This window comes from Crinia signifera, chromosome 6, assembly GCF_055691185.1.
Source record: "Crinia signifera chromosome 6, ASM5569118v1, whole genome shotgun sequence".
Taxonomy (NCBI): Eukaryota; Metazoa; Chordata; class Amphibia; order Anura; family Myobatrachidae; genus Crinia; species Crinia signifera.
The window spans coordinates 88,703,202-88,837,830 of record NC_139222.1 but is presented as its reverse complement, the minus strand read 5'-3'; the positions used below and the strand labels follow the sequence as shown (position 1 = coordinate 88,837,830).

The 134,629-nt window shown below is 44.4% G+C and overlaps 1 protein-coding gene across 5 annotated transcripts; it reads left to right on the top strand.

Moving 5' to 3' along the window:
• The first annotated feature begins 76,349 nt into the window (after positions 1-76,349).
• SLC9A8 (solute carrier family 9 member A8) lies at positions 76,350-128,913 on the top strand. 5 transcript variants are annotated; one of them, XM_083146409.1, is made up of 16 exons: positions 76,350-76,458; positions 81,232-81,410; positions 88,768-88,848; positions 91,168-91,226; positions 92,996-93,079; positions 93,397-93,498; positions 95,614-95,648; positions 106,477-106,620; positions 114,035-114,173; positions 117,309-117,414; positions 118,286-118,402; positions 120,965-121,047; positions 122,073-122,184; positions 124,086-124,306; positions 125,157-125,303; positions 125,782-128,913. In XM_083146409.1, coding segments are annotated over exons 1-16 (1,722 nt in total). In that variant the 5' UTR covers positions 76,350-76,456; the 3' UTR covers positions 125,893-128,913. The 5 variants fall into 5 exon arrangements, with proteins under 5 accessions (XP_083002535.1, XP_083002537.1, XP_083002534.1 ...); XM_083146411.1 differs by lacking the exon at positions 76,350-76,458 and adding an exon at positions 76,942-77,209; XM_083146408.1 differs by lacking the exon at positions 76,350-76,458 and adding an exon at positions 78,545-78,735.
• The last annotated feature ends 5,716 nt before the right edge of the window (positions 128,914-134,629 follow it).

Here is a 134,629-nt window from a genome sequence, read left to right as displayed (position 1 = left end):
CCAATACCGGAATGGAACATGTTCCTCCCAATTGTGTTATGTAGGATGCTGCTGTCAGGTTATCTATGCAGAGAAGGACTTAGTATTATGTAGCCCTTGGGCTCCCAATTTCTGAAGAGCTTATTGCTCTGGGTTGTAGGTAATTTCTGTGGTCCTCTTATTGCTATGTGTTGCAATAAAACATTAATGACATGTTTAAAGCAGAAATTGGCTCAGTTCTGACATTTTCATTTTCAGCCAACATGGAGGGTTCAAGGCCTATGGAATTTATCATGTACCACTATCACACTATTATCTTATGATAAAACCAGGCACCAGAGTCAACTTCTTTCAACTTTATGGTGCATTTTGGATGGGTATCTAAGGGTACATTTACTAAGATTGCTGGCCATCCGTCCGGGTGCAGGGGTCTTCGGCGTGTGGGGAGACAGGAGTAGCTTCCTGTCTCTTGCCTGGGCGCCGCCATTTTGATGTAGCCGGCCAATAGCACCGGTCCTCATTCCGGCTCCACCAATCAGGATCAGCCCCGGGGGATAAAGCTGATCTCTCTGGGGCATTCAGACGCCAGTGCTTTGTTGTCCATCCCTTGGGACTTGGGAGGAAGCTTCAACCAGTGCTCCAGCTCATGTTCTTTTGTGTACCTGTTCCTGTTACCTGCAGTCCAGCACTTGTTCCTGTTACCTGCAGTCCAGCACTTGTACCTGTTACCTGCAATCCAGCACCTGTACCTGTTACCTGCAATCCAGCACCTGTACCTGTTACCTGCAATCCAGCACTTGTTCCTGTTACCTGCAATCCAGCACTTGTTCCTGTTACCTGCAATCCAGCACCTGTACCTGTTACCTGCAATCCAGCACCTGTTCCTGTTATCTGCAATCCAGCACCTGTTCCTGTTACCTGCAATCCAGCACCTGTTCCTGTTACCTGCAGTCCAGCACTTATACCTGTTACCTGCAAGCCAGCACCTGTAAACTATTATCCAACACCTATTCCAGTCACTTGTACCTGCTGCCAGTTATCAGCATCATGTGGCAGTTACTTGCACCAGCTGCCAGTCACCAGCATCCTGTGGCAGTTACCTGCACTCGCTGACAGTTACCTGCACCTGCTGCCAGTCACCAGCATCCTGTGTCAGTCACCTGCTCCTGCTGCCAGTCACCAGCATCCTGTGGCAGTTATCTGCACCTGCTGCCAGTCACCAGCATCCCATGGCAGTTACCTGCACCTGCTGCCAGTTACCAGCATCCCATGGCAGTTACCTGCACCTGCTGCTAGGTAGTTACCAGCATCATGTGGCAGTTACCTGCATCCATTGCTAGTTACCAGCCTGTGCTGCCAGTTACCTGCATCCGGTCCAGTCATCTGGTAAAGCCTTCCGGAAAAGTCTTCTTTCTTCTTCTTCAAGATCCGGTCCAGTCATATGGTAAAGATTTCCGGACAAGTCATCTTCTTCCTCTTCAAAGTCCAGCCCAGGTTCCCGGTCATCCTCCTGAGTTATCATCTATCTTCCCTAGCTGGTCCTATCCTACGGTACTCCTCCTATGAGAAAGACTTACATCCGACCTGCTACTCTTCAGTCTCCTCCACATGTGACACTCTATCCTCAGGGCCTCAGGCGGATCCACACGGTACCCCTAGCGTGAAAGGTTGCTATGGGCAACATCCCATCTTAGTAAATTTACCTCCTAAAGTTTAATGCATTGGTTTCAGGGATTAGCCACAAAATTTTAGGTACCCCTAAATGTATTGCTGTCACCAGCTGCATCAGCCATAGAAGCCTATGGGGGATGTTTCTTTTGGAGCCCCTGTCCCTGGGTATGCATATTGCGGTAAATGCCGCCAAGATCTCATGGCATATGCAATCCTATATTAAATGGGCCCCTAATGCAGAAATTAGCTCAGTTTTGGCATTTTCATTTTCAGCCACAATGGAGGGTAAAAGTATTATAATATAATTATTTCATGACAAATAAAATAATAAATGTATGGAGGACGTTTTGGCTGCTGTTACTGCATTTTATTTGGCTACTACTGTAAGTCAACCTTCCTGTATGTCTCTTGTGAGTTATCAAACCAATTTTCTGTGTTATCTGCTGAGTGCCACAATTTTTCTATTCAAAGATTATTGGACTATTTGGGCCATATCCATATGTATCAAGCTTCATAAAGTGATACAGTGGAGAGTGAAAATCAGACAATCAGCTCCTACCTGCCATTTTTTCAAAACCAGCCTGTAACATGGCAGTTAGGAGCTGATTGGCTGTTTATCACTCTCCATTTTATCACTTTTATCACCCACCCCTGGAGCCTACCCATGGATAGCGCCCGCACTGACCCCCCTGGAGCCTGCCTGGAGTTGCGCCCATTGCCGCATCATTGCCGCATCTCTGACCCCACCCCCTCCCCGTGGAGAAAGAAGCTCCCTCCAACAACACCCACCCCCCCCCCACCACCGCCACCAATGGATGGAGCCCGTCCGGATCTGCGGCCTTCGCTGCATCTCTAAACCCCCCCTTGTGGACCGAGACGCTGCGGCCGCATCACCCTCCACCAACCCCCCACCGATGGAGCATAGCGGCGGCGGCCACATCACCCCCCCCACCCCCCGGAGCTCTGGTGCACAGGTGCAGTCATCACTAACTGTCACATTATCAAACATGCTGCATTCTTTCCTAACTGACACATTGGCCCTTATTCTGATCGGTGCGGATTTCTCCGCATGCGTACGTCCCGCCGATGGTGATCGTCTGCGCATGTGCAGAGGTCACTCTGCGCATGTGCAGGCGATTTCGCCGCACGTATTCTTGACACGCCGCACAGGGGGCGTAGAGGGGCGTGAGGGGCTACTTAGCCTCATTACCCTATGCATACGCCCCGAGTTTCATGGGCGTTCCCATGCAAACGCGGGCGTATGCATGGTAATGAGGCCGTGGCGCGTGTGTAGGGGGCGGGCATCTGACATCGCCGGAAACAGTATGCCGGGAAGAGTGTATTCTGTCCGTGGAGTACCTGCACTGTGTGGGCATTTATGTATGTGGAACTCTGTTGCCTTAATTTGAATATTGGAGACATCTGTGCTCTATAATATAAATTGGTATTATTTTGTGGCCACACCCCTTCCCCATGAAGCCACTCCTCTATATTTTTGGCTTGAGCACCCACCAGCAAAAACATAAATCGGCACCTATGCTTGGTGCATCGGTGTAGGGGGGTGTGGAGGGAACGCGGTAGACTTGCCTACCTTCCCGGGGGGGCTGGGGGGGGGACACGATTTTCGGAAGCCTCCCGGCCATTCCGGGAGGGTAGGCAAGTATGTTTTGAACTGTGCTGCAGCCCCTCTTCTGGAGCCGCCACGGAATGTAACTAATAAATCTAAACCAAGTTTTGGACAAATACTGCCATGATCACATCCTAATGCAGAAATTTGATTTCCAGATTTACCACAGTTTTTACAAAACATTTGCTGTTCCATAACCTCATTCTTCATTATGTCAAGTCTCCTTTTTCATATAAAGATATCTTTTATTTTCCATCTATTAAATCCAGACACAGTCTGTAGTGGAATGTTCTTCCTGTCCTTGTTCCCTTATCTGAAGCAGTAACCTTTCATCCATCAAGAATGCAGCATATCTGACATGTACAGACATCATCACAACAAATGCCATTCACTTTTTCCTGTAAAATAATATGCATACTCTCGGAGGATAGACAGAGGTGAGGCCACATTCCATACAGACTTGAAAAAGGGAATGTAAATAATAGATACTAATAATTACATCCAGCCTATAGAATTGATAGGAGATTGGATGCTCAAACAGCAATTTCATTTCCACATGCTTTGGAAAAGAAGAGGAGACGACCTGCTGAGCTGAGAGTGATTAGAACAGCAGTTATTTGGTTTAGCAACCGCAGCACAGTCAGCCCCCACAAAGCAGTTACACAAGTTAAAACAAGAAGAGTTTTCCATATCTATATAAGCAAAGCGGATATGATTTCAACTTAATTTAAATAAATGAACCTGTTAGGTGTCACTATTTCAGGGGACTTAAAAGCAGGTAGGCAGTGTAACAAAGCAATGTAGAAGGCAAGTCAGATGCTTGGTATCATAGGGGCCCTTATTCAGATCTGTGCGGCCGGAGCCGCACACGGTGCTCCGGCCGCACAAACCAATCCCCGCCCACGATACGGATCGCCACGGCCGTCCGTACACGGACGGCTGGCGATCCGTAAGAAAATGGTGGGGCGTACGCCTCCACCATGGTGGGAACTGCCCCCTGCATTCGATGGTCGGCGACCATCGAAGGCAGGGCCGCACGCCCCACCAGGTCCCGCAAGCTGAGACCACACGGACAATCGTCCGTGTGATAGCTTGTATGGGGGCTGAGAGCTGACATCCGGCGACGTCAGCTTCCCGCCCCCATCACTGGCGTCATACCCTCATTAGCATGCATACGCCCCGCGTTTGCATGGGAACGCCCATGAAACGCGGGGCGTATGCATAGGGAAATGAGGGTATGAAGCCCCTCACGCCCCTATACGCCCCCTTTGCGGCGGACGAACTACGTCTGCGGCGAATTGGGCTGCACATGCGCAGATTGACCTCTGCGCATGTGCAGACTGAAAACATCGGCGGTACGGCCGCACGCGGGCCGTACCGCACGATTCAGAATAAGGGCCAGGGAGAGGTATCAGCAGTAGAAAGAAAGAAGTAATAAGGCCACTGTATACTTCATTGGTACGACCTCATCTAGAGTACTGAGTTCAGTTCTGGAGGCCATATCTCCAGAAGGATATAAATACATTAGAGACTGTACAAAGAAGGGCAACTAAAATGGTGAATACATACAATACAAAACTTACCCGGAGAGACTAAAAGATCTTAGTACTGTATGTATAGCCTATCATATTTAAGTTCTACACGCATAACCCTCTGAGGCACTTACATACCTCCCAACTTTTGCAGGTCAGCAGGCGGGACGCTGCTGCTGCGCACCGGGGACGTGGCCTAATTTGGGGCGTGGCCTATACTCGTGGCTCTTCTGCGAGGCCACGCCCCCATTTTGCCGCTATGGGGGCATGAGCCAGAGGCTCTGTGAGCCTCTAGCCATGCCCCCAGCCCCCTGGCTGCGGGAATAGACGCTGTGCGCATGCGCACAGCGTTTATTCCCTGCTGCTTAGCATCTGACGGGGGGACTCCCAACAGCCCCCCCACACCGCGGGACACTGCCGCCCGCGGGTGGGACAGCGGGACAGGCCCTGACAATCGGGACTGTCCCGATAAAATCGGGACAGTTGGGAGGTATGCACTTACGTATTATATAGCTTCCCTTCTGGACTTGTAACTTGGTGGGACTGCTATGCTATTACTGGTGCCTGTCCTTGTGTTTCCCTCCTATATCCCTATAGATTGTAAGCTTGCAGCAGGGCTCTCCTACCTCTAAGTCTGTCTGTTACCCAGTTTGTTTTATCATTGTCTCCTATTGTAAAGTGCAACAGAATCTGCTGCGCTATATAAGAAACTGTAAATAAATAAATAATAAAATAGTTTAGAGCAGAGAAGGGAAAGGGGGACATGATAGAATCTTTCAAATATATCAAGGGAGACGTTCTTCACAGGAAGAGGAGCAACAGAACACGCGACATGCACTGAAACTAGAGGGAGGAAGATTCAGGGGAAGTTTGAGGAAGAATTACTTCACAGAAAGAGTAGTAGATAAGTGGAATAGCGGTGGTAGAGGCAAATACAGTAGAACAATTTCAACATGCTTGGGATAGGCATATTGGTATCCTTACAAAGAAATAAGGATAAAATATGGTTTGAGGGAACATGTTTAAAAAAGGGGCAGACTAGATGGGCCAAGTGGTTCTTATCTGCCGTCAAATTCTATGTTTCTATGGACTTGTAGTTTCACAGCAGCTGGAGGGCCATAGTTTGGCCATGCCTGTTCTAAAGGCTTGCTTCCAAAATTCTCTCTGCATGTGTGACATGAAAGTGTTCCATGGCGTAATATATGAAAATGTTATTAAACATTTTGAAAAATATTTGTCCGTGCGGGGAACGTGGAACATGGAATCGGCACTTTTCAACCTGCTTCATATCCCTGATCATCAATGCCTGCCAATTGGCACATCCTGTTGCCGGATCTGCACTTTTAGTGAATCAGAGGACCCCCGCCCCCTGTAGAGATGAAATACCCAGGGGCAAAAGCAGGATTTTCAGAAGGGGGTAGAGGATGATTAACCCCTTCCCGACATTTGACGTATATATACGTCATGGCCGGGAAGTACTTCCCGACACATGACGTATATATACGTCATGACTTCAAACTGTCACTGCGTCTAGAGACGCAGTGACAGAGGGACGATGTCTGCTGTCCCTGACAGCAGACATGTCCCTGCATGCCCAGGGGGGGCTGCGATGCCGCCCCCCCGTCGGCGATCGCTGTGATTGGCTGTTCAGTGTGAACAGCCATTCACAGCGTTTTCTGTGTCACCGGCGAATAACGTTCGCCGGTGACACGGGATCGGAGGTGATTGGTGCTGTAAAGTACAGCACCAATCACCGCGGGGTGTAAGGGTGACACTGGTGTCACCCCACCTCACCCCGCCCGCCCCCAAAGGCTGTGATTGGTTCGTCGGACCGACGGACCAATCACAGCCATGGAGGGGGGTTTAAACTAACGGTGACTGCACTGCAGACGCCATTCCGGTCTGGAATTGCGTGCAGTGCGGTCACCGTGCCCAGCTGCCACCATTTACTGACCAGAACCTTGCTAAATACTTACCTGATCACTGCCTGGATCTTGCTTCTTCTTGTGACATCCTGTGCTGTGTTGTGCTGTGTTGTGCTGCTGCGAGTTATTAGATAGAGAGATAGAGAGAGAGAGATAGAGAGAGATAGAGAGGCCTAGTGACAGAGAGTGCTATATTTTGTGCTGCTGCAGTGTAATAGAGTTATAGATAGAGAGATAGAGAGAGATAGAGAGAGAGAGATAGAGAGATAGTGACAGATTGTGCTATATATTTTTTTATAACTGACTGCTGCCCCCCCTTTTGTGCTGATCAGTATAAATTAACTGATCAGCAACTTTTTGGGGGCGCAGGGTTTTATTTTTATATAAATACCTGTCAGTGCTGCTGCTGCAGTGTCATAGAGTGATAGATAGTGAGAGATAGAGAGATAGAGAGATAGAGAGAGATAGTGACAGAGAGTGATAGAGACTGCTATATTTTGTGTCTGCTGCCCCCCTTTTGTGCACCCCCAGCAACTTTTTGGGGGTGCAGGGGTTATTTTTCATATATATAACTGTCAGTGCTGCTGCTGCAGTGTCATAGAGTGATAGATAGTGAGAGATAGAGAGATAGAGAGAGATAGTGACAGAGAGTGATAGAGAGTGCTAAATTTTGTGTCTGCTGCCCCCGCCTTTTGTGCTGATCACTATATCTGAGGTGATCAGCAACTTTTTGGGGGTGCAGAGGTTTTTTTTTTTTTATATATACCTGCCAGTTGCACTGTCAGTTGCACCAAAGGTTGTGCACCTGCTGCCCCTCACTGGTAATCAGTGTCGCATCACTGATCACCTTTTTTTTTTTGTGGGTGCTGTGGGGTCTTTTTTTAATTTTTTTTTTACACACACTGTGATTTTGTGGGTGTCCTGTGGCCACTGTGCGCTGATCAGTGACGTACATCACTGATCATCTTTTTTGGCACAGGGTTGATCTATTTTTTTTTTTTTTTTATCAAATTCCTGTTGCCTTTGAGCGCTGTTACTGACCAACATCTGTGCTCAATTTTTGGCGCAGGACCTTTTTTTTTTTTTTTTTAACCCCTTCAATTTTTTTTTTTTTTAACCCCTTCAATTTTTTTTTTTGTAACCCCTTCAATTTTTTTTTTTTGTATAAAGTATTTTTTTTTTCTGCACTACATACACACTACACACTACATACCCCCCGGGTTGAAATAAAGTTTGTACCCCCCCCTACACTATACACGTGTTGAAACATTTCACTACCAGTAACACAAAAATAAAAATGGCATCCCAAATGTCATCCCAAATGTCATCCCAGTCATCCAGAAGAATGTATTCAGCGGAGGAGGCATATGCCATGCTTGCCTCTGACTCTGACACAGCCAGTGATGCAAGCGGGGAATTTGAAGGATTCGTCTTAAGCTCCTCTTCCTCCTCTGGTGATGAGGGACCCCCTCAAAGACGCCCCCGTAGAGCAGCTGAGACCCACCCCCCAATAATTGATCTCGTATGGACCCCACCACCAGACAATTTTGAGCCCCAGGTTCCTGAGTTTTTGGCCATGCCAGGAATCCAATTTGATTCCACAGGTCTCAGAGAAATTGACTTTTTCAAATTATTTTTCTCTGATGATTTTATAAATTTAATGGTGGACCAAACTAATTTATATGCCCAGCAGTTTATTGCTCAAAACCCCACGTCATCATTTGCTAGGTGGACCCCTGTAGATGCAGTAGAGATGATGACATTTTGGGGTCTGGTGTTTCATATGGGCATAGTAAAAAAGCCAGAAATTAGGCAATATTGGAGTACAGATGTTCTGTACAGCACCCCATTTTACCGTATGGCCATGCCCCGGGCTCGATTTGAGACGATCCTTAAATTTTTGCATTACAACGATAATGCACAGTGCCCACCCAGAGATGATCCCACCTTTGACCGGCTATTCAAAGTCAGGCCGGTCATTGATCATTTCAGTGCCAAATTTGCAGAGATGTACATCCCAGATAAATTCATTTGCATAGACGAGTCCCTTATACATTTTAAAGGAAGGGTTAAATTCCGCCAGTACCTTCCCAGTAAGAGGGCAAGGTATGGCATAAAAATGTATAAGCTGTGTGAAAGCACCTCAGGGTACACTCACAGGTTTAGGGTATATGAAGGGAAGGATTCAAGAATTGAACCGCCAGAATGCCCCCCCTCCCTCGTAGGTGTTAGTGGAAAAATTGTCTGGGATTTAGTGCACCCCTTCCTGGATAAAGGTTATCACCTCTATGTGGATAACTTTTACACTAGCATCCCCCTGTTTAAGGCCCTTGGTTCAAGAGGTACAGCAGCTTGCGGTACTGTGCGCAAGAACCAAAGAGGCCTCCCAAAAACGCACATTGCCCAAGTAATGAGAAGGGGTGAAAGCAGGGGAATATGCACCGAAAATATGTTGTTGGTCAAATATAAGGACAAGAGGGATGTCCTTATACTGACAACAATTCACTGAGACAGTACCACCTCCGTCCCTGTACGAGGTACCAGTACCCACACCTCAAAACCTAATTGTATCCTGGATTACAATAGGTACATGGGCGGAGTGGATCTTTCAGATCAGGTACTGAAGCCGTACAGTGCCCTGCGGAAAACAAAAATCTGGTACAAGAAGCTGGCCGTGTATATCATCCAGATGGCACTGTATAACGCTTACGTGCTATTCCGTTCTACCGGCCAGAGGGGGACATTTATGCACTTTCAAGAGGAAGTCATAAAGGGCCTAGTATTTGGGAACCAGCAGGCAGAGGGCCCCAGTACTTCTAGTACTGGCCCCCGTATTGTACCAGGGCAGCATTTTCCGAACGAAATCCCCTCCACTGCAAGAAAGGGCAGGACACAAAAAAGGTGCAAAGTTTGCTATAAAAAGGGAATAAGAAAGGAAACTATTTTCCACTGTGAAACTTGCCCCGACAAACCCGGCCTATGTATAAAGGAGTGTTTTAAAATATACCACACATCTATGGATTATTAGGTTCATCATTTCACCGTGCTTCGGGGGTCTTGCTAATGCCACATAGCACCCACCAACATTCCACCAGAATCTGAGCTGCAAAATCCAAAAATCACTCCTTCCCTTCTGATTCCTGCCATGCACCCAACTGGTATTTTTTGGTCACATATGAGGCATTGCCATACTCGGGAGAAATTGGGGCACAGATTTTGGGGTGCTTTTTCTCCTTCATACCTTCTGAAAATGAAAAATTTTGAGCCAGAACTGCATTTTTGTGTAAAAAAATGTAATTTTTCATTTTCACTGTCCAGTTGTATCAAAATTGGTGAAACCCCTGGGGGTTTGAAATGTACACTATACCCCTAGATGAATTCCCTGAGGGGTGTAGTTTGCAAAATGGGGTCACTTGTGGGGTGGTTCCACTGTATTGGTGCTTTGGGGGTCTTGCTAATGTGACATAGCACCCACCAACATTCCACCAGAATTTGTGCTGCAAAATCCAAATTTCACTCCTTCCCTTCTGAGTCCTGCCACTTTTTGGTCACACATGAGGCATTGCCGTACTCGGGAGAAATTGGGGCACAGATTTTGGGGTGCTTTTTCTCCTTCATACCTTCTGAAAATGAAAAATTTTGAACCAGAACTGCATTTTTGTGTAAAAAAATGTAATTTTTCATTTTCACTGCCCAGTTGTATCAAAATTGGTGAAACCCCTGGGGGTTTGAAATGTACACTATACCCCTAGATGAATTCCCTGAGCGGTGTAGTTTGCAAAATGGGGTCACTTGTGGGGTGGTTCCACTGTATTGGTGCTTTGGGGGTCTTGCTAATGCAACATAGCACCCACCAACATTCCACCAGAATTTGTGCTGCAAAATCCAAATATCACTCCTTCCCTTCTGAGTCCTGCCACTTTTTTTTTTTTTTTTTAAACACATTTTATTTGAAAGTATTTCAAAACAATGTATGTTACAACAAATCAAATAAAGGCGAGAAACATTGAATATCACATCTGGCTGACTTGGTGTTTTCTTTCTGTTTTTTTTTTTTTTTTTTCCTTACTTTCAGTTTTAATCTATACATTGTACTATCACATAAATTTCAAAGTATTTCAAAGTTGAGTTGTGTGATTTTGGGAATTAGCAGCAAAGCGGGTTAATTCTATATCATTCTCCCGAGTCACTTAGCATTGAAAGTTCAATTGGAGAAAGTATCCACGACCAGCGCAGAGATACCTGCAAGTCAGTCAAAAATTTTTTTTTTTATTTTTTTTTACAAAAGTATAGATTTATACTTGTTCAAGCCTCTTAGTATCAAAACAACTTACAATACAAATCTTATCTGGGTTTAATGTGGGTGGGAAGGAGGGAGGAGGGTAGGTAAACAAGACAGGGGGAGACAAGACAACAAAAATTTACCATAATAGCCTATAATTCAAAATTCTAAGTGATCTGTCGCAACAAAAACCATGTAGTGTTCTCAAAGACTTTTTGTATGGACGTCTGAAGTTCGGTATTGAGGGTAAGGATATAGGTTTCCCATTTGGCATAGAAACGTCTGACTCCCTTTTCTATATCAGTTAATGTTGCTTGACGCTCAAAGAATAGAGTCTTGAGAATGGAGTTTTTCAACTCCGCTAAAGAGGGGGACGTTTTTTCTATCCAATGGGTCAGGATTAGTTTTTTGGCTAATACCAGGATTAAGGTAATAAGAGAGATAATCTTTTTTTTATTGGGCCCTAAGTTCCAGTTGTTAAAATAAAGAAAGAGCAGTGGTAGTGGGTCGTATGTTAGCTGCAGTGTGAAAGTTGTGTTTAAGAATGTAACTAGTTTCCTCCAAAATATTTTTATATGTCCGCATCCCCAAAAATTGTGAAAATAGTCTGCACCCCTCATTTTGCACTTTGGGCATAATCCTAGATCTCCCGGGATAAAGTGACTTCGTTGTTGTTGTGAGATATAGGCCCTGTTAAGAAATTTGAGGTGTGTCTCTTGAAGAGAGGCTGATTGTAGGTACTTAAGGGAGGTGGGGAGTTTTTTGAATATCGTTGATAGGGGCGGAATGGTAGGGATGTCTATTTTCCATCTATTTTCCAGGTTTTGGAGTAGTTTATCTTTCGGGATTACTATCAGCTCTTGATATAAATTTCTAATCCTGTATCCTAGAATATTATGTTGGGCTATAAGCGATAGCACTGGGTCAGGGTGGACTGGCGTCTCATAAGCCTTGGGAATAGATTGCGCATAATGTCGTGCCTGTAGATACATAAAAAATTGTGTATTAGGGAGTTGGAATTTAGTTGCTAGATCTGCAAACGATAAGATTGTGCCTCCTGGGTCGAAGACGTTGCAAGTGGCTGATATTCCCTTATGGTGCCATTCCAAGTACAGCGGATTCTCCAGGCCCGGAGCAAAATTGGGATTGCCCCAGAAGGTAACATGTGGGGTGCTAGCTGGGTTCCTACCAAAACCTTTATGGATTGATATCCACATTTTATATGTTTCTTTGAACAATAGATTGTTTTTGATGTCAATGGGGATGTCTTTACTTGGTATATGAAGCAGTGCGGCTGGCGAGAATGGGTGGAAGAGTGCCCTTTCCAGGTTATCATTTGTGTATGTGGATCTATTAAGAAGCCAGTCAGTTGTGTAGCGAAAGAGGGCTGCTTGGGAGAAAGATTGGGCATTTGGGAGTGCAAATCCTCCATCTTGTTTTGGGAGTACTAGTCTGGACATAGGCATCCTGGGCTTTTTCGCTGCCCAAATAAACTTTGTGACCATTTTATTATAGTGTGCGAGGTCTTTTTTAGAAAGGGCCAAGGGGATCATTTGGAAAATATATGAAATCTTTGGGAAAATGACACTTTTAACAATCGTTATCCTCCCATATAATGAAAGGGGAAGGGTAATCCATCTGTCTAATAATTTCTCGATATTCTGTAAGATTGTCTTGAAATTGGCAACATACAAGGAGTCCAGATGTAGCGGAATCATGATTCCCAAGTATTTCATTGGGGTAGTACATATTGTAAATTGTTGCATGTTGGGGTGTGTTTTGGCATATAGGGGAGGCCACGCCAGGGGGAGGAGATGTGATTTGTCTTGGTTTATTTTAAATCCTGAGAATGATCCAAAGTGCTCTATTATTGTCATTGCTGCAGGTATAGATTTGGGCGGGTTCGAGATAAAAAGTAGCATATCGTCTGCAAACATACTTAGTTTGACTTCCAGATGACGTATTTTAATACCCGTGAATGAGGAGGAGGATCTAAGTTGGACTGCTAAGGGTTCCAGAGCTAGGGCAAAAAGGAGTGGGGAGAGGGGGCAGCCTTGACGAGTGCCACGCTGGATCTGGAAGGGAGCGGATAGGTAATTATTTGTGAGTATTTGTGTTTTGGAGTTTGCGTATAGGTTACTAATAGCGTCTATGAATGGCCTTGGAAAGTTGAATTTCTGCAAGGTTGTAAACAGGTGGTCCCAAGAGATCATATCGAAGGCCTTTTCGGCATCTAGGGATAGAATGGCACGAGGGTCGGGAGATTTTGTAGACTGAGTCCACTGCATTACAGTGAGCAGTTTCCTTACGTTTAACACTGAGTGACGGCCCCAGATAAAACCCGTCTGGTCTTTGTGGATTATGGATGGGAGGAGTAATTTCAATCTGTCGGCCATAATCTTAGTATAAAGTTTATAATCAGTATTCAAAAGGGAGATGGGGCGGTAAGAGGCGGGTTGAGTGGGATCGCGTCCTGGTTTTGGGATAACTTTTAGAAGGGCTGAATTAAAATAGGGGGGGGGAGGGGCACCTTTTAGTAGAGAATTAAATAAAGCGGCTAAGGGGGGGACAAGTTTTGGGGCTAATAACTTATAATATTCACTGGTCAGTCCATCTGGTCCTGGGGCTTTACCTGGCTTAAGTTGGCCAATGGCTCTAGTTACGTCTTCTTCAGTAATATCCGTTAGTAGTGAGTCTGTATGTTCTGGATCTAGAGCTGGGAGTGAGAGTGTGGACCAGAATGTGTTTTTGCGTTGTTGGTCTGGTGGGACTAAGGTATATAGGTTTGTGTAAAATTTATGAAAGGTGGATGCTATCTCTTGGCCACGGTGTTGGAGGGTACCATTGTCGTCCGCCAAAGAGGTAACTATAGCGGGGGGGTGTTGGCCGTTAAGCAGATTGGTCATTAGTCTATTGGATTTTCCTCCAAATCTGTGGTATTTACTCTGGGATTGGAATGACATCTTAGTTTCTATTTTGGACAGAAGGGTATCAAAGACAATTTTAGCTTGGTTGTATGCCTCTCTATGTATCGAGGTGGGGGAAGACTTGTATGTCTGGTATTTGGCTGAGAGTGTGGCTTGGGCTTCAAGATACAATTTAGCTCGGTCCTTACGGAGATGGGAATAGTACGATATAATGGCTCCCCTGAGGACCGGTTTAGATGCCTGCCAAAACAGGTGGGGTGAGTTTGCCTCAGTGGTAAGATTGTTATGTTTATAGTCCATCCATGTGGACTCTAGGAGGGCCTGAAATTTAGAGGAGTTTGCTAAGTGGCTGGGGAATCGCCAGTTGATGTATGGGCCTCTATCTAGGGTAGTGTGTAGGGCAATCCAGCTTGCAGCATGATCGGAGACCGAAATCGTCTCAATTTCTGCGCCGCATACCAAGGGAAAGGCTCTAGTGGATAGAAGGACATAATCGATGCGTGACAATGTGTTGTGTGCGGCAGATAAACAGGTAAATTCCCTATCCATTGGGTTACAAGCCCTCCACACATCAGTCAGGTGGAGGCTGGACATTAGGTATTGTAGTCCTCGTTTCGAGGGGGGCCTCCTGGATGGGACTGAAGATTCTCTATCAAGCACATTAGATACCACAGTGTTAAAATCACCAGCTAGCACAATTGATGTATCAATATAGGGGGTTAATATCGTTACTAGATTACGAAAAAAAGACTTAGAAAATGCATTGGGGGCGTAGACATTACAGAAAGTATACCTTGTTGACTGTACGGTGGCGTCCACTAACACCCATCTCCCATCAGGGTCTGTGAGCGTAGAATGAATCTGTGTGATTGCCTGCTTCTTCACTAGGATAGCAACCCCTCTGGATTTTGAATTGTATGGGGAGGCCGCCATCAGCGACCACCCCAGGGTATTTAATTTCAGGGTTTCAGAGGGAGTTAAGTGCGTCTCTTGCAAGAATGCAATATCTGCTTTTAATTTGTGAAGATATAGCAGGATTTTTTTACGTTTAGAGGGGACGTGGAAGCCACCGACATTCAACGTGACAATTTTTAAATCAACCATTTCTAATTAGACGGGCATAGCAGCCCGGCGGATCATTCTCATAGTACACAAATCTCGACAGATCTACTGCTATTGTATCCATTAAATAATTCTTGGCTACATTAGTAAAGTACATATAAGGGTAAAACATGAAGGAAAGAAAGGGGAGGGTAGGGGTGAACAAGGGGAACCAGTGGGCCAGGAATCCCGCAGTTACGGCTGCATGGATCAAAAGTATAAAAAGATATTGCATAGGTATATTTTCCTGGCCCCTCTGGTCCTCCAAAAACATGCTGTGCAACAGAGTTACACAAGGACCTCCGGAAGCCCAGGGGCAGAAGTGGCCACTGGGTTCCGTGTTTTCAAGATCAGGGCATAAAGTGCGCTAAAGCTTTCAGGCTCGCCCCAGCCTGTGAAACAATATGAGGCGCCATCTGCGACCTCTTAAACTGTGAGTACTCCACAACTCGTTAATTAAATAATTAAACTACCTATATTCTTTTAAACATGGTTAACAATAACATTGGCTTAGCTTCACGTCAAAGGAACAAGACAGTGATACCAACAATTTTAGTCTCGGTTATCCTTCTAGGGGAATGGATAAATTCAATAGCAGGGGAGGGGGGGGGGGCAGGATATCGGGTCAGGAGTTATCCAGTATGAGGATTCAATCCTATCGCTTCAGACCAGGATAGCTGTAGACTCTTCTCCACAATCTGTATGGTCTCAATCTCAGTTCTTCAAAACAGAATCCAAAAAATTCCAGAGTGGGGTAAACAATTATGGCAGTCAAGTCCCAGTAGCTTGGGAGCAATTACATCCCGCTGGGGGGTCCCACTCCTCCAACCCAGTTATTTACTTCACTTGATTTGGTTTTCTTATCACATGGGAGACATAACTGGGAGGAATTTTTAGCCTCGGTTTCCCCACAATGGGGTATGATAAATTCTGCTATCCGGGGTGGGGGGGGGGGGGAAGGGTTGGGATAAAGTCAGGCAGCATGAGGACCCATTCCTGTTGGTACAGGTGAAGATGTATGTGAGAACTCCCCCTGCAAATGTGAAAGTCTCGATCTCACCTCCCCATATCCAATATATTCCGTGAGAAATAAGGTAAGTGCTGTAATTAAGCAGTAATAGTGCAAGTTCAGCAAAGTCCTGTCGGGGACTTGGGGTATGCTTACTGAACTATTCATCTGGGGGGGCTGAGGAAAAGGAGGCCTGTGCTTGTTCCATTAAGAAGTCCTCCGCGTCCTGTACAGTGCTAAATTCTTTGTAGGAGGAGCCAGCAAAAATTCGCAGTTTTGCGGGGTAAAGCAGAGCAAATTTAGTTTGACTTTTTACCAATCTGGTGCATAATGGGGAAAACTCCTTTCTCGCTCGAGTCACCTCTGCAGAGAAATCTTGAAAGATAAGCAACTTGTTTCCATTCCATTGCAGGGTTCTATTTTGTTTAAAGGCTGACCACAGCGCCTCCTTGTGTTGGTAATTGAGGCATTTAAATATTACTGCCCGAGGTCTGTTGGAATGGTCCTCCCTGATCGGCCCCAGCCTATGGGCTCTTTCTACTATCATGCCCGCGCATGAATCTACCACCTGTAGCAATTCTGGCAGGGTATGTGTGATAAAAGAATATAATTCTGGACCTTTGATCGTTTCAGGGAGGCCAATGATACGTAGATTGTTCCTTCTCGAACGATTTTCCAAATCGTCGAGCTTGTTTTGTACTGTATAGGCAGACTTCTGTAGGGACTCCGTGGTGGCCTTTAGTGTGTGAATGTCCTGGAAGGCTTCTCCCAAATGTGTCTCGTTTATGTTGACCTTTTTAGTGATCTGCTTTAGCTGTGATTTAATGTCCTGAACAGACTGCTGCAGCTTAGCAGCGTGGGCGTCCAGGATGGGGTTAATAGTATCTTGTATTGCCCGCACCATGTCTGTGTATGTTAGGGCTGCAGCCTGGGGTAAGGGTGGAGAGGGGGTGAACAAGTCAGGCTGAGTTTGGGGTATAAATGTCTCTTCCCCACTTACTTGAATGCGCTGTGGCTGTGGCAGCAATTGGGGTTGGAGCTGTAGCGCTGACTGCGCTGGCTGCGCTTGTGTCTGTGAGCCGGCGGCCATCTTGGGCTGGACTCGCGGTGGAAGAGAAGGCTGGCGTCTGGGCTTTCCAGCAGGCGTGGGGGAGAGAAATCTCTTCATCGGCTGCAGGGCGTTCCTGGGAGCGTCTGCCGGCGGGTGCCCGGATTTCGTGCGGGAAGTGGAGCGCTGGCGGGCGGCTGGCTGGCTGGGGCGGCTGGGGAGCTCAGCACGCTGCGTCCTCACCCATCAAACCCGGAACCGGAAGTTCCGAGTCCTGCCACTTTTTGGTCACACATGAGGCATTGCCGTACTCGGGAGAAATTGGGGCACAGATTTTAGGGTGCTTTTTCTCCTTCATACCTTCTGAAAATGAAAAATTTTGAGCCAGAACTGCATTTTTGTGTAAAAAAATGTAATTTTTCATTTTCACTGCCCAGTTGTATCAAAATTGGTGAAACCCCTGGGGGTTTGAAATGTACACTATACCCCTAGATGAATTCCCTGAGGGGTGTAGTTTGCAAAATGGGGTCACTTGTGGGGTGGTTCCACTGTATTGGTGCTTTGGGGGTCTTGCTAATGCGACATAGCACCCACCAACATTCCACCACCAAAAATCACTCCTTCCCTTCTGAGTCCTGCCATGCACCCAACTGGTATTTTTTGGTCACATATGAGGCATTGCCATACTCGGGAGAAATTGGGGCACAGATTTTGGGGTGCTTTTTCTCCTTCATACCTTATGAAAATGAAAAATTTTGAGCCAGAACTGCATTTTTGTGTAAAAAAATGTTATTTTTCATTTTCACTGCCCAGTTGTATCAAAATTGGTGAAACCCCTGGGGGTTTGAAATGTACACTATACCCCTAGATGAATTCCCTGAGGGGTGTAGTTTGCAAAATGGGGTCACTTGTGGGGGGGTTCCACTGTATTGGTGCTTGGGGGGTCTTGCTAATGCAACATAGCACCCACCAACATTCCACCAGAATCTGAGCTGCAAAATCCAAAAATCACTCCTTCCTTTCTGAGTCCTGCCATGCACCCAAATGGTATTTTTTGGTCACATGTGAGGCATTGCCGTACTCGGGAGAAATTGGGGCACAGATTTTGGGGTGCTTTGTCTCCTTCATTCCTTGTGAAAATGAAAAATTTTGAGCCAGAACTGCATTTTTGTGTAAAAAATGTAATTTTGCATTTGCACAGCCCAGTTGTATCAAAATTGGTGAAACCCCTGGGGGTTTGAAATGTACACTATACCCCTAGATGAATTCCCTGAGGGGTGTAGTTTGCAAAATGGGGTCACTTGTGGGGGGGTTCCACTGTATTGGTGCTTGGGGGGTCTTGCTAATGCGACATAGCACCCACCAAAATTCCACCAGAATCTGAGCTGCAAAATCCAAAAATCACTCCTTCCCTTCTGAGTCCTGCCATGCACCCAAATGGTATTTTTTGGTCACATGTGAGGCATTGCCGTACTCGGGAGAAATTGGGGCACAGATTTTGGGGTGCTTTTTCTCCTTCATACCTTCTGAAAATGAAAAATTTTGAGCCAGAACTGCATTTTTGTGTAAAAAAATGTAATTTTTCATTTTCACTGCCCAGTTGTATCAAAATTGGTGAAACCCCTGGGGGTTTGAAATGTACACTATACCCCTAGATGAATTCCCTGAGGGGTGTAGTTTGCAAAATGGGGTCACTTGTGGGGGGGTTCCACTGTATTGGTGCTTTGGGGGTCTTGCTAATGCGACATAGCACCCACCAACATTCCACCACCAAAAATCACTCCTTCCCTTCTGAGTCCTGCCATGCACCCAACTGGTATTTTTTGGTCACATATGAGGCATTGCCATACTCGGGAGAAATTGGGGCACAGATTTTGGGGTGCTTTTTCTCCTTCATACCTTATGAAAATGAAAAATTTTGAGCCAGAACTGCATTTTTGTGTAAAAAAATGTAATTTTTCATTTTCACTGCCCAGTTGTATCAAAATTGGTGAAACCCCTGGGGGTTTGAAATGTACACTATACCCCTAGATGAATTCCCTGAGGGGTTTAGTTTGCAAAATGGGGTCACTTGTGGGGGGGTTCCACTGTATTGGTGCTTTGGGGGTCTTGCTAATGCGACATAGCACCCACCAACATTCCACCACCAAAAATCACTCCTTCCCTTCTGAGTCCTGCCATGCACCCAACTGGTATTTTTTGGTCACATATGAGGCATTGCCATACTCGGGAGAAATTGGGGCACAGATTTTGGGGTGCTTTTTCTCCTTCATACCTTATGAAAATGAAAAATTTTGAGCCAGAACTGCATTTTTGTGTAAAAAAATGTAATTTTTCATTTTCACTGCCCAGTTGTATCAAAATTGGTGAAACCCCTGGGGGTTTGAAATGTACACTATACCCCTAGATGAATTCCCTGAGGGGTGTAGTTTGCAAAATGGGGTCACTTGTGGGGGGGTTCCACTGTATTGGTGCTTTGGGGGTCTTGCTAATGCGACATAGCACCCACCAACATTCCACCACCAAAAATCACTCCTTCCCTTCTGAGTCCTGCCATGCACCCAACTGGTATTTTTTGGTCACATATGAGGCATTGCCATACTCGGGAGAAATTGGGGCACAGATTTTGGGATGCTTTTTCTCCTTCATACCTTATGAAAATGAAAAAATTTGAGCCAGAACTGCATTTTTGTGTAAAAAAATTTAATTTTTCATTTTCACTGCCCAGTTGTATCAAAATTGGTGAAACCCCTGGGGGTTTGAAATGTACACTATACCCCTAGATGAATTCCCTGAGGGGTGTAGTTTGCAAAATGGGGTCACTTGTGGGGGGGTTCCTAAATTTTAGCATCTTATGGTGCCTAGAAACCTACATGGTGCCTAAAAAATAATCTCATAAAAAGGAGGCTCCAAAATCAAGTAGGTGCTCCTTCTATTATGAAGCCTGTGGTTTGGTCAACGTGCACACTAGGGCCACATATAGGATATTTATGAAAACAAAAGAATTGGGGGAATCAATTTTTAGTCACATTTCTCTAGTAAAATGTACTGTGTTCCTTAGAAAAATGTATTAAAATTGCAAATCTGCAAAAAAAATGAAATTTTGAAATTTCACCTACACTTTGTTTTAATTCCTGTGAAACACCTAAAGGGTTAACAAACTTCCAAAATGCTGTTTTGAATACTGTGAGGGGTGCAGTTTTTGAAATGGTATCATTTATGGGGGTGTCTCACATACAAGTCCCTCAAAGTCACATCAGAACTGAACTGGTCCCTAAAAAAATCAGTGTTTGAAATTTTCTTGAAAATTTGAGAATTTGCTATTCATATTGTAAGCCTCCTAGTGTCCAAAAAATTAAAAGGAAGTTGAAATAATGATGGAAACATAAAGTAGACATATGGTCTATGTTAGTTATTAACTATTTTGAGTGGTATGATTATTTGTCTCACAAGCAGAAAATTTAACATTTTGCAAATTGCTAAATTTTCCATTTTTTTACGACATTTTGGTATTTTTCACAAAAAAACACAGACTGTATCGACCCAAATGTACCACTAATTTGAAGTACAATGTGTCACGAAAAAACAATCTCAAAATCACTGGGATAAGTAAAAGCAAAAAAAAGTTATCCCCACTTAAGTGATACATGTCAGATTTGAAAAAAAGGGCTCTGTCAGGAACGCAAAAACTGGCTCTGTCAGGAAGGGGTTAAACCCCCCTGCATGCGCTACTGATACCAGCTAATCAACTCCTGACATTTTTTAATTGATTGGGTAGAACTTTCTTTCTCTTCAAGTTTTGACAAATCTCCCCATTAGTTTTGTTAGATATGATTTCATTAGTAAAAGTACATCCAATTGTAAAGCGCAACGGAATATGCTGCGCTATATAAGACTGTAAATAAAAAATAAATATTACAGAAGAAAACCAATATTGGATGAAGTGTATTGTAAACATCTTGCTTATGAAGTACAAATGTATTTTAAATAAAATGACTGAAAGCCAAACAATGGAATTCTTGTAGCCGAACCTCACTATTAAGTCATCGTCTTGCAACATGTAGTGACTCATTAGTGAACAGGTGAGAGCAGCTACAATAGAAACAATTACTTTCTTACCAGGTTGCTCTTAATCTGCTTAAGCTAAAATTGAAGAATGATAGACTTTCTAGGATACAGGTGTATTTAAACAATGGGACAGGAGCAAGAGATGCAGGGGTACCTTCTAGACCAGTGATGGCTAACCTTGACACTCCAGCTGTGGTTGAACTACACATCCCAGCATACCCTGCATCAGTTGTAGCATGGCCAAATAGCTAAACTGTAGAAGGGCATGCTGGGATGTGTAGTTCAACAACATCCGGAGTGTCAAGGTTAGCCATCACTGTTCTAAACAATAATAGATACAATTTGATTGGTTGCTATGGGCAACATCCCATCTTCAACAGAACTCCAATCTTAGTAAATTTACCCTGCAGAGACTGATTTGTCCAAGTCATTTTTATGTTTCACTATGTACATCAGATTCCAACAATGGTGAGACTAGATGACTCTAAAGAAGTATATAAAAAATAAATATATTTTAAAAAGGCTTCTTTTACTCATAAAATTGAGGCAAACATCTCCTGATAACTGTTCTTTCGGTGTAATGGAGGATATTATGAGAAAAGTATTTAAGTAGTGGCGTCTCCAAAGGAGGGTCTGCAGCACAATTCAAAATTTAAGAGGGGAGCCACACCAACTGCCATTGCAAACTGACTCACTGGCAGTTGGTGTGGCTTCCCTATTTGAATTTTGAACTGTGTTGCAGACAGGCCCCCCCCCCCCCCCTGTGAAATATGTACTAGCTGCCTCAGTATGTTGAGATGTGACTTAATACACCATGAGGCAACTTAATACGTCAAGGAGAGACATTGCAGAGCGCAAGTAGCAGGGCGCTACATGGCGCCCTGGATGCTATATGTAAGGCTGTGTACAAACGGGCGCAATTTTGTGTAATATCGCGGGCAATATGGTCGCTGAGAAGCTCACCCACTGCCGGGAGCTGCATACTGTCCCCCACCCTCCTCCAGTTCTAGGGATGCCCATCGACCATCAATGATTTCAAATCATCGATGGTTTATGGCCGATGTTGAATACTTTTGCCATCGATGTGGGAGGACCAGATTGTTTCCCTACATCGATGGCAAAGGAGAACCGATCAAGTTTCACATTTTTTTAAGGTGCCGGGACACGGAGCATAGCTCCGCCCCCCACACCCGGTAGTCCTGCCACCGAGTTCTGATTGACCCACGGCCTATTCAGTCAGATATAATGGATGACCATCCATAGCTACAACAATCGATGGTTATCCAAGTAATATGTTACTACTATTAAAGAGGCACCATCTGTACCTTATTGTAGCAATGACGCAAGCTGGCACACATAACTGAGGTGGTAACTGTGCATTATTGGACATGAATTAAACTTTGTGAAAAGCGGAACGTGCGTCTTTTAACCACCAAAGTTATGTGAACCAGTTTGCTTAATTGTTACAATAAGGACAAACAGTCCTTATAAGGTCAGTAGCAGTTTATTGCCCCTTTCAGACCGCACTAAAAAGACGGTATTTTGCCGGTTTTTAACCGTTTTAAAATGGTAATATGGGCGGTCTGAAAGGTGCAGTGAGTTTACTGTTTAAAAAAAAAGCAGGGTCCTACCCATTTCAGACCCGTTTTTTTTTGCTGTCTGAACGGGTCTGAAATGGTATTTAGCACCCAGCCAATAGTGGTCCGCTCTGTGCATATCTAATGAGCGGACCCAGTTCAGTGAATATTTAAGGAGCGGGTGGGGACCCACTCATTAAATATGCACTGCTGTCATTAGATATGCACGTTCCCCAGGAGGCATCCCCCCCAGGCATTTCAAAACCCCCCTGAGCAGCGCAGGGAAGGGAATGATCGCACCGGCGGGTAGGGGGTCCCTGCAGCGTATGTTAGATCAGTGGTGGGGTCCTTTCAGCAGGTAGGAACTTCTCTGTGCTGCGCTGCCCGGGTAGGAGAGGGGGGGTAGTATAGGACAATGAGGGGCAGTAGGGGACAAGAGGGGAGAATAGAGGAGTACTCTCAGCACAAGCTATCAATGGTAAGTACGTGAGTATATATCGGGTCTGAATCCACAGATCGGTGCCTCCAGCATGCTGCTTTCACACCGCAAACCTGCTTTAGACCAGGTATTTACATGCAATGTGAAAGGGGTTAAACTTGCTCTGACTCGTTTAAAAAAAAAATGTTTTAAATACCTGGGGTGAGATTTAATAGGATGAGAGATTCAGAAAGTGAGAGATTTAGTAAGAAATCTCCAGGTTTTTAAAGCGGCAATCATTTACACTGCAAAACCAGTTTAATTTTGCAGTGTAAATGATCGCCGCTTTAAAAAAACTGGAGATTTCTTACCAAATCTCTCACTTTCTGAATCTCTCATCCTATTAAATCTCACCCCTTGTCTAAGCAGGTTTTGCGGTGTGAAAGCAGCATATGAGTCTAATGCAGTTTCTGTGGCATAAACTAACATAGAGATATGGGGTTTAAAACCACTTTGCGCTGCTAATGGATATATTTTTACATAAGATACCACCAGACAGAATGATACTGGACACACTGTTCAATATTTAAATAAATTTTATAGAGAAAAATATATAAAAAAGATATACATATAAATAATATCAAAAATTCATACAATAGTATACAATATTAAAAACATTGATCAATATGGCCATGTATAGGTCACGTTTGCAAACTGATGATTATGGGAATACTCCGGAGTATGTAATGATGAGGATTAGTAACAGTCATTCATAGCAATTAGAATGCTTAAGCAGGGGGAAGGGGGAAAAAGGAATGGGATGAAGATATTGGGCGTCTGTGAGCCAATAGCACAATCAGAAATATAGCACAGTCAATTCAAGTTTAAACAGCAGGTTAGTGTGGAATATGCCGTATATCTCACCCTCCGTTGATGTTGTTTTGGAGGGGGAAGCGTGTAACGGGGAGCTTCAGATGGTAGTTTGCTCGACCCAACCACAATGCAGGAATGATGCGGGGAGCTTTGGTGGATCTTACCGCTCTACCCGGGGTCCGGTAATAAGAGTATGTGCCCAGATAACGTCCAGTGCGGGCGGCTGTAATGAGAGCCGAATAGCGGCTCTCATTACACTAACATAGAAATTACATTTGGGAGGAAGTGCGGAGCCGAATGACTGTTTACATTGCCTGAAACCATATTATAATATTTATTACAGTAGTTTTTGTCCATGAAGTATTCGCCACCCAGCGGTCAGACTGTATTGTTTGGTGTACCGAAGCATTTGTATCATACGGGCTTACACTGCCATCTGTTGGCAGCAAGTGAAACTACATCTACTAGTTTTCAAAGCTTTTGCTTCGAGCGGGCTTACTAGTTACGAATATTATTCAAAAAGGAATATTTAATTGTGCTTCAAGTTTGCAATAGGGTTCTAATTTTTGTTTCCACATTTTTAAAAACTCACATTGTGTCTCTCATTGCTTACATTAGAGGTATGTTTCTTTGATTAATGATTACCTACTTTATTTATTTACAGTTTCTTATATAGCGCATACATATTCTGCAGCGCTTTACAGAGGATATATGAACATTCACATCAGTCCCTGCCCCAGTGGAGCTTACAATCTATATTCCCTACCACATGTACATGCACACACATTCACTCTTGTTTTAATTTTGTTGGCAGCCAATTAACTTACCAGTATATTTTTGGATTGTGGGAGGAAACCGGAGTACCCAGAGGAAACCCACGCAAGCACGGGGAGAATATACAAACTCTGCACAGTTAGGACCACGGTGGGAATCGATCCCATGACCTCAGCACTGTGAGGCAGTAATGCCAACCATTACACCGTCCTGTCCCCCAGAGAGGAGATACTGCAGGGTGTTTCAGGGTGCGGGGACACCCTATCTCATTATTAGGCCCCACCCACAACATATTGAAACACCCGCAATTCATGAATCTGCTGTGAGCAAGTGGAGCTAAATGATACGATCCAGTCCTTGAGCCTTGGCCCTTCCCATAGCTTCCACCATTGCCAGTGAATAACATACAATCTTGCCCGCTTCGCTAGGAAGTAGGCAGGATGTGGGAGAGCTACCTACTCTGTGAGCTGTGGGGGACTACCCTAAAAATGAGGAGCCCTCAGCAGCTTCTGGGACCATAGACAAGTATGATCATTATACACTAATATACTTTATTTTGAGGATATATACTGCATTAGGATCCATCATTAAGGGCCTTATTCTGATCGGTGAGGATATTCCCGCATGCGGACGGACCGCCGATGTTGATCGTCTGCGCATGTGCAGAGGTCACTCTGCGCATGTGCAGGCGATTTCGCCGCACGGATTCTTTATACGCCGCACAGGGGGCGTAGAGGGGCGTGAGGGGCTACTTAGCCTCTTTACCCTATGCATACGCCCCGCGTTTCATGGGCGTTCCCATGCAAACGCGGGGCGTATGCATGGTAATGAGGCTGTGACGCGTGGGTACGAGGCGGGCATCTGGCATCGCCGGATGTCAGCTGCCCGCCCCCATACATGATTTCACACGGACAAGTGTCCGTGTGGTCTTGTGTTGCGGGACCTGGTGGAGCGTGCGGCCCTGCATTCGATGTTCGGCGACCATCGAATGCAGGGGCTGCTCCCAAGACGGAGGAGGCGTATCCCCGTCCAATTTCATGCGGATCGCCACATATCCGCGTACGGACGGCAGGTGGCGATCCGTATGGAAGGCGGGGATTCGCCTGCACGGTTGCGGCCGCATATTCTGATCGGGCCGCACCGATCAGAATAAGGCCCAAAGAGAGACACTACCTTAGTGTCTTCTGTCTTTGGCACTAGTTACTGGAGGCTCTGGGTTTTAGAAACTTATGTACCATAATGGGCATTTTAAAGAGTACATATGGAGGGGGTGTTCATAGCACAACTAGTGCACTATAGCAGATACTGTACTTGGATTAAATATTTTATAATTGAGAATGGAACACACAAGCAGTGGTTTAATAGTTACTTAAATCTTCTAAAAACCAGTCAACTGTAATGGGTTTTAGATGATAAAAGCAACCATTATATGCAATGGAAAATTATTTACCTAAGGGTCAATTAATGCATTTACTTAGGAATTGATCAGCATGCAAGCTGAAACCTTTAGTCAGTTAGAGCGAATGGCTTTATGACTAATTTATTAGTGAAAATATATACAGAGGTTATACAGATTTATAGACAGACCCTTCTATTGTCAAAGACCAATAAGAAATATGGTAATTTCATAGAATTTGGTTGTATTTATATCACTTTCTGATTCGCACACCCTATTACATTTGGCCCTATGTATTCATTTGACCTCACTCATTCAGATTTAATAGATAAAGCTAAACATTGTTATAATAGACAATGCAGGCAAAGTGTTGGTTGTAGATATAAGGTCACTTACAGTAATTTGACACCCTCCATAAAGTGATGAGATTATCAAATATATAGTAAACTGGATATTATTGGACAGTATGGCTACTGTGGGCCCCTGCTCTACTTCACTGCACTACATCCCCCTACATGCTGCATTATACCACACTGCATGCACTGTATGTAGTACATCCATCTATATGCTACACTGACTACACCCCCTACACACTGCACTGTACCACATTTTCCATGATAATATTAAAACGTAGTACCTCCCTCCAGGAGCTTCCGCCCCTTGCTCAGCCCCTCACCTGCTGCAGCCGTTAGGACCCAATGGAGCAGCAGCTGGGTCTCACCGCTCAGGCAGAGAAACTTAGCTCAACAGTTTAAGAGTCCATTTAAAAAGGATCGCATATACAATTCAATCTGGGCGGAATATTACCATTCAGGATCTCATTGTGATATGCACTTCTAACAACCGGATTTACTTTTCTGCAGGCCCAGGGCTGCCGGGGGGGGGGGGTCTGGTAAATAGGACCAGCAGTGATCCTAAGGGCTATTTCACACGCTCCGGCTCCTGCCGGGCGGCGAAACCCTGCACAGCCAAGAAGCCGTGCCACACTCAGGAGTTTAGAATGGTGGGGATGGCCACAGCCTGGCAGCCGTCCCTTCCAGTGGTGGGATCCGGCTGCAACCGGGCGGTCGGGCCATGGCTGTCCCGTGTGAATGGACACATTTGTGTCCATTATTAACTTCTGTGTGCGGCAAGGCTTCATGGCCGTGAGGGGTTTCGCTGCCCGGCAGGAGCCGGCGCGTGTGAAATAGCCCTAACCCTGAGAGTGGTCACACAGTTCATGGATAACATGACAGGATCAACCTGTTTGTGGTTGTTTTAAGTTATATAGAACTTACTCCACTAATATTTGTTTGCTGTGAGGTTTGTCCTGTGCTATTTACTGTATGTCAGAGCCCAGTGGAAGCCGAATAGAATGTTATACCTTAAAAGTGACTCATTGTAACTCTCCTGACTATTTATTGAACAGTGGGGTGAGGCAGGTGAGGCACAGCCTTTCCTGACATACTTGCATATATTCCGGTGTTTTGAACTGTTAAATTATGTCACAAATACAAATAATTTATTTAAAAAATGTTATTGTAATCATTTTTATATTCAAAACTCTGGAGTAAAAAGTCTATGGCAGGTGAGGCAGTGCCTCACCTGGCTACCTTTTCTGCACCTCTCTTATCAAAGCTCAGCGAATCTCCTGCAGTCTATACTGCTGCACATGTGTATAATGCTGGTATGTACCCAATGGATCATATATTGTGTGCAAATCTGGCTCTGGTACTTGCCATGGACTTTTGAGCCATTTACCTCACCGCACGGCCCTGCTGTTGAAGTTATTTACCATTGGCATCAGTTTGGTGACTAAGTGCCACATCTGGATGTGAACCTACTAGGGGTGACACCAAAATTCCGACTCCCCTACAGTTACAGGAGCGGGGTGCTGCACTAAAAATGATGTGCAGCACTTGGCTCTTGTCACAGTGTAGAAGCCCAGAGTGCAGTCAGACGGGCAGCTCAGAATTTCTGGGAATGCTAGGCACGCCCCCAGAATGAAAACGGGGTCAGGCGCTAGGCCCCATCCCCTTTTCAAATGAGTGTTACCATGCATATTCACGGAACGATGCCAGAAGCGATGCAACATCGTTCACGATGCACATTGTGCATACGGAACGATTTGATGCACTTCACAAAATACTGGTCTATGATCTATAACAGGGGTGTCAAACTCAAATTCATCGGGGGCCGCATCAGCAGTTTGGTCACCCTCAAAGGGCCGGTTGTATCTGTAGGACTATGTGTCCACTCTTTATTATCATAAATTATTGTCACTGCATTCAATTATTACTGTTTTTTGTAATAATGTAAGTAATAACTAGCAGGGAGATTGGCTGGGGGCCTGGGACAGGGCACAGTGACGTCAGATCGCCCAGCAGTTGTCCTGGGCCTCTGGGTTCGCAGGACTCTCGCTAGAGTTCTGGACTGGTGGTGACAGTGGGACAGATAATGATAATGACCCTGGACACAGGCAGCCGCACTGCAGATTTGTGGGCTCAGGCTGTGGCTGTGTGCTGCTGGCCTGGCTTTCTGCCTGCCCGGCCACGGACTCTGGACTGGACAGACTGGTCTGGACAACAAGAGACAACACAACTGTGCCCACCCCACTGCCGAACTTACAGTAAATATACTGAACCAACTGATGCCACTGCTGCGCAGCGCGGCACCACAGGCAGGAGGCAGCTCACCGCCGGGCCGGCGTCCAAGTCCGACAGGCAGCCGCAGCAGCATGCACGTCACGGTGTCACTGGCACTGCTGTCAGGAGGGCGTGTGTCACACATGGCAGCGCCGTAGCCGCTGCCTGCAGTAGGAGCCGGGGAGGAGTCGGGCACGTCACACAGTGACACTATCAAGTCTGTGTCCACTGTCCTGCCTCCCTCCTCCTCCCAGCGAGCGCCGCGGCGGAGTGACTGTGTCACCCGGCTTCCTCACGTTGTTAGGTATGTCTCTCAGTCTCGAGTCGTCATGTGAGTGTCACTGATTGTGATGTGACACTCACACTGTGATGGCTTCCCGCAGTAATGTAATCGGCGCCAGGCGGGGGTGGGTGGCGGCGGCTGCGTGGGCCACATGACGAGGTGTGGCGGGCCGGATTTGGCCCGCGGGGTTTGTGTTTGACACCCGTGATCTATAAGATCATAGACCAATAATGATGCACGGAACAATTTGAATGATTGGTTGTTCTGATCGATTGGGAATGCCCACCTTGTCCTTCAAATTGTTCCGTGTGTAGCCACCTTAAGGCTTGTGGATGTATTGGGGGTTACCACACACTAAAAGGATTGAGCAGTGATATTTGGTACTACAGTGGTATACTAAAAATATAGTGTATTAAATATGTGCAGTGTTTTTGGACTCACACGGAGTGTGAGTCCAAAAACTATTGTTATTTATGCCCAGAAATATATAAACAATTAATATATAAATTTGTTGAGTTTAAAGATTTCACCACTAATTATAAAAAAAACTGGTGTCGATTTTACATCCGTGTAAAGTTCATTAGTTTTAAATCTGCAGTCCTGAACAAATGCTTTAATGATTGATTGCATATCACTTTATATGAATAGTTTTGAAGGTAATCAGAAATAAGAGAAAAATAGCATGTGCTTCCACCTCAGTAACAATCAATCAAAATGGTATGCAATTGCATTGTATACAGGAGTTATGGACCCCAGGATGTTTAGTGGATGCGCGTCTGTAAACACTGCATATGCAATGACTTCAGCATAGAAGCACAGCTACTGTAATGTAACTTCTGAAATCTGTCTGAAATGTGCAGTACAGTAGTTTCTGCAATCAGTTTACAATGTATCCCTTCAAAACTAAAGCATTACTTAAACTCAGTGTAAATATTCAGTACACAGAAAAGTTAATTGATACAATTTGAAAATAATAAACATATATAGACAGTTTGCAGAGATGATATTGATTGTAAGTACTAGTAGGACTCAGTACTATAGTTAGAAAAATCTAAAATAACCTTTACAAAATTTAGTAATAATATCTGAATAAAGCCACTGAGATTAGTAAAATAGGAATGGAAAAAATGACGAAGTCTCCAAAGATATGCAGATGGTTATTGTTAGTACATTGATATTCGAAGATTCTGTTAGTTACATAGATGTAAACAAAGTACATTAAAAACAAATGGAGTATATGACCTATCCGGCACTTATGAGAGGATCCACGTGTCACAAGCTGTATTATTCCATCTCGTAGATCATCATGACATGTAAATACAAAATATGCATCTCATGGTATGGTACAGCTTAAACATTTAATTGACACATATATATATATATATATATATATATTGATCCAATACTGCCGGCACTCATAAACAACAGTCCACAGCTTGCTCTGGTGCCAGAAGAATAATAAAGATAATATCCAATTTCCCAATCAAGGGAAAATAAATGGCACTCAGAGACGTCCAATCAGTGTAAAAGGCTTTTAAGTGGTAGACAGCGGGTGACGTTTCGGTGAGTAAACACCTTCCTCAGACTGTAGGAGGGTGAGGAAGGTGTTTACTCACTGAAACGTCACCCGCTGTCTACCACTTAAAAGCCTTTTACACTGATTGGACGTCTCTGAGTGCCGTTTATTTGCCCTTGATTGGGAAATTGGATATTATATATATATATATATATATATATATATATATATATATATATATATATATATATATATATATATAAGGGCGAAGTGAAAAAAACTGAAATTGAGAAATTCAAAATCGGCTAGTGTGGAAAAGTTGTGACTTGACTTGAATAAGAAACGTGCAAAAGCATTTTGATCTGAGTCAACATCTTCTGTTCTGGCAAGAGGCCTGAAGTTTCACTTTTTTGGTGAAAATGACGAAAACTATGAAGATGCTCCAATCTAGTTATAATTATGTCATGATGTCTTAGAGTGGTTCATTAATATACTTTAGCATAGTAAAAGAGAGTACGAGATTGTCCTAGTGCAAAGTGACTGACTTTGGTGGGAGAAAAAATCCGGTACTTATGTATTATCTGGGCTCCCATGTCAAATGCACACCATTTTTTCATACCCCTACTATCCAAATACGCATGGAGTTGATTTTATATAGTGTGGCGAGCGCAGCGAGCCACAGTGCCCGAAGCGTGGCGAGCGCAGCGAGCCCCGCGAGGGGACGCGGTCTCATAAGAAAAATGGGAGCCCAGATATTACATAAGTACCAAAAATCCCTAATAATTGACCCATTTTGATGGTCACAATTGTGAATATTGTGTGTTTTCTCCTGAACGTGTTTATAATAGAAGAAGCACAAATACTCTAAATGGAATTTCGGTGACACTGTGTGAAATATAACACTGCATAATAGCCCTTAATCAGAGCTGATCCCAGTACAAATTTGGGTACTTGTTTCCTAGCACGGCCACAAATCTTGGCCATTGGGGGTAATTTGAGTGGCCTGCGACGCGACCGACGCGATGCCCCCGATTTTTCCATTGAAATGCATTGAAAACAGTGAAAAATCGGGTCGGTCGCGACCAAAAATGCTTAAATGGTCCAAACGCGATGCCCCCGATTTCCCCATAGGAAACAATGTTAAATGGATCAATTTACCCAAATCAGCATAGGAACAATAGTAAATGGGCCAAAAACACCCCTGAACATTGAAATGTCCCCCCAAAAGTAGTTGACGCCACCCTGCCATCAGCGTGAACCCGAAGCGTGGCGAGCGCAGCGAGCCCGCGAGGGGCGGCGGTACGCGTCCTCCGACCTTTTCATGCCCTACTATCCACTAGGGCGTGGAGTGAGAATAGAATAGTGTGGCGAGCGCAGCGAGCCACCGAGCCCGAAGCGTGGCGAGCGCAGCGAGCCCCCCGAGGGGACGCGGATACCTTCACAGGTAAACGCGTCCCTTCGCGGGCTTCCCAGGAGTCCGCGTCGCCATGGGATGGCCCCGATTTTACCCCCGATGACCGCGATTATGATCGTTGTGGCCGTGCTAGGAAACAAGTGCTGCATTGCAGGTGGGGCAGATGTAACGTGCTGAGAGAGTTAAATTTGGGTGGGGTGTGTTGAAACTGAAATCTAAATTACAGTGTAAAAATAATGCAGCCGATATTTACCTTGCACAGAAACAAAATAAGTCACACAAATCTAAAGGAGGCCATACATCTACAGATCGATTGTCAGATTGGGCCGGTTGGAACAAACAGCTGTTAATATCTGAATGACAGTTTTTCAGCATTTCAAAGCAAATGGTCAACTGTCATTTGCTCTCATCTTTTACCAGGATTTTGTTCCAACCAGACAGATCGGACAATAAATCTGTAGATGTATGGCCACCTTAAATCTCTCTGCACATGTTACATCTGCCCCACCTGCAGTCCAGCATTTTTTTGCCCATTTTGAGAACAAATTTGTACTGCGATCAGGTCTGATTAAGGGCCACTATGCAGTGTTATATTTCACACAGTGTCACTGAAATACATGAAATTGGATTTATGCTGTTCTCTTTGCAGTGCATATACAAAGATAGACAATCCTGTGTATATAAATAAGAAATAACTGTTGCAGTCTGTTATTGAAAAACAGTAACTGTTACAATAAGTATTACAAGTAAGTGTAAACTGTCTAATGTATCATTTTACACATCACTTCTGTTTATTGACAGAAAAACAGTGTTGCATCCCCTATGCTGGGAACATGAATGGGCTGCATTACAGCATATAATTATGCCAAAGATAAGCCAATATATTAACTGTTAAATACGTTGACGTGTATTATGATGTAATAAATTGTAAGCTTGCAGCAGGGCCCTCTAACCCCCAAGTCTGTCTGTCATTACCCAGTTTGTTTTATCACTGTCTACTATTGTAAAGCAAAACGGAATCTGCTGAGCTATATAAGAAACTGTAAATAAATAAATAAACAAATACATCTAATGTTTAGGGGAAAAAAACAAGAACATTGATTCAAAAAATAACAGGTAATCATTCTATGAGTGGTGTCCAGCAGTACATATATGCCAATCACTGTGTTCATTTCTAGGCAGCAGGGCCGTCTTAACAGCAGTGTGGGCACCTGGGCAAAGCAATGCACTGGGGCCCTTACCCATTCTCCCCTCCTAGGGGTGGGGGGTGCTATCAGCAGCAGCTTTGATGTCCCACGGGTGGCAGGGGGTGCTCTATATTCCATTTAACATGTAGGACCTGGAGCAGTAACTTCTGCTAATTACTCCTTTACTGCACAGGTGGTGGGAGGAAGAACACTAACGTGTGGAAGGGGGCACTGAGCTGTATGAAGGGTCCCTTGTAAATGACTTCCAGGGAGGTAGGGGGTGTTTTATACACAGGGGATGGTTGGATAATGGAGTGGGCTTAATATTCGTCATTTTCCGGTGGAAGGGCAGCTTGTTTGACTGCAGATATCGCCATTATCTGGAAATAGATTTCTTAGCCTAGTATAAAAACCTAGAGTCCCAACTTTCAGGAGGTGCTGGGAACTTGGGTATCAGAGATCAGGAGCCAGAGCAATCCATTGTCAAAAATATAAAACTACACCAGACGTTTGGAGCTGGAGCAGGGACCGGCTGCTTGAAGGCGGATATCTCTGGTTCTGGGCATGATAGAGACAAGCCGCTAGTGTCAGAGAGAACCTGAGAAATATGACTGGAAATTGTAATTAACAGGTCGGATGTGGACTGCTGCTTTGAAGTTGGATAACTGCAGTTCCCCAGGGCCGATTTTCAAAATTCTGGTATCCCTGGAAAAAGGGGATCCTCAGCTATCAACATAGAGCCCTTATACGCCTGGGGCCCCTGGGCAAGTGCCCGTTAAGCCCATACAAAAAGACGGCCCTGCTAGGCAGGATTGATCAGCAATACTTATTACAGCATAATGCACTTTAATGTATTTAACTGTTAATATATTGGCTTATCTTTGGCATAATTATATGCTGTAATGCAGCTGCAGGTGGGGCAGATGTAACATGTGCAGAGGGAGTTAATGTGGCCAAACATCTACAGATTTATTTTCCGATCTGGCTGTTTGGAACAAAATACTGGTAATGGATGAGAGCACTTTGCTTTGAAATGTTGGAAAACTGCCAAAAACTGTCATTCAGATATTACCAGGTATTTGTTCCAACCAGCCAGATCTGACAATCGATCTGTAGATGTATGGCCACCTTTAGATTTGTGTTGAGTTATTTTGTTTCTGTGCAGGGTAAATACCTGCTGCATTATTTTTACACTGCAATTTAGATTTCAGTTTCAACACACCCCACCCAAATTTAACTCTCTCAGCACGTTACATCTGCCCCACCTGCAATGCAGCATTTGTTTTGCCCATTTTGAGAACAAATTTGTACTGCGATCAGGTCTGATTAAGGGCTATTATGCAGTGTTATATTTCACACAGTGTCAATTATAAACACGTTCAGGAGAAAACACACAATATTCACAATTGTGACCATGAAAATGGGTCAATTATTAGGGATTTTTTCTCCCGCCAGTCAGTCACTTTGCACTAGGACAAGCTCGCACTTTTTTTTACTGTGCTAAAGTATATTAATGAACCAATCTAAGACACCCTGACATAATTATAACTAGATTGGAGCATCTTCATAGGTTTCATTATTTTCACCTAAAAAGTGAAACTTTAGGCCTCTTGCCAGAACAGAAGATGTTGACTCAGATCAAAATGCTTTTATTTATTTATTTATTTATTAACAGTTTCTTATATAGCGCACACAGATTCCGCAGCGCTTTACAGAGCATAGTTATAATCAAAAACACATAACAAATTACAGTACAAGACAGTTTAGGACAAGCACATGGTTAATATAGATAGTTGCATCAGGGGACAGGACACTGAAGCAATCATCAGGGTGGCAGAGGTTTATATATTCTAAGAAAGGCACATGAGGAGAGAGGGCCCTGCTCGTGAGAGCTTACATTCTAAAGGGGAGGGATAGACAGACAGGGGTGACACAGAAGGTAAAGAAGTGGGCATAAACAGTAGGTTAGGATAAGCGATGGTCAGGTTTTATGCAGGAGGGTGGGAAGATGACAGCTTAGTCTTTGATATTTTAAGTCTAAAAAAGCGCTGGGTCATCCAAGAGTAGACAGCAGAGAGACAGTTAGAGATATGAGTGAGGATAGAGGGAGAGAGATCAGGAGAGGAGAGGTAGATTTCACTGTTATCAGCATAGATGTGATAGTGGAAGTTGAGTGAGCACATAAGCTCACCCAGAGAGGATGTATAGAGAAAGAGGACACCTACTATCAATGGAAGAGCAGGAGAGGTGAGGTCATTAGAGGTACAGCTGGTCATTTTCCAAACAGACAGTGCAAGTACAAGCTTTAACAGTGATAGTAAAAGTTGTTTGCAAATGTAAAATGCTGATGTTATGGTTGAATTGCCAGATTAAGCAGCCAGGAGTAGTATGTTGTGTGAATGAATTTAACTCACTCAAAGCAGACTTTGGTTTTCTCCGTTGTTGTTTTGTCCTTCAGTTTCACTTTGGTATAACGCTGTAGTTATGAATCAGTTTTCCCACTTTAATAACGGCCCACTTCAATCTAGGCCCACAGATAAAATCGGCCCACAGCCTATCCGGCCACAGCCGTATGCAATGTCTACTTAAGTACTCTAACAATGCATGAGTTCCCAATTCCCAATAATTGGAATCCACTCGTTTAGTCCCCACCCCCTACAACACATAGCAATAAAAGTGTCTTAAAAAAACAAAACTAGCATTCCAGGATTCTATATATCACCTAGAATAAAAATAAATTCCTCCCTACACACATGCTAGGTACTGTTGTAAAGTACACAGAGGAGATGTTCAGTGTGTTACCTAGAAGTACAAATCAATCCCACACAATAGATGTAATGCTCTGCAGTACAGAGGAGATGTTCAGTGTGTTACCTAGAAGTACAAATCAATCCCACACAATAGATGTAATGCTCTGCAGTACAGAGGAGATGTTCAGTGTGTTACCTAGAAGTACAAATCAATCCCACACAATAGATGTAATGCTCTGCAGTACAGAGGAGATGTTCAGTGTGTTACCTAGAAGTACAAATCAATCCCACACAATAGATGTAATGCTCTGCAGTACAGAGGAGATGTTCAGTGTGTTACCTAGAAGTACAAATCAATCCCACACAATAGATGTAATGCTCTGCAGTACAGAGGAGATGTTCAGTGTGTTACCTAGAAGTACAAATCAATCCCACACAATAGATGTAATGCTCTGCAGTACAGAGGAGATGTTCAGTGTGTTACCTAGAAGTACAAATCAATCCCACACAATAGATGTAATGCTCTGCAGTACAGAGGAGATGTTCAGTGTGTTACCTAGAAGTACAAATCAATCCCACACAATAGATGTAATGCTCTGCAGTACAGAGGAGATGTTCAGTGTGTTACCTAGAAGTACAAATCAATCCCACACAATAGATGTAATGCTCTGCAGTACAGAGGAGATGTTCAGTGTGTTACCTAGAAGTACAAATCAATCCCACACAATAGATGTAATGCTCTGCAGTACAGAGGAGATGTTCAGTGTGTTACCTAGAAGTACAAATCAATCCCACACAATAGATGTAATGCTCTGCAGTACAGAGGAGATGTTCAGTGTGTTACCTGTTGGAGACAAGAGATGATGAGTCAGATGAATCTGGTATAACGCTGTAGTTATGAATCAGTTTTCCCACTTTAATAACGGCCCACTTCAATCTAGGCCCACAGATAAAATCGGCCCACAGCCTATCCGGCCACAGCCGTATGCAATGTCTTATTCAGGTCAAGTCACAACTTTCCCACACTAGCCGATTTTGAATTTCTCAATTTCAGTTTTTTCACTCCGCCCTAATATATATATATATATATATATATATATATATATATATATATATATATAAAAACATAACATATAAAACACATTAAATATGTAGAGCGGAACAATGTCAGCATCAAGGCAGGTAATTACCATAGAATGAGAACTGCGAGATACAGTTCTACATGAGCATGTATCAAAGGATAAGAAACTCGGTAATCCTTTCTCTCCTGGCAAGATGGTGCATTCTCCAGCCTGGTAACAATCCCTTTCCGTTAGCTTTCAACAGGTGCGGGCTTCAACGATGTGTTTCTTCCCCGTATGGGGACTTTATCAAGATATAAACAGATGACACAGTGAAATCGTCTTTCTAGTAAATGTTAGAAATTGAGAATGAATATGCACAGTACTGGCAGGAAGAAGTTAAGGTGGCCATACATCTACAGATCTTAGTTCTACCAGCTCTACCCCTATTTATGTTGTATTTTCTCAACACATCCTGTATGTTTCCTTGTAATTTGTTTTTTTGTTTGCTATATACGGCGCTGCGGACACTTCGTGGCGCCTTATAAATAAACGAACTACTACTAATACAGATCACTTGTCAGATTGGTCTGGTTGGAACAAAAACCTGGTAATATCGGAATGACAGTTTTTGGCAGTTTTCCAGCATTTCAAAACAAATGGTTAACTGTCATTTGCTCTCATCCATTACCAGGATTTTGTTCCAACCAGCCAGATCTGACAATTGATCTGTAGATGTATGGCCAGCTTTAGTTGATATTGGTATAGTTACCACTCCTTCAGTATTTATATGATTACTGCTCCACTGTGTTAAGCCAGGTAAACGTGGCATTGGAAGAGGGCCACCTAGGTATATAGTCCCACAGAGACTGGTTAGCTCTTCATCCTGTCCGGAGCCCATCCTTGCAATAGTTCACCACGGATGGTTGGGAATCCTGGTACCAGATACGTGTTCTCTGTGGCGGCTTTCTCATAGAGCTCTCTTATTTGGGTGCACGGCCCAAATTTCTACAGTGACAATGTTGGGAGGTATGGATTACTAAAAGCTCTAAAAATGAAAAGATGTGGTGTTGGCCATAGCAACTAATCAGAAACTAGCTATCATTTCTATATTGCATCCTAGAAAATTATAAACAGAATCTAATCTAATAGGAGCTTTAGTAACTATACCCCTAATGGGCCATACACATGGAGCGATTGTAGCCCCATTTCTAAACAATCTGACTAGATCGCTTAGAAATGAAGCACTGATCGCTCCATGTGTATGGCCCCCGGCGACAGCTATGCACGATTCCGTGCGGCGCTATCGCCTGACACTATGCAGTGACAGACTGCTCAGCACACATTGCTGGTGAAGTACTGTATGCTGAGCGATCTGTGCTTAACTGCATCAATAAGCATAGATGCTTAGTAGTCCGTGGGTACGGGGCATAAGTATTTATACATTATAATCAGCGGCGGTTCCTAGCTGCGAGTAGGAGGGGGTCTGCCGTGCCACTGGTCCCCGACGAGTCTCCGTTGATCCCTGCCACCAAGTTCCTAGGCTCTGGGACTGCCTCTGGCTGTGCCACCGGTCCCAGTCGCCTCGGCTTCTCCTGGTCCCTGCCGCCAGGTTCCTGGCGCATGTGCAGAACCAGCAGTGGTACTGAACATGTGCAAACGCCTGGCTTCTATGGGCTGCGTTGCCTGCACACAGCTTGAATAAACTGTATAATCAAAATGAACTTATCTGCACAGTTTATTTTTTCTCATGATGCCGATTCCACGGGGCACGCATCATCGAAATATAGAATTTGACGGCAGATAAGAACCACTTGGCACATCTAGTCTGCCCCTTTGGCATCACCATCACAAGCGGTTTACACACTATGACATTTGTATGTACATATTCAAAATCTGAAGCTCAAATGGCACTGCGTGTATGCACCTGTAGACAACCATTTCTCCACCGTGATGCCATGTTGCTGAGCAAGCTAGGATGTCTATCTGGATGACTGTTCTGTTACATGGAACAGTGCTCTGCTCTCTGTGCCCTCAGGTAGAGATGTTCCCAAGGATCTGTAAATTAGTCATGCGGAGACACCTCCTGGCTCTCAGGTTACAGTCACAATAACAGCTTCATAGTGAGAGGACTGAGGGTCATTTTATCTGCTGTATTCCAATACCTGTTTTACTTTTTACAGGTATTGTAATATTAGGTCAGGGAAATAAACATGTCTACCTGCTCTGAATTGTATCCCACAATATATACCATGTTATATTTCTCAGATAACTCACAAGTGGTTCTTGGTACCTAGAATGACACGCTTTCTTTTGTTGAGAAGTATTAGATATAGGGACTGATCCATGAGGGTCAGAATTCGACCCTGTCCCTGAATAGCATGCGCCACCCAGGGAGCAAACAGCTTTGGCGAGTTTCACTCTGACTGACTTTTATTAGCGAACGGAAGAGAAATCATCCGATGATTTCTCTTCCATTCGCCTGCATGCTAACACATCCACTCGCATGCTGGCACAGCAGAACCAATGTTTTTTTCACCAAGCATAGCTCCGCCTCCAAACAACCCTGAAGCCCCACCCCCACATTCTGATTGACCCACGGGCCATTCAATCAGATATAATGGATGACCATCGATTGCTAAAACTTATCCATCTCATAGTTTGTGACTATCGATGGCCGGTTGCAGTATCACCATCGAAGGCGACTGCACCGATGACCATCCCTAGCGTCCCGGCAAAACTTGCTTTCACTTTCTGTTCTGACATATTTTAGCACACAAAGGAGTCATATGGTCCATCGCTGGAATGTTCAGCATTCTGGAGATTGACCTCCACAGACAATTGCATTATCCCTTTGTAACATACGGGGTACACTTCACAAACTGAGGGTTTTGTCCACAGCACCTTGCACATGTAAATGATTCTCAGCACAGGAATGAACACTTTGCAGAGAATATCAGAGCTGTTCCGCATGTTTCATTCATACATTGCAGCAGTATAAATGTAACACACCTTTATCCGTACACAAACCAACAGCTGTGCTTCCTTGTTCTTTCCTGGCAGAGAGATAAAAGCAATCCAACCCCAGGCCCAATAATCATATACGTTTTTAAATAACAATTATGTTTATTTAGACATGATTGGTATCTTAATATTATTGTAAACCTTGCTTTACATAGCTAGGGGAGCAATAAAGTGTGTGATAAAACACAGATTCTAAACAATACAGCTTTCAACAATGTAACTATTACTGTATGTGATTTATTTGATCCTTCAATAACTGTCAGATACATATATATCAGTTACATCAGAAACATTGCTAGGCCTATTACTATATCTCTGCAATCTTGCTATATGGTACTGATAGCTAAAGTATACAACACACCCTAAAATCTATCTACTGGGTGGATCCAGGGCAGACATCAGGGGGTGCTGCGAGGAATCCAGTCCCAGGGCCAGACAGAAAGGGGGCCCAGGACTGCAGATTGTAAAGTATAATATGTCATAAAAAGAGTTAATTTTTCCCTTGAAGCAATGTAGAGTAATGCGGCCAGTGCTGCAGACACAGGTCTCACCAGGCATTCCAGCTGTTTAAGAAAGGGAAGGGCAGGGGCCCTGGCTATTTCTCAGTTCCGGGCCCCACAATTTCTGATGGCAGCCCTGTATGGATCACTGGGCGCTGTGAAAGCTGCTGTTTGTGGGAGGGGTGTCAAGTCACCCAAAGAATATACAAACTTACCAAAAAAAAAAGCAGAATATGGAACATAATAAGCCATTGTGCAAATTCACAGCCATGCAATGAATCAGGTCCCACGTTATTAAACTATGTGAGCAAACAGAAGTGCAGCACCACCACTATCTAATGAAGGTTTGCATTGTGAAACCAATATTATAGTAGTATTTTTCTGAAATACCTGCACTGCAAAATATATACTTTTATATGTAATAACTTTACGATTTTTTTTAAAATAGTATTATTTTTATTTATCAATTGGTAAAACTGAATGCCCAACCTAGCCCATGCATGCAAAGCAGTAAGTTAACCCTTGCCAACTTGGACCTCATTGCCATTGCCCTTTTAAGACAACAGCTAAGAAGACATTTCATTTATTATTTAATACAGTGGAATATACATTTATCAGAGTGAACAATTATGGTTGGTCTTCCTTATACCCCTTTCACATCAGCCTAAATTCCCAGGTTGGGCCCGGGAACAGCCCGCCACTAGTGCTGGTGTGAAAGGTTCCTGGGCTAAATTCCCGGGAAAATTTGCCAGGATATTAACCCCGCTAGCTAGCAGGATTGCTCCTGGGCCCTTCTCGGACTACTGACTGTGTGAAAGGTACTCACCCGGCTTCCCGGCTTGAATGTCGTTGGCCGGGTGGGAAGATGGGTGAGGTGACTGCTGGGAACAGAACTGGCCCTCCCCCCTCCCGCTGCTGCATGTCACATAGGGCTTGTACCATCCCTCTGGTTGCATACAGTCACACTGTGCACAGAATCCCAAGAGGAATGCTGGAACTTGTAGTACTACACCTGCTGGAGAGCCACAATCTTTCCTCCAGTAACCTAAACAAGCAAATAGTGCTGCGCACGTACAGACCCTCCCTCCTCCCCCCCAGACTGTTCCGGGACACATTTCTCATTATTTCCCGGCTCACATCATCTATCTGAAGCTCCTCCTCCTCTAGCATCTCCTGAGGGTCCCCCAGGTCCCCCTGCAGCCGCACTTCTGCCATAGCTTAGGACGTCCGCAATATTACCCTTTCACACCAAAAAATGCAGGGACTGGGCTGGTGTGAAAGGGGCCTACCTGGGAATGTCCCTGCATTTTCTGGTGTGAAAGGGGTATTATTTAACTAGTCTAAACTATGCTAACACTCAAGGAAAGGCAGACGATATATTTTATACCCTTTCAGAAAAACACCCCAATTTTCTTGTTATAGCTACAATATAAAGTTGTTTAACAGAGGAATTAGCTGGGACTGCCCCACTGGTCACACCACCTGCAGCAGCACACAATAGACCCTTTATATATATCAGCTCCAGGCCCATGTGTAGATGAATATGGCACTGGTTCTGGAGGAATCCTCTACTTGGTTACACGGTGAGTAGCCTATAACCTACAATGGGCTACTGCCATTTTCAGATAGTGGTAGCTTCGGGGGCCAATGTTTGGAATGCTTTGCATTCTGGATATTGGTAAATCGTGCATCATCTTTTCCCCCATAAAAACCAATGGGTGATGCAGCTATGGGCAGAATGGACGGTTCTCCAATACATGATCTGGTCCCTCTTGTATACATTACAGGGAGACTTTAGATTTGTGTCCAACCCCCAAACGGATGTTTTCGGTTAAATAGCCGCAAATACAGAGGCACAAATCTGGGACGCAATTAAGTCATCTGCTGCCAGGCTTCTGCTCCCAAGGGGGCACCTCTCCTCCCCTGCAAGTTAGAACCAGTTAATTGAAAGCTGCCAATATTGCTTCTGTTGCGGAACAATAGACATAACACTCTCTTTATTATTTAGAAAATATATGCAAGTATCACACCCTGTATAAGAACCCATGACCTGTACCACTAGAAGAAGATACCTTCCTGTTTGAGTTATTTGCTCCGGCATAAGAAGAATGCAAATTCTAGTAATATGAACTACACTACACAGCTCTGCCTAATAGCAATGGTATTTAACTAATAGGGCCTACACATGGGGCGATTTTCGACCCGTGGGTCATTTTCTAAGGGATCTAGTAGATGACCCACATTTCCCCGTGCTTAGGCCCTATTAGTTCAAAACCATTGCTATTAGGCAGAGCTGTGTAGTGCAGTTACTTCATATAGCTAGCATTTGCAGTCTTCCTAATAGCGTCACCGGGCAATTAAGATCCTGCATGCTGGATAAATCTAGTTAATCGCCGGTCAGGACCAGTGTTCTCACTGGAGAACAACGACCCTGACAGATCGCTCAGCACACATCGACACATCTCTGTGCAGCATTGTGTGCTGAGCGATTTTGCTCAGCGATCTACATTGCTCAAATTACACAGCAGTATCGCCCTGTGTGTACGCCCCTTAACACTTATACACAGGGCCGGCGCCACCACTAGGCAGCTTTGGGCATTTGCCTAGGGCGCCGGCCACTGGAGATTTTGGAGCAGACCCCCCACCTGGATGGAGGTCAGCGCCACCGGTGGCCGCAATTCTTCCCCCCGAGCATCACCCCCTGTGGAGTGACTTCACCCGCACAGGGACGCCGGCAGCAGGTGTAAGTTTCCCATAGCTCTCTTTGTCCACAGGTAGAGCAGGAGAATCCCCAGGTCCCTCCCATGGCACATCACCCGGCACCCGACCCTGCTTATATATAATCAGAATCTGCATCATAGGCATGCGCACATTTAGTATTAAGAGTGCACAGGCACCCCCTAATGCTGTGCCCCCACCCCCACACTTATTGCTGCTAGTAATACCAGCAATACCTTTTACCAAAGACTTTTGCTTTTTAGACCTGTATTCCATTAAAATAATTGCCCATCAATCAATTGTGTGTTTTGCATTGTTAATTGTATTACACAATTGTCATATCGCTACATATCTGTGTCATCCAGATATGATCTTGACTTTATTTGCATGTACTGTTACACAGAGTAATTAGAAGAAAACTGAAATAGGTAGGATATTATGGTGTGGCTGAGAAACGTTTTATATTGTAGTGAGTGCACGCCTGATTGGCGGTGTTAGACAGACCCAATAGGTGGTAGACCCCTTTGACAGTGCACCCCCTAATAAAATGTGCTGCGCACGCCTAGGATCTGCATACTTACAGTGCAGGAGCAAATCTCTCTATCAGTAAGGTGTCTGCAAGTTCTAATCTTGGGTATGACTGCTAAGCAATTTTTTTTTTTTAAGTAAATCATAATGGAAATAAATTTGGTTCAAGATTTATAGAAATATTTTGTGGATTGAAGATACAATGCTAAATGGGCCCCTAAACCTGTTCTAGCAGCTCTACAAGACTAAAGTAGTTTTCATTTACAGTATTTGACTGGTCTGGAATGTACAATAACAGACTGCTAAGGATGATAGTGGAACGTACAGTATTGAAGGTGTAATGCAGGCATGTCCAACGTTGGCCCTCCAGATGTTATGAAACTACACATCCCAGCATGCTTTGCAATAGTTTTAGCATTCTCTAAGAGCAAAACTGTGGCAAAGCATGCTGGGATGTGTAGTTTCACAACATCTGGAGGACCAACGTTGGACATGCCTGGTTTAATGTAAAGGTGGAGAAAATTTTTATACAAGAAATATAAAAAAAAACTAAGGGATTATTATTATTATTATTATTATACAGCTATCTAAGTTAACTGAGGCTCAGTTTGATAAGAATAAGTCATTAAGCCAAGAATGTATGGATGTTTTCCGTAATAGAAACATGAAGCATGCGACACAGAGCATACTTACCAGTCCTCTGTCTGCGTTCCTCCATCGGCATGCTGGCGTTGATATTCCACCAGTCATTCAGATAGACATGCACAATAAGGATAATATAAGATCTGACCTGAACCACAAACCAAGCTGCACCTACAGTAGGTAGCAATGCTTGTTTTCCTGCTTTCTGGACAAATATTTAATGCTCGTGCCTACATACATATTAATTAGCTCTTTTTGCACTGCACTGTACTAGTTTGCGCCCTGCACACAAATCCAGGTGTGCATTCTATATGTATGCATTCTATATGTTCCACTCCAAGAGATATCAACTGCAGGTGAAAATAATTAGACATAATGGGTGAGATTTAATAGGATGAGATATTCAGAAAGTGAGAGATTTGGGAAGAAATCTCCAGTTTTTTTAAAGCGGCAATCATTTACACAGCAAAACCAGTTTGATTTTGCAGTGTAAATGATTGCCGCTTTAAAAAAACTGGAGATTTCTTCCAAAATCTCTCACTTTCTGAATATCTCATCCTATTAAATCTCACCCATGTTATCAATCTTTCATTAGTAAGATGAAGACATCTGGAAAAAAAATTCTTGAATACTAATTAAATATACAAGAAGTTAAAAAAAATGAGGCATTTAATACAGTACATTTCAATAAAATATGCAAAGCATACAATACATTTTATAAATTGGACTAGATTCTATAGAACACGGTAGCTAGACCTGTTCTCTTTTCCTCTGCCAACAGATAGTAAACTCCCCTTAATAAATATTGCCAGCCAGTGTCTCCCCCCACCTGCCTGAAGACTACAAAGGAACATTCTCTGTGCACAAATACCTGCCATACAATATTAGTACAATGTCACGACTCACAAGGCTTATGGGGCCCATACAGCTAGGCTGACGCCAAGGTTAGCGTGAGAAATCCATTATGTTAGATTTCCCCAACTCACCGATCCTGACAAGAAAGCTTATTTGTAACACAGGGCCTGAGATAGACACAGTTGCAGCCACTAATGTGCATTTGTACAAATAATGTGACTGCATCTCGATGTGAATTCTGTAGCTGATGGTCTTTCTATGGAGAAGCCAACAGGTTGCAGAGCTAATGCATTGCTTTGCTTATTAAGATGTACCATCAGCGATTGCACCAGTTCTATTTAGGTGCAGAATCTGCATATGAACATGACCACCTGTACCAGTACAACTGCATCTTTTAGACACAGGGCCTGATTCTGGTTCACTCACAAAAGCAAATTCTCTCTCACCATGGCCCTTATTCTAGTTCACTCTTTCTGACAAAATCCTTCTTAGATGGACAAAACCATGTGCACTGCAGGGGGGGCAGGTGTTACTTGTGCAGAGAGAATTAGATTTGGGTGGGGTTTTACTTCATAGTGAGATCTATATTGCAGTTTAAAAATAAAGCAGCCAGTATTTACCCTGCACAGAAACAAAATGACTCACCCAAATCTAATTCTCTCTGCACATTTTAAATCTGCCCCCCTGCAATGCACATGGTTTTGTCCATCTAAGAAGGATTTTGTCAGAAAGAGTCAACTAGAATAAGGCCCCATGTGCACTGAAGGTGGGGCAGATGTAACATGTGCAGAGAGAGTTAGATTTAGGTGTTATTTTGTTTCTATGCAGGGTAAATACTGACTGCTTTATTTTTACATTGCAATATAGGTATCAGTTTGAAGTACAAACCACACCCAAATCCAACTTTCTCTGCACATGTTACATCAGCCCACTTGCAGTGCATATGATTTTTTCCATTAGAGAGATAATTTGCTTTTGTGAGTGAACCAGAATTAGGCTCACAGTCACAGATACGGCCTCTTCTGCCTAACCACCCCGCTTCCACCCAGAAGCACCCACTGAAATCCATGGCATACTTGCCTACCTGACCCTCTCCATGAGGGAGAAAATGCTCTGTTCCTGGCCTTCCCTGGTAATGTAGGATTGCCATCACCTGTGGGGAGCTAGGTAATTGATAAGAAAGGTGTTTCACCACAGGTGATGGCAATCATACATTACCAGGGAAGTCCAGGAACAGAGCATTTTCTCCCTCATGGAGATGGTCAGGTAGGCAAGTATGATCCATGAACATATTTCCTCTGCATCTCCTGACAGTATCCACTGGGATGCATGCACTGTGTGACTTGGAAGCATGAGCAGTACAACCACCATCAGCCAGCTGTGGAATATTGCCATTGTGTGCAGTTAGCATCCACCATAAAGTTTTAAATTATGGTCAATGCTGGGCATACACTGTACAATTAGCAGCCTGATCAACTGATAATCATCTGATTGGAATGATACTTGAATAGACTAGTCAGGAAATATTGGTATGTCGGGCATGCAAAATGGACCGGCATGTCCGATAGATTCGATAATTGGTTGGCTGCATCTGCATCTGACAGTGTATGCATCACATTTCTTTTGTATGAAGCATTGCAGACCTGCAAATACAATTCACAGAGGGAAGATGCACAGGGAGAGTTTGCTTTAAGAAGTCCTCCCTGTGCATCAATCTGCTGTTGGTGCACAGCCCAATGAAGCTCTCAGGTATCGGCAGTAGGAGTCCGGATGGGGTGGTTGCAGGGCTGGATTAGGGGGGGTGCTCTGGGGGTCAGTACCCCTGGGCCCCCCCTCTATCTTGGGCCAGCATGTATTTAAAATATTTTGTGCATGGGAGTGGGGTAGTTCTGCAGCTTCACCTATCTGCCAATGTGACAAGGATTAATGGTGCTGAGCATCAGGAGCCAAGGCACACTGACTGCACAAGTGTACAGTGAATTACTGGGAGTTAACCAATGAGACTTTGCACAAGAGGTCAGAGGCTAGGAGGCTTGTGCTGAGCTCTTGCTCTCTGATGGAGTTCATCACATGCTTCTCACGCCCATAGAGGGCAGCAGCAGCAGCAGTGGCCTCATCATGGGAGGGTTTTTAATCAGAGGGAGCAGCTCTGAGCCTGGAAGGTCTCTTACAGAGTAATGTACAGAGAGACAAACACAGGCATTTCTTGTGGTGTATATATATATATATATATATGTGTGTAATATTCTTCTGTGCAGTTTGAGGCCAGTAATGACAGGTGGGAGGGCCCCCCCCCTGTCTAAAGTTACTCCACCCCTGGGTGATTGGACATTGGTGGTCAATGTTTGCTAAAAATCTAAGTTTTGATTGGGATGGTAGTGTCTTAACCATTCAATGGCGCCATTCTGCATGTTTTGCACCATTGATTTGTAATCATCCAATGGTATTTCGATTGTTACTTTAAATAATTGCGGAAAGCCTGACCCTCCCTAGCTGCATCCTTCTGCATTGAGTATCTTGATAGCTGAAGGCTACATCTGTCTGCCTCCAGCGATCAAGATGTGTGTGGGGAAAGAATAGGCCAGGTCTTTGACCACTCCGGGCCCCACCCCCAGTCCCATCCCCTATGGAAGCCCAGTCCCGTCCCCTGCCATCGGTGCTGCAGGGCTATTGAGCATGCACTTGTGCAAATCATATGATTATTTTTTCTATTAAATACTTTTGACATTTCGGTAACTTACCATCACTTTTTAAGTTTCAATGATTGAAGCTGCCAAGTGCATCTCCCCTCTCCTCAAAATAATTCTGAATTGAGCAAAACCCTTTAAAACTGTCGTGATAAAATGAGTACAATTCACAATCAGGCGCTGGTGCCCTATAAACAAACATTATACAAATCTGCAAGCACTCTACTGCTGTTCACTGTGACATTGTATATACAGCAACAGCACTGGATCCTAATCCAGTGCCACACAGGAATGCTAAATTGGTTCCGGTTGATAGGTCTACAGAGCTTAATGTAATAGGGTGTGAGAATCAGAAATTTCGAGTCTTGGGGAAATATCACTCCATGGGCATCGCACATTAGACTAAACATAATTATTCATTACAAGTGTTATTTTTTTCTTGTTCTATCTCATGCGCTTTTGCTTTAATTGTAGTCATTGTCAACAATTTCTGTTTCTCTTAGGTGACACAAAAATGTGTTACTGTACATATGGGAAATCCTGTGGCTTAGTACAAACAGTGATATATTACTTTGGTAGTAAAACTGGTCCTGGGGGCTCATTAACTTGCTACGCAGTCTGGATGAGCTATTAGCCCTGACAATTCCCTATAGTATTTTTCCATAGAGGTGGAGTCATCTGCTAAATAAAAATATCATCTACAGTGGTGCCCTTGGGGGGTTTCTGGATACACAGGACCCCTCTCCCCATCTGGGTAAGCTGCAATCACTCCTGTGACCTCCCAGGAAAATTCACTTACTGTATTCTAATTTGTTCTGTCTCCCTGCAGTAACCATCAGTACACATCAGGGTTACCTACTTTTACAGTCTCCTCTCCGGGAGAAGCCCAGAGAGCAGACTGTCAGCAGCACTGAATATTAGTGTCTTCAAGCCCCACCCCCAGTCCTGTAAATACCGCGATTCGTGGGTCTCGGAGGAGGGGTATGTCATTTTAGCCCCACCCCTCCCCAAATTGGGGTGAATTGTGGTATTTAAACAACGTGTTTCGGTATTTAAAAACCATGACCAAGGGTGAATGGGTGGGCCTGGTGGAATTCGGGAGGTTTGCCCAACTCTCCAGGGGGCCAGAATGGGGACTCAATTTCCAGGATTCTCCCATGCACAGTGTAACTTGGATGCATGCAGAGACTTAGAGCATTGCAGGTTTGTATACGACATGAAACAGGCCCATGATGAGACAGGGATGTATCACGACCGTATTTTCAGTTCAGACATATCATCCCGTCGGTGGGACACCATCACGTGTTTCCAGTACGCAGACCTCATGAGCATCTTCACCTAAAACCTTTTTGCCAGTTTGAGCCGGCATTAGCTAGGAGCTGGCTAGTTGGTATTTGATCGCTCTCCACTTTATCTCTTCAATGCTTAGTAAATGAACCTCTATGTCTTATCTTTCACTTACATTCGCTAATGACAGAAAGGAGGGACTGTCAAATGTAATCGGAGTATAGTAAGGAAGTGTTTGTGCTATTATGAAGCAATATTCTGCACAGATGTTTATGTGTCTGTCTGGAGGTGCAGAGGTTTTGACCTTGTGTGTTGGTGCAACAATACTCAGCACTTGCTCAATGCAGATTGGCCTGTGTGATTGCTATTATTTCCTTCATTTGTCACACACATTGGGGGTTATTCTAGTTCACTCTTTCTGACAAATTACTTCTTAGATAGACAAAACCATGTGCGCTGCAGGTGGGGCAGATGTTACTTGTGCAGAGAGAATTCGATTTGGGTGGGGTTTTACTTCAAAGTGAGATCTATATTGCAGTGTAAAAATAAAGCAGTAAATATTTTCCCTGCACAGAAACAAAATAACTCACCCAAATCTAATTCTCTCTGCACATTTTACATCTGCCCCCCTGCATTGCACATGGTTTTGTCCATCTAAGAAGTATTTTGTCAGAAAGAGTGAACTAGAATAAGACCCTAAGTTCCAAAAGTTAAAAGATTGCTAAAGCACTCTCATGAACATCTATATTAAGGTGACCATACACTGCTGCGATGTCTCGCAGCAGTGTATGGCCAGCCGATACCCCGCGATTTGTTGTGATGGATCGCATGCGACCCTGCTCTCCGCCCAGGCTGCTGCCGTGATCTCTGAGGTCGGGTGGTCAGACGGCCAGCAGGTTCGACCACCGACTCAGGTCCGATGCCCATGGGGCCACACATCGGTCCTGAGAGGACATCAAATGGATGATTTCATCCTGATGCATCGGCCTTAAAATGGACACCCAAACAATAAATGGTCTTTTGCCTCCTCCCCAGACACTCCTCACATGTAACATCAGTATTTCTGTAATCTATGTGTTCTCTCCAGAAAGTCTAAAGCCTAAATCTCAATAAATAATCAAAACATGCTCATCAGAGATATTGTACAGGTTGAGTATCCCTTATCCAAAATGCTCGGGACCAGGAGAATTTTGGATAACGGATTATTCCGTATTTCGGAATATTTTAATATTTCAATGATGTATTTTGAAGTATCTTGCATTTATGCTGTATAAACACATAATATACACACAAATATATTTTATATGTTCAAAAAACAAGGTTTAAAAACATGAAACAAAATGTGTGTACTATCTCAGATACTGAATTTGAATGCCAAGCAATCATTTTCTTGTACATATATAGTGCCAGTTACACATCATGTCCTCAGTAGTGCTGTTACAGATGTCCCCAGTGAGTTTTTAGCAAAAAAAAAAAAAATTCTTCACTTTCTGGAATGTACGGTTTTCGGAATAATTTGGATAATGGATATTCGGATACGGGATACTCGACCTGTATAACAGTAGAGTAGACTTTTACAGGGTGACATCTGAAAAGAACCAAACATATTGGTGCTAAAAAAATGACCTTCTTCAAATATTGTAGATGAGAATAATATTAAGTTCACTGGGCAAGTAAGATCACTACTGCCTGGGCCTACCTACTGGACTGTAATCGTCCATCATGGCATGCACTTCCTGCTTGGCGTCTAAAAAGGACAGGGCTGGCGTCTCCACGTATCATGGTGCATAATCTACAATGGGATGGATGAAATCCTGTGTTGATATCAACTTCTGTTTGGTTTCTCAATTATGGGCATGGACCAAAGGGATACATAGTTATGTTTCCCAATAGTGCTCTGACACATGGTGCATCTGGAGAGACGTGTTTGTCTCCAAATTGTTTCCAAACCTTCACAATAGTCTTCGTTCATGAAATTGTGAGATTACACGGGAAATACTGATCACCTGGAGCTGTGTATTACTAAATACACTTTTGGAACAACTAAAATCTTTTCTGATGGGAAATAAACTATACTGAAGTGGCCCCAGTAAATACTGGTTACATAGGGACAGGAAGAAAGTTTTCCTTGATTAACCAATATACTGTGCCAACCTTTTACTCATATCCCATGATAGCTGATTCATGGGTGTATTACAGGTCACAGATAATACAGAACATTATGAGAGGGTAAGAGGCCAGTAATCAAATAAACATTAATCATCATCATTTCCATTTGTGATCTTTGATACCTGTTCTGTGCAGCCATCCAGCTCTTTATCTTAATGCTGCTATTATACCGTGTAGCTTAATGAAACGCGCCTATTGATGCATGCAAAGATACTTGCTGATTCTCTACAATCACATTTCACTTATAGGGGAAGTCATTTATTTAGCTGACAACATACTTGTCCAAGCAGTAACTTCAATAACATCCCCACAGACTGTAAAGATACAAAAACAACAGACCTCTGGGCAAAGGGAAATTTACTGTAGTGCATAATGTCGATCTACTTGGGCCTGGCATATTGAGGCTGGTGGAATATGAAGCACACAATGAGTATCACACCATACTGTATAGGGGCAGATGTGTTAATATGGTCTTATCGTTTTTTCATCGTTTGCTGCTTCTCCTGCATAATGTGGAGAAGCCGGCACCCTTTTCTAATGTACTAACCCCCTTTAGCCGATAAGGAGAGCCATTATGTTCTGCCTCTTCAGCTCTCCTTATTGGCGCCTGCTTCATGCTGCCTCAATCTATACCCCCCCCCCCCCCCCCCACACACACACACACACACACACACACACTATTATTGTGAGATCTCATGCACAGCCCAGAGCCAGCAGCAGGGTCAGCGTTGTCCTTATTGTAAGGATAGGATGACGCTGGCCCAGAGCTGGCGAAGCGGACGGAGTGGCTTAATGGGTGATGTATGCCGGACAGGCAGTTATAATGGCATACACACTGGGTGATTTCCCCCCCATTTCTAAGCGATCTTGCATGATCGCTTAGAAGTGGAGCACTGATCACTTAGTGTGTATAGCCCCATGCGCTGGCCATCGCCACAGGGAAAGACAGGGCTTGCACTGTCATTCCAGTTAGATCGTGGGGCTTTGCCTGTAAACAATAGGCAAAGCCCCGCTCTGCACAGATGGCTCAGCACACATTGAGGTGTGCATCGTGGGTGTACCGCGATGTGTGCTGAGCGATCGTGCCTTAGCCCGTCACTCAGCACAGGCTCCCCCGGTTCCCCATGTGTACGGGGCTATATCCCGGCCGCTCTGCAAACACAAGGGAGGCTTCAAGGGGACAGTGGGGCCAAGTGTTGAGCAATAGGCTGCCCCTAGTGCACAATTAATACATTTAAGAAAAGTTAAACCCCACATTTAACTAGTGGTAAGTGCAGCATATGCATCCCCTCTAATGGAATATAAGGAATCGTTGCTTGTAGTCCCTGCAGTAGTCCTCGTAAGATACAGATGCTCCAGTGGAATGGGCCTGGCACCCCAGACCGCTAGTTATAATGATCTAGGGCTGAGCGCTGCCCGTTACTTACAGGCATTAGTGGGCAGGGACAAGGACCTCTGGCCAGTACTGCGCAATCATTTTCAGTGTCCTGGGTAACAGAGGTGGCCCAGTGTCCAAGGGTCAAAAGGAAAGTCTGATGGGAGACTGCAGGGCAGGCTGACAAAGGCAAACACTGATAGACAAAGGGGGGGATACTGAGAGACACAGAGGGAGTTTACACAGAGCGGGCCCTGATACAGGGCCTAATTCAGCATAAAAGTCACAACTCACTGTGAGACGTAAACTACCGACTACACAGAACGAGAAAAAGTCCTGTGCAAATTTGCGAATGCATTGCAGATAGCTATTCATTTGTAGATTCAGACGCAAATCCTGGAAAAGTTTTTGCTACCTGAGGTAATGTGAGTAGATAGGAGGCTGCTAATAATCGTTTGATAGTTGCTCGGTGTGGGAATTCTCTAATTAGCGATCCATGCTGAATTAGGCAGCCGGGCCCACAAAGCTGGAGGCTGAGAGTGGCTGAAAGACAGAGAAGGAGGCTGAGAGACACAGAGCAGGAGGAGAAACTGAAGGACACAGGGGTCGATTCTGAATCACATGCAGTGATCCGAATCCGGCTCCTGCCCGATAGTCGAGGTTTACGCATTTGCAGTTCTGCACATGTGCAAACCCTGACAGCAACGGCCACGGTGAGTTACACACTCGCTGGGACGGTTGCAGTAGGGACAGAGTGCCGGGGCGGTCGGTGGTGGAGATACAGAAGGATATGGGGCCTCTCTGTTCCATGGGGCCTCTCTGTTCCAGGGGGCATTACTGGAGGGTGGGCAAGTGTGATCCATGTCATGTTCCTTTTCTCTCCGGTATAGAACTCCTTTAGCAGAAAAACAAAACCTGTCCAAGGACATAAAGGGATTAGAGGCGGATCTCTGACTTTCTGATACTGTAGTATTAGGTTCATTGAGTTTGCTTTCTTTGCAAAAAGTCATGATCCATTTTTTAATCTGTGAGACTATTAAAATAATTACTAGGGTTTGACAAGGACTTAAAAAAAAAATACTATGTTCTTGCAGAAATTTCTCAGATGCCTAAAATATTTTTTTGTCAACTAGATCTTAGATTAGGCTAATCCTATATTTAATTAGTTTTGAGGATTCTTTGGTATATTTTACTGCAGATGTAGGCATCCATTAAATTGCTGTTTAGTCACCTAATGTTTATTGTAAGTGCTATCTCATTCCATGACTAACAGGATATAATTCCTCATTACTTTTAATCAGGGCATAATTATTTTTTCTCTACTTTCTTTTTTAACCCTATCATTTTATTTAGAAATATTAAATATCATTTCTAGTCTATATATCTATCTGGGGTAAAATTACTAAGGGGCCCATTTATCATTCAATATTTGCGACTAAATCCCCGAAAACACCCGTTTTCATGGGTTAACAGCAAATTTTAAGTATCACTATAAAGTATAAGAAGGGATCGCAGCAGGAATCTCCGATCCCTGCTGCGATCCCTCCTGCACCGCCGCATCCCCCATAGGTTTCTATGGAGGTTGTGATCTGCCCGATGCATCAACATTGGGCAGCAGCGGTTCTCATCCCTGAAATACCACCATTCTGAGATGGCGGTAGCCCATTGTAGCCTATGGGCTACATATCGCACTGCCACCAGGGTAGTGCGGTCAGCGCTAACCGCACATGCACAGACACCCCTCCGGCTTCACAGGGACGGGCTCCTTTTGTCACTGCGCGTGGGGGAATGATACATCCCTGCGTTAGGATTGCATATTACAATGCGATCCAGGGCATTAATATTCCGCCCAGATCGCATTGTAAATGTAATCCTTCACAAATGGGCCCCTAAAGTTTCTGAAAATGAGAGGAGGTGATGTTGCCTATCACAACCTGTGTTGAATCGGCTGCTAAGTGCCACAGCTGTACCTGTACCATGGTATACCTGCTAAACTTGTACCCATCTTGGTATCGATGCTGAACCTGCACATCTGTTGTTTGCGGCATCTCTGTAAGCTTGACAAATCCGACGACTGCTGCTTAGCTGCCAAAATGAAATGATCAAGGACCCGCTGCCGCTCTGCCAAACCTGCTGCAGTCCTCTTTTCCAGATATTTCCCTGTCTGCTGCAATTATAATAGCCTGGTGATCCAAGTCTCTGTTGATCTCCGGAAAACCAGGTATTACTGTAGTGACTTTGCAGCTCTGCTGATCAGCGGCTCACTCGCTCGCCCCTATGTACTGTACCTCAGCGCAGGCTTCAGGGGTCACTTGGCAGGCTTCGGGGGTTGGGGGGGGGGGGGGCATGGATGCAGGTGTGCACTAAATCATGCCGCTTCCTGTGCTGAAGTAATGTGGAGTGCGCACATGACATGGCGGATGGCGATAGAATCACCAGGAGCAGCTCTAATGAGAGCAACTCCATCTGTATTTAGCACCTTCTAGAAGATAATAGATCAAATCTGATTGGTTGCTACGGATAACATCACATCTCCAATAAAACTTGCATTTTAGTAAATGTACGCCAAACAGTCCTGGCACTGATGTTTATACCTTATTCATGTAAATAATTTTGAATTGCTTAAGACAATTATTTTCTGCCACTCAAGCACCGGTTTTTTTTTTACACACCATGGTATGGCGGATCTTTTTCTACCTTTTAGCAGTTTTGTTTTAAAACAACCGAATCGAATGATACTTATGCCACAATTTCAAAATTCCTCCTTTGGTTATGTTGCTACCTACTTTTCTTATCATTTCATTTTGTTACCTTTTTTCCATAAAGTAATTATTTTGTATCTCTTTCTAGGTGACCAGTCAACTCTTACCTTGCTTGTCATCCTAAATAAGTTGCACAGCTGCATAAAAAAAATGAAAGTAAAAACAATGCATAAAAAAAAAACAGCGATCAACTTAGTGATAATCAAACAACTAAAGGTGCATACACACGGGGTGATTTTTGCCTGTCAAATTGATTTTCCCAGGGGTGGACGATTTTCCATAGCAGGACTCTATGGCAAGCCGCCCACCAGGTCGCTACCAGCAGAGCGGCGGTGACCGGTGATGATGTGGGATCAGCGCTCACCCCTGGCCTGTTCACACTGGGTGGCGTTTAAGCTGAAATGACAAAACTGAGCTGCTTTCATCTCAAAATTGCCCAGTGTGTATAGGCCTTTAATAAGATGTTTTAATAACAATTCTAGTAGCAACAAATGTGTGCTTACTCATGCGAACGCCTTATTGGATTAATTGTGTGGCAATAACTGATTGGCTCTTAAAATAATCACTTCTATTGATTGAAAGGGTACCTTATCCATAATCTTTAATTAAACGTTCTTAAAAGCTTTCAACAAGCATTTGGCAAAGAAATTGTATAGCAAAGAGCAGTTGAAGGTCAATTTCAATTCCAAGAAAAAAGCGTTTCAAATTTGGAAAAAGACTGTTCATTATTTTTGAAAACTGTACGTTTCATCATAAGATCATCAATTTCCATGAGAAAGATCTGAACTTCTGAATTCAGTTCAACAAGCTCATTTAACATTAGGGAGGTAAAAAAACAAACAAAAAACAATCAAAATTGACAAGGAACACTGAAGATAATCAGAACACATCATTTTTTGTGTTAAAAAATTCTAGAGTGTTATGATGCCCCAAAGCATCCTGACGATGTCCAATTATCTGCTGCTGTCTCTCTGTAAATTGGGGTGATGCTTAATAATTGCGGGTATCCTAACAACCAGATAGTTTTGGTGAATATGTTGCAAATATTGAATGATTTACAGTCCCCAAAGTACGCAAGTTGTGAAATTTAATATGGACCTGGAGTCTGGATATAAAGCAATGGACTGTCCGGGGTGATTTAAGTTATGAACTTGAAGTGCATTAAAACAAAAAACATGAATTATTACTAACTACACAGGAAATGGATAATGTTCTCAATTGATATCTCATTTATGATGCTGCAGTTGATTTTCTAGAATGTTTTTTTTTTATCTAATTCCTAGCTTCTTAACCCATTTGGCAGTATTCAATGCTTTGTTTGCGAGGTGTGACAGCGAGCAGTGCAGACTCCCCTGCACACGTTGTTTCCACCTGGGTTTTTACAGACGCCAAAACAGCGAGGCTCGCAGCTAAATCCAGCGGGCTCCCTGCATTAGCCGGGAACCTCGCTGATTGGGGGAATCCTCGCTGTCAGAGGACAGTGAGGATTCCCCCAGAATGTTGAATACGGTGAGCGGCCGGCAAGGGGGTTAAGCGCTGAGGGACACTGTTTTCGGCGATCCTCGCCATTTAACCCCCTCGCTTGCTGCATTGAATACGACCCTTTTATTGCCAAAGGAATTTGTCAAACAAACATTTTTATCCATCATAATGCACTGTAATGTTTATATTCCCATTTAAGGTCATCTTTTTTTACATAACATTTTTTAATTGAATTTAGGTAACAAATGTGAGCGACGCTGGGATTTTTAGCAGATACTATGTACATCTTTCACAGAGATGTTGGCACTTGGATCTTTTAAATTATGTCAGTGGGCAATGAATACACCTGTGCTCCTGCTGGTTTGGGGTCCTGAAGTTTGAGAGTTTGAGAACCTCTGATGTAGGTGGTGTCATAAATGGTTTTTTTTTCACCCTTTTAATAACAGTATGTTCATCCGGGCAAGTTAAAACACCTAAAACGAAATAGCTGTTATTACTCTAACATTTATTAAGCATCATGTAATTTGTAAAATGACCCATCTCAGCTTTTTCAGTTTCCCGGATTCCGGGATTCTCCCGGAATTCGGGTGTTTGAAAAAGCCTCCATGCTCTCCGTCGCCGCCGCGTAGAGACAGTTGCGCGTGAGATGATGATGTCATCATCATCTCGCGAGCATGTCTGCAGGCCCGCCGCCCTCCGCTGATGTTGCCTGCCAGCCCAGCCCAGTAGCGCACGCAGGGGGGGTTTCTGAGTACCCAGAAACCCCCCCAGGAGTCTAAGGGTGCTAGGCTGAAAGCTGAGGGTCCCCTCTTTCCATAGGTACAAGAATTTTAAAAATCGGCCCTTGGGAACCGGAGATATCTGACTTCAAAGCAGTGGTCCCCATCCAAGCCTGTTAATTGCGCTTCCCAGTCAGATATTTCAGGTTCTGTCTTACTTAGAGTTTTTCTGAGGGTACATTTCAAAAGCTGGAACTCTACCTCTTTGATGGACACTAGTAGCTTGTCTCTACTGTTCCCAGAACCAGAGATATCAGCCTTCCAGCAGCTGGTTACTGCTCCATCTCCATACACCTGGTATGTAGTTTTATATACTCATTGGCAGATTGCTCTGCCTCATGAACTCTGATCCCCTAGTCCCCAATACCATTTGGTAGGTTGGATTCTCTAGTTTTTAATTCCATTAAAATCTAATAAATTTATTTCCGGGAACTGGAGATATCTGCAGTCAAGCAAGCTGTCCTGCCACCAGAAAATTATGAATAATAAGCCCATACACCCCTCCTCTGCATATTAAACATCCTCTACCACCCTGGAAGTATCAGGGCCCCTTCATTCAGCCCAATGCCCCCTTCTCCCACCCAATCTCCCACCATCTGTGCAGTAAAGGGGTAATTAGTGGAAATTACTGATCCAGGCCCTACATGCTGAGCGGTTGATACAATACCCCATACCACCCGCGGGACATCAAAGCTTTCCCCACCCCTACCGCTGGAGGATCGGTAGGGGCCCCAATACATTACTATGCCCAGGGGTCTACACTGCTGTTGACGCCCCTGTATGTGTATATATATATATATATTTTTTTTTTTTATTATTATTATTATTATTTATATACATTTGGTCTATCTATAATACTTTAACTGACCCGGCATATATTGGGTGTCCATCTCCGTGCTTTGCTCCGCCCCTCTGGAAACCCCCTTCTGAAAATCCTGCGTTTGCCACTGCAGCCAGCAAGCTAGCCCGCAAGCCAGCCCAGCCAGCCAACCAACACACAAGCCAGCCCAGCCAGCAAGCCAGTCCAGGCCAGCCAGCCCAGCCAGCCTTAGGTAAATTTTTTAACAGCCAGCATGTTTTATATATATATATATATATATATATATATATATATATATATATATATATATATATATATATACACACATTTAGCTACATCTGTCACTCAATCTGTGAGTGTGTCTATAATGCTGGGCGGAGTCAGGCAGTGAACTCCGCCCCCCATCTTTATAAGCACACAGACCACAGATACACAGATGGCCTGGCCTTTAAGATAAATGGGTGCCCGGCACACCTACACAATCAACCCCCCCGGCACCCACATATAGGACCCCAGAGATGGCCATACACATATCCCCCTGTCCTGTCTGTCCTGCAAATCCTGAAGTCTCGTGGGAACACTCACCAGCACCCATATTGCACCATAGCAACATCCATGCATCCCCTGCCTGGGGACCTGTGACTCTGGAAGTTGCGCATGAACACGTGACCTAGCCTCCCACACTCCCATACCCGGTACAACCGCTTCTGCAGTCTGGTCACCCCGCCACCCACCAGGATCACCCTCCCGCAACCCCGCTACACAAAACTCCAAAACACCCCGCCCACGGCCTGCTACAGCCGCACCGCCCAGGAGCAACCATTCAAATCATGCTACTCTGACACCCAGAATTCAAGGCCACCCACTAGAGCAGTGACAGCACACCTCTCACTGTACCACCAACGGCTACCCGGTATATCAACTTTTGCCATCATTACATCACACCTCTCCATTCTAAAGTACCCACACACCTGCCCATACTCCCCACACGTCACTACGAACTATCCTCCACACACAGCATGCCCAGACCCTCTTCCTCACCCACTGTACCCCTCCATCAGCTCCTCCTACCCCTGCACCACCCCTTCAATATCACACACCACAACACTTCACACCCACACCATCCCCCCTCCCAAAAAAACAAACAAACAAACAAACCACACACTATATTTTCCCAAGTCCCTCACCCACCCACCACACCGCCACACACACCTACAACACTACTGCACATGCCCCTACTCCACACACACTACACCCAAAGACCACCCTCCCTTATACACAGAGCACCCCCAGACCCACTTTCTTACCTACGACACCCCTCCACCCATCTATTCCTACCCCTGCACCACCCCCCTAAATCACCCACCCAACACACCACTTTTCACCCACACCACCCCCCAAAAACAAAATAGACATACTATATTTACCCCAGTCCATCAGCCACCCCCGACACCACCACACACACCTACAACACTACTGCACATGCCCCTAATCCACCCACACTACACCCAAAGACCACCCTCCCCTTTACATGACACACCAACCTCACAAACATCCACATTATTTACAGGTTACTCTCTAACCACTATTCATACCACTAAAACTGCCTACACCCCCTTCCCGATGATACACCCTTTTCATTAAAAAAAAAATTTCACCTCTAACTAAAGTTGAAATAAAACACATCCTTTATCAAATAAAAACCATATTTCACACAAAAAAATTCACTGTTTAAGGGGGCGGAGCCCCTTACGACGGTGTGAAGAGCGCCCGTAGAGCGCGATGAAACACCTTGGGTACTTGTGTACTAGCATGGAGCCCACGATAATTAGTCGCCCGATTTTTGATTGCATCGCATGCCATACACCCGATGGCATGCGATGCGATTTTGCCCCATATACGATGTTAAATTGTATAAGCACCCTAATGGGTGCTTACAATTTTAAATGCACCTGCACGCCACCCCCCAGGTATAAACGTGAACCCGAAGCGTGGCGAGCGCAGCGATCCCGCGAGGGGCGGCGGTACGCGTCATACGACCTTTTCATACCCCCACTATCCACATCGGCGCCACGCTTCGGGTTCAAATTTATAGTGGGGGGTGGCGTGGGGGTGCATTTAACATTGTAAGCACCCATTAGGGTGCATTTAACATTGTAAGCACCCATTAGGGTGCTTATACAATTTTTAATCGCATCCCATCGCATTGTATGGCATTGTATGCCGTATACAATGTCATACAATTTTAAAATTGTATGACATTGTACAACATTGCGCGATATCGCATCACATCGCATGCCTTATGGTATGTGATGCGATGGGCCCCGTGATAATACACAAGTACCACACCTTGTATATATGTAGTAGTAGTACGTTTATTTATAGGGCGCCGCAAAGTGTCCGCAGCGCCGTACATAGCAAACAAAAAAAATGACGAGGTAACGTACAGGGTGTGTTGAAAAATACAGTATAAATGGGGGTATAGCTGGTAGAACTAAAATCAGCATCAGTTCAGAAGTAGGTGTCAAAATTGTCAAGGAGACTAAAGATGAAGTAGAGGAAGGGAAGAACAGGACAGGAGCACAGGTGAGGTAAAGAGGTAGGGTGAGTACGTGAGGAAGGAGGGCCCTACTCATAAGAGTTAACATACTAAAAATAGGTGGGTGGACGAACGAAAAACAATAGGATAAGTAGGAACGGAGGGGAACGGAGGCAGGATAAGAGGATCAAAAGAGGTTAGGAGGAGGGATAGGCTAGTCGAAAAAAGTGGGTTTTGAGGGAGCGCTTGAAGGAGGTAAGGGAATCAGAAAGCCTGATGGGTGGCGGGAGGTTGTTCCAGTGCAGGGGGGCAGCGCGAGAGAAGTCTTGGACACGGGAGTGGGAGGAGGTGATTAGGTGAGAGGTCAGTCGGCGGTCAGCGATGGAGCGAAGAGGACGGGAGGGAGTGTGGATAGAGATCAGTGAAGAGAGGTAAGGAGCGGTGGAGGAGGAGAGAGCTTTGTAGGTGGTGGTGAGGAGTTTAAAGAGAACTCGGAAAGGAATGGGGAGCCAGTGAAGAGATAGACAGAGGGGGGAGGCGGAGGTAGAGCGGCGGGAGAGGAAGATGAGCCTAGCAGCAGCGTTAAGAATGGATTGGAGAGGTGCGAGGCGGGTGAGAGGTAGCCCGGAGAGAAGGATGTTGCAGTAGTCAAGGCGGGAGATGACAAGAGAGTGAATGAGAATTTTGGTCGCGTCAGTGGAGAGGAATGGTCTGATGCGTGAGATGTTGCGTAGGTGAAAGCGGCAAGACTGTGAGAGAGCACGAATGTGGGGGGTGAAAGAGAGGGAGGAGTCAATGATGACACCAAGGCAGCGCGTTTGGTCGGTGGAGGTGATCTCGGTTTCACCAATACTGATGGAGATAGTGGGAGAAGAGGGGATGTTCGGGGGATGGAAGATTAGAAGTTCAGTTTTAGCCATGTTTAGCTTCAGGAAGCGTTGGGTCATCCAGGCTGAGATGGCTGTGAGGCATTCAGAGACCTTGGACAGGAGTGATGGGGATAGATCGGGGGAAGAGAGATAGATTAGGGTATCATCAGCATAAAGGTGGTAATGAAAACCATAGGAGCTGATGAGAGTGCCCAGAGAGGTGGTGTAGAGAGAGAAGAGGAGAGGGCCAAGGACAGACCCTTGGGGAACACCGACTGGCTGCGGGGTAGTAGGAGAGGAGGAGCTCGGAGTGGAGACGGAGAAGGAGCGATCGGAGAGGTATGAGGTGAACCAGGAGAATACCGTGCCAGTGATGCCAAAGGAGCGGAGTGTGTTGAGCAGGAGAGGGTGGTCAACAGTGTCAAAGGCAGCTGACAGATCAAGCTGGATGAGGATAGAGAAGAGGCCTTTGGATTTAGCCGATATTAGATCGTTAGTGACTTTGGTCAGGGCAGTTTCAGTGGAATGTAAAGGGCGGAACCCGGATTGGAGGGGGTCGAGAATGGAGTTAGCAGTAAGGTGGTTTAGGAGACGATTATAGGTCAGACGTTCTAGGAGTTTGGAGGCAAAAGGGAGGAGGGAGATGGGCCTGTAGTTGGATGGGGAGTTGGGGTCCAGATTTGTTTTTTTGAGAATTGGGGAGACAAGAGCGTGTTTGAAGGAGGAAGGGAAGATCCCAGAGGATAGGGAAAGATTAAACAGGTGAGCCAGGTGAGAGCAGACTGACGGACTGAGACGACGGATAATATTGGAGGGGATAGGATCAAGCGGGCAGGTGGAGGGAGAAGCGGATTGAAGGATAGAGTGGACTTCAGCAGCAGTGGTGGGGTAAAATGAGGACAGGGGTTGGAAGGAGGGGAGTGGGGATGTAGGAGGGGAGGAGGGAGAGGGTGGGGTCATGGCAGCAGTGATGGCAGTCCTGAGAGAGGAGATTTTGGTTGAAAAGTAGGTAGCAAAATCAGCGGCTACGATGGAGGACGGAAGAGCTGGAGGAGGGGGGGAGAGCAAGGAGTTGAAGGTGGCGAAGAGCCTGCGGGGATTGGATGATTGGGAAAGGATGAGGGACTTAAAGTAGGATTCCTTGGCCAGAGCAAGGGCAGAGCTGAAGGAGGAAAGAATGAATTTGAAATGGAGATAATCCGCGAGGGAGCGTGATTTCTTCCAGAAGCGCTCAGCAGTGCGAGAGCACTTTTTAAGGAATCGGGTGATAGGCGAGTGCCACGGTTGGGGGTTGGAGCATCGAAGGGGGATAGAGGATGGAGGGCAGGCAGAGTCCAATGTCGAAGATAGGGTGTCATTATAGAAGGAGGCGGCGAGGTTCGGGCAGGACATGGTGGTGATTGGGGCGAGAAGAGGACACAGCGTGTTAGAGAAGGCAGCAAGATCAAGTGTGTTGACGTTATGCCGTGAGACAATGCGCTTGGGAGGGGGAGTGGGAGAGGGGGAAGCAGTGAGGGAGAAGGAGATGAGGTGATGGTCAGAAAGAGGAAAAGCCGAGATAGTGTAGTCAGTAAGGGAACAAGAGCGAGAGAAGACGAGATCGAGGGAGTGTCCTTGGATGTGGGTGGGAGAGGTAGTCCACTGAGATAGGCCAAGAGAGGAGCAGAGAGAGAGGAGTTTGGAGGTGCCAGGATCAGCGGGTTTATCCAAGGGGATGTTAAAGTCACCAAGAATGACAGATGGCAGGTCAGAGGAGAGGAAGTGTGGGAGCCAGGCGGCGATGTATATAGCATCGTATATATATATGTATATATACAGTACATATATATATAGTGATGTGAAGAGGCGGCACTCTTAGGTCTTTGAAGAAATATTTCAGGCGAGAAAAACCATAACTTATATCAACGTTTCAGTTTTATTATAAACTTTCGTCAGGATATATATATATATATATATATATGTATATATGTAAATGTACTTGGCCAAAAATTGGTTGTTTTTGAGGTTTTAACTATTACAGGGACCACGGCCACTGTATCAAATAGGTCTCGCCTCTTTTATTGGACCACGCCCACTGTTCCGGGAGCGCGCGTTAATGAGGGGGCGGGAAAAGTCTCCAGGAATCCAAGATGAGTGAGGTGGTAACCCTAATTGTAGCAGTGGATCAGCATACTGTGGGCCTCAGCAATAGATGGAGTATCAAAGCCACACACAAGCAGCTTTGCAAATCCGTCCACTGAAAATGCAAATGCAGAAGCTGCAGACACCTCCTTGCTATACTTCCAATACCAGCGATGCGACTGTGGTCATGGTCAGGGATCAACATCGGGATCAATGGTCACTATGTTTCCCGCAGATGGTCAGCTGTCAGTCATGCAGACGTATAAGAGGGGCTGCTTGCAATCACTAATTAATAATTCCCGATAATCTTGATTATTGGGAATCTGTGCGGGCATTTGAAACAGCGTCTACTGCTGAATCAGGCCCTTTATTTGCAAAATTGCAACAATTCCTCACTTCTGGTATATATACACTTTAACATTAGAAGTCTTTTGAGATCAGTCAGTCTTGGATGGGGTAGATAGGTCATCATCAAGGTGGGTGGTGCTGGTGCAGGGGTCGCAGATGCTCATTTGCATAAACACAGCCCTGCCACCATTATATAATTCCTATGTCTATAGGTTGTTGTTATGTGAGATTATATGGTAGACATTTGCAAACTCGATCAATGGGAAAGTTAATGCTGCAAATACTGTAAGGTAAAGTTCAGCAAAACAAGGCAGGAATCTGATACCAGGCTGCTGCAAGATATAACCGTCATATTGCAGGAGTGTGGAAATGCTAGTGTGTGAACACTATGACTGGCAATGTCTGTCTGGAGCAGATGGCTATTTAGAGCAGCTGACACGTATACGCATCAGGTAAGGGCCAGCTCCCAGATGACAGAGATATCATGTGACCGCTATCACCTCAGAGAAACAAGGCAAAATCACAAACAAAACAGTAAAAACAGCACAATGTACACACAGATGAGCAATGACCTGATGTTCCTGTCACCTGCTGTATTATGTACATGTGTTGCTTTTATATTACTGGGCAATGAGGTAGCTTAATACCTTGCGTACGGCCAGCGATATAAAAAAGTAGCAGAACTTCATTCCTGCCCAGCATCGCACATGTTCATTGCATAAACTTTCGCAGTCTATTGACAATTGGTCATTCAATCAAGTCTGAATTGGCCCCATTGTGTCGGCTGTGTAGAACAGCCGATTGCCAATATAACGGATAATACTCCGACCGCTCTGTGACACCAGTTATGACTGATCTGGCAGTATGTACAGTATGTAGGACACAATGCCCTATCCATCTGCAGATATATCTCGAGATGTGTACCAAGCCAGTTGCAAATAGACAAGCCAAAGAGAACACCTGGTCTAATCAGCTTTATATCCACCGGGGCAGGGACTGATATAAATGTTCAACTATTCTCTGCAAAGTGCTGCAGAATATGTGTGCGTTATATAAATAATGGTTAATAAATAAATAATATAGGGAAGTAGGAAACTGTTAGCTGCAGGGAAAGGAAAAATACGAGTTTAAAACCAGCTTATTATTACAGAAGGTGCATATTAATGTTTATAAACGTGCTGGTTCCTGTGAGATGTATGGTTGGTGTTGGTTCAAAAAGAAATATGTTATGGTTAAACCAAATTCACATCACACAACGGGTTATTGATGGTCGGCCCCGATCGAAATGCAGTATGAAAGCCCAAAACCAAAGTGAATAACCTGGGTCAAGCAACTTGGCAATTCAACCTGGGTTAAACCAGGTTTGCCCTGAGTATAATCAATGGGCGACCTAGATTCAGTCTGCATATGTGACCTGGGTTCAAAATCCTGGGTCCGATCCGGGGATCACCATGTGTACGGGGCGCCCGTCGCCGGGAGCTCTGAAGGGATCGCTGGTCGCAAGAGCAGCAGCTTCCCCCGGCAGGGTCTCGTTTTCATCATCAACCAACGGTGGTTGTTGATGAAAATTGGACACTGGGTGATATGCTCGCTGAGCGATAATCGTTCAGCAAGCATATCGTACCGTGTCTACGGTGCTTTAGATAGACTATGCTAGATTAGTGCTGAGGATCTGCACGAAAGACTGTTTGCTTATGTGCAAGTTTTCTGCCATCCTGACAAATAAAACAGTCTACACATGGTGAGATTTGACATGAGATTTTGACTATATAGTCAAAATTGCATGCAGAGCGTACACAGATCGCACAGTTTTTTACCTTGCGATCCCGATGCGCGCTCCCGTGACAGCACAAATCGATACCCAGATAGACAGGGCTGCAATGACTATAGGGTAAAAAACCTGTGCGATCTGCATGCGATCTGCTTGAGATCTTCATGCGATTTATAGTCAAAATCTCATGCTGGATTGTACCGTGTGTACACAGCATTATAAAACAAATCTAAAATAAAAACAAAAGTGTGATAAACAATAGCAGCTACAGTAAATACTAAACTGTCACCATGCATCCCAACAAGTATAAATAAATACAGTTGTCTGTATTTGCTCACACAAGATAAAATAATCAACAAAACAAGTCTGCTACATATAACTTATGTCCCAAATTCATGCTGAATATTAGCAGAACTGTATTCGCACCATCGACCGAGTGACACGGGATGGACAGTGTGAGATGGAGCAGTGATGTAATGGTGGAAGCGGAGGAGGTGATTCAGACAGAATGTAACAGATTTCTGCCTGCCTCAAGCTAAATCTCTGAGTCTAAGTAACGATTTGCATGGACATCAATTTATTTGCTTCAGTAAGTACAGCCTATCCTGTGGCTGAAGATAAGCGAGTAGCACATGCTGTAGCCTGTGACTATATCTATAACATGTGACTGTAATGCAAATGGACATTTGCTTACATCATGGATACTGATTTGAAAGTAAAATGCAGACATTTTTCTGTGTAACCATCATAAGAGCCGTCAATGTTACCAGACCAATTTCTATATTTGTGTTAAGGATACTGATGAACTCAATATTTACATTGAATTTGCAAATACAAGCAATTTCAGCATAATCAGTGATATTACACATTCCATAGTTAATAAGTAAACAATACCAAATGGTAGTGCATAAATCTCCTGAAGAATATGTATGGTACTGTGGGGTAGATTTATTAAGCTCGGTGAAGTGATAAAGTGTCTGTTTTTTATCACCGGCCAATCAGCTCCTACCTGTCATATTTCAAACCAAGCCTGTAACTTCACAGTTAGGCGCTGATTGGCCGGTGATAAAAACCAGACACTTTGGGGGAAATTTACTAAAGGAAATTTGTAAAAAAATAGGTGTATTTGTATTTAGAAATACACTTATTTTTGACATTTACTATCCCGAAAATACGGCAATTTGTATTCGTATTGATAGCACATCAATACGAATACGAATTGCCGTATTTTCTGGAAAGTAAATGTCAAAAATAAGTGTATTCCTAAATACAAATACACCTATTTTTTTACAAATTTCCTTTAGTAAATTTCCCCCTTTTATCACTTCACAGAGCTTAATAAATCTACCCCTGTATTACTACAGTGGGGGAAATTTACTAAGAATATGATATTTCGTATTTGTAATATGAAAGTTTACAAATGCATGCGGCTGAAACATGAAAATTTGTGTTCCCGAGGGTAATTTACAAATCAGTCAAATACGACTGCTTTGTAATCCCTGATGGCGTATTCATTCGTGTTTAGCGGCCGTATATACGGCTGCTAATACAAATTCGTATAGGCCAGGCATGTCCAAACTATGGCCCTCCAGCTGTTGTGAAACTGCAAGTCCCATCATGCCTTGCCACTGTTGTGTAGTATCACAACATCTGGAGGGCCACAGTTTGGACATGCCTGGTATAGGCAGTCTGCACGGATCAGTCAGATCCGTGCAGGCTGCAGTGTGTAAAAAAAGTAGAAAAATAAAAGGGGATTTTTTAAAGAACTTACCGTTCAAACCCCTTTCTCTGAGTCCATCCTGGTGACACAGCTAACCTTGGGCTGTAGTAGGCTCCGCAGGAGAAAAGGCACCTATGCTGACTTCTTTGGAAGCAGGCTCCTCCCTTCTGCATCCCAGAATGCTTCAGTTCAAACTTCAAAAGCCCACTAGGATACACAACTCATTACAATGCCTGAACATCTTATATGCACAGTCAATATGACCATAACATGACAGTACATGAACGGTACACTTACTGAGAGTAAGAGAGGGATCGCTGTGTCACCAGGATGGACTCAGAGAAAGGGGTTCGAACGGTAAGTTCTTACAAAAATCCCCTTTTCTCTTTCGTCCCTCCTGGTGACACAGCTAACCTTGGGACATTCACAAGCCAGTCCTTTGGGAGGGTACGCTCAGACCTACAGTTTCATCACTGCCTGTCCAAAGGAAGTGTCCTCCGACGCGAACTCATGGAACCTGTAAAATTTGGTAAAGGTATGAACAGAGGACCAAGTGACCTCCCTGCACAACTGCTCCGCTGTAGCCCCATGGCGAACAGCCCAAGAGGAAGAAACTGACCTGGTGGTACATGAATTTATCCGTGAAAGAACAGGTCTACCTACCTTGGTGTAGACAAAGGCAATCACTGACCTTAACCATCTAGCAATGGTCTGCTTAGAAGCAGGCCACCCTCTCTTATGCACATCATACAATACCAAAAGCAAATCAGTTTTGCGGATGCCCTTTACCCTTTTTCACGTATATTTGCAAGAAGCGAACTACGTCCAATTTCTTAAATTTTTCCCTATTTTTTTGCCCCATCAGGCGGGGAAAACACTGGTAGCACAATCTCCTGGTTTAAATGAAACAAAGAAACTACCTTAGGTAGAAATTTAGGAACTGTTTGAAGCACTGCCCTATCTTCATGAAAAATTAAATATGGAGACTTGCAGGACAAGGCTCGCAACTCCGATACACGTCTAGCCGAAGCAATGGCTATCAGAAAAATCAGTTTTCAAGAAACAAACTTAAGGTCAGCCGACCTTAACGGTTCAAAAAGGAGGATTCTGTAACACTGACAGAACCAAAGACAAATACCAAGGAGCCACAGGCTGCCAATATGGAGGTTTAAGTCTGGTCACGCCTTGTAAAAAGGTCTGAACCTCAGTTAACAGGGCTAACTTTTCTGAAAGAAAATAGACAATGCTGACAGTTGCACCTTTAAGGACTGAAAATCCATCCTGAAGGAATTCCAATAGTCTAGACACCTGGAACCTAGAAGTGTGTACCGTCTGATGATCACACAACCTGATATAAATTTTCCAGACCCAATGGCAATTTGCAGCAGACACCGGCTTGCGTGCCCTTAGCATAGTCTGGATAACTGCCTCAGGAACCCCCCTTTTTTTTTTAAATAGGGAGGTTTCATAAGCCAGGCCGTCAATTTGAGATGAGCTAGGTCCAGGTGTAGAAAAGACCCTTGTCTTAGTAAATACTGCCGAAGAGGAAGACGTCAAGAGTCCGTCGACAATCTCAGTATGTCGGAATACCAGGACCTGGGCCAGTCCGGTGCAATCAGAATGTCTTGCACCTCTTGAGACTTTACTCTCTTTAGCACCCGCGGAATCATTGGAAATGGGAAAAACACATAAACCAGGCTGAAATGCCACAGAACCATCATGGCATCTACCGCCCAAGCAGTCGGGACCCTGGTCCGAGCAAAACCTTGGAACCTGACAGTTGTTCCTGGATGCCATCAAGTCCACTTCTTGGAGTCCCCACCGATTCACAATCTCCTGGAATACCTCCTGGTGAAGTGTCCATTCTCCCTCAAGCAGATCTGCCCTGTTAAGGAAATCCGCTTCTACATTCCCGATCCCCTGAATGAACACAGCCGACAGAGCAGAAATATTGACCTCTGCCCACCTGAAAATCCATGAGACTTCCTGCATTGCAATTTTGCTGCGAGTCCCGACCTGATGATTCAGGTAAACCACAGCCGTGGCATTGTCCGACTGTACATGTACAGGCGATCCCTTCAGAAGATCGTCCGCCTGTTAATGGGTGTTCCAAACAGCCTGAAGCTCCAATATATTGATCAGCAGCTTGGATTCGTCTCTGGACCACAGACCCTGCAACCGTAGTTTCCTGACCAACATGAAAGGATGTTCCACTGAAAAATCCTCGAGTGAAACCTGGCAAACTGAAGTGTCTCGAATGTTGCCACCATCTTGCCAAGTAGTTACACTCCCTGCCAAACCGTAGGGTTTGGAGTTTGTAAAATCATCAACACCAGCTGATGGATTTGTCCACTGCTTTGGACAGAAAACACCCGGTGTGGATGGGTGTCCAAAATCACCCATAGAAACTGCAGTCTCTGCGTGGGTGTCAACTGAGACTTGGGAAGGTTTAACACCCAGCCCTGGTCTTGTAAAAACTGTGTCGCAATGGTCATGTGTTCCTGAAGTTTTTCTGCTGACTCCGCTTTGAACAGTAGATCGTCCAAGTAAGGGATAATTACTATCCCACTCAGTCTGAGGGTTGCTGCCATGACAGCCATCACTTTTGTAAAGGCTCCCAGGGCCGTAGCCAGACCTACTACTATGTAGGCCAGTACTACTACTACTAGGGCTTGGAACTGCAGATGATTCTCCCCTATTGCGAAGTAAAGGACTGATGTTCCTTGCAGATGGCTATATGTAGATGAGCATCCTGGTATCTACTGATGCTAGAAATTCTCCCGCTCTATGCTTAATAGCACTGACCATAGAGATTCCATGCAAAAATGATCCACCCACAGATGCAGATTTAAAGACTTTAAATTTAGCATGGGTCTGAAAGACTCGTCTAGTTTGGGGACCAAGAAAATAATTGAATAAAATCCTTTCTTCCTTTCCTCCTGAGGTACCGGGGCCACTACCCCTTTTTCTCTGAGAGACAATGCTGCCCCCAAGAGGGCAGACCACATTCGGGATTCCTGCGGTAAAGGAGTAGGGAGAAATCTTCTTGGGGGAAGGCCCCTGAGATTTATCTGGTAACCCTTGGAGACAATGGAATAAACCCAAGGGTCTGTGGTGGGATTTTACCACCTGTACCGAAACTGCAGGAGACGACCCCCCACTCTGAGGCCAGAACGGAGAGTCTCCGTCCCGTCATGCAGAGGATTTATCCTATCCTTTGGACACATGTTTCTTAGTAAAGGCCCCAAACTGGGATTTGGATGACCTCCCTTTACTGGCTGGGAACCTACCTCTTCCCACCTGTCCTCTGTTGGATGCTCCGCCCCGAAAGGAAGAGTGAAAGGAACGCCTAAGACTTCAAGTTTAGACCCTGAAGTTTTAGATGTAGTGGGGAGAAAAGTATTCTTCCCTCGCGTAACTTGCTTTATAATGGATTCAAGCTCTGATCCAAAAATCAACTCTCCTTTAAAAGCCAAAGTCTCCAGCATTGTTTTAGATTCGCGGTCTGCTTCCCAGGCTTTTAGCCAAAGGGCTCTCTTCGCTGACACAGACGTGGCGGATACCTTAGAAGCCATTCTTGCGCCTTCTTCCCCAGCCTCACCAATGTACTCTGCTGCACATCTGAGCTTTTCGGCCTGTGTGAAAGCCTATGAATCAGGCTGGAGCTCACTCCCTAAGGCTTCAGCCCACTTAATCATTGCCTTGGCAACCCAGGCAGAGGCAATAATGGGATGGAGTGTGAAACCCACTCCTTCAAAAACCGCCTTAAGGCATCCTTCAAATTCTTGCCCACATGATCCTTAAAGGCCGCCCCACCCTGTACCGGCGAGGTTGTGGCCTTGGACAATCTGGCTACAGGAGCATATACAAAGGGAACCTTTTCCCATAATTTCACATGTTCCTCAGGCATGAGATACATATTAGCAAAACTCTTAGACATAATTATTTTTTGTCTGGAGCTTTCCATGCTTCTCCCAGCAAGGAAACCATACCCTCATCAAAGAAAAAGTCACAGAATCTCTGCGAATCTCCTTAAAGACACAGTGTGCAGGCATCTTATCTTCCTCAGACAAATCTAATGTATGTTTTACTGCAAGGATCAAATCCTCAATACCAGGGACAGAAGCTTCAGCCTCTTCCCTCTGGTCCCAGCTCAAATCCTCTTCACACACACCCTCTTCATCAGAATCCACATTCAAAAGTGGGGGTGCAGAAACTGGGTGTCTAGGAGAAAAAATCTCAGAGGACTTAGCAAACTGTTCAACAAAAGAATTGACTGGTCGGTAGGGCTGAATGCTTTGACTTGTATAAAAAGTCTCCCCCCGGCTGTGGCATTACCCTGCTGGCTGGTTGGGCCTGGGTGTTACGCTGCCCACTACGGCACAGGGAGCGACTGTTGGCTGATGAAGGCAGGAGGTCAGGCGTGAGCCCGTAGCCGGGACCACCGGTTAGGACGGCCACAGCGGATGCTACACTAACTCTGTTGAGTCCCTGAGGCAGATGGTAAACCCCTGCAGAGCTAGGCTTCACCTGTGGCCGCCGCGTCTGAAGGAGCGAGTTAGGCCCGCTCCGACCCTGATGCAGCTAGGTCTTAGGAATAGACAAGGGGTAAACGATCGCCAAGGGGTACCCAAGATGACCACTAACTACCGGGCCTAGCTGGGAACAGATCCCTGACCAAACCGGGATGCGACCAGGTCGCAGACACAAGGAGACCAAAGAGGAGTCCCCAGCAGGATACGCCACAGGGACATTGACTCCCCAAAACCAAGGATTACTAAAGGGAACACTCCCTGCCTGAAAGACTCTACAAAGGCCACTAAAGAGAGAAAGATCCAGAGGGAATCTTTGAATGGTGATTCCTATTCATATTCTGTCGATGGTGTATTCATTCGTATTTGTAAATAGATATATATAAAAGATATATAAAAGATATTGAATACCACATACTAGAAGGAAGAGGACCCTAGAATATCCCTCACATTTCATTTATTTGGACATACTACACTATATATGTTTGTACTATATGTTGAGATTTGAAAAATTGAAATTAAGTAAGGAAACAAAGCTATGAAAGATCGACATATGTGAGATCACTACTTTAAGCATATTTTAACCCACAGTATAGCGCTGACCTTCCATTTTTTTTTTTATTATATTTCACCTGTGAGTCTGTGCGGAGACCTGGACCCTCCAAATGTACTGTTGGAGGGTCCTGAGATCAGTGGGCTGTACATACTGGGTGGATTTTGATCTGAAAGCAGCTCAAATTACAAAACTGAGATGTTTTCAACTCAAGATCACCCAGTGTTTATAGGCCTTTAGACATAGTAAGCACACTTTTACCTTTGTTATACCCCTTTCAGACAGAAAAATCCCAAAAACCCAGGTATTTCCTGGATACAAAAACCCGGGTAAGAGTCAGTTAAAAGCTCTGACCCCCTTTCACACAGCACAAAAAAACAGGATATTTCCTGTGTAGACGCCTTTCACACAGAAGCCTGATTTTTCTTGCAATATATTGTGTGCCGTAAGAAAAGGACAGTTTTAAAGGCACATAGAGATGAGGTCATGAAAGGTGGGTGGTGACTGCTCACTGCATTGCATTAACCATGGCATGACGCAAGGATATTTTGTAATCAAGTTTTATTGTTTTTATATACTGGTAGGTACATGTTACCTCACATGGCTGTCAGTATATTTGCAATGTTTGAGTACACGTTGGCATCTTCGACTGTCCCAGTCATCTGTTTGCGGATCTCCTACTCCCCTCTCACTGCCAGCACTGTCAGCCAGCACCCCACCAGGAGAGCCTATCAATGGGTAATAATCACAAAAACCCGGGTCGCACCCTTTCAGACAGCCAGCGACTCGGGTTTTTGGAATTCAGACCCGGGAAAAATCCTGGTAAATTCCAGGGTTGAAGCCCTGGTATTTTAGACCTGGGTTGACCCTTCAGACAGAAAAAAACCCGGGTCTACTCTCCTGGACCAGGGTAATTCCCGGGTCTTTTTTTCTGTCTGAAAGGGGTATGAGTAGACTTTTTATGGAATATAGTGCATGGATGATTTAACATACTTGTGGATTCTGCCATTTTACATTAAATTGTTCAGTCATTGGGATGGATGCGTTATCATTTTAAGAAATCTGAATTTGGAGCTGTGATTTATGGATATTAACCAGGGCTTAAGATGGGTGTAGCCACTTTACATGGATAAACCCAGCCTATTTGAGCATGATAAGCTCGATCATCAATGGGCACCCAAAAACAATTGCGGTGGCCAAAACTATTGAATCCCCACCCAGAATGGTAAATGTACTTCTTGGAGGCTTATAGCATAGATCAGCTGAAAGTGTCTCCATGGAGAAGCATAGAGCCAACCACGCTAACAGCTTGTATAGCGCTGTGAAATCGCTGTCAGTGCGGGGTGAGCCTGCAGTGGAGGACGGAGTCAGCGCTGCATCCTGGTTGTGTAAGTAGAAGTGTAAAATTAATGTGTGTGTGTAATAAACTTGTACTGTTCTCAGTGTCTGTGTTTTTTTTTTAAACATTATTTTTACAGGTGGACTACAAGTCCCAGTGGGCCCATTAATGCTCCGCATGCTGGGACTTGTGGTTTGGCAAGTCCCAGTATGTGGGGGAGGCCTGCTGGGACTTGTAGTTCACCTGTAAAAAGCAATGTTTTTTGTGTGATTTTACCGTATCAGGCCGGCATCCACCACAGGCCTTTTATTGGGGGGGTCCCCACTCCCCCAGGTACCTCTTCCAGGGCTGACCAGTCACGGTGAGCATGATACGGCCGGGGGACCTTATGTAAAAAGTGTCCCCCAACTGTGGCATGACACCACGGGCTGTTGGAGCCCGGTCCTGGTTCCAAAATGTGGGGGACGGGGGGTTGTCCCCCATATTTTTTTCCCATTAAATCTCGCCCAAGTTGTCAGATAAGGTCAGCAGAACAGTTCCATAAACAAGAGGTCATGCAATTGAAAGGTACATTGAGAACATTTGCAGAATACAATGAGTTGCTTGTTAGACTCTAGTAGTGTGTAATAGCTTGGTCCAAACTGGAATCTTTAATTAGTCTGATTAAGATTTTAATTTGTCCCCATTGGTACATGGTGTTCTTGTAATGCAAGTAGAAATTGAGCAGGGAATGGGAAGCACACGCTCAAGGAGACTTGGAACCTGAATATAGTATGAAAGGCAAGTGCATGACAACTCCACGGAGCAGTCACTAGTTGTAAACTGAAAACAGACCAACCCACAATATTCCTTGTGAAACTTTCTGACAGGACCTTGGTGTATGGAGATCTGAGTGCATCACCCAAAAGAACTCTTCACAAACAAAGCCTTTCCACTCAACGAGGAATTAGTGCTTTCAGCAACACATTCATGGATTATGCAGGTTATGGTATATTAGATCTAAAATGTCTAGGTCTACAGTCATATGGTCGACAGGGTGCAAAGGTCAACAGGTTGATAGCCAAAAGGTCGACATGAGTTTTTCATGTTTCTTTTGTGTTTATGGCGAAATGGACCATTTCCATGGCAACCTTTCGACCCTGTCAACCAATAATGGTTGACCTAGAGTTAATCTATCATGAGTCTGGATACCATTTATGGGACCAAGTTCCCCCATCTGAGCCTCTCCATAATGCATCCAACAAGGGTCGGCCAGAGAGTATGCTAGAAGATGAGACGGGCCAGTAGTGACTGGCAATAGCATGTTGGGGTATGGCACATGCCTGGGGAGTATGTCTGGCAATTCTAAAACAAGTTACGGCAGCTGCTCCTTTACCTACCTCTAAAAACATCCCTTCTATACCACATTTATAAATGTTAGGATCTGCATTGAAGGTGTACACCTGCTAACTGTCCTGAAATTGGGAACAATGGGGCAGATGCCTTAACAAGAGATAAATGCAAGGGTGATAAAGAGAGTTAAACGTCCAGCCAATCACATCCTAACTGCCATGTTACAGGCTGTGTTTGAAAAAAGTCAGTAAGGAGCTGATTGGCTGGACGTTTATCTCTCATTATCACACTTGCATTTATCTCTTGTTAAGGCTTAATACATCTGCCCCATTGTCCTGTCGATGGGAAAGACGGACCCCTTGAGTAGTCAGATCGGTAATACATACTTGCCTACTTTTGAAAACTAATTTGAGGGAGATTATAGTTGGCAGGAGAATTTTGCACAGCGCTCCATTGAGGGGGCGTGTCAGGCTCCACCCAAAGGGAGTGTCTAGTTCTATATAAGGAGAGATTGTGAAAAGAGATTGTGAACGTGGCACCTAGAAGCGTGTGTGTGTGTACTGCTACATCTGAGAGGAATCTTTAAAAATAACTTATATCCAAATGTAGATGAGCCCCAAAGCAGTTATTAAGAGCTTCTGGGAAATGGTGCTGATGATTCAATGTAAATATCTGTCTCTAATTCCGGTTTTACTCCAAAAATTTAACAGTGTAATGTGGGCTAGGTGAAATGAGGGAGATTGCTAGACTAATGAGGGAGAGAGGGAGATTGCTGCTATTTCAGGGAGTCTCCTGCAGAATGCAGGAGGGTAGGCAAGTATGCGGTAATATGAAATAACACGAAGTAATAACGCACAGATATAAGGCTCCATGCACAAACCCCATCGTTACATTGACACTCACACACGTAGCACCATGACTATGGGTATGTACGCATTATAAAAAAAATGTTGTGCACTGCTCACACCGTTTCCCTATATCTATGTATTGTAGCCTCAATGTCCGCAGTACGTAGCCAGTACCCACAGCAGCACACTGCACCATTTCCGCTAGAGATGTGTCGTTCGCGAACGATCCGGTTCTTTTGAACGGATCCATCAAAAGAACGAGCGAGCCGCCGATCCCAAAATGGTGATCCGGATCCGTTTCGCTTAGCATTACATACAATACAATGCACATTGCATTGCTTGAGCTCAGCACTGCCCCCTTTGGCAGCTGAGATATTTTCTTCTAATTGGCTGCTTGTGCTGCTGCTGCTGCTGCTGTGTCACGTGCAGATCTAGATTCTTCTGAATCTGGAAGCCCTGAGGGAGGTCTGGTGACTACACATCAACAGCAGAGCAGAGCAGAGGCATTGGCACTGGCAGGCATTTCAAGATTGCTTCACCTGAGTTCACCAGTAGTATCACAGAAAGGTGTGTAGTAGAAGTATGAACACACAGACACACAGACATAAATTAGGCAGTGCACATGTGTTTTTTTTTTTTTACTAGATCTCTGTTTGCTGGGCTGTGTAGTACATTTAACTTTAATTTGGAGGGGGAGGGGGCCTTCTTTTAACTTTCATTTGGGGGGGGGGAGGGGGGGCTCAGCAATGAGCAAATTTAGTCTCCCTTGGCAACGAGCAAATTAATACCCCTTTTACACCGCTGCAAAACCCCGGGTCTTCAGCGGGTCAGACCCCTGTCAGCGGCAGTGTAAATGGGACACGCCGTGTCCCTTTACACGGGACTTCTACCCAGGTCCTGGGAACTGGATTGTTCGTCAGACAAGCGTTGGTCAGACAGTCACTAGGTCGACATGCAGAAAGGTCGACATGGGAAAAGGTTGACATGGGAAAAGGTAGACATGGACGTTAGGATGACATGAGGAAGGTCATAAGGTCGACATGGGGTTTTCGCTGTTTTTTGACCCGAATGTCAACACAGTTGACATGGACACAGTTGGAAGTGAGAATCGGACCCTCGCATTGCTCGCAATGCTTTGGGCACAGTGTCTCACTTCGCTCGCCACACTATTATAATCTCACTCCATGCCCTAGTGGAAGGTAGGGCATGAAATACCGCCTGTCGGCACATGTCGGCTCAAAAAACAGTGAAAATCCCCATGTCGACCTTATGACCTGTCGACCTTCCTCATGTTGACCTATAACCATGTCGATCTTGGTCCACGTCGACCTTTCAGCATGTCGATCTAGTGTTGTTGACCTAATGTCGACCTAGATCAGTCGACCAAACGACTATCTATGTTAAGTGCACCACCTAGGTCAGGGTTAGAGAACCTTTGGCCCCAGCTGTTGTTGGACTACACATCCCAGCATTCCCTGCAACAGTGTTATCATGGCCAAATAGCAAATTGTAGCAGGGCATGCTGGGATGTGTAGTCCAACAACAGCTGGAGGGCCAAAGGTTCCCCATCTCTGACCTACGACTTTGCTCTGTTTCTGGACTTCCCTCTTAACAAATGATTGCTATTACCTGTTCTAAACAGGTAAATGGATAAGAAAGGTGTTTCCACACAGGTAATAACAATCAAACATTAAGAAGGAAGTCCAAAAACAGAGCATTGTGTCCCTCCTGGAAAGGGTCATGTTGGGAGGTATGGTACACTAACTCAAACCATAAATAACTGTCTTTTTTACACAAACTGAGCCGCAGAGCCGCCCAAAGGATCTAGATCTTTTCACCGACCGACCCAGGTCGACCCGGGTCCGCGAAAAGATCCGTTTTGCCCATCTCTAATTTCCGCACAGCACAGACTGGCACCGCTACACTTCCGCCCACAGCTGGACTCATCGTTAGCCGGCTTCCGACTCTATTGTTACTGATAGCCACTGTTTTACCTAAATGACGTCGCAGCCAAAGAGACGCTCTGCTGCTCAGTCACTCTACTCTATGGTTCCTAGAACTTCATAAAGGTGTACCAAGATGGCGGAGGTTGAGTAAGTGGGTTTTTATATTTTTTACCGGGTGAACGGGAAGATTGATTTGACTGCATGTGGGGGGCAGTGTAATGGGGGTGGGAGTGGGACAGTGCAGGTAATGTTTACCCCCAGCGGTTGTGTATCAGTCGGGTTATTCATTACAGGGATAATGGTATACACCTGTCACCTGCTGGCAAATAGATCATACAGGAAGTCATGGATACAGGTTCTCATCATCAGTAATTGGGCATCGTGTGCTCCCCTGGCTCCTTAAAGATGTGACACAGAGTATAAACAGTGAAATGTTCCAGGTTAGCATACCTCCCAACATGACCCATGCCAGGAGAGACAAACTACTCTGCTTCTGAACATTCCTCTTAAGATATGATTGCCATCACCTGTTTTGAACAGGTTTACTAATAATACCCCTTTCACACCAGAAAATGCAGTGACTTACCTGGGAATACTGTCCAGGGATCAAGCGGGGTCATTCCCGGGTTGGCCCGTAGTTCCTGCAATGCCTTGTCCCTGCATTTTCTGATGCGAGGGGGGAGAGAACACCCCCCCCCCCCCCCACACCACCACCACCTATGTCCAGGCAGTTGGGAGTTTGTAGCGCTTCTCAGTCTGGCTCCCATCAAATAGCGCTACAAGCTACCAGTCGCCACTGCCCGGATCCCCATGGCCTAGACGCCGCTGCCTGGACCCTGCTGCCCACCACCGGACGCTGCAGCCTTTAAGGAAGCGTCAGCAAGCCGGTAAGATTGGTAAGTACCTTTCATACTGGCCTGTGTCTCGGGCTGGTCCTGGGAGGAACTCTGCTAGCTAGCAGGTTTGAAATCCCTGCAAATTTTCATGGGAATTTGGCCCGGGAACCTTTCACACCAGCGCTTGCTGCGGGTTGTTCCTGGGGCTAACCTGAGAATTTAGGCTGTTGTGAAAGGGGTATAAGAAAGGTGTTTCACCACAGGTGATAGCAATTATACATTAAGAGGACAAAGAGAGAGAGAAAGTAAGATAGCAAGAGTGTCAGGTATGTAAAGGGGTAAGAGATGGAGAGAGAGAGAGGGTGTCAGGGAGAGAGCAAGAGAGACATCACCAAGTAGAGGGCGGGGAGAGGAAGACTCGGAATGGGAAAGAGGTGCGGAGAAGACAGAAAAAAGAGACTAGGGGCATAGAGAGATAAAGAGAGAGGTGAGAGAGGGTTGAAAGAAAGTAAGGGTAGGGGGAGGAGAGTAGAGATGTCAATGGCAGAGCGTGATAGAAAAAGAGGAGAGACTGCCAGGCAGATAGAGGGTGACAGAGATGGGGTGAGAGTGAGAGCAGGGGAGAGCAAAAAGGGAATGAAAAGAGAGCAAATAAAGAGGAAAGACACAGGGGGCCAAATGTAATAGGGTGAGAGTTTCAGAAAGTGAGAGATTTTGGGAGAGTTTTCCCATGTTTTTTAAAGCAGCAATAAATTACATGGCAAAATCAACCTGGTTTTGCAGTGTAATTGATTGCTGCTTTAAAAAAAGGCGAAAACTGTCCCAAAATCTCTCACTTTCTGAAACTCTCACCCTATTACATTTGGCCCAGGGTGAGGGAAAGATTGGTGAGAGGTGAGACGGGGAAGGTTGAGTGGGAAAGGGCTCTCCCCTTTCCCATTTAGATGAGGCTAAGGCAAGAGGAAGACTAGAGGCAAGTTGGCAGGAGGTGAGGTGAGAGGCGGTAGAGGAGATGGTGGGGAGAGGAGGCAGGTCTTTTTAGGCCGCCTAGCTCTTCTCCTCTCCTGGTCCCTGGCCGCCACTGCACTGCACACGTCCTGGCTGCTAACTACCACTGCTCTCCTGCTCCCGGCCACCACTGCTCCTCACCTGCTCCCAGCTGCAGACCACTCCACAGTATTGGCTGCAGCAAAGCGTGACCCGGGGACACACTCAATTTGTAAAATTGAGTCCCCGCACAACAATTTGGGGTAAAATACGCGCTATAGCGTGAATTTGTGATCACTGTAACTCAAGTTATGTGGAATTTGTCAACTGCAGCTGGTAGCTACTTTGACAAGTTCAGGTTGTCGGCCACTGATATAAAATAGAGAGGTCTTCTGGGTGTATGTATCTAAAAGTAGAATATATTGGGTGTACAGTATGAAGGATATGTGTAGTTAATAGTTGGATTATCTGTGTTCTTGAAGGATGCCTACATATACTGTAGTAATGTCAATTACTACATGAATTATGCCTTTATATATTCATGGGGGTTACACTGTGTAGTAATGCTGCCTGCATTTAGTAGTAGGTTGACTGTGCATGAAGGTTAAATCTATAGTAGTAGGGTATCCTACACATAATGGAGGTGTCCTATAGCAATGGGATCCTCTGCTGTTTGTGAAGATTAATAATAATAACATTGCACAGATCTATAATGCTTTAGAAGAGGTGAAGACTCGTGTCTGTGTGACAGGGAGTTTTTGTTGGCATTAGTTAGGAAGATAATTCTTTCATATAGATGATCTTATGATCTGTTCTATAGGATCCACAATGACAGCCATGGAGACTTCAACAGCACCCTGCTTACCACCCTGGCAATTACTACAAAGCTGGTGCTGCCTACACCAGCCAAGCCCCTCATACCGGTCCAGACTGGAGTGCAGGCACAACAGGAGGAACAATCCAGCGGCATGTCCATCTTCTTTAGTCTTTTGGTCCTAGGTAAGTGCAGTGATCTTCATATATATACAGGTATACAGTTATTTGCTGGTCATTTATGACCTGGAGGCACCAAGAGATCAAAAATGCACCGAAAAGTAGTTTTTGTGCTAAATTAAACTGAAGACATGCTAATTGTTTTCTTTTAATTGACACCACCTGCAGGTAACACATACAGTAGGGCCTAGTGACTACCTTGCAGTGTATTTTTCTGTATTAGTTATGTTTTGCTGCAGCCCACATTAGATGCGTCTTCTTATAGTAAACTTGGTAATGCTATGTCGCGGGAGGCTGCGGTCCCATGCATAGTGAATGGATTGGGAGACGCATATGCATTGCGGCAAAAATACTCAGAAAGGGACAAATCTGTATACGTAAGAAGCAGTTTGCTACACAAAATACAACAATGTTTGTGTATGTGCATCGTCACTTAAATAATAGTACAACATATACAAGGTCTCTTCAGAAAGTAATTTTTTACGCCATGCAGGGCAGGCGCATGGCGGTGCTGTAGGGTAGAATGGGTGGAGGGGTGTTTTAGCTACACATTTCCGTCAGCGACAGTTGCCGGTAAACCTTTACAGGTTATGGATCAAGCTGTAAACAAAGTGTCCTTTTTTACCTTGGTCGAGGTTCGAGATGGAGCACACCATCGAGCAACGATATGCTATAAAGTTTCGTGTTAAACTCAGACAATTGGGTATCTAGACACTTGCCATGCTCCAAAAGGCCTTCAGGAAGGAATCCTTGTTTAATGCGCAAGTTTGCTGCTGGTTTAAATACCACGCTCTGGATGGCCTTCAACAAGCCGAAATGACAAAATGTGGACAAAGTGCGCAATGTTTTGAACATTGACTGTCGTTTGAGTGGTATCATAAAGGTTGGGACTTCCAAAAACTACTGTGCGAGAGATCAAGACAAATTAATTAGCGATGTTAAAGGTGTGTGTCCGATAGGTTCCCAAGGTTTTGACTCATGATCAAAAAGACAACCGTGTGGCGATTTACCGCAAACTTTTGGAGCATGTGCAAAGTGATCCTAATTTTTTAGACAGAGTGATAACAGGTGACGAAACTTGAATCTTTGAGTATGGTCCAGAGACCAAAAGGCAAGGCACTGAGTGGCTCACACACACCATCGTCTTCTCACTCGAAAAAGGGCCAAATGAGCAAATCATAGACCAAATCCATGCTCATTGTTTTTTGACTCGTAGGGTGGGGTCCACAAGGAATTTCTATCTACCGTCCTTTTACACAGGAGTGCTCAATCACTTCCACAAGGAAATTGCAACTACCTGGTTCCTCCGACGAGACAATGTGCCAAGTCACACATTGCTGCAAGTAAGGGAGCTTTTGGCCAAGCACAACATGACAACGCTGCCTCAACCATCCTACATTCCAGATCTGGCCCTGGCCGACTACTTTTTGTTCCCCTGGATAAATGCAGCCTGAAAGTACACCATTTACAGACTGTAGACAAAGTGGATGCGGGCGCGACGAGGGTACTCAAGGACGTTCCAGTTAATGCCTTCCAGAAGGCGTACCAAGCTTGGCAGACATGCTGGCAATGGTGTATTGCTGCTCAAGGGTCATACTTTGAAGATTATTAACCCTATGTATCTGAAAGTTCAATAAATAATTTCTCCCGGATTTCGTTTCATTACTTTCCAGACAGACCCTGTATGAAACTGGCTCTCAATGTGTTTAACTGTCACTGGAATGTCATGTGATTAATGTATCACATGAACAGTGTATGGTACACATCTTCACTTCCTGCAAAATCATAGTTAATAACCCTGTTACTTCACTCCACTCTCTTTTATTGCATTGTTTAGAGGTAATTTGAAAGAACATATAGAGCTGTTTCAGATGTGGTTGCAGATGTAGCACTTTTTACACCTGATTCTGATGTGGTCGCAATACTGAAGCAGCGGCGATCCTTTTCAGGGACAGAAGGGAGAGCCTTCGCAAGCGTAGCAGCCACCCAATAGTGTATGTCCACCAAATCTATTGCAATATGCTCAGCAACTGCTTAATCCCTCACAACTGCAACGCAACGCGAGGGACAGTGACTGCATTCTGGCCACACAGAATGGGTTGACCACTTCAAGCCCTGTCGACCAATGAAGGTCGACAGGGTGTAGGTCATCATATCTAAGGTCGACACAAGCATAATGTCGTTAATCAAAATGTCGACATGAGTTTTTCATTTTTGTCTTTGTCCCGATTATCGACACAGTCAACAAGGAGACCAAAAAAGTGCGCGGCGTACCCTCGAATGGCTCGCTGCACTCGCCATGCTTTGAGAACAGTGCCTTGCTCAGCACACTATTATATTCTCACTCTGTGCCCTAGTGAATGATAGGGCAGGAAATACCGCCTATCGACACATGTCGGCTCAAAAAAGAACTCATGTTAACCTTTTGACTGTCTACCTTCCCTTCTTTTTCCCCTAATGCTTTTAACCATGTCAACCTTTTTCATGTCTCGACCTTCAGGGGTCGATCCAATGCATGTCAACCTTAATTGTGTCAACCTAATAACCATATACCAATGACACAAACTAGATGTCATAACCGCACCCACTGACTTAATACATCCGTGGCGACATGTTACATTCTAACCATTCCCTACAGAAGGTGCACAGTGATCTCCGAACTAGTACAATGACACTGTTGTATACATACAGTAGATTCCCTCTTGGCTCACCATGCATTTATGTAGATAATTCAGTTGTACTTTTAAGGTGCCCACACACTAGAACGATTTTTGGCCCAATTTTCGATATATCGGCCGATATTTACCGATGATCGGTCGAAAATCGGCCGATGCTCGCTCCCGTGGATCTTTTGCTAAATCTTCTGATCTTATGTGCTGCACAAAAGATCAGAAGATTTAACAAAAGATCCATAGGAACGCACACGGGATCTTAAGAAAAATCTTTGGTAAAGATGTGCGCTTGCCTGAAATCTTTGGTCCAGATTGGACAAAAGATTTGAAGGCTAATTTATGCGCACATCTTATGATCGCAGATCTTTCTAGTGTGTGGGCACCTTTAGTTCTGTGTTGCTTTCCATTTTCTAATGCTAGATGGTTATTGTATTATGTACACAAAACAAAAAGATTATCCTCAATTGGGGCACACCTAATGGCCAAGATTAGGGTGGGCCCAAGTGATGCTAATCTTTTTCTTTTGTGACCGTCCTAAACCCTGACTTCAAAGAAATCTGCTGCTACACATCTCATCATAACAATCCCACGGTGACCGCACAAATCAAATGTCACATTTTACCTAATCGTGCCCCATTTGACATCACATGTACAAAAGAGCTGGTTTTCCGTATAATAAAATGAATGGTTCCAATGTTTAAATGAGAGGGAGGAGACAGATTCAGCTGCTATTCTGGCTATGTAAGGAGATTGATGGTCCCTGGTCAGCAGGATGGAGCTGGCCCCCATACACTAGCCGATTTTGGTCAGATTTCAGCCAGATCAGTCGGATCTGGCCGAAATCGGACCAAAATCGGCTAGTTTTGATGTCCCCTCAGATCCGATGCGCGGTCCCGTGCGCATCGGATCTGCGTCGGGTGGTCGGACCTGCTGCACGTCCGACCACCCGACTTGGGACCTAGTGGGGCGGTGGAGGGAGCAGGGGGGGCTGGGGACGCTGCGGGGGACACGTCTGTGTCCCCCGCTGCTGGGGACAGCGTCTGTGCGGCGAGAAGGTAGAGGGAGCAGGGGGGGCTGGAGACGCTGCGGGGGACACAGGCTGCATAGAGCCGGGCAGGGGGAGCCGGCCGGGAGCTGTCAGTAATGAATAAAAAAAAAGCCCATACAATGAATGGGCGGCCTGTGATTGGCTGAGCGCTCTCTCAGCCAGTCAGCAATTGGCTGAGAGAGCGCTCAGCAGCCAATCACAGGCTGCCCATTCATTGTATGGGCTTTTTTTTTTATTCATTACTGACAGCTCCCGGGCCGGCTCCCCCTGCCCGGCTCTATGCAGCCTGTGTCCCCCGCAGCGTCTCCAGCCCCCCCTTCTCCCTCTACCTTCTCGCCGCACAGACGCTGTCCCCAGCAGCGGGGGACACAGACGTGTCCCCAGCAGCGGGGGACACAGACGTGTCCCCCGCAGCGTCTCCAGCCCCCCCTGCTCCCTCTACCTTCTCGCCGCACAGACGCTGTCCCCCGCAGCGTCCCCAGCAGCGGGGGACACAGATGTGTCCCCCGCAGCGTCCCCAGCCCCCCTGCTCCCACCAGCTCTCACCTCTTAGCCCCCCCCCCCCTGCTCCCCGGGTTTTTTACATGTGATAAATCGAGACGATTTATCACATGTAAAAAATGGCACATCAAGTGCCAATCTAATCAAGCTCCCCCGGGGAGCAGCCGGGGAAGCTCAGGGGGAAGTCGGGGGCGACTTGTCCTAAGGACAAGTCGCCCTAGTGTATGGGGGCCTGAAGAGTGGCGTAATAACATAATAGCTGTGAGCTTATAATGTCTCCATTATCATGTGATGTGTTTGCACCTGTGGTGGAGCTTTGCTATGAGGGGACATGGATTAGAAAGTATGTAGGATTGTGTGTTATGGACTGGAATACATATGTGAGGGTAAGAGTGGTCCGACCCCTCACATGACTGCCCTGCTCACTTGATCACATTGATTGCAGTCATAAGTCAGTTGTGCGGAACAATAGTGGCTTTGAAATCATGTGTTTCTGTGTAACTAAGGAGCCGTCATGTCCCCTCACATTAAATAGCTGTGATTATCAGTCTGCACAAAGCAATGAGCGGAACAGAGACCTTTGTGACTAGAATCAGGGAGTGACTTCTCATGTGATGTAATAAATGTTTTCATATGGTCAAGGCAAGGATAACTTACACATCTCATACTCCCATTTGTGCTTATAGCCGGAAATTACACTTTTGTCCTTGTGTAACAAACAGCCTTTATTGTTATTTCATACTTAAGCTCTCATCTACCCTCGTGACATTCTTGGGCTTGAATAAAAGTTAAAATAGGCTCACAAAACCTAATAAATATTGAACAATAAAGAATACCCCTGAGACAGCAGTAAATTTGCAGAAGTCCGCCAATAAATGTATTTTTACGAATTGTTTTTTTTTGACAATCTATAAGTAATACGACTTTCTCATGTGTGTACGTGCCTGTGTTCCTGTCTGCACCTGTTTGTAGGCATACCTACACATTAAAACATCACTTCCTTCCTACATGGTAGAATCACATCAATATAGGTGCATATTTGTCTATTTTCTGGGAAAAGTTATGATGATGTTAATCAGTGATAGATGTATCAAGCCTTGTAGAGACATAGGGTTTTTTTCTGGTTTACTCTTTCCCCCGCACGATATTTTAGAACAGCTTGGAACTGCCTTCAATCTTCCAGATCGAAGCAGAAATAGACTTGCCAGGCAAGCCTATTTCTGCTTTCGATCCTGGTGTCGCTGGGCCGCGCATCGGAATCGAATGTAGATCAGAGGCAGTTAACACTTTTCGATTTTGATTAAATTTTGCTTCTAGAAGCAAAATTAAATCGAAAACGTGTCTAAATTGAAATTGTGGGTACTTGTGTATTATAGCGGCGCCCCCGATGTGCATCGTGCGATGTTTATATCGCGTCGCATCGCATGGCATGCAATGAATCGCATGCGATGCGACGTGATTTTTGCCCCCTATGCGATGAAAGATCGTATAAGCACCATAAAGGGTGCTTTTAAGCACCCTAATGGGTGCTTACAATGTGAAATGCACCCCCACGCCACCCCCCCACTATGAACGTGAACCTGAAGCGTGGTGAGCGGCGGCGGTACGCGTCCTCCGACCTTTTCATACCCCCACTATCCACGTCGGCGTGGAGTTGAGTATAGAAAGTGTGGCGAGCGCAGCGAGCCTCCGAGCCCGAAGCGTGGCGAGGGGACGCGGATACCTTCACAGGTATCGGAGTCCCTTCGCGGGCTTCACAGGTATCCGCGTCCCCTCGCGGGGCTCGCCACGCTTCGGGCTCGGTGGCTCGCTGCGCTCGCCACACTTTCTATTCTCAACTCCACGCCGACGTGGATAGTGGGGGTATGAAAAGGTCGGAGGACGCGTACCGCCGCCCCTCGCAGGCTCGCTGCGCTCGCCACGCTTCGGGTTCACGTTTATAATGGGGGGGTGGCGTGGGAGTGCATTTCACATTGTAAGCACCCATTAGGGTGCTTATACAATGTTTAATCGCGTTGCATCGCATTGTATGGCATACGATGGTATGCGATGCAACGCGATATCGCGCAATGCTGTACAATGTCATACAATTTTAAAATTGTATGCCATGTACAATGTCATACAATTTTAAAATTGTATGACATTGTACAGCATTGCGCGATATCGCGTCGCATCGCATACCATCGTATGCCTTATGGTATGCGATGCAATGGGCGCCGCCAAAATACACAAGTACCGAATTGTGTGTACTGTATGTGCCATAAAGCTATATAATAATGCTGTGTTTCCTGAAACTTACTCTTAGATTTCTGGCAGACTTCTCTGTGTAATGCAATAAACCAGCAGCAGTAAATATATTACACTAGTAAAAAGTACGTGACGGCTTCTGCAATGTACTTTCACTTTAGCTGTTACTGTTTTTACTTTCACTTTGAGCTGTGACAGCTTTCAGCCCACAAACTCTCCACCCCACCCCCAGTCCCTATTTTGCTCCTACCTCCAATCTCTGTCTTCACAGCCAGTGGTCCTCTTCCTTTGTTTCTGATCTTTCCCTCCCATCCACCCGCCTGTTCTGCCAAATAATTTTTTCCCTCAGGGGCGTGGCCACTGACCACTCTCTGGTGACCACGCCCCCTTCATTTTACCTAGGCCTAGCCGTCCTGTCGGTGACTCTGTTCACAGCTCTCTCTCTTCATATCCAGTAAGTTTAAAACCGATCAGTGTCCCTGCAAAAATTGCTTTCACTTTCTGTTATTACCTCTTTTAGCACACAAGAGAGTATTATGGTTCGTCTAGTGGTCACTGACGGTACTTCACCTGCCAAAAGAGCCAATCAGTGCTTTTCACTGTTTATTAATCCCAAAAACCCAGGTTGCTCCCTTTCAGACAGCCAGTGACCCCCCCAGGTCTTTGGAATGTAGATCCAGGGAAAAACCCTGGTAAATTCGAGGGTTGAAGCCCTGGCATTTTAGATCTGGGTTGACCCTTTCAGACAGAAAGGGTCATAGTGGGCGCATTTCACAGCTGATTGTTGACCGGTAGACATGGTTTTGTAAGTATAGTCTGGATAACACTGACTTTCTGGAATACCTGTTCTGTTATTTGTTGTACCTGATAAATATGTCCTCTTCTTCATTTCCAGCTATTTGCATTGTATTGGTGCATCTTCTCATCAAGTACAGACTTCATTTCCTGCCAGAGAGTGTGGCTGTAGTGTCATTAGGTAAGTGATGCTCTATAATATCACATACTCTATCCTGGTAGAAGCATTGTCCTGGCTCAGTCAGCCATACTAGTGCTGAGCACATATTGTAGCCCCAAAGCCTCTCTTATTGGGCCAGATGCACTAAGCTTCAAAGTGATAGAATGGAGAGTGATAAACAACCAGCCAATCAGCTCTGATTGGCTGGATGTTTATCACTCTTCATTTTATCACTTGTATTTTATATTTATATGTGTATTTAATCATAGCATATACATCACATCCCTCTTTGGTATTGTAGACAATCATTGCCCATTGTATAGACAGACTGTAGTGTTATGTATCCCTCTTACATAGTATGTAATGACAAGGGGCCTGATTTCATGTCACAATGCACTTGCAAGACATTTGAAGTTCAGTATGTGCAGTACAGATAGATCTACAACGGCAGATGCAGTGTGGCATCAGAGTCTCCGAGTGATTGACAGTCAGATGCTGTGTGGTAAATGGATATCCATTACATATTGAATGTAATGGAGTGCAGTCCCCTATACTGGCAGACTGCTGGGCCTGCATCTCTCTCACATATTGTGTTTGATAAAGCGCTGTACCATATTCTGACATTCTTTTGTAAATCTCTTTCATGTATTGATCTACATCATGTGTTAGATTATAATGAAATATTATGGAAACATTGCTAATAATCATGGAAACTATTGATTGATTGAGCTATTGATTGTAGAGTTGTGTTGATTAATTGTTAGGACTTTGTGCTGTGCACTGATAGGTATGTGGGCTGACGCAGATAAGCAATGCTTAACCTGATAATATGAAGAAATTCCCATGCTTCATGTAAAAAATCGTTTTCTGAATGTCTCCTACACCTGAGGCCTACCTACATCATCTACATCCCAGTTTACCATTGTGCCTCACTCTCGGAAAGCTGTGCCTTGTGTGAGTCGGGACATATGTACCTCTCCTTCATGCACTTCTGTGTCACTTAACACTTGGCGGGTTATTCTGGTTCATTCCCTCAGATGCAAATTTGCATCATTGCGAGTGAACCAGATCCCCCCCTTGCCAATGGTGGTACGCCGGCCCACTATTCGCAAGTCACGTACATTCGCACTGGCTGTGAATGGATGTTTTACATAAACATCCATTCACATGCCACTGGTCTGGGACCATCCCGCATCTTTCGATGGTCGCCGACCATCGAAAGATGTGGAAGGTGCACACATATGTTATGTTGCTCTGATCAACCTTACATATGCGTGTACCATTGGGGGGGAAGTGGGTGGGCAGGTGACATCTGGTGATGTCAGCTGTCCGCCATCCGCATGTCCGTCACGGCCTCATTAGCATGAGAACGCCCACCATTCTCATGGGAACGAACATGAAATGCTGGGAGTTCCCATATGCTTATGAGCCAGCCCCCCGCCTCCCCTCCCCACCAACAAAAATGGTTGCATGCGCGCACCCACCGCATGTACATGCGCAGAAATGCAAACATCGGCCGGGGGCGACCGCACACGGCCATGCGAAAGGATCTGAATAAGGTTCTTGGAGACGGCCGAGTGTACATAACAGTAGAGATACTGGCATCTGATTGGTGCCCCAGAAATCAGTGCACATGGTTGGGTATGGGTCACTAGGTCGACACATGCCGAGACTTAGTTCATAACCCCTTAATAACTAATTAGGCACTTTGTAGTTTTCCATTATTTGTAATTAGCCAATAATGAGATTTCAGTTTTCAGGGTGAAAAAAGTGCTTAATAACACGAATGGTAGTACAAGGTATGGGATAGATATATTGGGGTGTTTTTAGGCGTTCATGTGAGAGTAATCGGTTGTTTTTGAAAGTGCTTTTCATTGACCCAATTATTTTACCCCCCCAAAAAGCTGGCTTTAATATTTTTTATTAATTAAAAAAATAATATTTGTATAAATGCATATTGCAGCAATTTAACACATTTGAAATCACAAAAGTATTCTTAGTACGCCCTTTACTTTGCCATTTTGGGAGGAACAGGCTGATTTTCCTAGTTTCACCTGCATTTGTCAGTGATGAACACATCTCAGGTCACGACTTTTCATGCATACTAGCAAAAAAAACTTTTTTTGGGGGGGGGGTGCGATAAATTTACCTGTGAACATGGATTGCGTTATCACAGCTAATTAGACACTCCACCTTGTGTTATTCTGTTATTCTTAAAATGCCATTAATAAAAAGTTGTCAGGTTTGGGGATTTTTTTTTCACATTCTTTTTTCATTTATTGTTGGTATTTAGTTGTAGTTGCTGTGTTCATTTCTAAAGTGGTGTTCTCTCATTTCCAGGCATCTTAATGGGAGCTGTGATCAAAGTTATAGAGTCTCAGAAGCTGGCAAACTGGAAGGTAAGGTTTTGTGGGGAAGATGTTTTAGGCTGGACGATCCCGACAAATATGACCATTATTTATTAACCCCCTTCAGTGGTGTTTTTTTAGGGAGTGCTCCCCACTGGGCGAGTTTTTTTTTTTTTTTGGTTTCTCCTGGGGCCGGGCAGCGCCGCAGCCATCGATCAGTGTTTTACTCGATTATCTATGTTCTTATTTTTTCAGCTCACTGTTTAAAAAAAAAAAAAGGCAATAAATGATTGTAAAACGTTATTAACAAATCACCCCTTCTTTCAAAGTGAACCGGCGGCCCGTCTAAAAGATACGGATCTTTCACCGACCGATCCGCTGGATCCCAGCTCTCGCTAGTGACCCGTTTTGCCCACCTCTAACTGGGACCATCCTGCATCTTTCGATGGTCCCTGCCTCCGGCAACCCGGCTGTGTGCGACATGACGTTAGCAAGCCATGGCGCACACAGCCGGGGGAAGGAGGCGGGGCTGGGCAGCCAGAGCCAGGCAGCGGCTGAAGCTGAGTTCAGCACTCAGCTCAGTGGTGCTTCCCGGCACTAAGAGACAGACAGTGGCAATCCCGAGAATTTTCAGAGTTTGCCAAGCTGGGCACTTTAGCATAGCTTGGAAAATTCTCTGGAGTGCCAGTGAAGGGGTTAAAGCAGTGACCTTTTAAAAGACAAAACAGCCAGGTTTGTCTGTGTTTTTTGTCCTAATGATCTGACAAACCGGGATTAGGTTTTTTGGGAGGCTCCCAAATAAAATTCTGTTTAGGAAATGTTTGTCACAGGATGTGATGAGCGAAGAGAACAGCCTAGTGTCTGATGAGGAAAACTGTGTAGTAGACCAGCCTTCCTAACTGTATCTTTGGATGAGAATGCACTAATACGATGCATTAATTAAGAGTATACCTTTAGTTGTATTAACAGAACCTGATACTGCAGAATAACATCTCTAGGATGTAAAATCCTTAGCATAGCTGCAAATATTTATACCAACTCTAATGGAAGATCTAACTGGAAGTCCACACCAGGTGTTTTTGGTATTGTAATGAAGGCTATTCTGCACTTATGATATATTGCTGTCCTAGCACATTTAAGTGAAATGATGATATAATGATTTGTATGTAAAGTATCCAGAGTCTAATTCTGGAAAAGACTACATTTTCCCAGAATGCTGTATATAGGGGGATATTCAATCCGATGGCCCGACAACAGTGATCCGGTCCCGTTCTCGGCTTTAGTGGTTCTAGGCGACCTCAAACAGGAGCACAAATGAAATAAGTATTTCCACAGAATTAGCACAGATGAAAGTGATATTGTTATGACATTATTGAGAGGTTTAAGCACCATTGAACCATCCAAGTTCTGTGTGATTGTGAAATCTGGTGCAGAGGTAATACAGACCATCAGCATTTTCAAATCCACGATTGTCAAAATGGTCGCACAAAAGACAGATTACCACTAGACATTAGCAATCAAAAGTCCAATGCAGCGCAGATCGTCCAACATGATGGACACTTTGCAATGGCAGTTGTGATTTCTTTTTGAGCGCAATTGTCAATTGGGAAAGCCCATACGTAGCGATGGTTTAGGGCAAAATCGCCAGACTTCCCCCAATCCAACACTTTGGTATGGCTAGCTTTAGTTTGAGTAACCAAACATAAATGTTTGATCACATATTTCCCTTGCACTAAGTTTCATTGATTTATGTGTAATACCTGGCAATAGCCTAACATGCTCAGCACTAACCCAGTTTATTTGTTTTCTGTATTATACAGGAAGAGGAGATGTTTCGACCAAATATGTTCTTTCTGCTATTACTGCCACCAATCATCTTTGAGTCTGGATATTCCCTACATAAGGTACACCATGTCAAAATTTGTTTCATTTATTTATTTGAACACTCCAGTCAAGTTATGGTGGGCTGAAGTGATAATTAAAAATTCCCCTGTGGGTGTACAGCTGGGCCAGCACTTTACAATATATATGTTAATCGTACGGAGAGCAATAGAATTTAGGACTGGTGAAGTCCTCAGTCATATAGTTTGCTATCTAATTAAATAGGTAGCTTGGAGTAATACATTGTAGGTACAGGCAGTGCTCTGATGTTTGTGTTCTGCAATGGTAACAGGTATACAGTGTCAAAAATGCTAATTCTAATATTTTATTTTTATCTTAGGGAAACTTCTTCCAGAACATCGGTTCAATTACTCTTTTTGCTGTGTTTGGCACAGCAATATCGGCCTTCATCGTGGGCGGTGGGATCTTCTTCCTGGGACAGGTAATCCCTGCCATGTATTCCCAGTTACATAAAATGAGGTGGTGGGGTATAGTATGCGGACCATCATCATTCCGACAGTCAGTAGACTGCCGTTGGAATCCCGCTCATTTCCCCCTCTTCGCACAGCTGCAAAGACATTGCAGCCTTGTGGATGGGTGATGATGTCACTGTGGCCGGGAGGGGGCTAGCTATTCGCTGGGCTAATAAAAAGCTGGAGCCTGGTAATAGGGCTTACATTGCTTTTATTTCTAAACAATTTATTTCTATGGATAAAGCTTTTAATTGTTCTCCTAGCTCATGGTATACCTTCTATGTGTTTCATGGAGGAATAGATAGCTCTATATTGATTGACATCATTTTAAGAAATATATAATATCTGACCACTGTATAAAGCCATAGGCACATAGCACATGGGAAGTGTGTCATTTCATCTCTTTCATGCTGGTCCGGTTTTCTCCACATCTAAGGAACTTGTCAGCAATACTAGCAGGGCATGCTGGGATAAGTAGTTCTACAGCTGCTGAGGTGCTTCACGTTGCCTATCCCTGTAATAGACAGGCATTATGATTATTTGTTTTATGCTTTGTATATTGTGTATAAGTGGTCTATACTACTGTCCTATCATCATAACTGCATATTATTATCACATTTCTTCAAATATTTATTACTGATTTGATGTCAGATGCTCTATCTTAAGGTGGTAAAGCTTTTATATTGCTTTTCCCTCTCAGCCTCGTTTTCTTCTCAATGGGATGGGAACAATAACATTTGTAGCATTGTTCACTTAGGCTGTATTAGCAGGACGTCACGTCCTGGCAAAACGCTCCCTAACCCTTTAGTCTGCCCTCTCCCTTGCTTGTGCCACATGAATAGATATATTAACATTAAAGGTAGAGCTTGGGGGAAGCCCAGCACCATAGGAGGATCAGGGCAGGCCCTCATCAGTGAAAGCGATGTCCGGTGCACGCTCCAGTAGTGACAGGGGTTGGACCGCCCCCAATAGTGATGCCGACAGGGCAGTGCCCCCTCACCAACAATTCACTATGCCCACTTTCATCCAAAATATGCTATGGGCCAGATGCATCAAGCTTCAAAAGTGATAAAATGGAGAGTGATAAACAACCAACCAATCCGCTCCTACCTGCCATTACAGGCTGGGTTTGAAAAATGACAGGTAGGAGCTGGTTGGCTGGTTGTTTATCACTCTCCACGTTATTGCTTTTTGAAGCTTGATACATCTGGCCCTTTGTATTATCCCCACTTAAAAGATGTGTCTGTAGCTTATGCATGCTGTTATCCCCAGCACCGTGACCCCATGGGGAAGTTTGGAGATGGTATTGTAGTGATTCATTGGACGGTGCTATCTGATTAGCCCCATAAAGTGATGGTGCTACTGGCAGAAGTTACAGATGATATTCGGCTACAGGTGAAGCCACGCTCATCGTCGCCCCAATCACCACGTGCGACTCCCGTGGAAATTGGTGTGATCCCGTCATCATAAGCGTACAAGTAATTTGCTCCCGTGGTGTCTAGTCTGCAAAAATCATTGGTGCATGTGCGAGGACTTAAACTGCAGTCACAGCCTAAGGGTCAATGGGTGGAGGTGACTGAGTGATTCTGTGGCGGTCCAGCCAATGCAGACAAACCAATTGGGGGGTGTGGTGGCTGCAGGACATCACGGGCAGCCACAGCGTCCCAATAAAATGGCTTTTCCGCAATTGGCTCTGGAGCCAGGGGCTACCCTTATTGCGTGAGTGCTTCAGTGTATAGCGATGCAAATGCTACATTTTGCATTTACATCACGGGAAGGTTCCTGCCAATTGTATTAGGTAGCTACGATTAATGTTGTGGTGCAGCCAAGTTGCAAAGTCCATGGCAGTGGACAGTGCTATTTAGCGTGATGTGAGAATAAGTGTATGTGGACACATCTGTACACTCCTACCTGTATGTTCTTTTCATCTGTGTATTGTCTGGAATGGATCATGTAATGTCTTGTATGGCGACATCTCAGTCTCTAGTTAGAACTTATTATAGCATTCACAGGCCTTTTGGGGATTGTGAGGAAGTTGTGGTTCTGCAGTCTTCTGTAATTATTGCTGTGTTCTTTCTACACAGGCTGATGTTATCTACAAGCTCACTATGACAGAAAGGTATGTTTTACCAATAATGTCTATTTCCTCTCCAGCTATTGTGGAACTACACATCTCAGCATGCCCAGCCACATATTGAATACCCCTGATGTATGGTTTTATGGAATATGAGATTCCTATAAAGCAGACACCATCTTTGTATGAACATATGATACACCGATCTCACCTAATACCCTACCTATATATATTGTGCAATCATTCTATGTCTTGTGTGCAATGTATGTGAGCTGCTTATAACTCATAATGCCATTTGTTGCCAGTGCAATATTCTGTGTCACACACTAAAGGCCCCCATACACTTCTCAGAGGTATCGCATGCGACACCTCGGCAACCGCCCCCTGGTGATGCAGTCCTTAAGCATATGATGTACAGTATCGTATGCGACCCCCATCAAGTGCTGCCGCATCTGATAAATCTTATGTGCAGCACTTGCGATCTCTTGGTCTGATCAGATGCGTACAGGACCGCGGATCGAAATTGGAGCTACGGCATATACAATTTGGGCACTTTTCAACCGATTTCTCAGCCCGGTCCATTGGAATTGGGAGAAAGGGGCCCAAATCGCATAACGGGCTCTTACTATATCCTGACATGTGAAACCCTTTTATTCTCATGAAATGATGCACGTTTATTATGTATTTATATCATGCAAGTCATGTTCTGCAGCGCTGCACAGAGAATATGTTCTCATGCACAACAATGCCTGCCCAGTGAAGCTTACATTGTTAACACCCTGCAACCCACGCACACAGCCTATAGGTCCATTTTATTTTCGAAGATTCACTTTATCCAGATTTCTGGACAGTGTGATGAGACCATACATAATCGCATGGAGAACATAAAACCCCACACAGATAAGGCCTAGGACACCATGGAAATCATAATGGCAGTTGGTCAGCTACTGATGGTTAATGAAAGGCATGCACGTTGAGCAACGTTAGATTATTCTAGAATAATATAAGCATTGGTTGTATAGATTTATTAATAATCTGTTTTTCTCAGAAGAAATCTGCATAGATTACACAGCCAAGGCTAAAATGATCTAATGAGGAGATCGATATGCAGCAGCATAAGTGGATGTGATATTCTTGATGGTTCGCGAAGCAGCGTTCGTTCGCTGCTTTGTGAGCCTTGTAGCACTGCCTGCTGTGTGTCCGCATAAACATCAATTCGAAGCTTTGCATGGAATGATTTCTGGAATGCCCGTTAATCAAGTCACTCTCTGGTGCCTTAGATTATGACATCCGGTGACGTCAACTACCTGCCCACAGAAGGTTCGCATGGGGACGCCCAGTGGTTTCCTGAGCACACCCAACATTTTTGTGGGTACACCCAGGAAACGCAAACGCCCTGTACCCACCTCCTGCACTCCCCCCCCCCCCCCCCCCTGCTGCGAGCGCCACGGAGACTATGCAAGCCTTTGAGGGTGCCTGCAGTGAAGACCTACATATTCAATTATGCGCAGATCTTCAACATCGGTCACCGTTGTGAATTTGCAACTTGGCGAACCAATCAGAATGAGGGCCAATATTCGCAGTCACCCACTAACTAAAGCATATAAAGCCAATCAGCACTCTGGTATGAGACCAGCCTCCAGATAAGTGGAGAGTGAGTAAAGGGCATATGACTGCGAGCATCCAGGACTTGCTGTACAAAACAGACACTGGTGATAACCACTAACAACCTGTAATATTCCATTGCAGTCACCTTCTGTTACTATCGATAGAATATTATAATGAATATACAGTAATCCTATTGTACTAGCCTCTGTATTAACATATCTGGAGGAATTTTATCAGAAGATAAATAAAAGTAAAAATCTATATAGAAAAATCGTGACCATTCTGGGTGAGCAGATTCTCTGTGCTTTATACTGTACCTCTGCTGTTCTGTGCCTGCCAGCTCAGCAGCAAGGAGCAACCTCTACACAGTGCAGCTGTGCCTGTGCTTGGGACATTGTGACCAGGTGCTGGGACTTCATGTTGCTGCATTGTAATGGTGCACAGAGGAAAATGTGTACTTTAATCCTTATATCAGTAGTCTACAGCTCAGGGTAACATAAGGGGCATATACACGTAGAGATGTGTGCTAAGCTATTTAGGGTAGGCGATTTCCTGGTGTCTAGATTTCCCGTGGGGAGCACATACACATTTATTTTCAGTTTCTTATATAGCGCAGCATATTCCATGCAGAGATTTGTGCTAAGCAATTTTGCTTAAGCAAAAAAAAGCTGGGTAGTGGTTCAGAAGGGTGCCGGACGGGTCCCCGACAGTCGGGATCCCGACAATCATTTACCCAACGTCGGGATCCTGTCTGTCAAAACGCCGACAGCCCTCGTGGGGGTCCACGACCCTCATAGAGGGAGAATAGAATAGGTGGCTATTTTCCCTCGTGGGGGTCCACGACCCCCATAGAGGGAGAATAGAATAGGTGGCTCGCGTAGCGAGCCACCGTGCCCGCAGCGTGGCGAGCGCAGCGAGCCCGCAAGGGGCTTTTTTGCACTCGCCATGCTGTCTGACTCTGGACAGTCGGGATAATGACTGTCGGGATCCCGACTGTCGGAGTCCCATACCACACCCGTTCAGAATGAGAGATTGCGATCAGTATCTCTCATTCTGTACACACAGAGAGATTTGCGGTCACCTACTAAGCAATTTGACTAGATTTTGACTGCATGCACTGAGTTAGTTAGCAGGAGATAATCTCTTGGGGCATACACACAAAGAGATCTGTGTGTATGCCTCTATACCAGGGGTAGCCAACTCCAGTCCTCGAGAGCTACCAACAGTTAACGTTTTCCATTTCTCCTCACAGAATCACAAGTGAAGTGTTTAGCTAGACCTGTGGATCTTTTAACCCCTTCACGACATTGCCTTTTAAGGTAATTTTTTTTTTTTTCCTCCTTGCGTTCAAATAAGCGTAACTTTTTTAATTTTCCGGCTATATAGACACATGAGGGCTTTTTTTTTGCGGGGCAAGTTGTACTTTTTAATGGTACCATTTACTATACCGTATAATATTCTGGGGAATCAGGAAATAATTCAATGTGGGGTAAAAAGAAAAAAAAACGCAATTCCACAATTTTGCGCTGGTTACGGTTTTTTTGGAGTTCATAGTTCGTTTAAAATGATGGGTTATCTTTATTCTATGGGTCGTTACGATTCCGGTGATACCAAACTTATATAGTTTTCGTTACGTTTTACGACTAAAAAAAAAAATAGAATATGTTACGGTTTTTCGAATTTGCGTCGCGTCGCCATGTTCTGCGGCTTATAACTTTTTTATTTTTCCACCTACGGACCTGGGTGAGGGCTCATTTTTTGCGGGCTGAAGTGTACTTTTTAATTAATACCATTATGGGATATGGGCGACTTTCTGATCTCTTTTAGCTATTTTTTTTTGGGTAGGCGATGCGACCAAAAAACGTAGTTTTGGCGTTGGGGATTATTTTCCGTTTACGCCTTTAACCGTGCGGGATAACTAATGTTATATTTTAATAGATCGGACTTTTAGGAACGCGGCGATACCAAATATGTTTATTTTTTTTATTTTTTATTTATTTTTATTTGGGAAATGGGGAAAGGGGGGTGATTTGAACTTTTAATATTTTTTTATTTTTTTTTTTATTTTTAAACTTTATTTTTTTTTTTTTTTTACTTTTACTACAAGACCCCCTAGTGTACTTGACCACTAGGGGGCGCGATCGCCTGTACTAGGTTCAGCCATAGAGCTCTATGGCTGAACGTAGTGATTTTATGCACTTCCTATTACATCCTGCCTGAGGCAGGATGTAATAGGTATGCATACACGGCCAGCACAGGGGTCTACATTAGACCCCTGGCTACCATGGCAACCGATCGGCACCCTCCGATCTCGCTGCGGGGGGCCCTGATCGGCGCCGGAGGGGGGCGCCCCCCCTCCGATCAGCTATTTAAGCACTGCGGGCGCTTTGCCCGCGGTGCTTAAAGGGTTAAACGGCCACGATCGGCGAACTCGCCGCTCGTGGCCGTGAGAGCAGGGACCTGGCTGTAATATACAGCCATTACCTGCTCTCTTTCAAGCCAGCTCACTCCGTGAGCTGGCTTGATTCCCCCGCAACCGACATATGACGTATATATACGTCATATGTCGTGAAGGGGTTAAAATGTGTCAGTCAGTAATGAGTGCACCTGTGTACCTGGGAGGTGAGCTGGAAAACGTGAACTGTTGGTAGCTCTTGAGGACTGGAGTTGGCTACCCCTGCTCTATACACTGTGTTTTGTAGGCTCATCTACAGAAAAAACAAACAAATAAAAACACTCAGAAAATAAACTGAATGCAATTTAATTAATTGAATTTAACATTATGTAGCAGTGGGTCTTTTTAAATAAATCCTTTACACTGCAGTAGTGACCATCATGCAGTTATGACAGAATGTGGAATTCCTGGATCAATTTGAGACATTTAGCTTCAGCTTTCTGTTCCATAATCCGGGTGTGGTATAGCTCACAGACAATAGGGGTTATCCAGATCTGATCGCAAAGCTGTTTGTTTTTTAGCAAAAGGACAAAACCGTGTTGAACTGCAGGTGGGGCAGATGTCTAATACCCCATTCACACCAGCCTAAATTCCCGGGTTGAGTCCGGGAACAACCCGGTACTAGCGCTGGTGTGAAAGGTTCCCGGGACAAAATCCCGGGCAAATTTCAACCCTGCTAGGTACCAAGGTTGTTCCCGGGTTCAACCCGGGGACCTGGCTGGTGTGAAAGGTACAGGGTATACTTACCCGGGTTGCCGTGTCCTCGGTGTGCTGTCTGGACGGGAAGGAGGCGGGCAGGCGGCGGGATGGCGGCGGAGGTGGGGAGAATACTCACCCCGGTTGCTGGTCCTCCGTGCAGGCCAGGGATCCACGCAGGCGGCGGGTGCAAATGACGGAACAGCCGGTGGATGATGATGACGCAGCTCTCCGGCGGCAGTGAGAATGCCGGAGAGCTGCGTCATCTTCATCCGCAGCCTGTCCCGTCATTTGCTCCGCCGCCTGTCTGGATCCCTGGCCTGCACGGAGGACCAGCAACCGGGGTGAGTATTCTCCCCACCTCCGCCACCATCCCGCTGCCTGCCCGCCTCCTCCCCACCTCCTGCCGCCTCCTTCCCACCCCCTTCTCACACCAGAAAATGCAGGGACATTTCTGGTGTGAATGGGTCCAAACCCGGGAATGTCCCTGCTTGTCCCGGGAACTGAATTCCCGGGTTTGTCCCTGCATTTCTGGTGTGAATGGGGTATAATGTGCAGAGAGATTTAGATTTGGGTGTGTTCAAGCTGAAATATAAATTGCAGTATTTACCCTGCACAGAACCAAAATAACTCTGAATAACCCCCAATATGTAGTTTTACTTATGCAACTTTTTGTGTCTATGATGATACCTGCGCACATGGAAACCCAGTTAGTGTATCATGTCTTCAGTGTGCTCGCGGCTGGGTTGCTGATGTCACACAGGGTCGGGGCAGAGCAAGTGCTTTGAGCTGATGCTGCCTTCTCCCTGTAGAGTAACCGGGACCCGGGTCACTCGACCCGGGTTACCCATAGACCAGCGGGATCAGGATAGAACAGCACACTGGTGTACAGTAATATGTATTTTACACCAGTGTAAAAGAAGACACTGGTGTAAAGTTTTTACAGTATGTATGTGTGTGTGTGTGTGTGGGATTACATATTTGTGTAAAATGTGTATGAGGAAAGAATAAAATGTGTAGTGTTTATTGGATAGAAGAACACACAGAGGTCATGGTTATTGTAGTGCTTTCGTTTTGAATATTATGCCAGGTTATTGTAGTGCGTGATGGAAGAATGCATGTGTATATTCTAGCATAGTGTGAGGAACTAGTAATAATGGTGTAAGAAGCCTTTGTGCAGGAGGGATGTACTAGCATACAGTTTGCAGACATACAGTATACACTTGGAGAGGGGAACTCTGCCTATGGACCAGTATGTTGTGGAGTTTGCAGAGCTGGAGATGGACTGATCTTTGGAAAGCATGACTGTTTGTTTTGTCTCTTGTGGTGTCTTAGATGTGTTTGATAAAGACTTGTTCATTCCGTGCCAGCTAGAGTAATCTAGGGTATTCTGTTTGTGCTGCTGGCACTGCAGGGTGTACCCAAGCCAAGTGACCTCATTTCGTTCATGAGAGACTGTGTGACTGTAACTTCATAGAAGCTACATTTCTTGCGGTGTCGAAGACTTCTAACGGCAAAGTGTAATTCACTTGAAATGATACACGTTCAATGGAAATGGAAACTTCTAACAATTGTATAGGAGTTGTCATTTTTTTGGAAACAGATGCAGCTTTAATGTTTGTAAATGAAATGTTTTTTTTTTTTTTTTGTGGTTGAACTCTGTAAATAGGTGGCTGCATTGTCACTGATTGACTGGTTGTCGGAGCCGGTATACAGTCACAAGGTTGACATGGGGTTTTTCACTTTTTTTGAGCCAACATGCCGACAGGTGGTATTTCATGTCACTAGGGTGTGGTGGGAGAATAAATTTGTATGCCGAGCGTAGCAAAGTACCATGCCCAAAGCATGGTGAGCACAGATTTTTCAGTGTCCATGTGAATTGTGTCGACATTCGGGATTAAAAAAGTCAAAGACCCCGTTTGAATGTCACCCATGTCCATGTTGACCTTCAGACATGTCAACCTTGATGCATGTCGACTTAATGCATGTCAACCTTTTTCTTGTCGACCCTATGACCCACACCTATCGGAGCTCCCCATCCCACTGCTGCTTGATGCTTGGTCAGCCACAGCTCTAATTCTCTTCTTTATGCCATGCTGAGCATCACTTGTGGCCCTAGCTGTTGTTTAGCAAGAGCTAGGGCCACAGTTGAACCACAGCTGGGGATAAAGCGGGCCACTGCAACTATAGCTGAACTTGATCATATTCTTTGCCCTTGGCAGCTTACTTCCTTGACAGCTGCGTCTCATGACCCCCGCATAAGACAGGGAGGCTGCACAACGCCAGCAGCATATCTGAGGACGAACCTGCCATCTGTGCCAAATGGTTCCCCTCCTCATCCATGGGAAAGTTATGCTTGTTTGATTTAAAGTAACATAAGGAATGTTAATGCACCAAAGTTGTGTATGATTTTGGTACAAACACATATGTGAGCAGACATGGTCTATTATTGGGAACTCTAAAAACATCAGGCAGAACAGTGTGATGGAATCCTCTCTGCAGAATTTTTTTTTTTTGCCTGTTTCAGCCTCATACTCGGCAGTAGTCAATGCTCTTTTGCAGTAGTCAATGCTGTGACAGCGAGCAGGGCTGATTGCCCCCCTGCACACACTGTTTCCATCTCACTGGGTTTTTACAGCGAGGTGGAAATGACCAATGCAGCAGGCTCCCTGCACTAGCCGGGGGAATCTTCACTGTCAGAGGATGGCGAAGATTCCACCAGAACGTTGAATAGGGTGAGCGACCGACGCAGGGGTTAAATGGAGTGCGTGGCTTGTTTTCTTTGATCCTTGCCTTTTAACCCCCTCGCTGGCCGCATTGAATACGGCCCTCAGACTCCACTAAAAACAGAAGTTCCATGAAACTATGGAGATGTTGAGAGAGAAAGGTGTGTACACACGGTGTGCTTTTGCATTCGATTTTGTCTATTGAATATCTAGTATGCCTATTTATATCATAGTGAGGGCCACACTGCACAATACAGCATGCCCCCTCCCTGCCTGTCATTCAACGCTCACCGGGTACCCGCGGCCGCCAATAGCGATATCGATATCTTCAGCCGCACCGTGTGTGCTCACCTTTATACCTTTATATCAGTTGTTTCTTTTAAAGGGATGTTCCTGCTCATCCCAGGCTATAGGCTATATAGGCTCTGTAGATCTTTTGAAGGTGACTCTTATGCGATGAATCTGCCTCCTCTTTTTCATGCCATCATTTGTATACCTGATATAGGTCTCTACCAAGGTATTTTAGTATAAAACTATTTGGCGCTAAAAGTTTAATGAACAATTCTGGAACTAGAGGGCATTTGGAACGGTATTGACAGATGGCCATTTCACAAAAAAATTACAATATTTTAGCATAAAATGAATGGCTGTAGCTATTTCTCTTAATATTGTAATCCAACAATGCTATTAGAAATCCTATAGAACATCACAGCGAGTAGATGGATCACCGTGTTTAGCGTTCATTCTAGAACCCTGCATCTTTCAAAACCCCTGCAATTCCCCTTCTCTGCCTGTGGTGGTGTCACTCTCTGCTGTGGGGATTCTTGCACAGTGTGGTCTAGATTTCAGCACTAATAGCAATACAGCAGAGAGCGACACCACAGGCAGAGAAGAGGAACTGCATGGGTTTTGAAAGATGCAGGGTGTTTTAGCATACACTCTAGCACCCTGCTCATTTCACATTCTGTGTAGTTCATCTCTCCTGCCTGGGGTGTTTGCTGTGGTGCTTCTAGAACAGTCTGGTCTGTATTGAGATACAGGCCCCTAATGTGATAAAGACACCACAGCAGTCAGTGACACCCCAGACCGGAGAGAGGGAACTGCATGGATTTTGAAATGTGCAGGGTGCTAGAGTGAACACTACTGTTATTATACAAACACATGAAAATAACCGCTGCGTGCAACATAAATCTGTGCAGGATAAAGTATTAGTCCAACACACATCTGTCAGACCAACACATATTTATATATGGGTATAGTCAATTACAATCAAAAGTGCCATCTTGTCGGAAAGACCGCAGTTTCCAACTGATTTAGGTCGGAAGGGGTTCCGACCTATTCAATCCTGGCTGCTTTTTTTCGACCGGTCGGAATGCTCTGGATTGGCGGAATATCCGGTGATCCCCCTGTTTTGGCGGAAAAAGCGGCCATATCCGTCAGGTTTCCGGCAACCTCAATCCGACATGAAAAGACATGGGTAGCACGGATGGTGTAATGGTTAGCATTACTGCCTCACAGCGCTGAGGTCATGGGTTAATTTTCCACCATGGCCCTAACTGTGCAGAGTTTGTATATTCTCCCCGTGCTTGCGTGGGTTTACTCCGGGTACTCTTTCCTCCCACAATCCAAAAATATACCGGTAAGTCAATTGGCTCCCATGAAAAATTAACCCTAGAATGTCTGTGTGCGTGTACATATGGTAGGTAATATAGATTGTAAGCTCCACTGGGGCAGGGACTGATGTGAATGTTCAAATATTCTCTGTAAAGCGCTGCGGAATATGTGTGCGCTATATAAGAAACTGCTAATAAATAAAAGAGGTCGGATTGAGGCATGGAGGATGGCGCTAGGTGAGCAGTAGTAGCTCACCTGACACCGTCCTCCTGTCCACCATCCCCCGCCCACCTCCCACGTCACTCACCCGTACCGCCGCGGGGCCGGTCGAGTGCAGGTCACCCCGAACTGTCCCCGCTCCTGCGCCTTCCAGACACATACTGCCTTCTCCCGCTGAATTTTTTAATAAGAGGTTGTGAATAATTATAATGTCCTTTTGTATATAATACATAAGTTTTAATATAATATACAATATATGTCCCCATATATGACAGCGTAGGTGACTAATAAACAACAAATATCACAGTATTTTTTTTCAAGGTAATTGTTTTTTTAGTGCACAAAATTTACTTTAGTATTTTTCTGAACTCATTTAATTAAAAAAAGAAAGGTAGGGATAATTATCTTTTGTTCATGAATGCACTTTGACAACACAGTAAACAACAACAATAAATGTTATACACTTATTACCAACTTTAAATCAGGATTAGGTTTGCGTTGAAGCTATATTATACTATAATTATATTGTATGTACAATAAATATGATGGAATCCCTTTTTGTGGTGTACAAGCCTCTTCTCCTTATTCTATGATTTGGTCGCTTCCCTCTCATTCCCATACGTTGTGAGGGGATTGCATTAGATCCTGCTTCTGCTATTTTGGCTCACACATGCGTGCTATGATCCGTCGTTCCACAATCGAACGGATTGCAAATTTGCACTTCAGTGATCCACTCTGCATCATGCCCGTAAGGAAACGGTAGCCCAATATTAATTACATTGGTCTTTCAGGGGTAGATTTATTAAGCTCGGTGAAATGATAAAGTGTCTGATTTTTATCACTAACCAATCAGCTTCTACCTGTCATTTTTTCAAACCAAGCCTGTAACTTCACAGGTAGGAGCTGATTGGCCGGTGATAAAAAACAGACTCTTTATCACCTCACCGAGCTTAACAAATCTGCCCCTCTCTCTCTGGTTGTGCGTGTCTGATCTGTGTTAATTAATGTAGCTAAGTTTGAAAGGTGAGTTATTTGGCCACATAAGTTTGTGGCCGTCATGGTGTGACAGACATTAGTGGAGCCTCTGGGTTTATTTACATTGTTTACCTTTATCTGTTTTAAACACATTTGTACTTTTATGCATTTGGATATGGGCACATATGTTTAGTACATAGCTGATATACAAAAATAGGATCTGCCAAGTAGCATACATTTTGATACTCGACTCACAGGGTTAAATTTACTAAGATGTGAGTTTTATTAAAGATGGGATGTTGCCCATAGCAACCAATCAGAATCTGCTTATTTATTTAGCACCTTCTAAAAGATTTTAGACATAATCCGATTGATGGCCCCTAGCAACATCCCAAATTCAATAGAACTGATTGGTTGCTATGCGCAAAATCTCTCACTTCTAAAATCTCACACTTTAGTAAATGTACCCCATAGATTGACCGTGTGCCCACATCTCTGCCATGGAAGAGCACACCTGATAGACCCGAGCGTGTTGGAGGTACTTCTGTACTAAAGGTATCGCTTGTTATTTTCCCTCCAGCTTTGCCTTTGGGTCACTGATCTCTGCAGTAGACCCTGTTGCCACGATCGCCATTTTTAACGCACTGAATGTGGATCCTGTGCTCAACATGTTGGTGTTTGGAGAGAGTATCCTGAATGACGCCGTCTCCATTGTCCTCACCAAGTAGGTTCAGTCTGTCGCAATTCCTTTTCTATAGAAGTCTCTTATACTGAAGTCTTTTACTAAATTGTTTTACAAATTCAACTTGTGTCATTTATTTTGATACTGCTCCTCTCAGTGCTTCTGCATTCAATGCAAAGTATATATGTATGTATGACTGAACCCAAGCAGTATGGTTTCTGCACCTAGACCTTCAATACTGTATGTGACACTTTGGATAGTGGGTATGTAGAATGTGTTAGCACCTCTGGTATTTCCAAAGCTATACACTGTTCTGTGATACTGTGTAGTGTTCCCTCTAAGCTTCTTTTACAGGGTGCCGCACCCTGCCCATATTTAAAACCTAATGCACCCTGCCCTATTTGTGTGTGGCACTGTGCGCCCTTACGCTGCCCCCCCACCGAGCTGACATGCCGCTGAGACTTTTGGTGTATGCCGTCATGTGTAATGGGCTTTAAGGTGTATGCCATCATGTGTAATGGGCATTATGGTGTGTGGTATAATGTGTAATAGGCATTACAGTGTGTACAATAATTTTCATTAAGACAGAATATGTTATGGACATAGCAGATTATGACTGTTTTGTTTATTAGGTGTTATCCTAGTGCAGTGTATATAGGTGTTTTGTTGTTTCCAATGTAACTTTCTAATATAAAATGTGCCCTCCCGATTGAAAAAAGTTCCCTGCCCGGTGGTCAGTGCCCTGCCCTAAAAAAATCCTGGAGTGAACACTACTGTATATTGACATGTCCTGTGCTGTGCCACCTTACACTGCTCTGTGATACAGTATGGTGAAATGTTATCCACTGCACTGCTCTGTGGTACCATATGCTGACATGAATGTGAATAGTATATGCTGACATACTGTCTTATGTGCTCTGCCACTGCTTCCTGTCCTGTAATATCGTATGCTGATATATCTTGTTCTCTGACACTTTCCTGGGATGCCATATGCTGACATGTCCTATGATCTGTCTCTGTATACCGATTATGGGATATTGCATTCAGACATGACCTCTGGTATACCTCCCCTACTATATACTGCTTTGTGACACTCTGTGATGACGTCTGTTTCCTACTCTGTGGTTCAGTATGTTATATGACATTTGTTCTCTGGTTCTGTATGCCCTCCTTTGTATAGTGTGTAAGCCTCATCTGACATATATACATGGTGCTTTCCATTACACTGTAATGCACTTATGTGATTATGGATTTCATTCTTCGGTTCTTGTGTAGTTTCACGGCACCAGCATGGCGCCGTGCTACTTCCGGGTTGGGTACGCTTGCCCAAACTATCTAAAATAAAGTAACTTAACTCCATGCCAACGTGGATAGTTAATACCCCCACTATCCACGTTGGCATGGAGTTGATTTTAGATAGCGTGGCGAGCGTAGCGAGCCACCGAGCCACCGAGCCCGCAGCGTGGACGAGTGAAGCGAGCCCCGCAAGGGGACTCAGATGCTGGCGCCGTGAAACTACACAAGTATCCATTCTTCATATAGCATTACATACAGTATGCTTTAAGAGTAAAAATTAGCAGATTAGCTTCTGTTGTGTATGTTATCAACTAGACAGCGACACCTGCTGGCCGTTACCACAAAAAAATTAGGTGTATCATAACTAAACTACTGTATAATTAGAAGAAAAAAAATGTTTTCTTGACCTGAGTTTGCACAGTATATTTAATTAATCTAACAGAGGGTACCCACGGGGAGATATGCACTATTGTTCTATTCAATTTAGCTTATAGATGCAAATTCTATTAGAAAATAGAGTGGGCATCGAATGGTTTTTCTACATTCGATGCAGATTCAATCCCAATGCGCGCTCCCGTGTAGTGTAAATCTAATAGACAAATAGTCTGGTCAGGCAAGACTGAGGGCAGTATTCAATGTAAAAAATCGCGGTGTGCAGCGAATCCTGTTTAGGATTCGCTGCACACTCGCTGTGTTCCGGAGGGCTGGCTGCCACTCCCAGTATTCAATGTCGCAGGGGCGAGTTGCCCCTCGCGGCAAATCTTATCCCCTGCAGCGGACGAGCGTCCGCTGCAGGGAGCCGTGGGACGGTGGCAGGCAGGGTGATTGAAGTCTCCCTGCCTGCCCCAGAACTTTTGTGGACGGGAGGAGGGCTCCCCGGGAGCCAGGCAGCACAGGCTGCCCCCCCCCAGAGCCAGCAGGGGACCGGGTATATTCACTGCTTCCGATCGTGCATATGTAATGATCGGGTGCAGTGAATATATGAATATCTAATGAGCGGCTTGGCTCCCGGCCCCCTGCTGGCTGCTCTGTGGTAAAAAAAATAATAATATATTTTTTTTAAATTAAATATATATTTGTGTGCTATAAGCACATGAATAAAAATAGCATGCCCCTTCTCAGAATAAAATTCCTGATTTTTTGACACCAAATGTAAAACAACAACAACTTTATTTTAAAAGTTCACTTTCCACTTCACCATGAAAAGATGGCGATTTGCTACATGGAGACACATGGCGAAAATCACTTAGTAAGACGGCGAGAAGTGCACGTTGAATAGGGTGATTCGTTTTCTGACCCAAAAAATCACCTTCCAACGCGAAAATAGCACAAATTTGCCGTGAAACAGGGCAAATTATCCTCATTGAATACTGCCCTATATAGTACAGATCTGTATTATATAGTCAAATCAAATGCATTTTGCATACCATTCGATTCCGATTTGAATCCCAATTGAATCAGGATCGAATCGCAAGCAAAATGGCATCATGTGTACCCACTATAAACCTATGCTATTGCTCTGCTTCCTGCTTCAGCCCATACTTTTTATTCCAATGCAACAGCATCAGTAGATAAGGCCCAGCACAGATTGGATCACACTGCGGTACCATTGATCATCTGAGTAACCTTCAGGCTACTCAGATCTCTCAGGTCCACAGCTGAGCACAGTAAATCTGCTGACCTCAGCACACCTTTAAAACAGATGTGACGCGCCACTGATTTGAGGAACGGACCTGGTTTTTAATTAAGGGGCTATTTATACCCGTAATGAAAGAGAGTCCATACACCTTGAAAAAGATCTTGAATGGATCGAAACGCGTTGGTAGGATTCTTCTACACCTACATTAATGGGGACCAAACTCCAAATAGGACAGAAAGGACTTATCTAGGAAATAACGGGCCCCAAATGATTCCTGGTTTTAACATCATAAGAACCTGACCATGCTTTTAGAGCTAAGTGCCCCTTACTTTTTCATGTTATGTTATGTTATGAAAGGATATCTGTTTTTTAATATAGCACAGTATCTTTGTGCTACCATTTATACAGTGAATACTGATAAGACGACTTGTGAGGAGAATGACCCACCCGATATGCCATTTATCAGCAGTCGTTTGTGAGAAATTGGCTTAGGGGGTTGCCCCCGATCCACCCAGTTTGACTGTGGAGATTGGGACACCCAGGTGGTGTGATAAGCACAAGCACTTTATTATCTTTGTGAGTGCACTGGAAGGGGGAACACCCCATACATATTCCTTATACGTGTGTTGAAAGATCATCTCTAAAAATTCTAAATAGAATTTTGGAATATCAGTATTACACGAGGAGAGATGTGCCTTGTCTGTTTTTTATCATTCCACATATCTCTGCAAGAATTATTGGAGTGAAGAGGAACCCCTGAACAATATTTAAACAGGGGAGTACTTGTTCATTCTTTTACACTTTTTCTCCCAATATTTATTTGATTGAGGTTATTTCCATGCATCTAGGGTATTCAGCCTACACGCAATGGCACGCTCTCGGAGCACTTGGCCTATGTGTAAATGCACTATTGTCTCCCAGGTAAACCCATTCTGCTTCAGCTATCTATCATCGATAGATAGTTATACTTATAGTGTTCATTCTAGCACCCGCTATCATGGATAGATAGTTATATTTATAGTGTTCATTCTCGCACCCGCTATCTTTGAAAATCCATGCAGTTCCTCTTCCCTGCCTGGGGTGGGGTGTCGCTGTCTGCTGTAGTGCTTCTAGCACAGTGTGGTCTGTATATCAGCACTGATATGCAAACCAGACCTGTGCTTGAAACGCCACAACAGACAGCAACACCCCAGGCAGGTAACAGGAACTGCATGGGTTTTCAAAGATGGCGGGAGCTAGAATGAACACTAACTTAGTTGTTCACAGAGCATGCATAGTATTAAAAATCCCAGGACTTACTTGATGCGATGAATACAAGCACATTTGGGCTGCTTCTGATGCCACGCACCCTCCCCTACGCATGCGCAGTACATCGATAATCGGCCACTGTTCAAATTCACAGCCATGCGATGAGGTGTGAATCGGGCCCTATGTGCACTGACAAATGTTCTGGAAGAGAAACAAATGTGAACACAGGTAAAATAGGTGGCACACATAAGTCTTAACAGTTATGTGTTCTGCTTGATCTGTGGGACAGACTTCCTCAAAAATGTTTTCCCCAGTACAAATCGCTATTCTGAGTTACAGTATAAGGCATTTACAGTATGTTTGAGTCATTACTGTGTAAATAGGATAATTGTGCCTAAGGGCTCTGGAAACATCCAAGTTAGTTGGGTATGCCAGAGAAACAGATGCTTTTATTGAGGCATTCATGACTTGCCCCAGTGCCATAAGCTCCACTCTAATATATCTTTCTTGGCTGATTATAAAACATAGCCAAGATCGTGTTGCTTTCCGGGTCACTCATATAGGAGTGCAGCGAAAGCAGGGAGCTGTGTGCTACTGATTGCATCAAAGTAACTACAGTCATCATTTAAGAAAGTCTTTTTATTTTATTTTTAGTGTACTTAGATATTTTTGTAACAATCATTTATAAAAATATATCTATTCCACACAAGGACATATGCATGAGCCTTGCACCTACTGTAATGAAACGGGTAATACCAGGGATGTGTAGTCGGTACACCAAACCTTCTGACTGTGTAATTTACTACTCTCCGACTCATCCATGAATGATAAATGTATATTATAAATAACAGATTTTCTGTAGGAAACAACATTGGAGCTTTTTAAAGCCGGGCATACACTTGTGCGACTTCTCCCCTTGGAGAAGTCGCCCACAATCCCCCTGAGCCCCCCTTGAGGTGGCAGAATCGCATGCAATATATCAGATGCAGTCCTCTCGCATATGATATACCGCATGCGATTCCCAGCCAAACCTGCCTGGCTTGGATGCCATCCAACAGGTCGATTGTGCAGCCGGTGCGACTCGCAAGCTTCGGTGCGAACACATGGGACCTGCTGCCAGTCACCTGTGATTTAGATGCTTTCCATGCAAATTGATCACGACAACTGCACGAAAAGAGGCCAAATCACATGTGAATCAATCACAGAATGGCACAATCTAATGTAATGTTATGGAGATGCAGACTAACCTAATGAAGTGTAAAACAGCTGACAGTCATGTGCATGAAGCATGTAAAATCATGCAGAGTCTTCACTGCACCAAAATAAAAATGTAATTGCACACTTTGCTTGCAGTGCTACATGATTGTTCAAAGTGCAATTTGCAGGCCATCAATAGTACTCAGCCTATCTCCTGTACCACTACCAATACAACTTTACATGTGTTTCTGCAGTGGCTGATAGCGTTAAACTAAAGACAGTCAGTACATTATTACTGACTCCGACTACACTCAGAATGTATTAAGTTTGGGTTTTTTCCAGCCCTAAAATTCCCATTTTCAGTGGGTAACACATGGGATCCGGTATAAATTGTGAAGGGCTGCTTATCGGGAAATTGTGCTTTGCGTGCCTCATCCCGAATAGTGCCGGCATTGGGAGACCAGCACATCGGCTGATCCACATGACTCAACATCCGCGGTTGAACAGAGATTATTAAAGGTTAAAAGTGTTTGTTACCACAGACTTGATACATCAGCTTAACATGGACCTGACATCACTATTTTGTACGTCTTTTGTTCTCCCTGCCCATCCCTGCTTTCACGTTGCCAACAACACATAGGCATTAGGCGATAAGGATCTGGCTAAGCTGAAATATTCTGTTACTATTAAGTTGCAAGTTCTCCGACTTCCTTGGCCCTGGCTAACAGGAAAAGAACAGTGGTGCTGCTGTAGCACAAACGGAGCACGCTGTATATAGTTTGTAACATTTAATTATTTGGAATAAAAAAAAGATACATTGATCAACATACTAACATTGAAATAAAAGTGTAGCTCCGCTACATGTAGTCAAGATCTAGCCAGGCAATGGCGGTGCGTGGGACCGCGCCTCGCCATCACTCTGGGGCATACACACGGAGTGATCAGTCTTTAATTTGTAAGCATTCTATTAAGATCGCTTAAAAAATGGGCTAAAATTGCCCCGTATGAGCCTCAAGACACGTGTATAGCGTAATGGAGCAGAGTGGGGCACATACGGCACCAAAGTGTAGCCTGCTGGAATGGAGCTCAGTTGGGCCCGAAATTGGGCCGGCACAACCCACATTTTCAACACCTGGATGGTACGGGCTGTTCACATGAAGTGCTGTGGCTGCAAGTGATGGCTCCATCACACTGACAGAAGCAGGGTGCTGCATGTAATATTACAGCACAGCACCCGTCTCCTGCCACTGAGCGGGATTTTGGTGCCGCCCACCCCCTTTGCGACGCCACTGACTTATGTACAGATATATATATATATATATATATATATATATATCACACACACATTTCGTAGCGCTTTACTAAGAAAATGTGATAATACAGTCCCTGCCCCAGCAGTGTTTATAATCTACTGAATATTAACTGCTGTATGTACACACTAGGTTTTTTTTTTTTTTTTGACAGGCAGAATAAACCTACCAGTTTGTTTTTAGACTGTGGGAGGATATGCATTCAAGCACAGGAAAAACATACACACTCCACACAGAAAGTGCCTTGATAGGACTCTATCCTCAGTGCTGTGATGCAGTACTGCTAACCACTATCTCAACAGTGCTGTATGTACGCATTTATTCTATCCCTGCTGTGTCACCCCAGTTTGTCTGCCCCTTACCTTTTAGAATGTAAGCTCTAACAAGCAGGGCCCTCTATCCTTGTTTGCTTTTCTTAGAATATATCTCTGCCACTGTTATAATTGCGTCAGTGTCCGCTGCTGCAACAGTCTTTTTTACTTACCATGTACTTGTCCTATTTTGTATTTGTACTGTAAATCACTATTTTTCCTGTTTTGTTCTTTTGCTCATCTATGTATTGTCAGGTGCTGCGGAACCCTTGTGGTGCCACATAAATTAATGATAATAATAATTCAGGTGGTCAATTTAAATTGCTGGGAGAAATCTGCTCCAGATAAATTACGTTTGCAAGAAGGAACTGATGGAAATAGGAGTTATTTATACAGATAGACTGTGATTTTCTTAATGCAGAACACACCATGACTTGTTTGTCCATCTTGTGCAGCACTGCAGAAGGACTGACACGAGCGGAAATGGCGGATGTGAGCGGCTGGCAAACTTTCCTCCACGCCTTGGCATACTTCCTGAAGATGTTCTTTGGTTCAGCAGCTCTTGGAACTCTGACCGGTCTTATTTCTGCATTAATATCCTTTCTATGGCGTGCACACACAATAATATTCTCATTCTATTACAGTGCACCCATTCATGAGCCCCCTGGCCCCCTCCATCAGCGGAATGTTTTTATTGTGGCTGTGCTGATTGACCGGGCCCATCGCATGTTTCAGTAAATAATTGTGTTCTTCTTTAGTTACTCTGTGAGAACTGCAGGGTCTTTCATAACATCAGGATATGTAATACCCTTCCTCTTTTGGCAGAGTAATATAGCTCCTAAACTGTCATTTCTATGCATTGAAAGCCTTTGGTGTGTACTGCTGGTTTTGCTAACATTACACTCTTCAACAGGGTTTCAGCAAACATTTAATTTTATATCAAATGTTTGTGGAAAAATTACCTTTTTTGTCGTGTATCTGTACATTGTTCTTTTATTATTAAATGAGACTCTTTTTTTAATAGAGTACTTTGCATGTATTGATGGCCTGTAAAAATTTTCTATGTTTGTGTCTTGGCCAAATTTTTGGCCAAATGGAACCTGCACACTGGGCGGGGTTTATGTTACGCAAACGTAACAATCGCAAACAGTATATAGTTGCACCTATTAACCCAAAGGACAGCTCTTCCTACAAGAGCTGTCCTTTGTGGTGCTGGGACTTCAGGTAAGGGATAATATTATCTGGGTGTTTCTATAATATTGCACACTGAGTGAGAAATATACACATAAATTATTATGGGTTGGGATCATTTGGTCTATTGCATTATGGTCGAAAGTCATTAGATCGAATCCATTAGGTCGACATGCTAAAAGGTCGACATGACTCTAGGTCGACATGGGAAAAGGTCGACATGATTCTAGGTCGAAAGGTCATTAGTTCGACAGGTCATTAGTTCGACAAGGTCTTTAGTTCGACATTGTCTATGTCGACATTCACAAGGTCGACATGGGGTTTTTCACTGTTTTTTTACCTGAATGTCAACACAGTCGACATGGACACAGTTTAAAGTGCACTGCATCCCCTCGCATCGCTCGCTGCGCTCGCTATGCGTTGGGCACGGTGCCTCGCTACGCTCGGCACACTATTTTATTCTCCCACCACGCCCTAGTGGATGGTAGGGCATGAAATACCGCCTGTCGGCACATGTTGGCTCAAAAAACAGTGAAAAACTCCATGTCGACCTTGTGAATGTCGACATAGACAATGTCGAACTAATGACCTTGTCGAACTAATGACCTGTCGAACTAATGACCTTTCGAACTAGAATCATGTCGACCTTTTCCCATGTCGACCTAGAGTCATGTCGACCTTTTAGCATGTCGACCTAATGGATTCGACCTAATGACTGTCGACCATAATGCAGTAGACCAAATGACCGCATCCCATTATTATGTGTATACTTCTCACTCAGTGTGCAATTGGGATACAAAATGTTTTTTCCTAACCAGAAATACCCCTCCTTTTTGTTACCCCTCCTCAGATTGTGACATCACAATCTGATTGAGCAGCTTGCCAACAAATGTGTTGTGTTTCTATAAAATGTCTGTGGCCAGGTTACCCTGCTAGTAGCTTGCTAAGATATTTTGTAGGAATGAGACATTGCTGGATCATTAACTATGGGCCCGATTCTGGTAAGAATGGTATTGCACTGCCCCAGGAAGCGGCTATGATATACCCTACAACACATATTCTAGTGCGATTTATCAGAGCCTTAAAATCACGTGCAATATACCTTGAACTACCCAGCAGCGGGATATGATACACTGTATGTGTCCTTTCGCATAAGATGTATCCTGTGCGATCCTGGTCATGGCTGCAGGATCTGATAAATCTTTGTTGCAGCCATGGCAATGTCTGGCTCCAATCCAATGTGCACAGGAACACAGATTGGAATCTGCGGTAAAACACATATGATTTGACACTTTTCACACTATGGTCGTATTCAATGTGGCCGGTGAGGGGGTTAAATGGCGGGGATCGACGAAAACAAGCGATCCTCGCCGTTTAACTCCCGCGCCGGCCGCTCACTCTATTAAATGCACTGGGGAAATCCTCGCTGTCAGAGGACGATGAGGATTTCCCCAAACAGTGAGACTCGCAGCTAATGCCGGGAGCCCGATGCATTTAGCAGCGAGCCTCGCTGTATTAGCGGCCACACACGCTGTTTCCCAGTTGCTCCAAAAACCTAGCAAGGGGAAAACGTCGTGTGGCAGGAGGTCAGTTGTATACTGACCCTGCAAGCTGTCATAGCGAGCAGGCAGCACTGCTCGCTGTCACAGCTCGCAAAAAGCATTGAATACACCCCAATGTGTCTTAATCGGGAGAAAAGGACCAACGTTGCACTAGTGTATGGGAACTTTAATGCTACAGGAGGCATCTATTTGAGGCTGAAGCTTACTCCAATGCTGGGTATGGGAAGTAAACCCTGTACTTGACACTCCTATGAAATGGGGACATCACACCTGTTTTGTACACCATGTCAATCATGCTGCAATCAATCGTGCAGGTCCGCTAAATGGGTTCTGCATATGCGCAGTTCTCCTGCCATCGGATTTGTACATACACCATCAGGTTTACCTCCAAATCTGAATCAGGCCCTATGTCTTGATGTCATAGTGGGCATATGAAGTATATAAAATGTATATACACAAATTATATAAAAAAGTTTTGCCAGGTTGATGGTGATGTTTGGTTTCCACATTAAGTAGCACTAAATATTAAGGACCAGCGGACAGAATATAAAACAAATGAATGTGGCCACTATAAGTGTTACATTTATCTGTGTGTTATGTAGTGTTCATTCTAGAACCCGCCATATTTGAAAACCCATGCAGTTCCACTTACCTGCCTGGGGTGTCGCTGTTTGCTGTAGTGCTTCTAGCACAGTGTGGTCTGTATATCAGCACTGATATGCAAACCAGTCCTGTGCTAGAAACACCACAGCAGACAGCGACACCCCAGACAGGGAAGAGGAACTGCATGGGGTTTCAAATATTGCGGGTGCTAGAATGAACACTATTATGTACATTATTCATTGTATACTATAGTCTTATATTAGTGATACTGTGTGCATTGCCCTGTGTGTTTTATGTATAGGTTTCTGTGCACCTCCCCCTGTATGTTGTGTCTCTCCATCATATTGTATGTTGTCCTTCACTGGATATTCAGGCTTTGAAGCATCTTGACCTCCGGAAGACGCCTTCCTTGGAGTTTGGCATGATGATTATTTTTGCGTATTTGCCGTATGGATTGTCTGAGGGAATTTCACTTTCAGGTGCGTATCGGATAATGCTTTAGAGCTGAGCACATTCCAAGGCATGACCCACTCTGCATCAGACACATACACCGGGCAACACGATCATCCCAGCTGCAGAAAAGGTGCAAATACGCGCTTATTCTGAATAACGCATACATGCTCTGTCCCATGATACCTGGGCCTGACCCTGCATCTGTCACCGGGGAGTATAAGCCTCACCACCTGTCTATGTACATAGTATATATTTTTATTTAAGTAGTATCATTTCAAATAAGTGGACCAAGATAAAATGACATTAAAACCAACTGTGTAAAAATGAAATTCAGAATGCTTTCCCACCGCAGCTAATGTACATGTCTTCAGGTCTTGTTGCTCTCCCTCACCATCATGTTATACTTGCCCTTATCTAGGGCTGGTGTACAGTAATTCTGTATATTCACATTTACCCTTCCTACTGTATGTACTGTACATGAGTGGCACAGAAATATCTTCACTGCACTCTGCCTACATGAGAATGTCGCTCAACTCCATTACATCTCTCTTCTGCCGTAAATATGGGCATGATGTGTGCCACTCTGCAATCACACACTTCCATACAAAGGTTGCTATGAGCAACGCAATTCCACACACAACACTGACTTAGTGCTCATTATGCATCAGCCCCAGTGAGTCTTGGATGGTATTTTTTTCTGTCCAGTAGTAACAGCATAAAGTCTAAGAATCACTCATAGAGGAACAGAAAAACTCAGCAGTCATGTCTATTAACAAAAAAAAAACAAAGCCAGGCCTGATCTACTAGCCCAATTTTCCTTTAGAAAACATGTTACATGTACAGTAAACACATACCATAAGCATAGTTCTAAACTAGGTGTCATTGTTTCTTCCACAGGTATAATGGCTATCCTATTCTCCGGAATAGTCATGTCCCACTATACTCACCACAACCTGTCCCCAGTGACTCAGATCCTCATGCAGCAGACTCTGAGGACAGTGGCCTTCCTGTGTGGTGAGTATCAGCTTCCTTCATGAATGAGTCATGGGTTCAATTCCCACCATGGCCCTAACTGTGCAGAGTTTGTATATTCTCCCTGTGCTTGCGTGGGTTTCCTCCGGGTACTCCGGTTTCCTCCCACAATCCAAAAATATACAGGTAGGTTAATTGGCTCCCAACAAACTAGCCCTAGAATGTCTGTGTGTGTGTTTGAATGTGGTAGGAAATATAGATTGTAAGCTCCACTGGGGCAGGGACTGATGTGAATGTTCTAATGTTCTCTGTAAACGCTGTGGAATATGTGTGCTCTATATAAATAACTGGTAATAATAAAATGTACACACCTCCTACATTCTGTCCTGCTGTTTGCATGACACAGGTACAGCTAACAAGCTTAGTATTTTATGGATGTCTGATTCTGATAACCAGTCTTAGTTATCAGTGCACTTATATAAAATATACAGAATAAAAGTAATGATTTTCACTAACTAACTAGATCGCTTATAAAATGGCACTACATCACTTCCTGTGTAGGGGCCATAGCAATAGCGGTGTGCGGCCCGGCGATTAATATCCAGCATGAGGGATAAATCTAGTTACATTGCCAGAGAACACTGATCCTGACACATCGCTGTGCAGTGCTGTGTGCTGAGCGATATTGATGAGCAATCTATCATCGCTCAGATCGCTCAGCACAGTCGCCATGTGTGTAGGCCCCTCAAGGCTTTTGTTTTCTGATTAGGAACAATCAAAAATTTTCAAACATAGCTGATTACCTGGTGCGTTATCTTCTACTTTATCTCCACTTATCTCTCTATTCACCAGGCTTCTCACTGGCAGAACCTCCAGTGTAGCTTCTCACCTTCAGAACCTCCGGAGTAGCTTCTCACTGGCAGAACCTCCGGAGTAGCTTCTCACTGGCAGAACCTCTGGAGTAGCTTCTCACTGGCAGAACCTCCGGAGCAGCTTCTCACTGGCAGAAACTCCGGAGTAGCTTCTCACTGGCAGAACCTCCGGAGTAGCTTCTCACTGGCAGAACCTCCGGAGTAGCTTCTCACTGGCAGAACCTCCGGAGTAGCTTCTCACTGGCAGAACCTCCGGAGTAGCTTCTCACTGGCAGAACCTCTGGAGTAGCTTCTCACTGGCTGAACCTCTGGAGTAGCTTCTCACTGGCAGAACCTCTGGAGTAGCTTCTCACTGGCTGAACCTCCGGAGTAGCTTCTCACTGGCTGAACCTCCGGAGTAGCTTCTCACTGGCTGAACCTCCGGAGTAGCTTCTCACTGGCTGAACCTCCGGAGCAGCTTCTCACTGGCAGAACCTCCGGAGCAGCTTCTCACTGGCAGAGCGAGAATAGAACCTGTGGCGAATAGAACCTGTGGTGAGCAAAGCGAGCCACTGAGCCCGCAGCGTGGCAAGCACACCGAGCCCACAAGCGGCTTTTTTGTGCTCACCCCCTGTCGGAGCACTGGCAGTTGGGATAATGACCGTCTGGAAACCCCCCTGTCGGAGTGCCATACCACACCCCATAAGACCTGATTCTCTAAGACAGGCTTAGGCATGACCCTACCACTGCTAGGTAGCATTGACTTCTCCTTGTACCACTAGGATTCCATGGAAGTAAAACTGTAAGTATGCCCCCTTAAGTTTAATAAATGTAAGCTGCGCCCCTTATAATTTAGAATGTATATAAACTTTTCGGTACTTATGTAATATCTGGACTCCCGTTTTTCTTATGAGACCGTGTCCCCTCGCGGGGCTCGCTGCGCTCACCACGCTTCGGGCACGGTGGCTCGCTGCGCTCGCCACACTATATAAAATCATCTCCATGCGTATTTGGATAGTAGGGGTATGAAAAAATGGGGTGCATTTAACATGGGAGTCCAGATAATACATAAGTACCAACTTTTCCTCCTCACCTTGATCTTATTCCCCTGATTGGCTGCTTGTCTATCATGCAGGAGAGCTTGCTGAAGTTGATCTCATTTGCATTGGGAGATCATAGTGCAGGTTTTAAATAAACCATTAAAAACTGTGCGTATTTAAATACTGATATCCAAATTCTACTACACAACTGACATAATGTAATTCTTAATAAACATCCCTGTATTGCAAAATCCTTAGCTTGACATGCTGTTGTGTAATGCGGGTCAAATGCAAGATGCTACTGTAGCCTTCAGCACAAAGCGATCAGTAGTGGTTACAGATCAGCATCTCTGACTGATGACAGCGAGTCTCCAGTAGTTTGCACTTCTACATTTAGCTTTTGCAGTCCCCATGGGCATTTTAGCTGGTTCACTGAGCCACAATACGTACTCCACCATGACAGTATTCTATGCAAGCAGCTCCTTTACCAAAACTCCTGGAATACATAGAAGGGCACCCAGGTATTAGGAGGTGTGACAAAGAGTTCTTCCAGCCTCTTCTAAATGTACAGATGCCGGATTGTTATGTAATGTGGCGTAGGTGATACGCGGCGAGTGATGATGCCGTGTGGGTGTAGATGAAAAGTGACCTCACAATGATGAGTTATCTCTTTGCAAAATTACTTAAAGGTACGTTTCGGTTTGTGCTTTCAGAAACCTGTGTCTTTGCCTTCCTTGGTCTCTCGATATTCAGTTTTCCTCACAAGTTTGAGATCTCCTTTGTGATCTGGTGCATTGTAAGTACACCGAATATACTTGTGGTTCTGTATTGTTGTATCTTGTAGTAAGTGCATGTATTATAAACACAGTTGAGAACATTAAACGTGGTTGCAACATGACACATCTACTGTACCAAGTTGACTTCTGAGTCCGTAGTGTTTCTTACGCAAGATAGCCTACATGGAAGAGTTAAATGCAACCTTTAATAAAAGCCACCCCCTGAAGTATCTAAAACACGGATTAATTAAACCGCAAAGTGCTGTTGATTGATTGGCTAAGTGCACTTAGCCAATATCTCACCATGTGTACACGGCTTAAGCATACTTATAGTCAAAATCGTTTTTTTATAAACTCTTATAATTTACATTTTGGACATGAGGCCATCCACCGTGTCCAGGTGAACTTTATAAGATGGATCCATAACATCCCTAATACTAATGAATTACATAAACTTATCCAGACCTTACTTTTAAATATAACACATTCTAATATGTAGTCAGCAATGAAGAGAACTGTGCTAATTCAAAACACCTGAGGGTTTATTGGGGGGAGGGGGTGCTAATACCAAAAAAAGGAGCCCCATCGTCAAGTGTACATTATATACACAAATATAGAGCTGAAAAGAGGTAGGAGGTGGTGGTGGTGGTGGACGTCTGCATTTCGTTCCTCTTCCATTGTTCCTTGACCTGTTTTATCAATGTCCTAGGGCAGGAGTGACCAGACCTATCCTCAAGATCTAGCAAAAGTTCATGTATGGAACACGTGGACCGCTGTTAGATCTCGAGGACCGGTTTGGCCAACCCTGTCCCAGGGTGACTAGTAGGCCCAATGTTCTCTGTGTCCGCACATTACTTGCAGGTGGTTGAAGTATTTAAAGATAATCAAAACCCATTTTGCAGCTAATCTATCAGTCTGCGCAATTTTCACAGCCTTAATAATCAAAGTGCTACTAATAATTTTTACATGCAAAAATTAGACAAGTATAATAGAATATATCTCTTCAGGAATGTCTATAGCTGACTGGCTGTTCTTTTTGATACAGGTGCTGGTTCTGTTGGGAAGAGCTGTTAATATATTTCCTCTCTCTTATCTGCTCAACTTTTTTCGGGATCACAAAATTAACCCAAAAATGATGTTTATAATGTGGTTTAGTGGTAAGTGTGTTTATCTACCTTTTAGCTATAGTAGTTCCCTTGTTATACAGATGTACAGACTAATGAATGTGCAGGTATTGTATATACTGTAATGTGTACTCACTGCCTATTGTACAAATGTAGACATCACAGAGTGTGATAGTCAGTGTCAGGTCTATCGTGGAGCAAAGTGTAATAATAATTGTCAGTAACTAAACATAAGAACCGTAATAATAAGTATCCAGCCAGTGATAGAGTAGGCATTATAATAAATGTCATGTATATTAATTACCAAAAGTTCAGGTTTCCAGAACACCTAGCTGGTGCACAGGTGCAGTCATTACTGATGCTGACCATACACTAGACCAACTTTCATCCAACCATTCAACTAGTTAAACATATTTTTCCAGCACCGCAGTCAACCCTTATACACACCCTTAAAGGCCCCCATACACTAGGGCGACTTGTCCTTAGGACAAGTCGCCCCCGACTTCCCCCTGAGCTTCCCCGGCTGCTCCCCGGGGGAGCTTGATTAGATTGGCACTTGATGTGCCATTTTTTACATGTGATTAATCGTCTCGATTTATCACATGTAAAAAACCCGGGGAACAGGGAAGGGGGGGCGGCTACAGAGGTGGGAGCTGGTGGGAGCAGGGGGGCTGGGGACGCTGCGGGGGACACGTCTGTGTCCCCCGCTGCTGGGGACGCTGCGGGGGGACAGCGTCTGTGCGGCGAGGCGGTAGAGGGAGCAGGGGGGGCTTGGGACGCTGCGGGGGACACAGGCGGCATAGAGCCGGGCAGGGGGAGCCGGCGGGAGCTGTCAGTGCTAGAAAAAAAAAGTCTATACAATGAATGGGCAGCCTGTGATTGGCTGAGCGCTCTCTCAGCCAATTGCTGACTGGCTGAGAGAGCGCTCAGCCAATCACAGGCCGCCCATGCATTGTATGGGCTTTTTTTTTTTTTATTCAATACTGACAGCTCCCGCCGGCTCCCCTTGCCCGGCTCTATGCCGCCTGTGTCCCCCGCAGCGTCCCCAGCCCCCCCTGCTCCCTCTACCGCCTCGCCGCCCCACTAGGTCCCAAGTCGGGTGGTCGGACGTGCAGCAGGTCCGACCACCCGACGCAGATCCGATGCGCACGGGACCGCGCATCGGATCTGAGGGGACATCAAAACTAGCCGATTTTTGGTCCGATTTCGGCCAGATCCGATTGATCTGGCTGAAATCTGACCAAAATCGGCTAGTGTATGGGGGCCTTTAGACTACGTAGTTGGTTGGTTGGTTGGACTGAAAATCTGATACTGTATGGGGGCAAATGCCAATAAGCAATTTGCTCAAAAACTCAGAAGAAAAAAAAATCAAGTAGGTCCAACTACAGTACATTGTCTGAGTGACAGTTGTTGTCCATTTTCAGATTTGGGAAACAAATGAATTAATTACAAATTACATTTGCTCTTATCCAGTAACAGGTTTTTATTCCATCCAACCAACTAGTCGGATGTTTGAAGGAAAGTTGGTCTGATGTATTACAGTACACATTTTCCAGACAACCTAGCTGGTGCACAGGTGTAGTCATTACTAACAGTACACATTTATCAGACCAACTAGCAGGTGCAAAGGTGCAGTCATTACTAACAGTACACATTATCAAACCTCTGAAGCATTCATTCCCAACCGACACATTGTACAGATCCGCAGGTGGCCTGGAAAAGATGAGCTGTTGGTAGATCTTGAGGACCGGTTTGGCCACCTCTACTCTAGACTGTTTCATGTGTAATATAATCTGAATATATTAGTTTTGTGACCAAGTGTAAAGTACAGTATATATGCTACAATGTATTTAATATGACCTAGTATTCAATTTTTCTAACACACTGCTTATTAGACACAGACATCTTTACCTTACCACCATATCTTCTCTCAGGCTTACGAGGAGCTATTCCTTATGCCCTGAGCCTTCACTTGGAGCTGGAACCTATTGAGAAGCGACAGCTTATCGGGACCACCACTATTATCATAGTGCTGTTCACAATCCTCCTTATGGGAGGGGGCACCATGCCACTTATTAGACTCATCGACATTGAGGACGCCAAGGCTCGCAAAAAGAGCAAGAAAGACGTGAACCTCAGCAAGACCGAGAAAATGGTGTGTTTCTCATACTTGTGTTCTGTGATTGTGCTACAGTAGTGTAACTAAACCATGCTGCCATAACCTAGTCCAATGTTCTCCCATACAGTATGTACCTAGTCTTTACCTCCTCTCTAGTAAAGCATAGGGTGTAAGGTTCTTTTGTTCAGGACTCAGTTAATAAATGTTTTCCATTGAAGAGGAATTGGATTTACCTGGTTCTTATTGCCAAATTAAGTTCACATTTTTCCGATTGGCTATAGTCTGCCACATGTTTTGGACAGTGAATAGGAACAAGATTTGAGATCCGGGTAAAACCGATCCCGCACATCTCTAGTTTCAAGTGCTATAAAAGTGCATTTATCTGAGGTGAAGTGATCGGCGACATAGGGAATACAGATTTGTTCTCATACGCTATTAATGCGGTTGAGTTCAACATCACTTCTCATTGCCCCAGGTCCTGAGCAACTTGACTTATGTTGTGCATCTTTGTTGCTCGAATGTGCGTCTTATTCGTAATTAGATGCGTTAAATCCACTTCACAAGAATGCACTCATTTCATATGGGATTCTTGTCTATCTGCGTGTTCTTCAGACTCAGTAGCACACAGATATACACGTGTCGTATATCAGATTAATCAGTGCAGTCTCTTGAAGAGGTTTTGTCATATCTGATTGCGGCTAAGACGTACATTTGTGTGAAAAAGATGCTATACCACTCGGTGCAGCTCACGCGTGCGTCGCATGTTGTATTTGGGCTAGGTGTATGTGGATATATGTAATATGTGAGATATAGCTTTCTGTCATGACTGAGGGTTTTGCGCTGCCTGACTGGGTCATTCCACCATTTCTCCATCTGCTGCTTTCAGGGAAATACCATAGAATCTGAACACTTGTCGGAGCTAACAGAGGAAGAGTATGAAGCTCATTACATCAAGCAGCATAACCTGAAAGGATTCATGTGGCTGGACGCCAAATATTTGAACCCATTTTTCACACGGAGGCTGACACAAGAGGTAATGTTTGGGGCTGATAGTATAGGATTCAGCGGGAAAGAGGGACATAGAATTTGACAGCAGACTTGGCCCATGACAAATAGATTGATGTTATATGGTGAGGATGGAGAAATCATGACCTTATACATAGTATACTCATTACATGTAGCCTTGTCTACAACATACTGCCCCCAAATAATGTAATAAGCCAAGCATAACTCTTACCCAGTACAGTACTAAGTTATGTCTGCTAGAATTGGGGATGGGTTTAAAGCAGGGATGGGGAACCTTCGACCCTCCAGCTGTTGTTGAACTAAAACAAAACTGTAGCAGGGCATGCTGGGATGTGTATTTCAACAACATCTACAGGGTCATAGGTTCCTCATCCCTGGTTTAAAGACATCTAGAATAGAAGTGAGACATGGGCGGACTTATAGACTGCAGATGAGGAACCACATAACTATAGTTATTCGACATGTTCTCTGTTTTTCTAATTCAGGATCTTCACCATGGACGCATACAGATGAAAAGCCTGACCAATAAGTGGTATGAGGAGGTTCGCCAGGGGCCGTCGGGGTCTGAAGATGAAGACGAGCAGGAACTCTTATAGTATAGCTTATGTTAGAGCGTGATCCTTCATTTACCAGCGTGATCTTTGCACAGACAGAGCCGCAGCATAGGAAGCTGCTTCCATTCACATACACAGGTTTCATCTCATTCGCTGCATATTGGAGGCTGGACGTAAGGACTGCAGAGCAATACCGCCAGGCCTCATTTGTTTTCAGTGATTCAATCAAAAATTGTCTTTTTCTACCTCTTGACTGGATGGGAATACCTAGAACGTATTCTTTTATGTGTATATTCCCAAAACATCAAATAAATTAATTTTAATGGTGTATATAATTAGATAAAATATTGTTCACTTTTATATATTTAGATAGACAAAAATCTAAATTATGTTTTAATGCTGCTACTTCCCACCTCAGTGATTCATTGACTCGAGTGAATGTCTTGGGGATCGTCCTCCGATTTGCTTATTTCCTTGGTACTGAGCTTTACCTCTTCCCTGTTGGGCCTTTTGGTGCGCCTCCTCATTGTCCTCTTACTATGTTATGCTCATCCTCAGTGCAGTGTTCCTCGCCCTGGTGTTGGGCTCCTCCTCTGTGATTGGCTCTTCACTTTCACCTATTGTTGGAGAGGCTTCTATTACTGAATATTGCTCTCCTCCTCATGGTGATGGTCTCCTCCTTCTGCGTGTTTAAATCCCCACTCTGGTATTAGGCTCCTTCTGATCAGTGTTTGACTCCCCACTCTGGTGGGGGTTCCTCCTTCTCTGTATTTGACTTCCCAATCTAGTGATGGCTTCTTTCTCTGTGTTTGACGTCTCACTCTGATGATGGGCTCCTCCTTCTCCTTGTTTGACTCTCCACTCTGGTGAGGGGCTCCTCCTACTCCTTATTTGACTTTAGACTCTGAAGATGGGCTCCTTTTTCTCCTTGTTTGACTTTCCACTCTAATAAATGGGCTCCTCCTTCTCCTTGTTTGACTCTCCACTTTGATAATAGGCTCCTCTTTCTCCTTCTTTGACTCTCCAATCTGATAATAGACTCCTCCTTCTCCTTGTTTGATTCTCCACTCTGATAATAGGCTCCTCCTTCTCCTTCTTTGACTCTCCACTCTGGTGATGGGCTCCTCCTTCTCCCTGGTTGACTGTCCACTCTGGTGATGTGCTCCTCCTTCTCCCTGGTTGACTGTCCACTCTGGTAGTAAGCTTATCCTTTTCCATGTTTGACTCCCCACTCTAATAATGGGCTCCTCCTCTGTTTTTGACTCCCATCTCTGGTGATGGGCTCCTCCTTCTATTGACGGTTTTCTTTTCACATTTGGGAATCTATTCCTGAGTGCTCCCAATCGGTAGAGAACGGAGGGTGAAACAGAAGGCATTACACTCCTAGAGTATGCTAGAGTACCACTGAAGTAGTAGTTACTTCTTCACCTCCTGTCATTGATTGTTTTGTAGGTGCCCAGCAGTCAGTATTATGAAGACAATTTGTAACATCCTATTAGCTACTGGGCATTCGTTAGGTAAATCCCAATAAGGGCAAGGGTATCTGGGTTTATTCATTTTTTTACTGATCTTAACTTTTAGATCAATATCAGATGTACATGTAAAATTCATCTTTTCGCTTCAGTGATTTATACTGTGTAATTGTTGACTTATTGGACCTGTTTGACGCCCGTGTCAACCAGCTGATCTCCAATTTGTGGAATCACTAGGTCTATATCAGTATCACATATATGACCAGTATTCTACCATGCCGAACTACTGCAGAGAGTCAGCTACAAAAATCATTAATTATTCACGTTAAATATTTTAAATCCACATTTTGCACAGTAATAATGCTGGCCACTTTGGCAATAGAATGAATCCACAATGACCTCACTGACACTCGTGACGTATATTTGACATTATAGTGCCACCTCAGAGATGAAGACGTGAAGGGCGATGCTTTTTCTCATACATGCACATGAGGACCAAGTGCCTTCTACTTAATATTGTGTGATGGTTCTGTCACTTGCCCAATGCAGTACATTTTCTGCTTCATCAGTTGAAAGTCAATAGATTAACATCCTACAAATCAAACCTTGGGGGAAGTTCTATTTCACATGGGCAACCAATGAGAATCTATTTCTTATTTAGCACCTAGAAGATAATACTTAGTATCTGATTGGTTGCCCATAGCAACATCCCATGTGAAATAGAACTCCCATCTTAGTAAATTCCCCCTCCCCCTTGTTTCTGTTTGTGTGCAGAATCAGGCACATTGCTAAACTTCACCAGTACGTGATAGCTACTTCCATCACCCGGAGCAACTATTACTTCCTTCCCAATAAAAGTCATCTTAACACTTTGTTGTAGAAAAATTGGTTTTCTTTTGCTTTCAGCACCTCCGTCTTTCACGTTCAATAATAACCCTTAGTAGCAAGTTTACTAAAGCGTCTAAAAATGAAAAGAAGTGATATTGCCCATAGCAACCAAACAGATTCTGTCTATCATGTCTCTAGCGCATCCTAGAAGATGATAGAATGTGATTGGTTGCCAATGTGTGCCATTGTCCCAGTCATGACTTTTTATGCACGATAGGCTATAAGGCTTACTGTATAACAGGCCCAGTCTGTGCCGAGCCAAAGAAGAAATCACAGGCTAAACTATGATTCATCCATCTCTTCCATGACTGCCATATTGTCTGGCCGTTCGCCACGGGCACTTTATACTGTGCATTATTTTATTATAATGGGGCTATTTTACATCAGAAATACTACTGTATTACTTGCTTAAACTGAAATATATTTTCTTGATTGTCTAGAGAAGAAAATAAATTATTTAGTGCTATGCTGCACTTTGTTTTGTACATGTAGATGATGTGTTTCGACCTTATACTGAGGGAGAACATTTTGCTTCTTGCTGATTTTTATTTTTCAGGTTTATGTTGACAAAATATTTAATGACAAATGGTGTAAGCAAACTGAAATGTGAATTTTTGGGGGTTGTATTGGGATATGGTGGTCCGCCGGATTCGGAGCGATCCTGTAATAATGTTATTTATCATGTATTAAATGTGAATTTGATTCATAATTTTTATGTTTTCTTTTATTTCCCTCAAGAAATATTCTCTAGACTTAAAGTTTGTTATTACACATCTATGGGTCATTTGTAGCAGTGGTTCTCCACCTCGTTCCCCAAGTACCCCCAACGGTGCATGTTTTCCAGGTCACCTGGCAGCTGCACAGGTGCACTCATTATTCACTGACACAATTTAAAGATCCACAGGTGGTGTTCTCTGTGGAGACCTGGAAAACGTGCACTATTGGTGGTATTTGAGGACCGAGGTTGAGAACCACAGATTTATAGCACTCCAGGTACTCCATAACTAAGTGCACACACATCTATGGGCCGTTTATAGCACTGCAGGTTCTCCATAACTGAGCACACCCATAATCTATGGGCCGTATATAGCATTACAAGTTCTCCATAACTAAGAGCACACAGCCTCATCTATGAGTCATTTATAGCACTGCACTTTCTCCATTACTAAGCACAAACACATTGATGTATATAGCACTTCATATATATATATAGCACTTCAATGCTCCATAACAGCACATTCACATGTACGGGTCATTTATAGCATTGCAGGTTTTCCTAGAGAGTTTGCAGAAAGCAAAAGGATACTCGGCGCTTGTTAAACCCCCACAAAAGAGTGTTAAACATTGTTGCACAAGTTAATTCATTTTATTTATCTTTTTTCATTTTTATTTGCATTTTTTTATTTTTACTTTTATTTATATTTCTTTTTATTTCTTTATTATTAATTTTTATTGTTACTATTTCTATTTTATTCTCATTTACTTTTACTTTCTATCTTTTACCTATTACTTTCTTACTCTGCATCCCTTGTATTGTACATCTTCTTAATATACTAACCTAAAACCAGCGCCGAGTATCCTTTTGCTTTCTGCAAACTCTCTAGTACTCTGTTAAATTTACTGGGCAGCTCAACCAAGCAAGCGCAAAATTGTTTGGGATACAATTTCCCAATCCCCCACATTGCAGGTTTTCCATAACTGAGCACACACTGACATCTATGGGTCATTTATAGCACTGCAGGTCCTCCATAACTGAGTGCGCGCACACACACACACACACACATCTATGGGCCGCATATAGCACTGCAATGCTCCACAACTGCACAAACCCACATCTATTGTCCGTATATAACAATGCATGATCTCCATAACTGAGCACAGGTTGGGATCGTTTAGTCGACCATAACTAGGTTGGCAAGCATTGGGTTGACATGCAGCAAGGTCGTCATGGGTTAAGGTCGACATGGGTCAATGTCCACATGGACACAGTTTGAAGTGCAATGCATCCCCTCGCATCGCTCTCAATGCTTAAAGCACGGTGCCTCGCTGCGCTCGGCACACTATTTTATTCTCCCACCACGCCCTAGTGCAGTGGTTCCCAACCCTGGTCCTCAAGTACCCCCAACAGTGCACGTTTTCCAGGTCACCCGGCAGGTGCACTCATTATTCAGGCACATTTGAAAAGATCCACAGGTGGAGCTAATTATAGAACTTGTGATTCTGTGTGGAGACCTGCAAAACGTGCACTGTTGGGGGTACTTGAGGACCAGGGTTGGGAACCACTGACATAGAGATTGAGGGGGTGACAAATGGTAACCAAAACAACTGTTTACTTTAGACCAATGGTTCTCAACCTCAGTCCTCAAGTACCCCAACAGTGCACATTTTCCAGATCTCCACACAGAATCACAAATTAAATAATTACTTCCACCTGTGGATGTGTCAGTGAATAATGTGCGCACCTGTGCACCTGCTGGGTGACATGGAAAACATGCACTGTTGGGGCTACTTGAGGACCGAGGTTGAGAACCACTGGTTTAGACCATAGTTAAACATAGTCAAATACCCTTTAATACAATATTTGTACTGCTATAGGTGCAGGCTTATACTGCTTTCACACTGCCAAAACGTTTCAAAAACCAGTATTTTTAAATGGTATTTAAAACGGGTCTGAGCCTTGACATTGCAGTAGATTACCGTTTTAAATACCGTTTCAGTACCATTCACATCAGTCAACCCGTTTAATCCCCTGAACACGTTTCAAGGCAGAATGCAGGGGACAGCCTATCACAGGTCTGTAATCTGTTGTTTTTACTAAATACCGTTTCAGAGCCATTCTCACTGCATACAAAAATGGCTCTGAAACGTGTAGGATTCTGCATTTTAAACGTTTTGAAATACCGATTATCTTTAACGGGTAAATCAACTCTGGTGCTTTCCCACTGCAGCCTTAAATGTTTTGAAATGGGAAAAAAACATCAATATACCGTTTAACAAGTGCGGTGTGAAAGGGGTATTAATGTCTTTAAACAAGTCTTTATTGTAGGGTTTCATAAACTGTGGGGCAGATCGATTAAGCTTGGTTAAATGATAAAGTGGCTGGTGATAACGCACCAGCCGATCTGCTCCTAATTGTCATTTTTCAGACCCAGTCTGTGACATGACATTTAGGGGCTGATTGGCCAGTGATAAAGTAGCAGCCACTTTATCACTTCACCAGGCTTAATAAATAGGCCCCTGTGTGCTGTAGCACCCTGGGGTGCCTCAGGACACTTACAGGGGTGCCATAGGTTGTGGGCCTGGACAAATTCAAATGATATATATGGTCAAAGGCAACACCAGTGCTTCTGGATGCCAGTCATAAAACATGTGGCAGAACAGAAGTGCATCCGGTCCCGCACCACTTCACTGAACCCAAAAATGACATATAAACACAATTACTTTATTTCATTTTTTTCTCCAAATTTCCCATTAGGAAACGTTTGGTCTAGTGGTGCTGTGAAAAAATTCTCTGTGAATCTCAGCCAATCAGCGTCAGGCCAGTGTTTTCAAATTCAGCAGCGCTTCCTGGCAAGATTGAAGCGTGTGTACATCCGTTATCAGGTGCATTATCCCATGTATATAACAGCACTTGTTGTACTGTATGCTGCCACAAGATGGCAGCATATACCTAAATTTACCATAGCTTGAGCTAATATCACAGTTCTAAGTTATTCCAAATAATAATAATAATAATAATAATAATAAAAAACATATTGGGAAATATATGAAGAGCATGTTTCCCAATGCTTTGAATCCACCGCCCTTAAAAGGGGCAACAATTATTATTTTATACCACTACTAATCATAAAATAATAATTTTTGCCCCCTTATTTTAGGGCCACTTTTGGCCCTAACTAGCGAACTTGTAATACTTACAATTGAATATATATTTTTAATGCTATTGCTCTGTAAGGGCCTGATTCTGAGTCTCACACAGTCATGCAATTATTGGTAATACTGCACATAAGCTACACCGTGCACACCCATCTCCATGTCTGTCTCTTGCACATAGTGGGCCTCATTCAGTGATTTTTTGCAGCTGCCCATCTGTAAGTTTATGCAAATGCTACAATAAAGCCCTTCCGTTCAATGCAATCACTCAATTACGTGAACATAGGAATAGCATGTGGTAAGTACTCGTACTAATAATGGCAGATGCTACTGTGGTAGGTAGTGCAGCTACATGCCTAATACTCCCATTAGAATTTGAAGCATGCAAACACCTAACCTAATTAGCTCAGAACATAATTCTTAGTGTTTGGTGAGCCCCTTCTTTGGCCAGTGACGGGCAGCCGATGGAGGAACCGTGTTGTGACAATGGACAAGGACAAGGCGGACTTAAGAAGTGATTTTCTTTTGTCCCTATTAAACTATTTGAAAACTTCTAATTGCCTTATTAGTCATAAGGGGGGTGTCCAAGGGGTTCTGAACAAACTCTCAACATTTGTATCTTAAAATGACATCTGATGTTTGTATCCGCTCTGAAGGTCTAAATGCTTGAAGGTCCACATGACTGAAGGTCAACATGCATGAAGGTCGACATGGGTTAAGTCAACAGGTCATTAGGTTGGCACAAGCATTACGTCGACATGGGGAAAGTCGATGGTCAAAATGGGGTTTTTCACTTTTTTGAACCGGCATGCGCAGACAGGCGGTATTTCATGAGAATAAAAAAGTGTGGTGCACTTTTTCAGTGCAAATGTCGACTGTGTCGACATTCAGGACAAAAAAGGTGAAAAACCCCATGTCGACATTTTGACGGTCAACCTTCCCCATGTCGACATAATCCTAGTGACCTTTCAACCTAGCCCATGTCAACCTTCATGCATGTCGACCTTCTGTGGTTGACCTAATGCTTGGAGACCTAATGTACAGTATGTCTATCCAATGATCCCATTCCCTTGTGGGGATGATACTGGATAAAGATAAGTGAATAGATGTCTGTCAGAAGTACCAATAAAGTGGACCCATGCTTGTCTTGTGGATGGATGTGGGGGAATTCCCTCCCCCGCCCTCGGTAAAAACTTATGCACACTTTGTAATAAATAATTTCATAACAAGCTTGTGTATATCCCCTTTATTATTTATTTATTTTTCATTTTCTTTTATAGCGCAGCATATAAGTGACAAATGCTCTATGCGACAAGTGATATTTGACACTAACATCAAATATCGGCATGTACGAAGTCCTGCTAAGAAGTCTTTCTCTACAGTATCTGCAAACATTTAGCAACATCACTGCCTTACTATTGTACAGTATATCAATGGAATAGTTACGAAAAAAGAGCACTTCTGGGGCTTATCGTTTTCTTACATGTCGGCCTACCTAAGCGATAAGGGTAGAAAGATGCCGAATTTAAATGTGACCTAGTGTTTCACTTGTGTACATAACCTTTTAACTGTGTGTCATCTCCCACTGGCCACACCCCATGCGCCAACCACGCTGCCCTCTCGCAGAGGTGGAGGCATAAAAGTGGGTAAGCATGATTTAAACTGACTGTAAGAGGGGACCCAGGATTACGCACCATCTTGTAATGCAAGGCAATGTCTTCATGCTGCCACTTTTCTGATTCTTGTTTATTTTTCCCTCTTCTCCGAATATTTGGAACTGTTGGATGAGCACAAGCTCCCAGCCATCAAAGGGAAAATTTGTGGGGATACGTCAAAAAGATCCCCCCTCCATTCACCATAAACTGTCCATTTTTCCTTTTTATGACTTTCTGAGTCTTGATAATGTACAATTTGTGAAACCAATAATGGTTATAATTAAAGTAACAGTAAAGTAACATTTGTGTATGAAATTATTTCATTTTATACTTCTTTGGTGATTTACCAGTTCTTTACCTACCTATGGTCCCCTTCTTTCTATTTTCTGTATCTTTCTATGATGACATTATGGACTGGACTCTGTTTTGCACACATAAATTCCACATATACTGTAGGAGCTTTGATTTTCCGTATATTGCGTAAGTGTCATGCGCTTTGCAAACAGAAAAGCGATTTGGAGGTCTATACTTTTCTGTCCCTCCTCTGAATGACAACTTTGCAACAGTGCACATACTGTACATGCAAGAGAACAGTTAGTGGGCATGTAGCCAGAGTGACATATGTATGGCAGAGTTGGTTTTTTATCAAAATACCAGCAGTTCAGATCCTGGCGGCCAGAATCCTGGCAGCAGATTCACGATGGTCAGATTAACAAATAATCAGCCACAGCGTAACCCTGACCATCCCCTCCCACAGCTTAACCCTGACTTTCCCCTCCCACAGCCTAACCCTGACCTTCCAATCCCACAGCCTAACCCTGACTTTCCCCTCCCACAGCCTAACCCTGACCCTCTCTTCCCGCAGCTTAACCCTAAATGTTCTTGCCCCCC

What these genes read in the sequence shown, in the direction of transcription:
- SLC9A8 (XM_083146408.1), top strand. An exon ending in CCGGTCTTATTTCTGCATTA is followed by an intron (nt 114,174 to 117,308) that starts ATATCCTTTCTA and finishes CTGGATATTCAG; the next exon opens with GCTTTGAAGCATCTTGACCT. An exon ending in CCTTTGTGATCTGGTGCATT is followed by an intron (nt 121,048 to 122,072) that starts GTAAGTACACCG and finishes TTTTTGATACAG; the next exon opens with GTGCTGGTTCTGTTGGGAAG.